This window comes from Heptranchias perlo, chromosome 14 (genome assembly GCF_035084215.1).
Source record: "Heptranchias perlo isolate sHepPer1 chromosome 14, sHepPer1.hap1, whole genome shotgun sequence".
NCBI classification, from domain to species: Eukaryota; Metazoa; Chordata; class Chondrichthyes; order Hexanchiformes; family Hexanchidae; genus Heptranchias; species Heptranchias perlo.
The window spans coordinates 53,733,004-53,877,182 of record NC_090338.1 but is presented as its reverse complement, the minus strand read 5'-3'; the positions used below and the strand labels follow the sequence as shown (position 1 = coordinate 53,877,182).

The following is a 144,179-nucleotide window of genomic DNA, read 5'->3' as shown; positions in this document are numbered from 1 at the left end:
GCCAGCTCTTTGAGAGAGCTATCCAATTAGTCCCATTCCCCTGCTCTTTCCCCATAGCCCTGTAATTTTTTTCCCTTCAAGTATTTATCCAATTCCCTTTTGAAAGTTACTATTTGAATCTGCTTCCACCACCCTTTCAGGCAGTGCATTCCAGATCATTACAACTCGCTGTATAAAAAAATGTTTCCCCATGTCTTTATTTACTCTTTCAAAACCGGTCATGATTTTGAACACCTGTATTAAATCTCCCCTTAACCATCTCTGTTTTAAGGTGAACAACCCCAGCTTCTCCAGTCTCTCCAAATAACTGACGTCCCTCATCCCTGGCACTATTCTAGTAAATCTATTCTGCACCCTCTCTAAGGCCTTGACATCCTTCCTGAAGTGTGGTGCCTAGAATTGAACACAATACTCCAGCTGTGGCCTAACCAGTGTTTTATAAAGGTTTAGTATAACTTACTTGCTTTTGTACTCTATGCCTCTGTTAATAAAGCCCAGGATCCCATACGCTTTTTTAACAGCCTTCTCAACTTGTCCTGTCACCTTCAAAGATTTATGTACACACACCCCCAGGTTTCTCTGTTCCTGCACCATCTTTAAAATTGTACCATTTAGTTTATATTGCCTCTCCTCATTCTTCCTACCAAAATGTATCATTTCACACTTCTGTGTTAAATGTCATCTGCCATATGTCTGCCCATTTCACCAGTCTGTCTGTGTCCTCCTGAAGTCTGTTACTATCGTCCACATTGTTCACTACATTTCCGAGTTTCATGTCATCTGCAAACTTTGAAATTATACCCTCTATACCCAAGTCCAGGTCATTAATATACATCAAAAAGAGCAGTGGTCCTAATACTGATCTCTGGGGAACACCACTGTATACTTCCCTCCACTCTGAAGGGAACATCAAAGAACTCAAATCAAGTTAGTCAAACACAATCATCATACCTCAGTTCCATTCTCCTATCTACTATCTACTTCATAGCAATTATTCAGCTAAACCCATGTACCTGGGTTTACATTTGTGTCTGGGTGATGGCAGCTAACCATTATATCTTGATTTACCTCATCTATTACCCAATGTTTTCAAACTTGATGGATACCTTGGCCGTTTACCTAAGGTGCTTTTTTTTGCAAAAAAATGAATTAGGATCATTTAAAAGAATTGAGATTTTATAACACAAATGATTGAATTTTGAACACAGCAACTACTTTGGTATGTTGTAGACTCTGTAGTGTGTAATAGCCACTAGAGGGCTTTATTTGAAGAAGAAAATGATGAGGGTATCGCTAGATTAACAGAGCAATGTTTGATCTCACTGCCGATTAGCATATTTTAATATCTGCATGAGTAAATGCTGCCTCTCAACTCTGAATGGCATCAATTATGCAGATCAAGTAAAGTTTTGTTTCCTGTCTCACATATCAATTAATGCAATGATGCTGCAACCTGTAAAAGAGCATCGTAACAGGAAGCTACTTGTCATCTCTAGATTTGTATTGGGCAGAATTAAAAGGGGACAATGGTATCTGTTCAATAGCAAAAGCAAAATACTGTGGATTTTCAATGTTGAGTTAGACTGATAATTTCTAAGATTATGGCTTTTGTGTTTTTAATTAATTTTATATTACTAAGATTTATATTGTGGCAAAATAATGTAAAGTTTAATAACAACCAGCAGTCTAACAGCATTGTAACCCACTGATCTGACCCCAGTTATACTTAATGGTTCATCCCAATCAAACAACTTTAAAATGAATGACAAACACTTGTAGTTTTTGGAGAATGGAAATCTCTTGGGGATACGCTGCGAGGAATTTGAGGGCGGATCTTCTGCAAATTGTTTCATGGCCCTAAAAGTTCACGGGATGCGGCCCCCACATCGCTGCTGGGATCAGGTCTGCCGGTGCCCTCCAGCAATGATCCAGTCAGTGGAAACACCTGGTTCCCTGGGAGTGGCAGGCGCCTGCACTGCCATGGAGGCATCTCAGGTGCTTACCTGTCCTCTGCTGCCAGAAACCCCCCACAGCTCGGCCATCACCCGGGGGGCGGGGGGGTGGTGATGATGGTAGGTATGTCTCATCTCACTGGGCGTCCCTTACGGGAGGGAGAAGTGAGAACTCCCAGTTTGACAAAGACTTGAGAAAAATTGGGTCTTTTTTCGTTAGATCAACGCAGATTACAGGGCGATACAATAGAAGTTTTTAAAATTAGGAAAGAAGGGAATTAGATTCCTATAGCTATCATTTCCTGGCCTAGATAATACTTGGTGAAAAAACAGATTTTTTTTTGTCTTGTGAAATATGTACGTCATCTATATGATAATGTGACATCCCATCATACACCAGTTGAAAGTCCAGTGTAAGTTTTATGATGTATATAAAATATACAATAGTAAGTAAAATTAATAAACACATAAAAAAAAGCCAAGAATCAAGACAGCTAAGTAATTTTTAAAAATCAGTGGTTATGAGTAAAGTTCATTATGAAAAAAAAACTATAGCCACCTTAAACTTTACACTGCTTTTCAATAAAAAGCACAATTAAATATTTTGTGCAACATTAAATATTGATTACATCTAAAAACAAAACTTACATAAAACCTTTATATAGAGAAATGTCTCTTGACGTTTCACAAAGGATTGGATACTGAGCAGGAGCTTTAAGATTTGAATTATCCAGTATTTTAAATTAAGCAATAACCCAGCAAAGTGGGAATTTAGTGCTAACAAAAATTGGATTATCAGATAATTCAAATTAAGTGACTTGAGACTTATTTTTAAAAAGAGAATTTGAGATCTCTCAATTCAAAAGTTGCAGCCTTTGTTTCTCTTATATGTTATTAATTATCATATGCTTCAAAGGAAACTTTATTTTGTTCCTATTATTCGATTGTATCTTCTCTGTACATAATTAAGTTTGGCAATTTTTAAAATCGCGAAGCAAATCCTTTTCTGGATTTCTCCATGTTCAGAACATCTCCCCCTCATTCAGTATAACCGATTTCTGCATTGTTAGATAGTAGGGAATTTAATTTGAATTTAGGTATCATCAGTGATTGGGTGACTTCAAACTATAATAAGCAATATTCTGCTCTTTTGCTGAACGAACCTTTGCCTCCTAGAGTAAACAGTCCTCCAAGAACACTTTACAAACTTCCACCGTGTGTCTGGGAATTTCATGAAAACAGCATTAAATCTGTAACAAAAGAAGTGTAGAGTTTCCATCGCTCTTTTTTTAAAATTCATTCATGGGATATGGGTGTCGCTGGTGAAGCCAGCATTTATTGCCAATCCCTAATTGTCCTTGAGAAGGTGGTGGTGAGTCACCTCCTTGAACCGCTGCAGTCCGTGTGGTGAAGGTTCTCCCACAGTGCTGTTAGGAAGGGAGTTCCAGGATTTTGACCCAGCGACGATGAAGGAACGGCGATATATTTCCAAGTCGGGATGGTGTGTGACTTGGAGGGGAACGTGCAGGTGGTGTTGTTCCCATGTGCCTGCTGCTCTTGTCCTTCTAGGTGGTAGAGGTCGCGGGTTTGGGAGGTGCTGTCGAAGAAGCCTTGGCGAGTTGCTGCAGTGCATCCAGTGGATGGTACACATTGCAGCCACAGTGCGCCGGTGGAGAAGGAAGTGAATGTTTAGGGTGGTGGATGGGGTGCCAATTAAGTGGGCTGCTTTGTCTTGGATGGTGTCGAACTTCTTGAGTGTTGTTGGTGCTGCACTCATCCAGGCAAGTGGAGAGTATTCCATCACACTCCTGACTTGTGCCTTGTAGATGGTGGAAAGACTTTGGGGAGTCAGGAGGTGAGTCACTCGCCGCAGAATACCCAGCCTCTGACCTGCTCTTGTAGCCACAGTATTTATATGGCTGGTCCAGTTAAGTTTCTGGTCAATGGTGACCCCCCAGGATGTTGATGGTGGGGGATTCTGCGATGGTAATGCCGTTGAATGTCAAGGGGAGGTGGTTACTCTCTCTTGTTGGAGATGATCATTGCCTGGCATTTGTCTGGCGTGAATGTTACTTGCCACTTATCAGCCCAAGCCTGGATGTTGTCCAGGTCTTTCTGCATGCGGGCACAGACTGCTTCATTATCTGAGGGGTTGCGAATGGAACTGAACACTATGCAATTATCAGCGAACATCCCCATTTCTGACCTTATGATGGAGGGAAAGGTCATCGATGAAGCAGCTGAAGATGGTTGGGCCTAGGACACTGCACTGAGGAACTCCTGCAGCAATGACATGGCGCTGAGATGATTGGCCTCCAACAACCACTACCATCTTCCTTTGTGCTAGGTATGACTCCAACCACTGGAAAGTTTTCCCCCTGATTCCCATTGACTTCAATTTTACTAGGGCTCCTTGGTGCCACACTCGGTCAAATGCTGCCTTGATGTCAAGGGTAGTCACTCTCACCTCACCTCTGGAATTCAGCTCTTTTGTCCATGTTTGGACCAAGGCTGTAATGAGGTCTGGAGCCGAGTGGTCCTAGCAGAACCCAAACTGAGCATCGGTGAGCAGGTTATAGGTGAGTAAGTGCCACTTGATAGCACTGTCGACGACACCTTCCATCACTTTGCTGATGATTGAGAGTAGACTGATGGGGCGGTTATTGGCCGGATTGGATTTGTCCTGCTTTTTGTGGACAGGACATACCTGGGCAATTTTTCACATTGTCGGGTAGATGCCAGTGTTGTAGCTATAATGGAACAGCTTGGCTAGAGGCGCAGCTAGTTCTGGAGCACAAGTGTTCAGCGCTACAGCCGGGATGTTGTTGGGGCCCATAGCCTTTGCTCTATCCAGTGCACTCAGCCGTTTCTTGATATCATGTGGAGTGAATTGAGTTGGCTGAAGACTGGCTTCTGTGATGGTGGGGATATCGGGAGGAGGCCGAGATGGATCATCCACTCGACACTTCTGGCTGAAGATGGCTGCAAACGCTTCAGCCTTGTCTTTTGCACTCACGTGCTGGACTCCGCCATCATTGAGGCTGGGGATGTTTACAGAGCCTCTTCCTGCCGTTAGTTGTTTAATTGTCTACCACCAGGACTGCAGAGCTTTGATCTGATCCGTTGGTTGTGGAATCGCTTAGCTCTGTCTAAAGCATGTTGCTTCCGCTGTTTAGCATGCATGTAGTCCTGAGTTGTAGCTTCACCAGGTTGGCACCTCATTTTTAGGTACGCCTGGTGCTGCTCCTGGCATGCTCTTCTACACTCCTCATTGAACTAGGGTTGATCCCCTGGCTTGTTGGTAATGGTAGAGTGAGGAATAAGCCGGGCCATGAGGTTACAGATTGTACTAGAATACAATTCTGCTGCTGCTGATGGCCCACAGTGCCTCATGGATGCCCAGTTTTGAGCTGCTAGATCGGTTCTGAATCTATGCCATTTAGCATGGTGATAGTGCCACACAACACATTGGATGGTGTCCTCAGTGCGAAGACAGGACTTTGTCTCCACGAGGACTGTGCGGTGGTCACTCCTACCAATACTGTCATGGACAGATGCATTTGTGACAGGCAGATTGGTGAGGATGAGGTCAAGTAAGTTTTTCCCTCGTGTTGGTTTGCTCACCACCTGTCGCAGGCCCAGGCTAGTAGTTATGTCCTTCAGGACTCGGCCAGCTCAGTCAGTAGTGGTGCTACCGAGCCACTCTTGGTGATGGACATTGAAGTCACCCACCCAGAGTATATTCTGTGCCCTTGCTACCCTCAGTGCTTCCTGCAAGTGGTGTTCAACATGGAGGAAGACTGATTCATCAGCTGAGGGAGGGCGGTAGGTGGTAATCAGCAGGAGGTTTCCTTGCCCATGTTTGACATGATGCCAGGAGATTTCATGGGGTCCAGAATCAATGTTGAGGACTCCCAGGGCCACTCCCACCTGACTGTATATCACTGTACCGCCACCTCTGGTCGGTCTGTCCTGCCGGTGGGACAGGACATACCCAGGGATGGTGATGGAAGAGTCTGGGACGTTGGCTGAAAGGTATGATTCTGTGAGTATGGCTATGTCAGGCCGTTGCTTGATTAGTCTGTGGGACAGCTCTCCCAATTTTAGCACAAGTCCCCAGATGTTAGTGAGGAGGACTTTGCAGGGTTGACTGGGCTTGGTTTGCCTTTGTCATGTCCGGTGCCTAGTGGTCCGATGCCTGGTGGTCCGTCCGGTTTTATTCTTATGATGACTTTTTTTAGCGAGATTGTACATCTGAGTGGCTTGCTAGGCCATTTTAGAGAGCAATTAAGAATCAACTGCATTGCTGTGGGTCTGGAGTTACATGTAGGCCAGACTGGGTAAGGACGGCAGGTTTCCTTCCCTAACAGGCATTAGTGAACCAGATGGGTTATTACGACAATCTGGTAGTTTCAAGGCTACCATTATTCATACTAGTATTTTAATTCCAGATTTTATTTAATGAATTGAATTTAAATTCCCCAGCTGCCGTGGCGGGATTTGAACTCATGACTCTGGATTACTAATCCAGTAACATAACGACTATACTACCGTACCCATTTTTGTAGTGAGGGTTGGATGGATTGACTAATGTAAATCATACACTGTGCAAATTGGAATATGCTGAGAAACAGTTTTTTTCTTAGTTTCATGTAGCAGCCACTTCATAATTTAAGATACTTAACAACCCTACATTCTGCCCATTGTTGCCTCTAATTCTTTTTTAAATGATTCCAGGGTTTTCACCTCCACCGCCTTGATTGGAAGTCAATTCCAAGTATTGATCACTCTCTGGGAAAAAGAGCCCCCTGGCATCAATCCTAAAGCTTCCTTTTACTAGTTTGAAATAGTCCTACTCCTACTATTTATTTTAAAGTGTTATTCCAGATTAACCTTTTTCATACCATTTACTATCTTATATACATTTATAAGATCTCCTCTCAGACTTGCTACTGAGCTATCTCGCTATGCCACCACTACCAGTGACCTTGTTGCCACCCCTAGTGGCCCTGTTGTCTCCGTTCCCTCCTGCTGCGCTGTTATTCCCATTGACCTTATAATTCGTCCCCAGAATAAAATCTTCCCAGAATAGGGTTGGGGGGAGCTTGATTTTTTTTTTTTAATTGGGAGTTAGGTTTGGGCTGAGGGCTAAAGCTTGGGGTTAGGTTTAATGTTTGACTTAGTTTTAGGGCTAGGAATAATTTATTTCAAGGCGGATTTTATTTCATTGAAGGTGAATGTTTATTTAAACAGAGAAAATTCTAATAGTTAGATAGACAAGTTCTTTAATGGTTGGATATGCTTTGTTAGTGGGGATCTCTTAGTGGGACCGATATATTTCATGAAACCATCTTTGTTGCTGCTGCTCCTCCTCTCTGGGGTCATAGGTTGTAAGGAGAGTCAAATGTTGCGGGTGGCGCCAACTATTGCAGAGGCAGGGGTCAATGGTACACAAGCGGCAGGGGTGGGGGTTAAGTACCCCTTCTCAACACATTCCACTTTAAACACTGCATCATTACTTAAAATGAGAACACCATAACTGTCAAAATTATGAATGAAATGACAACTTGTCAATTCAGATCAGTCATCCCCTAATGGAAAAGCAGAGATATTTGGCAGCTGTGAGTTTCAACTTCTTGCTTCACATGATCCATGGGCCGCTTCATTCATACGAAGAAAAGCCACAGCTCAGCCATCCATTGCCTTTATATTAATATGTGATTCACTGTTACATAATACAATTGTGAGACTTTTATTAGCTTTGTGACAGCATATTTCAGAAGCTGTGAGGGAAAAATATTTGCCACTACACCTTATTGCCAGGGTGGTGACAATTTTCCTGATTTACCTAGCCTTCGTTCTATTCTTCTGTGATTAAGTGATTGTCTGTTGTAATACCGAATCATACAGACTAGGATACCCCTGGCTTGATCCCTAGTCTGTGCTAAATTAGCTGATTTTAGCCTGGGTGGCTGTAGGGACATAACAGTTGGCCTCTGTGTTCCTGGGTTATTGAGTGGAAAAATCAGCCAGTATTGCTGTTCCTGATCATTACCCATGACTTGGAATTTTGTATCTGTGGATGTCAGGTGGGACCTGAATAGGACTGAGCTGTGATGCCCCTATGCTTTGTCAACACATACTGCATATGGACAATGGCTGTTTGCATAAAGTAGTGGAAGACATCCAGCACCTATAGAATCATACCCCAGCCTGAATCAGCACCTTCAGAAAAGAAGAAAAAATTAGAGGGAGAAAAAAGAAAATTGAAGTGGATACTGAGTCAATGATAATCTGGTTCATCAGACCAGCATATTTCCACTTAAAAATCAGTAAGGCAATGTCATGAGTTGCTAAATCATTATGCGTTAATTTGCTGCAATCATTTACATGCAACCATACTAATGGTAATCAGGTCTTTGTCACTGCAGAAAGTTAGCTGCTTATATTCCCATGTAAAATGTTTCAAAGAATTGCAGTTTGCTATATTCAAACCAATTTACATTGATTTTGACCAGGTTATGTGCCATCTCCCCACAGTTCAGGGTGCACCCTTGTGATCTTGGTGCCATCTCCCCACAGTTCAGGGCTCACCCCTGTGATCTTGGTGCCATCTCCCCACAGTTCAGGGCTCACCCCTGTGATCTTGGTGCCATCTCCCCACAGTTCAGGGTGCACCCTTGTGATCTTGGTGCCATCTCCCCACAGTTCAGGGCTCACCCCTGTGATCTTGGTGGGCTACATCCTGGCAGAAACTATTTAGCTGCTTGAATTCTCAATGCTAAGAGTGATAAGGGCTTTTATTGGTCTGAGCCGCACACCATACCGTGATACAGTAGTTTAATAATTAATGTTGAAATGATTTATGGCTCAAATACAGTGAACAGGCTAGTTAATGATTTATCACAGGATGCAGGTAGAATATATAGACACAATGTATCACACTGTGATACATGCCTTCTTTGACAGTGCACTTATTAAACCTTTCATTTCTCTTTTACAAAAAAATGAATTTCATGGGCAAGTATGAATTAGAGTCAGGAGAACTATGAACAGTTCATGAAGGCTTTAGGTAAGGGATCATTTTGCCATCATTTGAATCAAATGTATATCAGTTTTGAGAAAGGATTCTGTCCTTTTTGCTGGCAAAACTTAGGAAAACAAATTTAATGGGGTATCACTATATGAACAACTGACAGTTTGTGCCTTTACAAAGGCACAATGTGGGCCCAAAATTCCTGTTTGTGCTGATCTTAGTAAAATGGTAGATGCAAGTAAAAAAAAAATATTTAAAGTTAATAATCTCAAATATTTCCCCCCATCGATCTCCTGATGACTCAGTTAGTTTATTCTAGGAGTATGTTACTCATATAAACCAGAAAGGTTCCAGTTCGATCCCCATCCCTAACTGATCTCCAACATGATGGTGTTAGGAATGTACAATTGGCCTGCACCCCTGGGTTAATGAGGGTCAATTTTGGCCAAGGTTTTCAGTCAGTGACCCCTGCTGGAAGTGAGCATATGTGGATGTTGAATGAGAATAGGATCAGGCATGGCTAGGATGCCCCCCCCCCCCCACCGGTTGAATAGTTTGCCAACATTTACTGACCTGGATCACACATGAATAATGGCCACTTGGATGAAGTAGCAGAGCACAACCTTGGAACTGTCAATATGTTCACGCCTTCAGCAGAGGAGGAGAAAGGGGAAAAAAGGGATTCATCCAGAATTCTTTTTGATATCACTAGTTAATAAATCTGGTCATGGGGGTCAAATAACACTTTTTAACTCAAGTAAATGGGCAAAGAGCAGGGGAGTGGAACCAATTCCACTTACTTGACCTTTGATCTTGGGGAGGGGAATTCAACAGATATCATTTGGGAAAGATTTTTTTTAAAATCTAATAAAACCATCAGAAAATAGCCAGTTTTATTATAATTTGTCAAGCTAGAAATATCTGTATTTGTAATTTTATTTTCTAGATCCCCTAAAGCCATGTTCTACATGCCCTTTAATATGAACTGTATAATAATTAGCCCGAATACTAAAACATGCTCATACAGAGCCAGCAACACAGGCAATGATTCAAAATACTCCTGGGGCTTGTGATAAACTGAGGCAACAGCAGTGAACGCTTTAATCCTCAGATTGCTGGCAGGTGCAGGCCAGCCCCAGCCTTAGTTTAAAAAAAAACATTATTAGCTCATACACTATATGCTGAAACAAATCTAATGTTATAGCAATAAAAGTATTAAAATGTCATGCGTAGTTTTATTACTTTAATATTAACCCTGTACTACAGAAATAATCATTTTAAACACCATTTTTGCCTTGTCTTCCCTCCCTCATTCTTTATATTCTGTATCCACCCCCCAGTCTCTCTCTCGCTCTCTGCTGGCCCCATCTCTCCTCCCCTTTCTTTGCCTGTCCTGTCATCCCTCCCCCATTCTTTGCTTGCTTTATCACTTTCTCTCCCTTTCTCTGCCTGCCCTGCTTTCCCCACCCCCAATCTTTGCTTGCAGTATCTCACCCTTCCCCACCCACACTGCTTTCTCCCTTTAATTCTCTCCTCTTACACATATATTTTAATAAAAGGAGTGTGGAAGTTTCTATTTATTATTTTGCCTTTGTGCACATGCAGCTAGTTTTCTTTTAGATCCAGAAGCTGATTTTTCAAAACCCTCCCCCCACCCCACCCCTAAAAAGGTCTATACCTGTCCTCCAGTCCCAAGTGTGTCAGAATTAGCATGTATGGGGGCACTTTGGCACAGGCCAACCCCTGGGAAAGGTCTAGCGCCAGCAAAAGGGGAAGAAATATCAGCATAGCTGAAGGCCTGCATTCCTAACTGCCAGCATCGGAGCCTTCTGGGTGCTGCCGGAGAGAACGGGAAAATCGCCCTTCAGTCTTTAGTTCTGAATAGTAAATCTTCCATAGGCCCATCATCATCCCTCTACATGCGTCTTTTGTGAGGCCTTCTCCACCATTGTGAACAGTGAAATAGGGTGAAAAGAGGAGACTTGCATTTATATAGCGCCTTTCACAACCTCAGGACGTCCCAAAGCAATTTACAGCCAATTAAGTACTTTTGAAGTGTAGTCACTGTTGTAATGTAGGAAACACAACAGCCAATTTGTTCAAAGCAAGGGCCCACAAACAGCAACATGATAATGACCAGATAATTTGTTTTTAGTATAGTTAAGGGACAAATATTGGCCAGGACACCGGGGAGAACTCCCCTGCTCTTCTTTGAAATAGTGCCATGGGATCTTTTACATCCACCTGAGAGGACAGATGGTTTAATGTTTCCTCTGAAGCGGAGAAATGGGATATGCAGTCATGTTGGACCATTTGTTTACACCTCCTTGTAGCTGGTGCTGTATGGGCACTGGAGAGATCAGAGAAAAATTTTGCATTGTCTGTTTCTCTCTTTTTCTTATTTGATTCTGATTCTGTTCCCTGCGTTGGCTGTGGAATGGTATTAGCAGTAGGAACAGTGCTAAATCCTAACAAGGAGATGCTATTAGGAGAAGGACATTATCCCACTATTCATAAAATAAGTGAAAACCTTGATATATATTGAACTAGTTCTCTTTTGCAGCTAATCGTTATTTCTAAAATCAGTAAAAATGTTCATTTTATTCAACCATAATCCATTGCCATCCCTTTTCATGCACTAAGGTATAAGGTTGCCAACTTTGGTTGGATGTATACCTGGAGCTTTCATTACATGACCTCTTACCTCCAACCGCCCTGCCCAGTCAAACAGCCCTTTCTCTCCCCCATTTCCAATTTTTAAAAAAAACTAATAAATGGAAGTGATCAAAGAAAATGAAATAAACAATTATTTTATGCCCCTATGATTTTTCTCCTGGGTTGCATGAAGCAATGTCCAGGGGATTAAAGTTTAATTCCCAGAGACTCCAGGACAGTGCTGGAGAGTTGTCAACCCTACTTAGTTATGAGGACCTGGTCTGCCATTGTGGCTGATGAAATGGGGGGAAATTGGATGGGCAGTCATATTAGGGTATTTGTATGCACCTCCTTATAGCTGGTTATATGATAGAGACCTGAGGGAAAAAAAATCTATCTTGTCTGTCTCGGTTTGTTGTGTGCCTCTTTTCTTTCAATTTTCCACATCTGGAACAGCAGCATCCATAACTGAGTGACCAACCTATAAGGGAGTAGTTATTTGTACAGAGCTCTGAACAATCTATCATTAGCTTCTATAGGACTGTCAGACGCTGTTACTCATGATACTTTACAGATAAATTCTAATATTTAGAAGACCATCTCCATGAAACCAAGCTCATCAATACTGATTTAAGTAAAATGAAAACATTCTTTATCATGGGATGTCCCCTAGAACTTGCATTAATATGACACATTGCTCACTGTGCCGATGTGCCTGATGATGTCATTGAATATGGAAGAAATTTAAAGTTTGACACAGAGGTTGTCCAGATGGGAATAACTTTACTTGGTCTCAGATTTATCCTTGCCACACTGCAACAAATAAAGTTATTGTTGGGAAGGAATCAGAATTTGAGATTCTGAACAGCGATAAAGTCAAGGTAAAGTTGCACTTTACTAGCTGAAGAACTGAATTTTCCTGGTGTTTCTATATTGTGTTAAACTTCAACAGGTTTGTAAATCCCTGCATAGTGCACTTCCAGTACCTCATCTAAGAGACCATCTTTCATGTATAAGCCTGGGCAGTGGGTATAAGCACGCTCAATGAGTTGCAGTGGACTATTTGACCATGGGAGCATCACCACCAAGCCTGATCTGGACTTTACCCAACGTCCAAACACAAGCACGTTCAGTACAGGTCACTGGGCAGTGATTAGCAGGGGGATCCCTGGGTGAAATTTTCCCCCCTCCCTAGTGCAGGGATTGCTAAGGCCACTTCTAACATCCCCGTTGGTTTACATTGTCTAACTCAGCACAGGCCAGGGGTCAAACATGGGACCTTCTTAGCTTTGAGCTCAATATTGCACCACACAATGAACTTACCCACTGAACCGCTGGGAACCCAAAAGTCCCAATTTTATTGATGATAGGATAGGATAATGGCCGACTGGCAGGGATAACGCGCACTGGCTGTCACATGGTAGGTGTGTGCATGGGAAGGTCAGAGTTTCATCTTCCAAAAAGGTAAAGGAGTCATCCCTTTGTGTTTTGCTATCAAGCAATATTTTTGCTGTTTCAGAAATCCTGTTTTGCTGGAAACAGGAATTCATTCAAAACTTGAGCCACATTCATTAAAAAAAGCATAAAACAGTCCAGGTCAAAGATTCGAGTAGAACACGATGTGGGACATTGAACCATTTATAGGGCACCAGTTGAAGTTGAAACAGGACAAAGCCTGAGGCTTTTTGATGATCCAGTTATCATCCTGTGGTTCTTGTTCAGAAACCTCAGTGCCAGGGAGTTTCATTAATATGTGGTGCCAAAGCATCTGTCTCAAAGTCCTCTGGGTCAGGGACACAAATGTTATCTCAGACTTCTTCCAAAATGCACCTTGATCTGGAGGGTGTCTGGCAAACCAGGGAAACAGCATAAAAACTGAAAATTTGCTGGATCAGGTTTTGAGCAGCCTCCAGTGGTTTCATTAAGGTTCACTGGTTAGTCGACGTCACTTGGTACAACTAGGCAGAGTGCAAGCTCCACCCATTTGTACCTGAATTTTGCACTCTTGGTCCTATGACTGGTAGAGGGTCCAAATTTGCATATTTAAGGAGCGTAATGCCTTTCTCAGGCTGGTGTCCTAGATGATTAAAAGTCACCCGAACTAATATGATGTACGGTACAAATCTGGTATAATTATGGCATGGCAGATTTTGGGCATGAAATTCAGAGGTTTTACAACAGAAAAACCCCCTCTAAGTATAATTGCATTTTATTTCCATTTTCTCAACCAAAGAAAACTGATTAAGCCTAGATTTATGAAACCTTTAGGCTTGAGGTCAATGTCGAATGCAACCTTGGAGAGTATAACCTTACACCCACTCGTTGAGTTCTCAATCTGAGATGCTCCATTATGAATGGGGCTAAACTGAGGTAGGTGCTTCCCCAAAAAGGGAAAGATAATTCAAGGTAACTAGGGACTAGTAATAGACATCCAGAAAGAAGCCTCCTACCTGCTCTCTTGGGTGCAAACAACTCCATGGTCACCATCAATTTCCCTGTACAGTGCCTACCAACAGGAAATGGGCTTTGTGTGACAAGATTGGTCTCCTGGTTCATGCTCCCCCTTGATAGAGTGCTATCTATTAGGCTTAGAACTTCATTTGTTTGGGAATGATGGGATTCAAAACAGATTCAAAGTGAGATCCCAGCACAGGAATTCAGCACAGTGTCACCAGAGATACCAGCTTGATTATCTTTAGGGCAATATATGTGAATGACAAATCAGGCATCAGATTAATCTCAATACTTGAGATGTTGCAACTTTTATGGATTTATAGTAAAAAATAACGATGAGCATAGTCTAAATATATAAGCAATGGGATCCTTTTCCAAATACATGGCTGAGTTTTGCCATGGAAGTTGAATATATTCTGTTGAAAGTGAACAGTGCACAAAACCAAATCAGAATTAAAAAGACTGTTTCACTTTAAGTTATCTTAAATAAATGAAACCTGGAGATTAGTAGGGGCCAGATAAACAAGATCTTTCGTAAATAAAAAGATTTGATACTACTGGTTTATCGGGTAGAGGTAACACCTAGTGCGATACCAAAGCACGCAAACCAAAGGATCCCAAGTTCAGTTCTTGGATGGTGGTGTTCTTAGCCAAAGCAACAGTTGGGCTTCAAGTGGCCTCAACTCTCTAGGAAGGGGGAAAAAAGAATCAACCAGGGCTCTACTCCTGGTTGGAGAGCTATTCAATGACATACGGGGACATTGACTAAGGACTGGATCATATTAACTAGCAGGGTAGATAAGGGCGAACCAGTGGATGTAGTATATTTGAATTTTCAAAAGGTATTCGATAAGGTGCCACACAAGAGGTTGTTACACAAGATTAGGACTCATGGGATTGGAGGTGATATATTAGCATGGATTAAGGATTGGTTAATGGTCAGAAAACAGAGAGTAGGAATAAAAGGGTCATTTTCAGGTTGGCAAGCTGTAACCAATGGGGTGGCGCAGAGTTCGGTGCTTGTGCCTCAGCTGTTTACAATATATATCAATGACTTAGATGATGGAACCAAGTGTAATGTATCCATGTTTGCTGATGGTACAAAGCTGGATGGGAAAGTAAACCGTGAGGTGGATGCAAAGAGTCTGCAAAGAGATAGCAGCAGGTTAAGCGAGTGGGCAAGAAGATGGCAGATGGAGTATAATGTGGGGAAATGTGAGGTTATTCACTTTGGTAGGAAAAATAGAAAAACAGAATATTTTTTAAAAGGTAAGAGTCTAAGAAATGTTGGTAGTCAGAGGGATTTGGGTGTCCTTGTACACAAAACACAGACAGTTAACATGCAGGTACAGCAAGCAATTAGGAAGGCAAATGGTATGCTGGCCTTTATTGAAAGGGGGTTGGAGTATAAAAGTAAGGAAGTCTTGCTGTAATTGTACAGGGCTTTGGTGAGACCACACCTGGAGTAGTGTGTGCAGTTTTAGCCTCCTTACCTAAGGAAGGATATACTTGCCTTAGAGGTGGTGCAATGAAGGTTCACTAGGTTGATTCCTGGGTTGAGAGTGTTGACCTATGAGGAAAGATTGAGTAGAATAGTCCTTTACTCTCTGGAGTTTAGAAGAATGAGAGGTGATCTCATTGAAACATATAAGATTCTAAGAGGGCTTGACAAGGTAGATGCTGAGAGGATGTTTCCCCTGGCTGGAGTCTAGAGCGCTACAGGATAAGGGGTCAGACATTTAAGACTATGATGAGGAGGGATTTCTTCACTCAGGGAACCTTTGGAATTCTCTACCCCCGAGGGCTGTGGATGCTCAGTCATTGAGTATATTCAAGACTGAGATCGATAGATTTTTGTACTCTAAAGGGAATCAAGGGATATGTGGATCGGGCGGGAAATTGGAGTTGAGGTCAAGGATCAGCCATGATCTTATTGAATGGCGCAGCAGTCTCGAGGGGCAGATATGGCCTACTCCTGCTCCTATTTCTTATATTTAACTGTGGATACCTTTCTGATACTGTACCTCTGGCCAAACCCCAGTAGGAGTCAGCACTGCATCTTCAGAAGAGATCTTGCCAATCTCATACATTCCATAATCATTAAATATTCCTTCAGTGAACCTGGAGGGAGGTAAACTCATGAATTTTCCCAAGTACATTCATACTGCCATGATTGAAGGAGACAAGCTGATTGAAGAGAGTATCCTGTTTTTAAAAAAAAGTTACATGTTCATTTAATTTTTTTGTAAAAGAATTGTTTCGTTGTGCGATGTTACTTTGTTTAAAGACCAAACTTCTTATTGTAAACAGACATCAGTGTGTGGCGGGATCACTTTAAAAAGACTCCATAAGAGAGCAGCTTAAGATGAGGACAGCTATTTCCAAGAATCACTGTAGTTGACAACATAATTCCACAGTAAATAAATAATTCAGCATGTCTCTGAAAGATTGTATTTATCTATATAAAGGAAATGATTATACCACAGATCAAAATGTACTATTGAATATATAAATAAAATATTTTTTACATGCATTATGAGGATGTGTGTGTTCCCTTTTGCTTTTTGAAATTTAAACCATCACCATTGTTTCTGTCACTTATATTAAGAAATGGCACAAAAACAGCCAGACACAAAATTAATGCTACGTGACTTTTATGTTAAGCTCGATCTCGCGTCAGTGCTGTTCTGAAAGACAATTATCTTCTTTTCTTTGCTATTTGAGCTGCACTATTCATTCAGTGTAAACACACCAGGTGAATGGGATGTACACAGCTTGCACATGTAGACAGGTTCTATCATTTGATACCACCAGCTCCACCCTCTGCACTTTTCAATAAAATGAATAGATCACAGAACAGCCTATGGTTCTGTGAGATTCTATCCAGTGCTGCTGTCCATTCAGTGTAAACGCGCCAGGTGAATGGGATTGTGCACAGCTCACACAACTTCTATCATTTGACATCAGTGTGCTTTGAAAATAAAGTGCTGCTGTCTAATATTCAGCCTCAGGAATCTACAGAAAGCCATATTTGCAGATCTGAGGACAGCAAGGGTTCTTATTATGAAAGCCACATTCAGAGTAAAAAAAAAAGTGGAAACAGGAAATAAAACAGAAAATACACAGCGGGTTGATTAATATCTGTGAAACATATTTCAGGTGTGACCCTCCCCCACCAATACTCAGGAGAATGGATTTGTCACAATAGATGTGATACGGGAACAGCTGCCACCTGTCCATATTTTGGCTGAACTATCCTATTCATGAACAGGTGCCTGGTTTCTTTATTTTTGATGTTAACCAGACAGGTCCAGTTTTCAAAATTTTTCTCTGGTTTCCTTGACAGATTATTTCCGTCTGGTATTGCAAATTTACAGTAAAAGATGGAACCTGAATCCATTCGAACAGTTGCTTTATCTGCAAAACCTCTAGGACCTCAAAATGAAGTTCACCAACACTAGGAAAAATGGAACAGCCAGTCTTGGTGGGGGGATAGTTAAGAGCACTACATTAAGGGTGTATTTACACTGTGAACATAGCAGCAGTGCAAAGTGATTTCAACATCGCACCAACGCTAAACAGGCAATGCAAATCCAGAATCAGGGCCTGGCCAGCTACAGAGCAAAGCAGGAGGTAGGTTTATATCTCTTGGGTTTGACAAGGCATATTGGATCCCTGCGAACTTTCTATATCTGCCCGACCTTAACTTAAGTGTTTGGAGACAAGAGATTCTCCCCACCCCACTCTTCAACTTTCTAACTTAACCCATGCAGATATTCAGGACTGTGCAGACCTCGCTGTTAAACAGAACAGTTAAAGTTCCAGCCAGGCAGGAACCAAGCAGCATAAACAGGGTTTCGCCTGGCTGGACCCCAAACTGCAGCACCAGTCTCAAACCAGTGTGTGCAATGTAAATACAGCCTAACTCTGCGACATCCAAACAAAGAGCTAACAAACTGACAGGGGCCAGGAAATCCTGGTACAACAGAGAGAGAGAGAGAGAGAGACACACACACACACACACACACACACACACAGAGAACTTTGAAATAAATATACCCCCCACAACAGTTGAATGTTGAGGCAACACAACAGTTGAAATAATTTGCTTTAATACAATTTTGAATTTATTTTCTTCCCCTCAAGCCTCACCACGAGCTCCACCCTCTGTCTGATTTTGGACTTTGTGAAGACAGCAACCTTAGGTGTGGCAATAGACTGTAAATGTCTCTGTGGTTACTGATTTTTCTCATTGCTCAGTCAGTAGTTGAAATGGAAATAAAAATAAAACTATGAAAAAAGACAATAGTATTAAAAAGGTGCAGTATGTATAGGGAATATACTCGGATAGTATTTCTATGGTGGTGTTAAAGTGCTGCTACATATACTGATGTGCTTATGTACCATACTGTATTACCCACTCAGCTTACCACTGCTGTTACCAGTGTAGATATATTTTCTTTACAACTAGAATCTTAATTAGGATGATACCAGATAGGTTATACCTATCAGAAAAGATTGAACAGGCTGGGGCTCTTTTCTTTAGAAAAAAGACTGAAGGGTGATCTGATAGATGTCTTTAAGATTATGAAAGGGTTTGATAGGGTAGATGTGGAGATGTTTCCACCTGTGGGGGAGACCAGAACTAGGGACCATAAATATAAGATAGTCACTAATAAATCCAATAGGGAATTCAGGAGAAACTTCTTTACCCAGAGCATGGTTAGAATGTGGAACTCGCTACCACAAGGATTAGTTGAGGCATATAGCATAGATGCATTTAAGGGAAAGCTAGATAAACACATGAGGGAGAAAAGAATAGAAGGATATTCTGATCGGGTTAGATGAAGCAAGGAGGGAGGAAGCTCGTGTGGAGCATAAACACCCACATAGACCTGTTGGGCTGAATGGCCTGTTTCTGTGCTGTACATTCTATGTAATCTACAACAATCTTGTAGTTTGATACTTTACAACAAACAATTCATCCATATTGCTGAAACATTCCATTGGGTCTGGTACAGTAAAGATGCCAGTACTGCCCTAATAACTATGAACATTGTTGTCCTGGTAAAGAAATGACTTTTACCAGGTTAATGGACAGAAATTGGGGAAATCAGTGGCGAGGGCGTTATTAATTTAAAATATCCACTGAAGGAGTGAGAAGAGAAATTAATGAAAACTTTACAGAGTTGTTGGAGCATTGTCATAGGGAGTGATTGAGGCAGAAAACATTGACTCTTATGGGAAAATTGGATAAATGTTTGAAGCAAAGGAAAATACAGGACAATGGGAAGAAAACAGGGTGGAGGGATTAGTTTTGGATTGCTCTTGAAAAGAGCTGGCAGAGACATGATGGGATGAATGGCCTTCCTCCGTGCTGTAAGCTATTATGTTTGTGTGCGCAGTGATGGCATTGTCATGTATAATGCAAAATATTTCCTTTTTATTAAAAAACAGATTTGCTTGAAAACAGTATCGATTGTTTGGGCTGCAGAGAGTATGAAAAGGTCCACAGTGTGAGTTTTGCTGGCAAACAGCACGCTGACTCCAAAATTGAATTCTTGGAGTAGACGGTGACAAAATAAAGCATTTTTGTCTTTTCCAGATTATCTAGTGGATTACTTATTGCTGGACACAATACACACAGGGTTCATGTCAGTTATTGCTGCCTGTGTTCTGCAGGCTGGCTAAAATTTACATCGTAGTCTGGCCACTCCTCAGGGCAAGGCAGACATTTTATAGTCCTCATCAGTGATGTGTTGGGTGGCATCACAAGAGACAGCCTTGGAGTGTCTGATCTGGCATTTCTGAAATGTGTCCCTTTGAAGATAATATTCCATTGTTGCTGGACTCATGTGGAGATCTAGTGTGCTTTATTCACTATCATTTTGGCTTCAAAAGGCAGAATTATAATAGACTGTCTGGATAAAGCACCCAAAAACAGAAACTTTAGGGGGCCTTCACCCCAGGTCCCTCTAGGAAACAACTTTTGCAGCATCAGTGCTTACTTGATCCTTCAGAAATTTGTAAATTAATCGCTAAAAAAACACTTTTGTTTAGTTTCTTTCTCCTATAATATAACTGTTGGAAGACTGGAGCTATCTGCAACTTAAGTTACAAGCTCATGTCCTACTGCGCTTTTTTTTCCACATGTTGTAGGTAAAGCCACTAGGATTCAGTTTTCACAGAAAAACAAACCAAACAGCAGAATGTGATCCACAAAACATTGGTAAAAATCCTGAAATCCATTATTTTAAAAAACTTAATCAATCAATCACCTTAAAACGGTGGTCTTGAGTCAGCAGTTGTATGAGCCATCAGCCTTTATTAGGGCTGTGTTAACTCCATTCATGATGTACACCAACTTTTGTGAATATTCCACTTACAATTATCTCCTTAAACCCTTCTCCACCCTCGTCAACAATAAATGCAAGGAGCTCATGGACTTCTTAGTCAAGATTGAGACTATATGTTCAGTGGTTTCTGCTGTTTAACCCCTTCCCTTCCCTTCTCTTCTCTTCCCCCCCACCCTCTTTCCCCCCAACCCCCTCTCTTTCTCCCCTGCCCCCCTCCTCTCTTTCTCCCCCCGCGGCCCCCCCATGCCAAACCTCTGCCCAGGCTCTCTCCTGCCTAAACCCTGAACCTGCATTTTTCTCTAGTTTCTCTCCCATCTTCCCTCATGCCCTTTCAGATAGTCTTGTCCATGAGCCCCACAACTCCTGCTTCCTTGACCCCATTCCCACTAAATTGCTGACCATCCAACTTCCCTGCCTGGCCCCCATGTTAGCTGACAGTGCAAATGGTTCCCTCTCCTCAGGTACTGCCCCCTTCCCTTTCAAAATGGCTGACTCTACCCCCCCCTCCCCCACCTTAAAAAACACCACCCTGGACATCTTTTTGTTCTTGCAAACTACTGCCTTTTCTCTCCAAAATCCTTGAACATGTTGTCACCTTCCAAATCTGTGCCCACCTGTCCCAAAACTCAGAGGCAGCTCGTCAGGTGAGGCAAGGCTTCGTCTAGACTACCAGTCTGGAAGTTGTAGTTGCATCTCAGACTTGGAGCGGCTCATGATTCCACTTAGAATGTTCGATTTCAATCTGATGGACTGGAACATAAAATGTTCCCATTCAGTGCAATCCTCTTTCTTTATTCCCCCAATCCCTGTTGCAAAGGAATGCAGAGAACTCTTCTGTAGAAACCAAAACAGGTTGCTATTCTTTTAAAGGGCTGGGAATCCAACAGTAGGCCTCCCCATTTCTGCACCATTGTCCCTGCTCAACTGCCGCTATAGTGAAGAAAAATTCAGGCCTATTCTTAATCTGACTATTACATAGAAACAGGCCATTCGGCCCAGCAAGTTTATGCCGGTGTTTATGCTTCACATGAGCCTTCTTCCACCTTACTTCATCTAACCTTATCAGCATAATCTTCTATTCCTTTCTCCCTCATGTACTTATCTAGCTTCCCCTTAAATGGATCTCTGCTATTCACCTCCACCATTCCATGTGGTAGCAAATTCCACATTCTAACCATTCTCTGAGCAAAAAAAATGATGCGATCCCTGTAGAAAATAATTTAGCTGAATACTGGGATTCTGGCCAAATTCTGCTCATTCTAGTTGCTATGAGCAATCACACTGGGCCTCAGCAATGGAGCTATTAACCTCCTTAAACCTTTACAGAAAGCCCAGGAATGCAGTACATTCTCCAGATTGATAACCTTAATAATTGGCCATGGAGGAACATCAGAAATGTTGGCACCCAAGAGGGGCTCTAGGGGAAACACAGCATTCCTCTGTTAAAAATAAGCATTGAAAGGCAAGAAATCACAATTCAACAGGTGCACTGCAGCCAAAAGACTTAAATTGCCCTCAGGCATTTGGATGAAAATGTTCAGTGTCCAAATGAAGGAAAAAAACTTGAGAGAAAGTACAAGAGAACACTCTCCCTGTGGAGACCTCTCTCTGGATCTCCTGCAATGGAACAAAGCTTTCAAAATGCTCAATGCCACATAAAGGAAGAAAGGAAGCAGGGAGCAGACAACCCATTATCACCCATGGTCGCTAAGGAGAATTCCTTACTTCGCAATAGATCTTTCCCTCATTGATACACAGGACTTAGCTCCCCCCGTGACATGAACAGTAGCAGCAGCTCAGTGCACTGCAGTTCCAAGATTCAGGAACAACCACCTAGTCAATTCATGCAAAGTGTTTGTAATTTCAATACAGATGTTCTGGTATCTTACCAGTCTCTTAAGTTTGTCTATTAAATTAGAGAAATCACATTCTGGGGGAGGGGGTTGGCTCCCCTCATATCTCAGGGAATTTACCCAATGAGTCGTTGAGCCTTACAGGCCAGGAAGGTCTTGGGTTCCTTCTCCAGTCTGTTGAATTAAGCTACTTTCAAACAGGGTGGCAGTGGCAATGCTTTAATTGACCAGGTGCCACTGGGGGAAGCAAGGAAAATTTGGCCACTGTTCCTGTTCACTGTCCAGAGACCCTTGCGGGATCTACACGTGGACACATTACCTGGCTAAGCGGGGCTGCTCCGAGATGAATCGCCTACCCAGAATCACCGTCAAGGCTCACACATAAATAACGGCCACTTTATGATGATGTACAAGAGGCTGATCAGTGTTCTTGGAACTGTTCCCCATTCAGGTATCAAAGCGCGAGAGGAAGGGAGGGGAGAAAAATAAGTGGGCCATGTGACGGAGAACATTCCACATTGTTTTGTTTAATTGTCTTTTAAGTTTATAGTGGTAATTTTCTAAAGGGAGGGCAAATTTTAGATATCTAGGTTTATAATTATACCCAAGTATGTGGAATTCATGGGGAGAATGTAAGAGGGTTTTTGTGTTTTTCCTTCCAGCCTCAAAGGCCCCATCTACTGGTAACAAAAGAAATAACCAATTTCCTCTTAAACAAGCAATGCATATGAAATTCCAAGGTGCTAAATAGGGCAACTGGAGCAGTTCCTTCACAAAGAGGCTTTCCGTATTAAGATTCAGGATTTGGTGCCAACTTCCTTCCCTCCTGACTCTCGCTGACGTACAATTCCTAATGTGTCCAATTGGCCAATCTTCATGTTTGAGCCTAGACAAGCTATTCAACTGTGGGGGATATTCCAGCCAAACCTGATCCTGTCCTCAACCAATGTACACACACGACACGTACCCTTAAGGGTCACTGGATAGCAATCAGGAATTGAAACTCTGATTGATTTTATTCCCCTTTCCATATATGCCACCCATCCCGTGTTTCATATGGGCAGTCAGTGTTTTCAGGGCAGTGTCAGTTTGCCAGTACTCACTACTAAAATCAGCACTGCTCCAGCTCCTCCTGCTCTAGCAGATTGAAGATTTCTGCAGACCATGAGTGGGCATTCTCCTACGGAAACAACAGGAGGCAGGATCAAAGGAGAGGGTCATTATGAACTGAGGGGGATGAGGAAGAGCCCCAGCATAAACTAAGGTGGGGGGGGGGGGGGGGGAAAGAGAATGATGCTGACATGAACTAGGGGGGTGGTGGTGGAGGAAAGGATACCAGTGTGAATTGATGAGGAGAGAAAGATGAATGGTGGCGGGTACTGGAGAGGGAGTGATGAAAGAGAAGACTGCCAGTGAGAGAGGGGGAAAGAGGGAAAATAGTGCCAGCATGTACTGGCGGGGAAAGAGGGGGATGGTAAGTGCTAGCATGAAATGATGGGGTAGAAATAAAGAACTAGCCTGCATTTGTATAGCACCTTATCACGTCTATTAGAAATATCCTAAAGTGCTTCACAGACAATGAATTATTCTGAGTGCAATCACTATTGTTCTGTAAAGTGTAAACAATTTTACAACACCAAGTTATAGTCCAGCAATTTTATTTTAAATTCACAAGCTTTCGGAGGCTTCCTCCTTCGTCAGGTAAATGTTTACCTGACGAAGGAGGAAGCCTCCGAAAGCTTGTGAATTTAAAATAAAATTGCTGGACTATAACTTGGTGTTGTAAAATTGTTTACAATTGTCAACCCCAGTCCATCACCGGCATCTCCACATCACGTTCTGTAAAGTGGCAGCCCTTGCACACATCAACAGGCCACAAACAGCAAAGATATAAATGACCAGTTAATATTTTTCAATGATGGTGGTTGGGGGAGGAATGTCTGTCAGGACATCTGAAGAACTCACCTTTCGTCTTCAAAATAGTGCCTTGGGATTGTTGTGGCAGACATTGCTTAACATTTTAATGCAAAAGACAACATGTCCGACAGGCAGGGTCAGCCTGGATTATGTGCTGTGAATCATTCCCTCACCTTGGGTTTCCCTTCTTCACCTGCTCACGAGGGGGCCTCCTGGTTCTCGGAACTTCTCGCACAACAGCCGCTGAGAAACGACGAGCAAAGATACCCAACTACAGGGGGACCAACCTTTATAAAGTAAATGCAACAACATTTGCAGATGTCAAATGATCAAACTGCCGGTATTGACTCCAACCAGAGTTGGCAACCCTAAAGCATAATCTTAAAATTAGAGCTAGGTCATTTAGGAATGAAATCAGGAAGCATTTTTTTCCCATACAAGTTGTAGTAGAGATCTGGAACTCTCTTTCCCAAAAGGCTGTGGGTGCTGGGACAATTGAAATTTTCAAGACTGAGATTGAAAGGTTTTTGTTAGGCAAGGGATTTAGAGCAAAGACTGGTCAATGGAGTTGAGGAACATAGCCATGATCTAATGGAATGGTGGAACAGGCTTGATGATCTGAATGGCCTACTCCTGTTCCTATGCCTCAAAACCATGTGAAATAAATAGGCCAGGGTAACAGTTTACCAACGCACTGTACCACAGAGAGATAGCAAGTGGTTTCACGCCAGTGAATCTGCATAGCTTGAGTTCCCAATCTCAGCCTTGCAGGAGGGTGAGGTACAGAGTAGACATTAGCTGCTGCTTCACCATAGCCCGGGGAGGGGGTGGTGTTGATTATGGGGGTCAAATGTTCTCATTCACTTCCCAGCAGTTGGTTCAAGGTCAAATTGAGCTCTTGAGCAGGTTACCTGCTCTGCCTCTCAACCAGGAAATACTACAAAGCCCAAGGAGACCTTAAAAAAGGGGAAGAAATATTTGAAAGGGCACTATGGTTCTTTAAAGCCTTTTTAAGATTGTTTTTCCGTTCAAGTAACTGTTTATATTTTTGCTGAATTACTTCATGCCTGTGAAACCTCGGAGAAGCTTGCACGCTAAAGCAAGGCTCGTCATTTCAGCAGCAATTTGGCCAATTCTTAAGGTCAAAGAAACCAGTGTCTCACGTATATTCGTCTTTTCCATGAATGGAGCTATAAAAAGGCTATTGTCATAACCATGCAATAAACTATGGAATTAATATGCAGCACTGAGGTAATGGCCTCATCAGCAGAGAAGATATACTTTTGTTACACAAGTAGCTCTTGTGCTACAGTGCATTGACCTTGGGAAACTTCCAGTATGAAGTCTGTGCAACAATACTACACACCGTAATTTCAATTTCCAGCCAATTGTGCCCATTTTTATTTTGTTCCTTATCTGGCCTGCACACAGGCTTGCTCTAATGGGGTAAGAGAGTGGATAAAACTTTTCCCACCCCGTCCAGTCTGAGACTCAGCTGACAGCCAACATTCAGGCTGTCAGTTCCCCCTCCCCACCGCCAACCGAGAGGTGGGAATACCCTCCTCCCCACCTGACAAAACTTCTCACACGGAGCAGGCTGATTTGACTGGTGAGGGAGAAGAGTTAAAGCTGCACTATTTGACAAACCGGTAAAAATGCCGTCCAGCTGTAGATAGATGTCTTCTCACCACATTTTAACAGGTGGCGGCTGTTCATTTACTAGTTTCTCCCCAATATTTTTTTTCCTCCCTCCCCTGAAAATGCTGGCTGCTGCTGGGGTTCAGTTCCCTAGAAGACTGCAGCCCTCTAATCCCTCGTCCCAAGGCCAAGCCTAGGCAGTTTGTGTCAGTGGTCAATGGGAAAGCCATTTCCTGATCAGACGTTGGCATGTGAATTTTTTTTTTTAGCAGGTCCAGTGCATAGTCATTCAAAAGTGAGGAAACCTGGCTAATTTATTCCTTCTCCCACCCAGGGACATTGAGGCCAGCACTGCTGCCACTCCCGCTAATTAAGTAACTCAGCACAGACCAAATTTGGAACCTTGCTGGTCCATATGGCTTAGTGTCACATCATACAGTGCTTTTAACCTGTTGAGTCATCAGGGTACCAGACATTGCCAATTTCTACACTGTCATCTGCGTAGCCAGAATTTACTGAAATGTTATTTGTTTAGTCGGTGGGAACCAATAAACCGTGAGCAGATGCTCTCCCCGGCAACAGACCAATAGAAGCAATAGATTCTGAGGAGAAGCTCTTGGTGTAGTGTGACATGATGAGACACTGAGCAGATTGGAGCTTTGCAATTGTGTGAGACTGTCATATGTGTCGAATGTTCAGGTCAGTTCCTGACTATCTCCACTAGGAACACTGCTACATAGTGCTGAAAGCAGTAACATTAACTGGCATTAAAACTAAAAGCAATGGAATTCATATCTAAGGTAAAGATACAAAAATAAATAGTGATTAGCTTCAGGTGTTAATTGGCCTGCTGTGCAGCTCCAGTATGTTTTCTTTTTATTGTGGAATTCACATTTGTTTCACAAAAAAAAACTATAAATTGTGAGATAGTTTGTGAATCTGGTTATCATGAAAATCTAATCTACTACAAGAGCTTCGTTCAGTTTGCTCTCATCAGCCTGGGCCAGAACTAGTGCACATAAGTGTTAGTACATAGTAACCCATCCATAGGAACAGGAGTAAGCCATTCAGCCCCTCGAGCCTGTTCTGCCATTCAATTAGTTCATGGCTGATCTGTATAATAGATACTATGAATCAGAGATAACAGTCTGATATGTGCTCATTGCAGGGGAGGATATCTTAGCTACCTTGTTCTAACTGGGTAAGTTCATCTGAATCCATTAAAGAGATACTGGATGGTCAGCAACAAAGTTGATATTAAAAGTCTTCAAGTTTACATTTGAGTGCCATAGATGTGACAGTTATTTTCTACCTTCCGAGGAGGGATAGTTAAGCCTGTAACTACTGCAAATCTACACAGAGTGTCATTGAACTTTTATTACACAAGGGACTCCTATGCTGCATTGTTTAATATATCTGTTTGGTGGTTCATAGCGTAAGTCATGGTCCAGTGGAATTTTATTCTACCACCTTCTAATGTCAAGGGAAATATTGTTATAACCAGTAAACCAAAACACAGTGAAGATGATTTTCTGTTTGGCACCTAGGCTTACTGTAAATTACCAAGATATTGGACAAGTGAGGCATATTCTGGTCCATAGGGCTTACCTATGGGAAAGGTCCGAGATGCTATATCTAAGAAGGCATCTAAAGACCCAAAAACATATCAATTGCTTATACAGTTTCAGCCTTTGCCTCAGTGCAGTACAACAATCACTCTGGAAACTATACAATAGGTCATATTTTCACATATGGTTCATTCCAGACCTATTACAGTGCTTTATTCCAGTCACTTCAGTATGGCACTGTGGTCTCTCAAAGACTTTTTCATTCTTCTCCTCAGAGCAGCATTCACTGGACATTTTTATAATTCAGACGTACCTGTGCAAACTAATTGGCTCAGTTGAGCATACCCTCATCTGATAGACATAGGAACAAGGGCATTGCTAAATGAAAAAAGACCAAGCTCCAACTAGTTTACCCTCTACAATCCTGGTAGTCGCACGATACAATGATAATGGAGTTGTTGTTTACAACAAACCAGTAATAACACAAGGAAAGCTTTGAGAACCATAGGTCCAAAGTCACCTTTCTCCTTCCAAGCATGCTACACTTACCACATATCGTGTCAATTTGACAATCTGAGAATGCATTCCAAAACAACCAGCATTTACCTCACCAAAATTGAAATCTCCCCTTTGACCTATCTTTCTGGGATCCTTCATCAGTTCAGTAAGTTTATACAAAGAGTAGCTGAGCCAGACAGACCAGGTGAGTCACAGGTTCCATCCCCAGTTTGTAGCGTGTAAGGTGATCTCAGCCAGGACAGAATTTGAAGCGCTACTGATGGCCTTGGTGCCTCTCCACTGTGGAAGGGAAAAAACAAGGTTCCTGTCCTCACCCATTGTCCAACATACAGACTTTCCAGGAGAGATCCCTCCTGTAAAGTGTGGACAATGAGTAGGGATGGCAATATGCCTTGCTGTGGCATCCTCCACAGCTGAATAACTGTCCAACACTTGGACTAGACATTGGAGAGTTACCATTACCTAGGGATTTCCACCCCAGAAACTTCAGCTGAGAAAAAAGGCACATAGCTAAGCCACGCAGACCAAGGGGTTCCAGGTTTGATCCCTGTTCTGTGCCAAGTTCACCGATCTCAGTCTGGGCTATCGGCAACGATGCCCTCCTGGGCCAAGGAGAGTAAAAAATGGCCTGGGGTTCCTACTCCTGATCACCAACCACTGTTGCAAAGGGCACGTGTAGATGTAGCAAGAGGTCAGGATCAACCTCAAATGTCCTGCTGGCAGTCACTTAATTTGCGGGGCAGCGGGACTATCTGGATAGCTCTTTCAAAGCACCGGCACAGGCATGACGGGCTGAATGGCCTCCTTCTGTGCTGGTTGATTCTATGATTCTAGAGAAGGAATGGTGAATGTTTTGTGTGTTCTGATCCACCAGGGTGCTGATGACGGGTCATACCCAAGTGTTGATATCTCTGCCCGTCTTTCATCTGGCCGGTCTGCTGTACATATACAGCCTTTTCTGAATTTTCTTACAAAGGTGGATGAGCTCACCTTTACTGCAGTCAGCATCGAGGGCAATGACATCCATGTCAATAACATCTTTAATACATTATACATTTTCTGCCATAAAAATCATGTCATTGCCTCATAATACTATACACAAATATAAAAATCTGGTTAATAAATCATTAGGGTGTGACTGCTCCCTGTGTATAAATACACACACCAGGCAGTCTGGTCACTATGTTCACCAACTTCTTCACTTCCAAACTCACTGTGAACCTGATCCCTGCTACATCATTATGGCTTTCACCGGCAAGTATGAAGTTGCAAGTCAGGAAAACTACGATGAGTTTATGAAGGTCCTGAGTAAGTTACTCTAATAGTTTGGGTCAAATAACGTGAGATTTTATTATTCAACAGGTTAGTTGTGCAAATGATGGTCCCAGTGGGTTTACTGAGTTGAACGTCACTGTGTGGTAAAGGATTGAGAGATTTTTTTTTAAAAAAGCTTTGTAACAAGAGGTGTATGCAACGACGTGAATGGTAATTTGTTGTTAACACTTTTGTCACCAGATACGACCACGAGAGATTTTTAAAATTTGAACTGAATAAAACTCGAGCTGCAGCACATACAGTACTGCAACACAAATGTGCCCCAGAGCCTGCTGGGGGGTGTCATGTTTTTAAAACTTTGTCATGTAGTAGTGATTGGTGACAAGGCGGCAATATTAATTCATCACTCACATTGAAGCTTACATCTCTCATTTCACCGGAGTTCTCAGACTAGGTTTATTTTATTGCTGGCTGGTCTTGGAATATTGTTATCTTCCCCAGTTCAATGTGGAAGGAAGGAAAGGTGTATTTTAAAGTGAGTTAGTGGATTCGCTATCGACTTTCTTCCACCTCAGCAGCCTGTTTGAGAACTCAACAAAAATAGATAACCATTTCTGACACTTGGAGCATATGTAAATGAAGTCGTCTTCAGATTCACTAGATTTTGCTCTCATAAGTTCAGCAAAATGCACAGAACTGTTTGATTTTGGCAGAGACTGTAGATTAAGCCACTGGGTGTTTTAATTTGCAGAATCAGACCAACTTTAAGGTGATACCTTGTTTAGTCATCAGGACAAAATCACCTCTCAGATGCCTCCTTTCCAGGTTGAAAAGCCTAAGTGTCTCCAGTCTTTCCCCATAACTCAGACCCCCTGACAATGGGGATCAGCTTTTTGCCTCTTCTCTGCGCTGCCTCCTGCACTTGAATGTCTCCCTTGTTTCTTGATGACCAGAACTGGACACAGTACTCAAGGTGCAGTCTGACCAGAGCTTTGTACAGTTTGAATCATAACTTCTCCTCGCAGTTGTATTCTGTTGTTTCGGCTATGTAGTTCAACAGTTTATTAGTTTTGTTGACTGCTGCTCTGCGTTGGTTGGAGATGTTGAGCCTACTAAAACTCCTAGGTCTCTTTCACACTCATTCTCAACCATTTCAACATTATATATATCACCTACTTTGCCTTCCAAGTGCAGTACTTCTCACTTGTCTGCATTAAGATTCATCTGCCATTGTTTGGCCCACTCATATTTTGTTTCTCTCATCATCTGCAAATTGAACCGATTTACATTGAGTTTCTGAATCTAAGTCACTGATGTAAATGAGAAAAACAGTGAGGCCAACACTAAATCCGGAGGCATTGCACCCGATACTTCCTACCATCCTGACTTTACTGCTCCAGCCTGCACCCATTGAAGTCTAATAACATCTCCCCCTCTTTTCCTCTAACCTTGGGTTATATTGACAAAAGGACCAAGTGTCATTGGTTACAAAATGAAACACACAATCTAAATAAGAAATTGAACAACTGCTTAGAAAAATTTAGTAAAAAGAGCAATATTTGAATAACCCAAAAAAGCAGCTGCTTTCTGTGATAGTATCTAAGCGAGGTCAGCACAAACCTGATATATCTGTTATTTACCCCCAGAATTTCCTGCTGATATCATCGAGAAGGGAAGGAACGCTAAGGTTGTTACAGAAGTCACCCAAAATGGAAATGAATTTACCTGGTCCCAAATTTATCCAGGAGGAAAAACCATGAAGAACACATTTGTCATTGACCAGGAATCAGAGATGGAAACTATGGATGGCAAGAAATTCAAGGTAAGCTTGGAAAATGTTTGGGTTACACAGATAATGTTGAGTTTGTTTCAGTGTTTCACTAATTACAAAAACTCACATCTTATGAGCAAACAAAGCATTGAGAAATTATACATTATATTATATATTTTTAATATAAAAATCAACGATCATGCCCAGTGCCTTCCTCCCGAGCAGGTGGACGAGGGCTCGACCGTCACGCCTGCCGCCTCTGCTTGGGAATGGGTTTGGTCAGAATGTGACTCTTACAGATCTGTGCTTTATTTACAAGTACAGTCTGTTATATCGAACCTACAACACAGAAACAGGCCATTTGGCCCAACTGGTCTAAGCTGGCGTTTATGTTCCACATGAGCCTCCTCCCTACCTACTTCATCTAACCCCATCAGGATGCCCTTCTATTCCTTTCTCCCTCATGTGCTTATCTAGTTAGCTGATCTGAGATGAAACAGCAGTTCAGGGCACTATCATTTGGTCTCCCAGCATCCCTGGACTAAAGAGGAGAAATTTCAGACAAGGTTTTCATTCAAGAGTTCCTGCTGGTAATCTGCAGGCGTGGGCATCATGTGAAGATAGTATTGAGCTCGGCTAATGTGCCCTGTAGTGACACCCAATGTCCTGGCTCACATGTGAAGAATGGCCATTTGGGTATGGTAGCAAAGGACAGGCAGCGCCTCTGAAACTGTGCCCCAATCCAAGTCAGTGCCTACAGAGAAACTGGTGAAAAGTAATGATCTGGATCTAATATTTATCCTTTGAGGGCTGCAACATAACAATGACAATAGTCTTCGCTTGTTCCCCACATTACTACAAGAGAAGACAGATCCTTCTCTTCTCTGCATGTCTTGAAATCCACCTTTCCGATTCCATACAGGACAGCACTTGTGTATCTCTTATCGGCGGGAGAGGTTTTGACAGTTGGAAAATCCATCTCTTCTAGCTTTATTTTTAGTAATATATGATTAGAACACATGGCCTGACTGTTCTAAATGAACAGGGGCATTGTAGTTTTGGTTATGAGATTGAATGATAAAATCACAAATACTCAACTCAGTACTGAATCTACTTCAACATTTTTTTTAAAATATCAGGCAATAGTCAAAATGGCCGGAAGTAAAATAGTTTGCGATTTTCCAAACTATCACCACACTTCAGAGATCTCAGAAGGAAATCTCGTCGAAGTAAGTGACTTTTCAATTAGAAAATGAACTCCAAATGGCAGCTGAAAATTGAGCCCGTGCTAATTCTTTGTATTCTTTCTGACAGACTTCTACATGCGGTGGTGTGGCTTACAAGAGAATTAGCAAGAAACTCGCCTAAGATAGCAAAACACTGGTTACCTCATGGAAATTAAAAATGTATCTCCATTATACATTTAAACTGTCTGTTTTGTAATAAAAGGATAACCATTTGTGTGCTGCTGATGTTTAGTTTTTCTTAATTTTACTATCGTTGGGGAGGAAATTGAGGTATTGTTTCCCAAAAGAACAAAAAAGGTTGCTCGGGCAGGAGCTGTCGGTACTTATGGAAGCTTAGCCCAGTATCAATCACAGCCTTCATGAGATGAGGCAGTAAAAGAACAAAAGTGACAGAGAAAGAAAATTACAACTGATATTTTTTTAAAATATATCAATTGGAAATAATTTTAAGGGATCTCTATAATGGCTCAGCTAGTTAAGTAGTTGACCTATACAGAAATGTAAATTAAATTATCCAAACATTAAAAATTCTTCAATGTCAGCTGTAGCTCAGTGGTAGCACTCTCGCCTCTTGAGCCCCTCTCCAGAGACATGAGCACATAATCTAGGCTGACATTTCACTGCAGTACCGAGGGAGTGCTGCACTATCAGAGATGCCATCTTTCAGATGAGACATTAAACAGAGGCCCTGTCTGCCCTCTCGAGTGGCTTAAAGGATCCCATGACACTGTTGGAGCAGGGGAGTTTTCTTGGTGTTCTGGTCAATATTTATTCCTTAATCAACATCACTAAAAATGTTTTGATCATTATCTCATTACTGTTGTGGGATCTTGCTGTGTGCAAATTGGCTAATGCATTTCCCTATATTTTAACGATGACTTCACTTCAAAAGTACTTCATTGGCTGTAAAGGGTTTTGGGATGTCCTGAGATCGTGAAAGGCATTATATAAATGCATGTCATTTCTTTATTTATTTCAGCGGACAGGAGTAAGTATTGATGACAACTGAAATCAAATCGTCAGAAGCTCTTTTAGATGGACATTAATGCTAGGAAGCAGACAGAATCACCTAAACTGATAAGCACGCAGCACAGCACATCACATCTCTCATTTTTACATATTCTAGATGGGTCGAGAGAGGGAGATTTTTTTTAAAAAGGCATCAATATCATGCCATAGTCACTCATTCATAGCCGCTGTGACTTACCAAAGGAGGGAATGGATTTAGCAGCCCCACTGGAAACACCAGGTGTCCACATTACAAACACGGCAATATTTATGGTACTGGATTAGCAATGCAGAGGTTGAGTTCAAACCCCAGCATAGCAAATTACGAAATTCAATTCAATAAATCTGGTATTTTGTGGGCTGGTTCACTAATATCCTCCAGGGAAAGGAACCTACTGCCCCTACCTGGTCTAGCCTACACATGACTCCAGTCCCACATTAGGTGACTGACTCTTAATGCCATCTGAAGTGGCTTAGCAACCCACTCAGTTACAAAAACAACAACACAAGAAGTGTCTGCCAGTATGCTTGAGGCTTTCCGCAACCGGTGGGCACCGCAGGGGCTGGAATGCACCCTGGATCATCATAATAAAATTATTTGACTCTGTTATTTGGTTTATGATTTGTTTTAAATAAACACCCCAAACCCCCTGTCTTATAAACAGGGGCCTAAAACACAAAAAAAACCAATGCTTTCTTAGGATAATTGCAGCCTACCCATTTGTTATTGACATCTTAAGATCAAATAACAATCTTATGGTACTAGTTATAGTCATTTTTAATTAATTAGTGCCCCATCAAAGATGGCTATAGTCTGGAACTTTTACTTGCACTATCCAAGAGAAGGGAGGGGAAAATAGGATCTGCTATAGTCAAGTGGCATGTTAACTGATGAGGTGGTAGGATGAAGCTATCAGGCCAGTCAGTGCTGTTTGTGAAATCTGACGCATTAGCAGCTGTGACTTAGCAAAGGAGTGTAAGGAATCTTACAACACCAGGTTATAGTCCAACTGTTCTATTTGAAAATCACAAGCTTTTGGAGGCTTTCTCCTTCGTCAGGTGGTGTTGTAAGATTCCTTACATTTGTCAACCCCAGTCCATCACCGACATCTTAGCAAAAGAGAGAATGGATTTAGCAGCCCCACTGGAAGCTAAAGGTGTATTCACATTACAAATAATTCCCTCCCCAAACACTGCAGAAAATTTAACAGCAAACAGAATGTCAATTAAAGAAAGCTTTCCTACCAGCATTCACACCTGCAAAGTACTTTCCCAAACATTCTCAGAGAAAAGACTGATGGACAGAGACACTGAGCAGACAAACCAACAATGTTACAACACTGCTCCATTCAAAACTGTCTCTTCTTCCTTTCTCTGACAATTGTTTCTTTTATTACCATTGATTGGATGAACCAGTCTCATGCTATTTATTGACTCAACTGTGCTCTGTTTCACCTGAAGCATATCAGAAATACTATACAAATGAAATGATTCTCAATGAGGCACTGGTGTTTTCTTTCACTAGATTGTTCTAACACTAAGATGGAAGAAATAAAGCTTCCAAAAGCTGGAATCAGTGAGTTAGAACTATGGCTAGAGAAAACCTGCCTATGTTTAAATTGTTGGGGTTAATCTAATGGAGCCAGACATGCTGCTTATGCAGATGCCAACTGATCGTTGAGCAGTAAGTAAAGGTTTGACTCTGTAACTTTATTGGAGGTAATCAGTATTGACTGGAAAACAATTATATAGAGAATAATGGCTACCTTACAGTGAATTATGAGACAGTAATCCAATTGAAAAATTCAGAAAGCCACAGAATAAAACCAATTTATGATCCTCTTCTAAACTCAGTGAATATGACATGAATTTCCTTTTTGGGTTAGTTTTCTTACCATTGTCGTGTGTTCTGCTGGTCTGGTTGATGTGGGGAATTTTGGATGCAGTTTGAAGATGACTTATAGCATTGAGAGATATATGATCAAGGGTGCTATAAATCTTATCAAGGTACATGGAATTATATCAGGTTCTTGTGACAAAAATCACTTGTATTTTTTTTATATAAATTTATTTCAAAGCCTTAAAATGCCTACAAAAGGCTGCACATTTGCACTGAAGAATGGAAATGGAACTGCCATTTCCAGGTGGTGAAGTTTCAGTGGTTATATATTCAGCCTTGGGTTACAAGGAGATTAGAACCTGTATTTCATTTTATAGAAGAGGCAAATCATCTGAAAAGTAGTGTAACGTCATCACATGGAAAGAAGCATCAAATTAGATGTGGTACTTGAAAAATACCAGAAGCTATTCTAGTGACATCACAGATTAAAACCCCTCCAATGATGCCCTCCCCACAATGGTTCAGTGGATAAGTACAGCATGCTGAGCTACATACACTAGGAAGGCCCCAGGTTTGATCTCTGATCTGGACTGTTAGATGATCTCAATGGGCAGCACTATAAATGGTGTCTGAAACTATACCTGGGAGGAACAAAAGAAATAATTAAGCAGTGGTTCTGCTCTTGATCTTTATCTAGTGACCCCAGACTTGAAAGTCGACGTATGTGTGTGGTGAGGACAAAATTGGGATTGGCTGTGGTTGAGCAGCCTACTGGCATTCAGTACCTAGGCTCACAGATTGAAAAATGGCTACTTGTGTGAGCTACTGGAAAATTACCATTGTGTCACAGAATGGTACACGAGCATGAATTACAGCCCAGAGAACATGAGAATGGGAAAAAGATCATCACAGAGATCATTCAGAATGGGCATGAATTTACTGAGCCTTAGGTTTATCCAGGAAGATGCACCATGAAAAATAATACCATTCAGAAATCAAAAATGGAAACCGTGGAAGGCAAGTATGAAATAATTTCACCCTCCCAATGTTAAGTGTGGTTCATTTAAGATTAGACAAAAGAACTGATATTCCTTATTACAGGGCAGAAAATCGAGGGGATCACCTCTGATTTCCCAATATGCACTCCTGATAGGCAAGGTTCATTCAGAAAATTGGCCCTTGAGAGCTGTCTTTTTCAAATGGATACATGTTACCATATCTAATACCATTATACTATATTTTTGTGCCATGTGTACACCCATAGCAATGTGAAAATAGGAATGCAAGGCAGTGTTTCTATGGTAGACTAATGCTGTCAGCTTCACTGCATCATAGGACCTACATTGAGACTGTCCTATACCTACTTAGTGGTGGAAATCTGAAGTGTAGAGCCATCACACTGGCATCAGTGAAGTTATGTCCAGACACCAGGTGCTCCAGTTTCCTCGGAAATGCAAAGTACCATTACAGACACTTTGAGGACATACATATATGCATCTGCACGTACACACCAGGAGTCTGAATTTTGGTGCATCCAGTGTATGTGGGAATTGTTTTCAATGTATTTCACTCAGGCTGGTCAGGTGCGAAAGAAAGAACTTATAGTCCCGTGGGATCTTTTACAGCAACCTGAGAGGGCAGACAAGGCCTCAGTTTAACGTTTCATCTGAAAGAAGGTACCTCCGACAGCGCAGCACTGATGTGTCAGCTTAGGTTATGTGCTCAAGTATCTGGAGTGGGACTTGAAACTTTCTGACTCAGAGACAAGAGTGCTACCATTGAGCCAAGACTGACAACATAATTGTACTAATTTTGAAAGATTTCCCACCAATTCTCCCTGTTTTACTGGACAGTTCTAAGGTGGCTTTGATGCCAATATCAAGTTATCAGTGAAGTTTCACTCATTATTAAAAATCACAGGTGGATTATTTACAAATACAGAGACATATTCTACTTGCGTCTGTACTAGAACAGAAGAAAAATAGCAATTGGGTTTAACTGATGTCAAAATGTCATCAAACTACGTGCATTTGGATCACTGAAAATCAGAAGAAACTTTGGCATATGTAATAAACAAAACAACTTTCATTTCTTTAATATTCCTCCCATGCTGAAAAATAACAAGAGGCCGCAAGGCCTGCTAGGCTCAACTCAGGAATTCCATCTTGAACCCTTGTGATGAGCTGTCAACTCCCCATTCTGTCACGATTTTAAAGATGGCCAAGAAATAATGAAACATTAGTTACTTACCAAGAGCAATTTATAGAACAGTCTCTTCCAAAGGCATACTATTTCTACAAGTGTAGCAAACCTTTTTTAAATTTATACAGGTAACAAAGGCTGTAAATCAGATCACTTGCATGCGATATCGTGGAAAAGTAATGATTGCCTCTTCTTCCTCTCCAAACCACGAGCACTTTTTTGTAAAATTATTTGATATATTAAGCATGTAACATTTAAAGTTGTAACCTTTTATAGTGCTGGTCAGATTTGTAGCATTATACAGAGAAGTGTAAAATAGCTCCCCCTTCAGGATTCTTTAACATACAACTTCACCTAATCCCATCTCCCTATTGTTGTCAGTATGCATGATAGAGAACAGTATGAGCAAATTATAACTGTCTGCCTTAGTACATTAACTGACTTCACTAATACGTGTATTATAACTAAGTTGTGTAAATAACTTGATTGTAACGATAACACCCAGTACACCTCTCAGACTTCAGAATGACTTGCATCATTCTATAGGAATGGGTCACTAAATAATGTAAGCCTGCCTCATGAATAAGATAAACACCATGTCACCCTACACCTTTCCATAACTCTTTTATATAACTGGCTATGGTATTTAAATGAAGAAAACTGTATTTTTCTAGTAATGAATCTGTTGCATAAAGTGAAGCAAGTATTGGGCGTAACATGGGTCTGCAGCAGAGAGAGTGCCAACTGGTGGTTGTTATGGAGGAGTTCGGGAGCAATTGGTATGGTTGGTTGATAATTAATTTGTCCCAGCGTATTGACAATCTTCATTGTACCTTTTAACAGAAGAGTAAAGGCTGCTTACTTTGTATTACATCAATATCTGTTGAGGTATCCCTATTTTAGATTTAGGGAAAGTCAGCAAGGAATATTTCACATCCCTCAACAGATCTTACCCGTTTTGCAATGAGCTTCAAAGCCAATATATTTGCCACCTGCATATTTACTTTGTATTTGGAGAAGATCTAGAAAATTTTATATTTTAATCAACCTTTAAGGGGAAGAATATAAAAAGTGGAAGATGTTGAAGGCCTGGATGTGCAAACACAGAGCAGTCTGACAAACCCCTTCATTAATATTTTCTAATTGTCTCTTTATGCTGTCACTGAGCATTCAGGGTCTCTCCGGTCTGTCGATAATACTGGATCATTTATATTGCAGGGCAGTTTTAGAATGGAAAACGTCGCTGTAATAGAGCACATACCTCCGGAGTGGTGAAATGAGGAGGAAAAAACTGGGGATTTCTTTTAAAACTAGGCTTATGCCAGGCTGCTCCACAATTTCATTTTCTTTCATAGTTTTTTTTCCCTCACCTACTAACATTGAGGATCAATTGCAGAACCCGCAAACATCCTTGGACAGAATGACAATTCCAGGGCCATCTGTAGTGCAGCCCGCACTACATAGAGACCGTAATGGCAGCTCAAACAACCGCCATCCAGGCCTTGAACTACACTATTGCCACATTGCTGAGCACGGTTACTGGTGAGCTTGCAGAAATGAGGCGTGAGATTGGGACAGGCTCCTGTGATATCATTGAAACCTTCGGGTGCAGGCACCCGCAATTCAAACGACACGGTGACATGGAGGCTGCTGGTCTGGTTGGAACGACCTGACTATGGAAGATGATACAGTCCCTCAGGATAGCAGCACTTTAACACCACCCATGACTCTCCAAGAGGCAGAAGGCAGGCTGGAACACACTTTTCTTTGCAGAGTTCACAGTATGTAGTGGGACCGTCCAGGGTTTGTACTTGAGGACCATCATCTACCCAGCTCCATGTTCCAGAGAGACAGCTTAGCCCCCGCCTCTAACAGTTTCTGTCTCAGGAGTTAATTTAGGAGGAGCACTAGGATGAGTAGCCATGGACCCACAACACAATTATGGAAAAAGTGGGTAAGAGGGCAGTGCTATGCTGATACTGTAGACAATCTCATACAGTTTTTTAAAAAAAATCACACATGATCCCGGTTCTATTGGTGCTTTTTAACATGGATGAACAGAGTGAACGAATGTGAATGCATACACTGAAGATTTAGGGATAGGAGAATGAAGATTTAACTGGGAGTTATGATTGTGGGATGGAACTATTGTATGGAAAGGTGGGAGAAGGATTCCTAAGCTTTGCTAGTGGAGCAGTTGGTGGTGGCTCCATAGAGGGTCAGGAAAATATTGTCAGCAGCTGTTAAAGGGGCATAGGATTGTTACACCTCTTTCACCTCCAAATAAACAATCTCTCAAAGGGGAGGGGGGAGAAAACCACTGTAGCAAACAGTATCCAGTGAATGGAAAAGTTACAGCTTTCTGCAACAGTTTCTAGGGTTTATTCAAAAGGCCAAGAAAACCTAGATAAGAGCAGCCTAACCATTTAAGACAGACAGCATCTAAATGGCAGCTCTGGAAGCTATAATACTAGTTTTTTTTTTAGATGCACGTCAAGATATTCATTTGCATACAATTTGGATTGATACTCTCTCTTCAGGTACAGTCAGATTCAGCCCTCTGAAAAACCATATAGGAAACTTAGATGCAGTATTATTCAGGCACTAAGGACGAGTCAGAAATGTAGAGCTACAATACTAGCTTGCTGCCATGAGCTCACTTTTACTGGTAGGAACTAAGATTTGAATCCAGGTTTGCAATACTTTTGTCAGCCAGAAGCTGAATCATCCTATTTATTCTGCAATTCAGATCCTATTTATAGCAAGGTCGAACACTAGATAGAAAGAAATAAAAACAAAAAGTGTTAGAAAACACTCAGCAGATCAGGTAGCAGTTGTATAGAGAGAAACAGTGTTAAAGTTTCAGATCGATGACCTTTCATCAAAATTTATCATTTTGCTTTTGTTTTACTAGATAGAAAGAACTTACTTTTCTCCACATTACATCCTCAACGTGGATCACAACTAGCGGAGCTTTAGAATTGCACTACCCCACGGCAAAATACGATCGACTGTGCCCAAACCCTGCAGTTCTGGTGTAATATTACTCTTAAATGGTCAATCTAACCATTGCTTAAGTGGTAACATCATAAATGAATAGGTGAGCAAATATATCGCCTTTGAAAGAGGCTAAACTCTGCAGTTTCATTGCTGGGGGGGCATTGATTGTAGACTTGCTCCTTTATCAGGTAATCCTGCTCTGAGCCTCTAAATAAAAATAAGTTCATTCTCAAATTTAACATTCTTTGGCTTTGCTGAAAATTATTGTTCAGTCACATGCCCATCAAAATAATATTTAATAAAGTCACCTACAGATCAGTTTAATCTGAGTCCTGAGGACATTAAGAAGTTAATGAGCTGAGATTTTGAATGCATTACTACCCTAAAGTAGACACTGCTAAATTTCAAATGCATTTAGTATTCTATTCTCAGTTCTAAATTAAACTGTCAGTAAAACATCTTCAGTGTAGTACAATAGCTTTCATATGAATTCCTAGTGTGACAAATTGATCAAGGAAACTGTAAGCATCATGTACAGACTAGAAATTGAAAACATTTTTTAAATAAGACCTTTTCTTGTGAAAATCTGTAACTTAAAAAAAATTAAACTAGACCAGAAGGATTTTCTGTGAATTTCTAATCCTGATTAAGAATTTTTTTTTATTCGTTCATAGGATGTGGGCGTCGCTGGTGAGGCCAGCATTTATTGCCCATCCCTAATTGCCCGAGAAGGTGGTGGTGAGCCACCTTCTTGAACCGCTGCAGTCCGTGTGGTGAAGGTTCTCCCACAGTGCTGAAGGATTACGAAGGACTACAGAATCAAAGAACAGATCTTAATTTATGATATTCTTGGAAAAATCTAATTGTAAACATATTTATTTTGGTGCTGAAATGCGATTACAATCCTTAGTTAATGTAAGACCTGGAGATATCACCATATGAAAGATTTAAGAGGTCTGCCTGTCCCAGGGAATTGCTTGATAAAAAAGCTGTATGCTGCAGTAATACAGTAAATAGTTCTTTCCTTTCAACCTAGCCTCAATTCTATATCCCAAAAACTGAAGGACACTGATATATAATACAACACTTGTTCAGCTCCCAACCACCCATCCAAAGCTGCACCCTTATCTCTGGTGACCTTCTCAGATTGGGCACCATTAGTCTGAGCCGACACAATGATTGTATCTCATTTGAAGTCATGCATAACAACCCCTCATCTGTTCCATGTGGCAATTCCCATCTGATACACAAACTAGGAAACAAGTAGTCGTGTCGCAGGAAATTCTGCGTGGAGGGCTAGAAAGTCAGTGTTCAGTGTTGCCTTTTCACTAATATCCCTTTTATTTTTTTGCGAGTCTCTTTAGGAAACAGAGGTTCTGCAGATAACTTTAAATTCAGCCTTTACCAGTTACCCACAACTAAGCCCCGACTAACAGTTTTGCTCTTGCATCCCCTGTTGCATTCCTGTCTCCCTGTGCTGGTTCAGTTTGTGTTGGACACAATGGGCAAAAGTGATTCAATTAATCACCAGTTGACACTTACAGGAAGTTATTTTTGTGTTGTGTATTTCAGAAGTTCAGGAATGAGAGAATTAAAAACACAGTCCTATTCACGTTGTATAATCAGTCAATACAAGGATATTGTAATGTTACCATCTGTTGTTTGTATTATTGTCCAGTAAGAGCTAACGTGAGGTAGGAAGGAAGTATTGTTTGCAGCTTTCCAAATAGTTACACTGCAGAAGAAAAGCAACAAATGGAACACCAAAATAGCACTCAGTGGCACAAAGTTCACTAATTGAATAAAGGTACATTAGAATGACAAACTCTTGCCAATGAATCAGTTTCAAAAATAATAATGTGTCCCCCGCCTCAGTGGCTCAGCATATAAATGCACCACAGAGTGGAGTACCGAGCCGAACAGACTGGGAAACTCAGTTTCAGTTCCTGGTATGTGCTGAGTTCGTTAATATCACCCAAGACAGCAATGGGCTCTATAATTAGCCTCAGTGAGCCTTGACCTTGGGAGGGTAAATTTAAAAATCAGGATTCCTGCTTGTATCAGTGAGCCCCGATAGACAATGCATGAGCATGGACTTGGTAAGAACAAGGTTGGGCTTGGCTATGATGATCCCAACAGTTGAGTAACCTGCCGGTAGTCACTGATTGAGATCACACATTGAGGAGGTACAGGTGGATATGCCCATGCCCATGGAACTGTACCCCTCAACAAGCTACCATCTTCAGACAATAATAGAAAGATAAAATTGAGGAAGTAGAAGCAATATCCTCTATGGATTATTTTCAGCTTTTGATAAATGATTTAAAAGGTAATCATCAGTCTCCCTAACTAGTGTTAATTTGTATGTTTGTATCTAATTTGAACAAAGAGCAGGAGTAGGCCATTTGGCCCCTCAAGTCTGCTCTGCCATTTGATAAGATCATGGCTGATCTGATTGTGACCTCAACCCTACTTTCCAGTCTACCTACTATAACCTTTGACTCCCTTATTAAATCGGGAATCTATCTAACTCAGCCTTAAAAATATCCAATGACCCTGCCTCCACCGTTCTCTGAGGGAGTTCCACACTCACGACCCTCAGAAAAAAATTTCTCCTCATCTCAGTTTTAAAAAGGAGACCCCTTATTTTTAAACTGTGGCCCCTAGTTCTAGTCTCCCACAAGGGGAAACATCCTCTCAGCATCTACCCCTTCTAGTCCCCTCAGGATCTCATGTTTCAATAAGGTCACCTCTCATTCTTCTAAACTCCAGTGTATGCAGGCCCAACTTGTCCAACCTTTCCTCATAAGATAATCCTCTCATCCCAGGAATCAGTCTAGTGAACCTTCTCTGAACCGCCTCCAAAACAATTATGCCCTTTCTTAAATAAGGAGACCAAAGCTGCACACAGTATTCTAGATGTGGTCTCACCAATGCCCTGTACAACTGTAGCAAAACATCTCTACTTTTATATTCCATTCCCCTTGCAATAAATGAATAACATTCCATTTGCCTTCCTAATCACTTGCTGTACCTGCATACTAACCTTATGTGATTCATCTACTAGGACACTCAGATCCCTCTGTAACTCACTGAGTTCTGCAATCTCTCTCTATTTAAATATACTGCTTTTCTATTCTTCCTGCCAAAGTGGACAAGTTCACATTTTCCCACATTATACTCCATCTGCCAAATTTTTGCCCACTCACTTAAACTATCTAGATCCCTTTGCAGACTCCTTATGTCCTCTTCACAACTTACTTTCCTACCTACCTTGTGTCATCTGCAAATTTAGCAACCATACATTCGGTCCCTACATCCAAGTCATTGATGTGGATTGTAAATAGTTGAGGCCCAAGCACTGATCCCTGTGGCACTCCACTCGTTACATCTTGCCAACCTGAAAATGACCCATTTATGCCTATACTCTGTTTCCTGTTAGCTAACCAATCCTTTATCCATGCTAATATGTTACCCCCTACACCAGGAGCTCTTATTTTGTGTAGTAGCCTTTGATGTTACACCTTGTCAAAAGCCTTCTGGAAATCCAGGTACACCACATCCACAGGATCCCCTTTATCCACGTTGCTTGTTACTTCCACAAAGAACTAATAAATTAGTCAAACACAATTTCCCTTTCACAAAGCCGTGTTGATTCTGCCTGATTGCATTGAGATTTTTTAAGTGCCCTGCTATAACCACCTTAATAGATTCTAGCATTTTCCCTATGACAGATGTTAAGCTAACTGGCCTGTAGTTTCCTGCTTTCTGTCTCCCCCTTGAACAGAGGAGTTACATGTGCTATTTTCCAATCTGATGGGACCCTTCCAGAATCTAGGGAACTATGGAAAATTAATACCAATGCATCTACTATCTCTGCAGCCACTTCTTTTCACACCCTAGGATGAAGTCCATCAAGACCTGGGTACTTATCAGCTTTTAGTTCTAATTTTTTTCAGAACCCTTTCCCTGGTAATTGTAAATGTTTTAAGTTCCTCCCTCCCTTTCACCTCTTGATTCACAATTATATCTGGAATAGATTTCCTATTTACTTGATGCCTAGGTTTTACTACAAATTTCTATTCAGCAACCCATATTCAATTTATTTTCAATTAGCCTTGCTATAACCCAGACTGAGGCAGGATTCTTGAAGACAGTGACTTGCTGGGGTGCCGTTCCACAGTTGTTGGCACTCTCATTTCAAGTTTTACTGAAGTGATGCCACTAAGCCAATGAACATCACAAGCCACAGAAATGAATGAAGTGTTCCTAGTTTAAAGATCCTGACCAGGCCCAGCAATATCATGATCATCAACAGAGGACCAAATAGGTATTTTTCTCATTTAAGGTTCTTGAGATACCCAGAGAATCAAAGTCGCTCTGTCTTGATTCTTGGTACCGAAGAAGAGTCAAAAATAAGGCTTGCCTGCCTCCTGTGAACCTGCTGGCTGTTAGTTCTTTTTCTTGTAGCTCCTAGGATCCTGAGCCACTCGAATGCTATGGCTTGAGGCTAGAGTTAAAATTCTTGAGCAACATTTGTATTAAAGTAACTGTGTACCTGCTCCCTCCTTCCAACAACACAGAAACCCGAGCTCAGTCTGAATGTTTCTATATTCAGTCTATTTCAACTTTATGGTTCTATGCAATAGGTCAAGACTGGTCTGGAGAAGAGATGAGAGCTAGAAAATAACAGAGCCAATCAACATTATCATAAAGGTATCAAAACTGGACGTTCCCAGGAATTTGCTTCTACTGTCTTGTGACTACAGAGACATGGATTGGTGTGTAAATAATTAAAATGGAAACAGGAATGAGTAGACTGGCATTTATTTAAAAAAGTACACAGGGTTTCACATCAGTTACATTTACTTAAACTTCAATTAGCCAGATCTAAGATTTATTTAAATAATATTACTAGCAAATATTAGTGTATCATTCAGCAGGTATTTGACTCTTGCATTACAGTTCTTGAGAATACATGGATATTTGGCATACTGTGCCATTAAAGAGGTTCCTGTAAAACAGAACATTTCTAGTCAGGAATAAAATGAGCTAACTTTGTATAGCAGATCGGAACTACAATAATATTTTTGGTCACTAGTTATTTCACTTGGTTTCTCATGGTTTGACGGTATTGTAGCATTTGCAACTTGCTTCACAATTCCTTCATAAATTCACTAGAACGCATTTTACATTATCCTGTCTTGTCTAATACAATGTGTATTACCCTACTTCTATTTAGTAAAGAAGTTACTGGTTGCAGTATCTATTTAATAGGATGTGTGTATAACACCACATACATAATACGTCCCCATTTGTGTTACTAGTCATCTCAAAGTCTCAAAGAAAGATTGCATTTGAAAGAAGACAGTATCTCATTAAGTCAACCAGTCTAGTAAATCTTATGCAGAAGATTTCCAACCTCCTAAAACACAAGCCACACAATATGGCTTTTATAAGACTTCCCACGTCTCAAAACATTCCATGCACTTTTAAGAAAACCAATTCATGTCTCAACACAAGATGCAAGTCCAATTAGAAAATGGCTATAAGCCTTAAAGTAGTTAGGCATCCATTTCTTAAATTTGTAAAACTATACCTTTGACGCTAACCTGTAGGGGAAACTCTACAATATAGCACGACAATTTATACTTATGAATTGTTAAAAATGTTACAAGATTTAAATGCAGAAGGCACTTTTAAGCACACTGTGCGACATTATGTGAAAAGTCCCTGGGGTAGTCATTCCTCAGTGTACCTATCTTGTAACGAGATTAAGTTGGTGTTTAGTTGTGTTGCACAATTTTTTTAAAAAGACCACCACACAGACCAAGAACTTCCAGCAGATTGAGGTCAGAAATCGATCAGAGGTTAAAAAATTCTGCAGGGCAATTCATCCAGGTGTTACATTTAACAAGCTTCTTTTTAAAAAATAAATAATTTATCAAAAGTTGAATTTTTGGACACGCTAAAACTATTTCTATATTAAAGAGTACAAGCTGCTGGTTAAGCACACATTTGATGTCAAGTGCAGCGATGTCATAACATGACAGCATGCTGAATGATAGCTGCCTCCAACTGTATTGTCAGCCAATGAACTGAACAGAAATCGGAGGTTTCTGCTGCTCGGAACCGTGTGGACTACATTGTACCAGCTCCGTGCAGACAGCAAGTCAATCAACTGCAGTACACGATGACCGATCTAAAATAATTAAAATTGACTAATCTGTGCAACAACCCCACAAGGGTAAATGCAAAGCTGCTTCATCATAGGCAACAGTATCGTTCATATTCCATGGAGGAGTGACTTCCTGGGAGTGGGACTTTCCAGCACTAATTGACACTGCAACATTTACATAAACTACAGGACTTCTTAATTAAACTCCAAGCCATTAAACTATTGGTATTTGTGTCCGTTTGCATTCACTTCCACATACCCCGACACCCCGCAAAGCCTACAGAACATATATGGAAGCAACTGCTACTGAGATGGACACAGACCACGGTTCATTAGAGCAGGTCTTGACATAACTCAAAGGAAAAACAATGGATTATCTAGATTTATAACTTAATACTATCACATCATTGTACTAGTCATTCACTCTATGAGCCTAAAATTTCCACTGCATTAAAAAATGAAAAACCTAAAACGGTGAAAGCCTTAAGCGAGCCTCTCTTCCGGTAATGTTTTTGTAGAAACAAAGAAAACTACAGCCTTTCAGCTATAGATTCAGAATTGTAGCTGAAGTTCCTTGCATATAAATTAGGAAAGGACTTCCTTTACTTTTTTCCTTGGGCAAAGTACTAGAGAGTTAGCATTACAGGAAATGCCAACTCTCTACTACTTTGCCCAAGTGGTCATTCTTCATGTGTGAACCTGGATAATGTTAGTGGGCAATTCAATTGCTGAGACGATCACAGCCAAGCTCGACTCTGGCCATAGACACAATTCCTGCAGTGGACTGTTGGATCATGATCAGGAATCTCCCCCACCCCATTCCCTAAACTGCGGATCCTGAGGCCATTTGTAGGACCCCCCCCACTACTACCTCAGCAGAGGTGAACCAATTTGGGGGAGGGGGTGGAGGGAAGGAAGGTGGGTGGGTGGATAAACACTGTGGAGCCAATTAACAGTTCGCTTCTACAATTAGGCAGCAATCTCGATTTAAATAGGGATGCTTAAAAATTCGAACAAGTCTACACTACCATTGTCCTTTACATATACTACTCTTCTCAAACTGTTCACGGTACTTGAAATAAAAGAAGTTTTTAAAAATTAATTACACTGAAACTGTTAACTTTTGTATCTGAACTGAAAGCTCCGATTTGCATATCATTAACTCGAGATTTAAAAATTTACAGTTTAAATATGGTTGCATGAATTTCATTTGTTAGCTTAAAACAAAACTAGTGTAAGGCAACCAAGCAAGGATATCAAAAATAGGCAATTTAAGAAAAGCAGTTAAGAAAAACCTCTTTGGATTCCTTCGCTTTGCATCAGAATAAAAAAATACAAAATGTAAATGGTGAAGGCCTGCACTAGTCTAGCACTGCGAGTTGACATCGTTAATACTGCGGAGGCGAAACTAAGGCCAGATATAAGGAGAACCTAAGTTATTCTGAGGTAATTGTCTTGCATTTATGCTGGTCGAGAAGAACAGCAAGAGGTATTTAATTTTTTTTTCCCTTCCATGGAATCTCAAGAGGCTTTAATAAACCTTTTAATCATTGAGGAATTTACCCTTGCATGTGTACACAGGACTCTCGCCTACAGTTTGTTTGGTCGTGCCAGCTCCCTGCATGCACTTTCTACATAAACTAGCAGATTTTTCTTGTTCTCTTACTAAGCAGCTAGTGTTGAATCCAAAAAAAGTTGAAATATCAGTACTATGTTACTAATCTATCCCCTAAATAGCTCTGCTTCTAAACTTCCAATTTTCAGTAGGTTACCTTTGCTGAAGAGCAGTTATATATTTGAGCCAGTGGGTGGATATACCAGCCCCCAAATGAAAAAGTATAAATTCACAAATGCAACAGGCAATCATTGTCTGGGACGGTTATAATTATTACTGTGATTAGCAGCAGTCCTAATGCAAGAAGTTGATTGCTGCGACATTGCTTTGCCAGTTATGCAATTGAAACGGAATACAGTGCCGTAAACAGTATAAAGTGAAAGTACAGCTAAGACACAAACCATATTGCACTCGGAAATGTCTCAATACTCCCTGGGTAAAACACCAGAACATCGCAGGCAGCCAGTGATAAATTAAAACAAGTGGGGCCAACGGCATTGTCTTCAAGTAAAAAAAAGTGTGCCCCAACAGCTTTCATGTAAACAATATAAAAATGTCACAGTAATAACAGCCCTTTATGTGAGTTAAGGCAGCAGCTTAAAAATTCTCTTCAAAAAGTATCTCTTTCTTCTCCAAATCTATCAAAATATTTTTATATGGCTTCCTGACATCCCATTGGACTATTTAGTCTCTTAAAAATGTTCGTACAGAATACCAACTCTGGGGCATTCTTAGTCTAAAGTAATTAGCATATTTCCATCACAGAAATTGTAACAAGAAAAGCTACATGGTAAATGCGCTCTTTTGCATATTCAAAATCAAAAGTTCAATCGGTGTAACAAATCGCATATCTTCTGAGAGACAGCTTCCAAGGTAGAAAAGTAGATGGTATTTATCGGTTCAGGAGGATGGTGATAAAAACATTATTGCAATTACTGTCATCTATCGAAGCAGCCAGTTGCATACGTGTGATGTCCACTTAAAAAATTACTACCATAGGCCACGGTGATGCAGTGTCTGGGCTCCGTGGTTATGGCAACCTGCATAGCAATGGGTCCCTGAACAGGCAGAGCCCTTACCGTGGGCTGTAGGCTGGCCTGCAAACTTGGGTATGACTGCAGAGTATAGCTGCTGCCAGTACTTCCTGAGACAATGGTTGCTCGACGGCCCTGCATGTGGCTCCTATGGGCCTGAACTGAAGCCTGAGGTTGCAAAGGCGAATGGAACTGTACCAGCTGAGAGGAGTTCTGGGTGAGGTGTTGGTACTGAGCCTGCTGGAATAGGAGCTGTGGTGAGGACTGGTGTTGATGCTGCTGTTGCACTGTTGTTTGCTGCTGCAGAGCTGACTGTTGTCCTTTGGTTTTGTTGGCTTCTTTGACATCGTTATCATGGGCACTAAACAACACAAAACACATGTCAGATCAGACACTTTCCAAAATAATGCCCAGTTTCCCTTTTGCTGTATGTGCTGCAAGCAACAATGTCAAGTTTCATTTAAACCGTTGAATTCAGAGTAGACTTCTATTGCTGCAAAAGCTTTGCTAACTCCAGGTAGTTTCTAATACTCTTTCGTATCAATTTCTTCATAATAGATTGCCAGTTTATTGTAATGAATGTACTGAACTCTAATAAGCTGACAAACCTAGTTGAAGGGGCCAAATATTGGAATGATGGTGTCAAAATAGAAGGAGTGAAGCACAGTACATTATATATTGTTTTCTATTCTATCCCTTCTGCTACTATAAATTGGCAATTTACACAACTCAAAAACACAGTATATTAACTCTGTAAAGTCCAGAGTGCCCTGAATCTTTAGTCTCAGGATTTTTCCTACTGCTGCTAATTCCTCTGAATCATTATGTGGGCACCAGAAAAATTATTTGTGGTCAATTTTATATAAGTGGTTTCACCCAAAAATTACTGGATTTCTACAAAAATTACTGAGATTCAAAGGGTTAAATTTGTTATTGCTGAAATAATACACTCTGGACTAAAGAAGTCCATTACTTTACCCACAAAGAATTCAAGCAGGAATAATCCGGCACCAAATGTTATATAAAACACACCAGTTTTCTTTCCTCTTCCAATTGTCTCTCCTCTCCCAAAGGCTTTAACTCATTATGATACCTCATCTAAATTACTCTTCTTCATACAAGAAGAGACAGCATGTGTACACAAGCTATTCAACTATGGAAGGCATTATGAGAATCAATCTTGTCCACAAGTAAAACATACACATTGATACCTTCTGACTCAAGGAAATGGACAGTGACCAAAAACCTTGGCTAACTTCTCTCACCTCACTGGCCCAGAGGTGCTAGTGTCAATTGTACTGCCATTTTTAAAAAATTCATTCATGGGATGTGGGCGTTGCTGGCGAGGCTGGCATTTATTGCCCATTCCTAATTGCCCTTGAGAAGGTGGTGGTGAGCCGCCTTCTTGAACCGCTGCAGTCGTGTGGTGAAGGTTCTCCCACAGTGCTGTTAGGAAGGGAGTTCCAGGATTTTGACCCAGCAACGACGAAGGAACGGCGATATATTTCCAAGTCGGGATGGTGTGTGACTTAGAAGGGAACGTGCAGGTGGTGTTGCTCCCATGTACCTGCTGCTCTTGTCCTTCTAGGTGGTAGAGGTCGCGGGTTTGGGAGGTGCTGTCGAAGAAGCCTTGGCGAGTTGCTGCAGTGCGTCCTGTGGATGGTACACATTGCAGCCACAGTGCGCCGGTGGTGAAGGGAGTGAATGTTTAGGGTGGTGGATGGGGTGCCAATCAAGCGGGCTGCTTTGTCCTGGATGGTGTCGAGCTTCTTGAGTGTTGTTGGAGCTGCACTCATCCAGGCAAGTGGAGAGTATTCCATCACACTCCTGACTTGTGCCTTGTAGATGGTGGAAAGGCTTTAGGGAGTCAGGAGGTGAGTTACTCGTGGCAGAATACCCAGCCTCTGACCTGCTCTTGTAGCCACAGTATTTATATGGCTGGTCCAGATAAGTTTCTGGTCAATGGTGTTGACGGTGGGGGATTCGGCGATGGTAACGCCGTTGAATGTCAAGGGGAGGTGGTCAGACTCTCTCTTGTTGAAGATGGTCATTGCCTGGCACTTGTCTAGCACAAATGTTACTTGCCTGGATGTTGTCCAGGTCTTGCTGCATGCGGGCTCGGACTACTTCATTATTTGAGGGGTTGCGAATGGAACCGAACACTGTGCAGTCATCAGCGAACATCCCCATTTCTGACCTTATGATGGAAGGAAGGTCATTGATGAAGCAGCTGAAGATGGTTGGGCCTAGGACACCGCCCTGAGGAACTCCTGCAGCAATGCCCTGGGGCTGAGATGATTGGCCTCCAACAACCACTACCATCTTCCTTTGTGCAAGGTATGACTCCAGCCACTGGAGAGTTTTCAATTTTACTAGGGCTCCTTGGTGCCACACTCGGTCAAATGCTGCCTTGATGTCAAGGGCAGTCACTCTCACCTCACCTCTAGAATTCAGCTCTTTTGTCCAAACCGATGAGTGATAACACAGACCAGGGATCAAACTAAGGACCTTCCCGGTCTGTATAGCCCAGTTCCACTCTAGGTAAATGCATGAGGGGGCTATGCACCAAATTTCTTTCAAACAAATGCTGCAACTCCAAATGTACTCACTATAAATGTTACTCAGCATCAACCCATGGCATTGCTCATAGGCAGAAAGAATGGGAGCAAGTGGTGGTGAAAGTCAGACAAGATCAGGCTGAGTTTGAAGAGCAGCAAAAATAAATCAAGTAGAAATTTATCGAGAGAAGATCAAAGCTACACGAGAAGAAAGGCAGCTAAAAAAAGAAATAAAAGAGTAAACATTTTGGTAACTAATAGGAGTGTACATGTACAGAAGGTGCCAGAGGTATGGCTGACAATGCAATGCAATTGTATCTGACTAAGAAAAAGAAACGGGGATAAGGGCCAAGGGAAGAAATGAAGCTGCAGGCAAGGAGCAGAGAGGAACCCCAGATCTCAAAACAAGGTAGGCTTCCAAAAAGAGATAAATAGTCTAAAAGTTGAATAGCTGAGTATCACTTGTAGTCTTGCACCCTAAGACACTTGGGCAAAGTATCAATGGGTATCAAGTACCTACAGAACTGGACCCCAGGGCTCAAAGCCTTCAGAAGAGGAGGAGGGAGAAAATTGGCAAAAAAAGGTAAAAAGCACAGTATCCAGCTGAATCCAGATATCCTCATCAGAACCAAATTGCCAGGAAGGGTTATATCTGAATCAGGATTTGCAAATAAAAATAGCTGCTTTGCAAATCTTGGCACTAACGGCTCATTTAGAATAATCCCTAAATCAATCCAACCTACAAAACATTACCAGACATCCAGCATGTGCTGCTATCCTGGGAGGTGGGGGGGGGGAACATGTGGTACATTTATCATACTAAATAAGGCAAAATGAATAAGTCCAGAACATTTTATGCTGTACAATGGGAGTGATTTGGTCCTCTGGAATCCCGAGACTGGACTGATTAGGTGTAGACCATATATAGCAACAGATATATTTATTTTCTCCAACATCTCATAGTAGCTCCTTATTAGAAGATCTTTGCTAATGGCATCTGATTGTAATTAGAGAAATTATGGGCTTTAATTTATTTATTTGGAGTCAATTTTTAATTTGCTTGGAAAAAGGGCTTGTCTAAGAAGCATGCACACAAAAAATATGGGTCAGGAGAAAGAGAAAAAAACACACACCTCTTGGGACAGAGTTCACAGTCATTTTGATATGTTCAAACTGGATCTCAGCCGGGGTAGTACAACTAATTTCAGTGCACTTTGTGGGGTGGGGGTGGGGGCAGGAGGGAGAAGCTCTCCAGTACTCCAGTACTGGGACTCCAGTATTTCACTGACCTTTGCTGGAAAATATGCACACGTAGACAAGTGAGGACATAATCAAGCTCGGCTACGATGCTCTCTACAGCGGAATAGCTTGCTGGCAGTCAACGTCTAGGCTCACATGAAGAATGGTCACTTAGGCACACCATTGAAGAGCATGGGCCACCCATGAGACAATATCCCAGCATGAGTCAACACTTTCAGAACAGGGGAGTAAAACTGGAAGAAGGTGGGGAAGAGATGGATTTGATTTTCTCTTTTTAAAAAGAACAATCTTTTGATAGCTGGTAGGAGCAAAACCAATTCCTTGAAATTACTCAGTTTGTTGTTGGTAGAAAGTTAGAAATGACTCTTTCTGGCACCTTGCATTGTACAAACAGGACTTACATGTTCCTGAGGCAAAGCAGCAATGTGCTACCATTTTGGCTCAACCAGATATGGTACGGGGTACGGTAGCATAGTGGTTATGTTACTGGACTAGTAATCCAGAGGCCTGGACTAATAATCCGGAGTCATGAGTTCAAATCCCGCCATAGCAGCTAGGGAATTTAAATTCAATTAAATAAAATCTGGAATTAAAATACTAGTATCAGTAATGCTGGCCATGAAACTACTGGATTGTCGTAAAAACCCATCTGGTTCACTAATGTCCTTACCCGGTCTGGCCTATATGTGACTCCAGACCCACTGCAATGTGGTTGATTCTTAATTGCCCTCTGAAATGGCCTAGCAAGCCACTCAGTTGTAAAATCTCGCTTAAAAAGTCACAAGAATAAAACTGGCACCGGACACGACAAAGGCAAACCAAGCCCAGTCGGCCCTGCAAAGTCCTCCTCACTAACGTCTGGGGACTTGTGCCAAAATTGGGAGAGCTGTCCCACAGACTGGTCCAGCAACAGCCTGACATAGCCATACTCACAGAATCATACCTTTCAGCCAATGTCCCAGACTCTTCCATCACCATCCCTGGGTATGTCCTGTCCCACCAGCAGGACAGACTGACCAGAGGTGGCGGTACAGTGATATAGTCAGGAAGGAGTGGCCATGGGAGTCCTCAACATTGACTCTGGACCCCATGAAATCTCATGGCATCAGGTCAAACATGGGCAAGGAAACCTCCTGCTGATTACCACCTACTGCCCTCCCTCAGCTGATGAATCAGTCTTCCTCCATGTTGGAGGAAGCACTGAGGGTAGCAAGGGCACAGAATGTACTCTGGGTGGAGGACTTCAACGTTCATCACCAAGAGTGGCTCGGTAGCACCACTACTGGCCGAGTCCTGAAGGACATAACTACCAGACTGGGCCAGCGGCTGGTGGTGAGCAAACCAACACGAGGGAAAAACTAACTTGACCTCGTCCTCACCAATCTACCTGTCGCAAATGCATCTGTCCATGACAGTATTGGTAGGACTGACCACCGCACAGTCCTCGTGGAGATGAAGTCCCATCCTCGCACTGAGGACACCATCCAATGTGTTGTGTGGCACTACCACCGTGCTAAATGGGATAGATTCAGAACAGATCTAGCAGCTCAAAACTGGGCATCCATGAGGCGCTGTGGGTCAGCAGCAGAATTGTATTCCAGCACAATCTGTAACCTCATGACCTGGCATATTCCACACTCTACCATTACCAACAAGCCAGGGAATCAACCCTGGTTCAATGAGGAGTGTAGAAGAGCACGTCAGGAGCAGCACCAGGCGTACCTAAAAATGAGGTGCCAACCTGGTGAAGCTACAACTCAGGACTACATGCATGCTAAACAGTGGAAGCAATATGCTATTGACAGAGCAAAGCGATTCCACAACCAACAGATCAGATCAAAGCTTTGCAGTCCTGCCACATCCAGTCGTGAATGATGGTGGACAATTAAACAACTAACGGGAGCAGGAGGCTCTGTGGACATCCCCATCCTCAATGATAGTGGAGTCCAGCACGTGAGTGCAAAAGACAAGGCTGAAGCATTTGCAACCATCTTCAGCCAGAAGTGCCGAGTGGATGATCCATCTCTGCCTCCTCCTGATATCCCCACCATCACAGAAGCCAGTCTTCAGTCAATTCGATTCAGTCCACATGATATCAAGAAATGGCTGAGCGCACTGGATACAGCAAAGGCTATGGGCCCCGACAACATCCCGGCTGTAGTGCTCCAGAACTAGCTGCGCCTCTAGCCAAACTTTTCCAGTACAGCTACAACACTGGCATCTACCCGACGATGTGGAAAATTGCCCAGGTATGTCCTGTCCACAAAAAGCAGGACAAATCAAATTGGCCAATTACCGCCCCATCAGTCTACTCTCAATCATCAGCAAAGTGATGGAAGGTGTCGTCAACAGTGCTATCAAGCGGCACTTACTCACCAATAACCTGCTCACCAATGCTCAGTTTGGGTTCTGCCAGGACCACTCGGCTCCAGACCTCATTACAGCCTTGGTCCAAACATGGACAAAAGAGCTGAATTCCAGGGGTGAGGTGAGGGTGACTGCCCTTGACTTCAAGGCAGCATTTAACAGAGTGTGGCACCAAGGAGCCCTAGTAAAATTGAAGTCAATGGGAATCAGAGGGCAAACTCTCCAGTGGCTGGAGTCATACCTAGCGCAAAGGAAGATAGTAGTGGTTGTTGGAGGCCAATCATCTCAGCCCCAGGATATTGCTGCAGGAGTTCCTCAGGGCAGTGTCCTAGGCCCAACCATCTTCAGCTGCTTCATCAATGACCTTCCCTCCATCATAAGGTCAGAAACGGGGATATTCGCTGATGATTGCAGTGTTCAGTTCCATTCGCAACCCCTCAGATAATGAAGCAGTCCGAGCCCGCATGCAGCAAGACCTGGACAACATCCAAGCTTGGACTGATAAATGGCAAGTAACATTCGCGCCTGACAAGTGCCAGGCAATGACCACCTCCCCTTGACATTCAACAGCATTACCATCACCGAATCCCCCACCATCAACATCCTTGGCGTCACCATTGACCAGAAACTTAACTGGACCAGCCATATAAATACTGTGACTACAAGAGCAGGTCAGAGGCTGGGTATTCTGCAGCGAGTGACTCACCTCCTGACTCCCCAAAGCCTTTCCACCATCTACAAGGCACAAGTCAGGAGTGTGATGGAATACTCTCCACTTGCCTGGATGAGTGCAGCTCCAACAACACTCAAGAAGCTCGACACCATCCAGGACAAAGCAGCCTGCTTGATTGGCACCCCATCCACCACCCTAAACATTCACTCCCTTCACCACCGGCACACTGTGGCTGCAGTGTGCACCATCCACAGGATGCACTGCAGCAGCTCGCCAAGACTTCTCTACCAACTAGAAGGACAAAAGCAGCAGGCACATGGGAACAACACCACCTGCACGTTCCCCTCCAAGTCACACACCATCCCGACTTGGAAATATATCGCCGTTCTTCATCGTCACTGGGTCAAAATCCTGGAACTCCCTTCCTAACAGCACTGTGGGAGAACCTTCACTACACAGACTGCAGCGGTTCAAGAAGATTGCTCACCACCACCTTTTCAAGGGCAATTAGGGATGAGCAATAAATGCCAGCCTCACCAATGACGCCCACATCCCATGAACGAATAAACAAAAAGATACTAATTGGGATTTTGTGCTGCAGCAAATGCAGTTTACTACAGCACTGGAATAAGGAACAAAACATCAACAATATTGGGCCAGATTTTGCTGTCAAAATAATGGTGAGGCTAATGGCGCTCATCGTTATTTATGCGCAAATGTTACCGCAATTTCAGGCGAGGGGCAGATGCGCGGTTAAATACCAATATCCAAAAGTTGATGCCCGAATTGCACTGCTCACTTTGCGAACACGGCATTTCGCTGACTGCCTTACTTCTGAAATGTACTGAATGTCTTAAGTTGCTGTATTTGCTCGGTAGATACGAACTAAACCCGCTGCAGATATTTAGGGCTAGTAAATACAAGCACACGTACCCTTTTAACGACGTGCTAAGTGTTAATGACTGACAATCAACATCCTGGCACCGAAAATTACCTTATAAGTGTGGAGTCTCATTCCTTCAGGTTGTGAATTGTTTTAGCAGATTTTAAAAATGTCAAATTTTAAATTTAAATTTTTTTTCTTACTTTTCCGTCTCTTTTTTTCTTTCTTAATCCGATCTCTTTCCCTCTCTCCATTTCTCTTTCTGTGCCTAATTTTGATGTGGAGATGCCGGTGATGGACTGGGGTGTACAAATGTAAGGAATCTTACAACACCAGGTTATAGTCCAACAGTTTTATTTGAAAATCACAAGCTTTCGGAGGCTTTCTCCTTCGTCAGGTGAGTGTCGAGACTCATTGAAAATTACCGCATATATAGTCATAGAACAATGCCTGGTGATTACAGACAATCTTTCCAACTGCCCGTTATCAAGGCCATCAAATTAATTGAATAATGTTCAGACACTATTCAATGTCTGAACACTATTCAATTAATTTGATGGCCTTGATAACGGGCAGTTGGAAAGATTGTCTGTAATCACCAGGCATTGTTCTCTGACTATATATGCAGTAATTTTCAATGAGTCTCGACACTCACCTGACGAAGGAGAAAGCCTCCGAAAGCTTGTGATTTTCAAATAAAACTGTTGGACTATAACCTGGTGTTGTAAGATTCCTTACATTTGTGCCTAATTTGACATTGGTAACTTTCAGTGCCAGAGAGGTTGATTGGCAGTCATTAGCACTTATCATATTGTTAAAAGGGTACATGCGCTTGTAATGACTCATTCTAAGAATCTATGGTGCATTTAGTTCACCCTCCTTCTCAGTCCTTCCGCCATTTGTCTCCCAATCCTTAAATCTCATTGGTTAAGGAGATACCCTGTTGGTTGCCCTGTTCACTCAGGTCCCAGATACCATATTTCCTTCACTGCACTGTTACCAGCTCGCACTTTGAGCAACTTAGTGGACAAAATTGTTTTGAGCTGAAGTGTGCAGACATCATTAGATGCCCTCCTACAGCAAAACGTGGCCTATTAAATTCTACCCAATGGCATTCTAACCATTACCTCATGGTTATTGGTCACATATCCATCAAACGCAAAAAACACCTCACAATGTTCATAGAATCATACAGCACAGGAGGCGGCCATTCGGCCTGTCATGCCTGCTCTTTGAAAGACCTGTCCAATTTAGTTGAGAGAACAAGACAACACTATCCCAGTTTATGCATAGTTCAATGCTCGTTTCATTCTATAATCATTTCATGCGCCACTTAAGGAGAAAATGCAATTTGGTTAATAATGGAAGATGAAAGATCAAAGAAGCAATGACAATTAAATAGTGGGAAGTGGTTCCAGGGCTGCAGTTTTCAGTTCTCTTTGATCAGAGTTCTATTAAAAGGCCCGATTTCAAGATGTTCAATAGGAGTTCAAAGCATGTGCAACATTTCATCCTCCAATTATTTATGAACCTAAAATTACACTAATGAGTGATTCCAATATTCTACATAAGCAGCACAGAACCTAGTGAACCCAGGATACTCATGCTAGACCAGCTGTCTTCCTTGGCTTGACATTTCTATGGAAGCAGCAGCTCAGAGACCAACAGATCCCATAAAGCATTCAAGTATTTCCATCTGCGCCGTACAATCCTCAGTCCCATTCCCAACCAGACATTATTTTCAAAAAAGAGCTGGGTGAAAGCCAACAGCTGCTTTATTTAGGAGTAAGCTCCACATAGAAAAACTTTGGGAGCAAAAAAATAAATTAGGCTCAACAAGTCGGTCACTTATTCAGACATCCACCAATTTCTACCCACCAAATTCTGTGAGGAGATGAAGTGAGGGGGAGGGAAGGGAAGGAAAGAGAGGTGGGGGGGAGGGAAGGGAAGGAAAGAGAGGTGGGGGGGAGGGAAGGGAAGAGAGGGGAGGGAGGGAAAGGGAGAGAGGGAAAAATTCCTTTTATTCTCAAGGATTAATGCCATTTGGAACTAAGTTCAGATGCCCCAATCATAGCTCACAGTTTGAGCCAGGAGGGGTGAAAAGTACATGCTGTTCCAACCAAATTCCATAGCCTCTGCTATAACTCAATTTCTTGGTATATTTATGTGCAGTGATGTCATTTTGAGAACCATAAACAACTTGAGTGTGGAAAGCTCCTTCAAATAGGTCAATATGGTACAATATATCTAAATGTTCTTCTCCAGAGTAAATAAAAACCATACCAGCAGCAACTTCTCAAATCAGCAAAGGCGGCAAATATCACCAACTTAATTAAAATCTATGAACAAGTAGCCTCCCAAGAAGGCAGTTGACACCTTAGCTGGACCAGTATCTGCTGAGAAACTGGATTGAGGGTGATAGTTATTAATGGCATTTCTTGAATTTTTTTGGGAAGTTGGGGCAAGAAACTTAAGTGTTCCTCAAAGCAGTGGCTCAACAGCTGGTGGTGGGAGGGAAGTCCACAATAGGATAATCGCATGCAGACTCTGGATGGAATGGGCTTGATGGGCAAAACGTCCGTTTTTGCTCCAAACCAACTTCAGAATACCACCATTGTGGAAGCTTGCTGTTTAACAAGATCACATGCCCATTATCCTGCTTATCCCTGTACTTTACAGCAGAACAGACAGTTGAATAAAGAATGGTTTTGCTGTGCACAGCAGGCATTCATTGAAATGTCTGTAAAGAAGGCCTCATTTTTTCTTCTAGCACCTTCTTGGATGCAGAATTGGCTATGTAACAGGAAGCAGAGAGTAGCGGTGAACAGTTGCTTTTCAGAATGGAGGGAGGTGTACAGTGGTGTTCCCCAGAGGTCAGTACTAGGACCACTGCTTTTCTTGATATATATTAATGATTTGGACTTGGGTGTACAGGGTACAATTTCCAAATTTGCAGATGACACAAAACTTGGAAGTGTAGTGAACAGTGAGGAGGATAGTGATAGACTTCAAGAGGATATAGACAGGCTGGTGGCATGGGCAGATGAAATTTAACTCAGAAAAATGCAAGGTGATACATTTCAGTAGGAAGAATGAGGAGAGACAATATAAACTAGAGGGCACAATTTGAAAAGGGGTACATGAACAGAGAGATCTGGGGGTATATATACATAACTCGTTGAAGGTGTCAGGGCTGGTTGAGAAAGCAGTTAAAAAGCATACAGGATCCTGGGCTTTATAAATAGAGGCATAGAATACAAAAACAAGGAAGTCATGATGGGGCTTTACGGAACACTGGTTCGGCCACAACTGGAGTATTGTGTCCAGTTCTGGGCACTGTACTTTAGGAAAGATGTGAAGGCCTTAGAGAGGGTGCAGAAGAGATTTACTAGAATAATTCCAGGGATGAGGGACTTTAGTTATGTGGATAAACTGGAAAAGACCCAAAAGGTGACATGAGGAAAAACTTTTTTTTTTTTTTTACACACAGCGAGTGGTTAAGATCTGGAATGCACCGCCTGAGGGGCTGGTGGAGGCAGATTCAATCATGGCCTTCAAATGGGAACTGGATAAGTACTTAAAAGGAAAAAATGTGCAGGGCTACGGGACTAGGGTAGGGAGGTGAGACTAGCTGGATTGCTCTTGCATAGAGCCAGCACGGACTCGATGGGTCGAATGGCCTTCCGTGCTGTAGCTTTTCTATGATTCTACAATTTTGGTGCCTTTCTAGACTGCCTCAGGGACACAACTGCAGGTCAAGAAAATGCATTAGTATCTGGAGAAAATAATGAATGTATCCCCAAAAAAGTATTAGATATTAAATGCAGAAAATTTAAAATATACATTAAATTTGGCAACATTCCCAGAAATGTTGTCACAGTTACAACAATTTGTATTTATATAGTGCCTTTAATGTAGTAAAATGTCCCAAGGTGCTACACATGAGCATTATTGAACAAAATTTGACACCATGCCACATAAGGAGCTATTAAGACAGGTGATGGTCACAGAGGTAGGTTTTAAGGAGCGTCTTAAAGGAGGAGAGAGAGGTGAAGAGGTTTAGGGAGGAAATTCCAGAGCTTAGTGTGGCTGAAGGCACGACAGTCAATGATGCAGCGATGAAAATTGTGGATATGCAAGAGGCCAGAATTAGAGTGCAGAGATCTCGGAGGGTTGTAGGGCTGAAGGAGGTTACAGAGATTGGGAGGGGTGAGGCCATGGAGGGATTTGAAAACAAGGATGAGAATTTTAAAATCGAGACGCTGTCGGACCGGGAATCAATGTAGTCAGCGAGCACGGGGGTAATGGGTGAACAGGACTTGGTGCGAGTTAGGATACGGGCAGCAGAGATTGGATGAGCTCAAGTTTACGGAGGGTGCAAGGTGGGAGGCCAGCCAGGAGATTATTAGAATAGTCAAATCTAGAGGTAACAAAGGCATAGATGAGGGTTTCAGCAGCAGATGAGCTGAAGCAGGAGACGAGACGGGAGATGTTACAGAGGTGGAAGTAGGCGGTCTTGGTGATGGAGAGTATTTGAGGTCGGAAGCTCAGCTCAGGGTCAAATAGGATGCCAAGGTTGCTAACAGTCTGGCTCAGCCTCATAGTGGCCAGGGAGAGGGATGGAGTCAGTGGTTAGGGAACAAAGACAAGCTTAGATTTGATTCTGTACTTCAATTCACTACAATTTCCTTTAAGTAATATTGGAAAAGGATGAAGGTCTTACAGGATTGCTTGAATTCAATTCGGAGAGGACATAGAAATCACACAATTGCACATAGAAAACCGCGGTCCTTGAATTAAACAACCCTCCCTTTTTACTGTTGTGTAAACAAGAAAAAAATGTGGATGTATCTTACATCAGCATGAGCTCAACACATGGAGTCAGGTGCTCCCACGTATATCCGGTCAGCAGATGAAGGTGAGTGGTCAGGGACGGACTGATGTGTAAACAAATGCGGGACGCTGTTAGGCAGGCTGCTGCTACCAGTGATGGACGAAAAGTCAGAAAGCTGTGGTCTACAACAAGAACAGCAGCACATTAGGTCAATCGTTCTTGAACAATTTATCACCACAAGGATTCCATATTTTATAAATGCAGTTAATCTTTCCAAATTTTTGCCTAAATCAAACATTCCATTACATTATTTCTAATGCTCTCCTGGCCAGCTGCCCATCCTCCAACCTTCATAAGGTTCAGTACATCCAAAACTCTGCTGCCCGTAAACTATTCCAGACCAAGTCTTTCTCACCCATCACCCGCTTCCCCACTGACCAACATTGGCTCTCATTCCCCCCACGCCTGTAATTCAAATTTCTTCTTGTGTTTAAATTCCTTCATGGCATCACCCCCTCCTCATCTCTGTAACCTCCTCCATCCCCACAACCCCCATCAAGCTCTCAAATTCATACGGCAAAACAAAAAATTATGTTTTCCCTACCTGTGCCAGCAAATTCCATTTCCATCATTTAATAGAAGGAATGGCAGAAAGAAGGAACAAACTTGCATTTATATAGCACCTCATCACATCTTAGCTTTTTTTAAAATTCATTCATGGGATGTGGGTGTCGCTGGTGAGGCCAGCATTTATTGCCCATCCCTAATTGCCCTTGAGAAGGCGGTGGTGAGCCGCCTTCTTGAACTGCTGCAGTCCATGTGGTGAAGGTTCTTCCTCAGTGCTGTTAGGTAGGGAGTTCCAGGATTTTGACCCAGCGACGATGAAGGAACAGCGATATATTTCCAAGTCGGGATGGTGTGTGACTTGAGGGGAACGTGCAGGTGGTGTTGTTCCCATGCTATATCCCAAGGTGCTTTACAACCATTAACAGTAGGAACATGGGAATGGGAGCAGGCCATTTAGCCCCTCAAGACTGTTTCCCCCATTCAATGAGATCATGGTTGATCTGTGACCTAACTCCATATACCCGTCTTAGCCCCAGTGTCTGTTATTGTATCCCACAATAACAAATAAATGAACAAATGACCAGATGTATTTTTCTGGTGGTGTGGGTTTAGAAAAGAACATTGGCTAGACTCCCTACTCTTTAAATAGTGCCATGGAATTTTTTTTTACTCCTTGGACCAAGCAGATGGGGCAGTACATAGAATTACATTGAAAGTGCGGTGTTTATGCTCCACAATGAGCCTCTTCCCTCCCTAATTCATCTAACCCTATCAGCATATCCTTCTATTCCTTTCTCCCTCATGTGTTTATCTAACTTCTCCTTAAATGCACCTTTGCTAGTCGCCTCAACTATTCCTTATGGTAGTGAGTTCCATATTCTAACCACTCTATGGGTAAAGAAGTTTCTCTTGAATTCCCTATTGGATTTATTAGTGACTATCTTATATTTATGGCCCCAATTCTGGTCCCCCTGCAAGTGGAAACATCTTCTCTACGTCTACCCTATCAAACCCTTTCATAATCTTAAAGACCTCTATCAGGTCACCCCTCAGTCTTCTCTTTTCTAGAGAAAAGAGCCCCAACCTGCTCAATCTTTCCTGATAGGCATAACCGCTCAGTACTGGTATCATCCTAATAAATCTGTTTTACACCTTCTCCAGTTCCACTATATCCTTTTTATAATATGGAGACCAGAATTGTTCACAGTACTCCAAGTGTGGTCTAACCAAGGTTCAATACAAGTTTAACATAACTTCTTTACTTTTCAATTCTATCCCTCTAGAAACGAACCCCAGTGCTTGGCTTGCTTTCTTCATGGCCTTATTAACCTGCATCACTACGTTAGTGATTTGTGCATCTGTACCCCCAGATCCCTCTGCTCCTCTACCCCACTCAGACCCTTAGTAGTCAAGCAGTACGTGGCCCCCTTACTCTTCCTAACAAAATTTAATACCTCACACTTATCTATACTGAAATTCATTTGCCAATTACACACCCATTCTGCAAGTTTATTAATGTCTTCCTGTATTTTGTCGCAGTCCTCCTCGGTATTAACTTTACCCCCCAATTTGGCATGGTCCACAAGTATTGGAATTGTACTTCCAATTCCCGAGTCCAAATCATTTATGTAAATGGTGAACAGTGGTCCCAGCAACGATCCTTGTGGAACACCACTTCCCACCTATTGCCAGTCAGAGAAGCTGCCCTTAACCACTACTCTCTGTTTTGTAACCAGCTCGCTATCCATTCTGCTACTTGTCCCGACTCCACATGCTCTGACCTTAGTCATGAGTCTACTATGTGGTACCTTATCGAAGACCTTTTCAAAATCCAAACACATTACATCTACTGCATTACCCTTGTCTATCCTTTGTTACTTCTTCAAAGAATTCAGTAAGGTTGGTCAAGCATGACCTTCCCTTTTGAAGGGTAGAACTTACACATGGTATGAGTTTCATGTCTCATGTGAAAGGTGGCACTTATAACAATGCAGCACTCTCAGTACTGCACGGGAGTGCAGACTGCCTTTAACATGCATTACTCTCACTTGAAAGAAAGCATGAGAACCTATTATTTGGAGGCTAATTTGTCAAAATCTGAAGCACAAATTACAGAGCTTTATTACAACCACATGGCCTAGAGGTCTCCTACTCACTCCAGGAATGATCGCTGATCTTGTGCTGAATTAGCTGATCTCGGTTGAGGTGGCAGGTGTGATGCTACAATTGGCCCCAACTCCTGGTCGCTATCCCTCTTGAAAGTGCACGAGTGGAGACATTGGGCGAGAATAGGATTGGGCTCAGCTGTGATGCTCCTCCTCTTCCCCACCCTCCATGGATGAAAAGCTTGAAGAACACACTGGGTCACACATGATGAATGACCTCTGGGGTGATGTACCAGAGGTCATTCAATGCCTGTGGAACCACATCCTAGTATAAGTCAATGCCTTAGGAAAGCCGGGGAGAAAATTGGGAGGAAAAATCCTCTGTCACTAGGATGGCACAATGGGGGTAATGTAATTTCCTGCTCTTGATTGTGCTTTAAGTTTTGGGGGGGGGTGCGCGCAAGGTGTTGGGGAGCAGGAAGAAACACATTCATGCCTGCCGGTGGTTACCAAATGACACTCCAGCATTAAATGCAACAGAACAGAGAGATTGTTACATTCACAGTTTCTTCTTTGATGAACATACCTTGAAGAGAAACTTCTAAAAAATAATGGGCGTATTTTTCCATGAAGGCTTTGGTTTTGGCAACAGAGGTGAGCGGCCAGCCATTGTGGAGGTCACTTTCGTGGACGGAGCCTGAGAGGTAGTAGTCAATGAAGTGTGCCGCCGTGGGCATACAGAGGTTCCAGTTGAAAGTCTCCAGCAGTAGCAGCTCCATCTGTAGTAGGTCTCGTTTGTTCAGCACCAGGTGCAGGTTGCTCATGAAGCCCAGGCTGTTGAGCTGTTCCAACTTTGGCACCCGATCTTCTTTCTCTTCAAATTTGCCTAAAGACAGAAGCAGCAATGACACGGTGAGCCTCCTGCTTTCCAGCACTCCTTACCACACAAGACTCAAATAGAAGGGAAATTTAGAGCTAGCCACCAGCTTACTTGCAAGCCAGCAATCATCTTTATGGCCACTTAATGAATTTACTAGTGTGCCCTAATTTAATAAATCCCTGCCACGCTTGGGTATCCCTCATGTCTGAACTGAACATTCTAGTCATTTTCATCCAAATACAGTGCCCACTGATTATCAACCTAGATTTTCAAAAGGAAATTGATAAACTTAAATCATGCATTTTAAAAAAACAAGAAAAAATGTACTGAAAGCAGTATGAAGCCACAGCATATTGGGAGTGCCAACAAGGATGGACGGGATGCATTTTCATGCCCATGATGCCCCATACTGCTGCTCTTCCGATCTCAGCCGTGTTGCATTTGGGAAGAACTGAGCAGGAGGGTGGAAATGCATTAACAAAAGCTGGATTCAAAATATTTGTTGTGAATTGAATTAGTGACAGCCATACACATGGAGGCTGATGCCAGTGTTCAGCACAGGTTAAGCTTATGGTGGGATTCACAGGTTTGGAGCAGGGCATCAACCTGGCCCCTTCAAATCATGAAAGCTTCTCTTTTTAATATCGCGCTAACATAAAATAGTGATGGTGGAATCAGGAGAAATAAATGTACCTCCTAGTAGCATCATCTGCAACACTGGCTCAGGCCTTTAAAAAATAAGACTGAGTGGCAAAATTGGAATTATTAAAGCTGATCATATTTTCTAACTGTAACTGCACAAAGAACTGGAACAGAATGACAGTGCAGTGTTTCCTACAAAATGGGGTAAGACAAGCAGACTAGAGTTTGGTGGTAGAGTAAAAATACCGAATAGAATGGAATGGTTTCAGAGAAAAGTAAGCAAAGCTAGTTCTGACCACTGAACACTCTACAGCCACAGACATCACAGGCCTCATTACTCTACTCTACATTAACACCAATTAGCTGTAGAATGTGAGAGCAAATGGAGCAGAGTGCAAGAGAGGAGGGTACAAAAGAACACCGCCTCCCCCCACCAAAAACATTTCTGGATTTTAAAAAATCTTTATAGAACTGCCTTGCTCATCATTTTTATATTAATTTGTCCCATCACATTTTCTGTTTTCAAGTGCTCTCCATCTCAATGGCTTTATGATTCACGCTCATTTACAGTTACAGCTACGTAACAGGTGTTCCCTTACTGTGGTTTACTGAGGGAGACCTCGCTATATATAAAAAAAATTGGACAGTGTGCTTGAATGCAGACCATAGTTTCTTTATAGTTTCTATTAAAATTGAACTTTCATACTCCATATCACAAAAGCAGGGCAGCTGCAGTAATTGTATTACACATGCCTCAGCTCTACAGCTCCGTGTTCCTCCCTCCATCACAGCTTCTGACAAGAAAGATTCATTTTGAATGCCACGCATTCTCGATAGCATTTCATTATACTATATAGAGTAACAGAAGTATCCCTTCTTACTCATGAATCAAGGCTAACTGGCAGTGAACCAGATGGCATTTTTGAACATTTTCAGCAGCTTCAATACAAAAACCTACTCTTATGTTGATGCATTTTAAACAGTTCGTCCTTGTAAAAGATTCCTGCATATATATCTTTCCTTCTCCCCCTCTAAAGGCTAGAACGGAAGGCACCATGATGAGAGTATGTCATTATTTAAATACCAAAAGACCATAAATTATTTTCGTCACACACACTTAAGCAGAAATAAGATTAATAAACTGTGTCCTAATAATGAAACTTGTGGAGGCACTCAAAACATAAGCATCTACCTGGGGTGCAATTCACAGAACTCACTTTAGGAGTTCAAGCCAGTTCCATGCAGCCTATCACTGGCCAATTCTGAAATGTTGGTAAATTAAGAAGTATTATGTTCAGGGGCTCATCCAATAACTCAGCTGGTTACAAGAGTGAGCAGCGGAGCTGGAGGGACCAGCAGATCCTAGGTTTGATCTCCGCTCTGTGCTGAGTTAGCTTACCTCAGGGTAACAACCAGGGTTTTCTTGATCACTTCCAGCAATGCTGCCAGAAGTGCGCATGTCCGGATGTCAGGCGAGGACAAGATTGGACTAGAGTCTGATACACCCCATAATTGAACAGTCTGCAACAATCACAGTCTAGGCTCGCATTAAGAATGGAACATACAGCACAAACTATGTAGAAGTAGCCTCGAGCAATTATATGCAGAATTAAAGACAGTGAACATGTAAAGCTGACAAATTGAGTCCTATTGATTTTACTACCAGAAAGGAACAATCAGTTTCAATAAAAAACTGTTGGAAAAATATCGCCCCTACAAGCGAGAATGGCTGCTGTGAAAATAGGTAACTGATAGTTATTTATTTCCTTATTACAATAGCAATATTTCATGTGTCGTATAGTCCTTCCAGGCAGCTTATTTCTTGTGCTGCTTCTAAATTCAGAGTTATAAATAAAACAATCTTAACAGTCAAAAAAGAGCAGAGGGCATTTGGCACCCATGGAACTGTAACCCAGCAAGACAATGTCTTCAGGAGAGGGGAAAGGGGAAAAAAATTAAGGGAAAGCATAAAAAGGGAAATAGAAATAAACCATCTTTAACTGCAGCCTATAGAAATTCAGCTTCTGCTCGATTCGGGCCAGGTCCAGGCATATTGCACTAATGCAATGTGCTGTGCAACACCAGCAGCAATACAATTACTGGTATTCTTCGTGACACAGCAACAAAAAGGGTTTAGTGTCAAGGCTTTTTACTTGAAGCAAATCAGCAGAAGGCACTCAGCATCTATTAGGACTGCCACCACATTACTCATCACAATGCTGTGGGAAGCTACTAAATCTTCTATATTTATAATGGAAAATATGTCACCCATATTTTTAGTGACATTACCAATTCAACCAGAATGCTTGATCTGGCATGCAAAATTTAAAGATTTATATTGCATCCTTTTACTATAAAGTTCAGAGGTTTTCGCAGGCTTGTAGATCCATGAAGAGTGCAGAACACTGATATCCAGGGTACACGCCACATACGATGCAACCATCCCATCCCCACATTACACATCCAGAGTTTGAATAGCTAATGTTGATTTAGAATCATAGGATGGTTACAGCACGGAAGGAGGCCATTTGGTCCATCGAGACCATGCCGGCTCTATGCAAGAGCAATCCAGCTAGTCCCACTCCCCCGCCTTATCCCCGTAGCCCTGCAATTTTTTTCCCTTCAAGTACTTATCCAATTCTCTTTTGAAGGCCACGATTGAATCTGCCTCCACTGCAGGTAGTGCATTCCAGATCATAACCACTCGCTGTGTAAAAAAGTTTTTCCTCATGTCGCGTTTGGTTCTTATGTCAATCACCTTAAATCTATGTCCTCTTGTTCTTGACCCTTCCACCAATGGGAACAGTTTCTCTCTATCTACTCTGTCTAGACCCTTCATGATTTTGAATACCTCTATCAAATCTCCTCTCAACCTTTTCTGCTCTAAGGAGAACGACCCCAGCTTCTCCAGTCTAACCACATAACTGAAGTCGCTCATCCCTGGAACCATTCTAGTAAATCTCTTCTGCACTCTCTCCAAGGCCTACACATCCTCCCTAAAGTGCAGTGCCCAGAATTGGATACAAAATTCCAGTTGTGGCCGAACCAGTGTTTTATAAAGGTTCATCATAACTTCCTTGTTTTTGCACACTATGCCTCTATTTATAAAGCCCAGGATCCTGTATGCTTTTTTAACCACTTTCTCAACCTGCCCTGCCACTTTCAACTATTTGTGCACATATACCTAGATCTCTCTGTTCCTGTACCCCTTTTAGAATTGTACCCTTTAGTTTATATTGCCTCTCCTCGTTCTTCCTACCGAAATTTATCATTTCGCACTTCTCTGCGTTAAATTTCATCTGCCACGTGTCCGCCCATTCCACCAGTCTGTCTGTCCTCTTGAAGTCTATCACTATCCTCCTTATTTGCTATGGTATCTCATTCTCAAAAGTACCGTAATTGAGGCTCATGTTCCTTATTAAGACCAGCAATTAACTTTCAGCTTTGCTGAGGGATGACCTGGAATACATAATTTATTTTCTTTTTCCAGAGTGAGACCCGTGAAATGGAAAATAGGTTTCTGTGTTACAAACCAAATAGTGGGAGATGTGCGCACGCTTGCTGGAGGCTCAGGGTCCCACCAAAAGAGCTGTTTTGTGCAGATGCCTCCAGGCATTGCTATGCCTAGCAGCAATGTAAAGGCAATGGGTTATATTTTCCTCCATTTGCGAATAGTGAAAAAAAAAAATCAGTTTAAGTAATACTCGTGTCTGCTTTTGTGCCAACACTAGCGAAGAGAGGAAAGTACACCCTTAAAGGGTCTTGCTTTGGAGATAAAACAAGCTGAACAGCCTGTATAGAAGCAAAGTGGTTTTCCCTTCACTAGTGCTGTGTGGAACTTCCTCAGTTAGTAATAATAACAGGCAAAGAGGGGGAGGAATTTTTGAAGCGTGTTCAGGAGAACTTTCTTGACCAGTACGTTTCTGGCCCAACGAGGAAGGAGGCATTGCTGGACTTGGTTCTGGAGAATGAGGCGGGTCAAATGGAGCAAGTGTCAGTGGGGGAACATTTAGGGAACAGCAATCATAGTATTATAAGGTTTAGAATAGCTATGGAAAAGGACAGACTACTCAAGTAAAAATACTCAATTGGACAAGGGCCAGTTTCAGTGGGATGAGAACAGATCTGGCCTGGGTAAATTGGCAGGCAAAACTGTAATTGAACAATGGTGGCCTTTAAAGAGGCAATGGTTCAGGTACAGTCGCACACGGGAGAAAGGTAGGGCAACTAAAGCCAGAGCTCCCTGTATGACGAGAGAGAGAGAAAGAGAGAGAGACAGCGCGCAGAAAAAAGGGGCAAATGACAGATGTTAGATTGATAACACAAGTGAGAACTAGGCAGAATATAGAAAGCTCAGGGGGAAGTGAAAAAGGAAATAAAAGGGTCAAAAAGTATGAGAATAGACTGGCGGCCAACATAAAAGGGAATCCAAAAGTCTTCTATAGGCATGTAAACAGTAAACGGGTAGTAAGGAGGGGTGGGGGGCCAATCAAGGACCAAAAAGGAGATATACTCATGGAGGCAGAGGTCATGGCCGAGGTAGTAAATGAGTGCTTTGCATGTGTCTTTACCAAGAAAGATGCTACCAGAGTCTCAGTAAAGAAAGATATGGTTGAGATACTGGATGAGCTCAAAATTGATAAAGCGGAGGTACTAGAAAGGCTGGCTGTACTTAAAGTAGATAAGTCACCCGGTCCAGATGGGATGCATCCTAGGTTGCTGAGGGAAGTAAGGGTGGAAATTGATCAGACTTTTTTGATGAGGTAACAGAGAGGAGGGCAATGCGGTTGATGTTGTGTATATGGACTTTCAAAAGGCATTTGATAACGTGCCGCATAATAGGCTTGTCATCAAAATTGAAGCCTATGGAATAAAGGGGGCAGTAGCAGCATGGATACAAAATTGGCTAAGTAACAGGAAGCAGAGAGTAGTGGTGAACGGTTGCTTTTCGGAATGGAGGGAGGTATACAGTGGTGTTGCCCAGGGGTCGGAAGTAGGACCACTGCTTTCCTTGATATACATTAATGACTTGGACGCGGGTGTACAGGGCACAATTTCCAAATTTGCAGATGACACAAAACTTAGAAGTGTAGTGAACAGTGAGGAGGATGGTGATAGACTTCAAGAGGAAATAGACATGCTGGTGAAATGGGCAGATAAGTGGCAGATGAAATTTAACGCAGAAAAATGGGAAGTGATGTGTTTCGGTAGGAAGAACAAGGAGAGGCAATACAAACGAGAGAGCACAATTCTAAAAGGGGTACAAGAGCAGAGATCTGGGGGTATTTTTTTTATTCGTTCATGAGATGTGGGCGTGGCTGGCACGGCCAGCATTTATTGCCCATCGCTAATTGTCCTTGAGAAGGTGGTGGTGAGCCACCTTCTTGAACTGCTGCAGTCTGTGTGGTGAAGGTTCTCCCACAGTGCTGTTAGGTAGGGTGTTCCAGGATTTTGACCCGGCGATGACGAAGGAACGGCGATAAACATCCAAGTCGGGATGGTGTGTAACATGGAGGGGAACGTGCAGGTGGTGTTGTTCCCTTTTGCCTGCTGTCCTTGTCCTTCTAGGTGGTAAAGGTCGCGGGTTTGAGAGATGCTGTGTAAGAAGCCTTGGCGAGTTGCTGCAGTGCATCCTATAGATGGTACACACTGCAGCCACTGTGCGCCGGTGGTGAAGGGAATGAATGTTTTGGGTGGTGGATGGGGTGCCAATCAAGCAGGCTGCTTTGTCCTGGATGGTGCCAAGCCTCTTGAGTGTTGTTGGAGCTGCACTCATCTAGGCAAGTGGAGAGTATTCCAGCACACTCATGACTTGTGCCTTGTAGATGGTGGAAAGACTTTGGGAAGTTTTTGGGAGATGTACACAAATCGTTGAAAGCGGGTTGAGAAAGCGGTTAAGAAAGCATACGGGATCCTGGGCTTTATAAATAGAGGCATAGAGTACAAAAGCAAGGAAGTCATGATGAACCTTTATAAAACACTGGGTATTGTGACCAGTTCTGGGCACTGCACTTTAGGAAAGATGTGAAGGTCTTAGAGAAGGTGCAGAAAAGATTTACTAGAATGAGTCCAGGGATGAGGGACTTTAGTTACGTGGATAGACTGGAGAAGATTTGATAGAGGTAATCAAAATCATGAAGGGTCTAGACAGAATAGATAGAGAGAAACTGTTCCCATTGGCGGAAGGGTCAAGAACCAGAGGACATAGATTTAAGGTGACTGGCAAAAGAACCAAAGGTTACATGAGGGAAAAGATTTATTTTTCCACAGCGAGTGGTTAGGATCTGGAATGCACTGCCAGAGAGGGTGGTTGAGGCAGATTCAATCGTGGCTTTCAAAAGGGAACAGGATAAGTACTTGAAGGGAAAAAAAAATTCAGGGCTACGGGGAAAGGGCAGGGGTGTGGGACTAGTTGGATTGCTCTTGCATAGGGCCGGCATGGACTCGATGGGCCGAATAGCCTCCTTCCTGCTGTAACCTTTCTATGATTCTAGGTGTTGGGGAAAATATGACAGAAAGTCACAAATCAAGCAACGACCATAATTTGTTGGCCTACATTTGCACAGTTCAATGTAAATACTGTTGGTTTAACCAACGGCCGCTTTTTGTCACGGGCCTTGGAGATTTGAAAATTGGCATGTTTAATGCTGCTATGTTCTCATGGTTTAAGATGAGATTTAGTACCAAAAGCTTTGTAGTGAAATGTGGTTTTAAAGAACAGATGCTGACTTTCCAAGATAAATCGGTTTCCCATTGAGAATAGAGAGGATTCATCCCCCAGACAGTAGCTCACCCTTTCCATGTTCACCATTCCCATGTTGTTCAGCCCTAGCAACAGGCTTATGATCTCATTACTCTGAACCAATCGTGTGCAGAGCAATTGCACTGGCTGCCCACTGCAGAGGGAGCTGGATCCTTACTCAGTGGAGGTCAGGTTACAACTTGCGTAGTCCTTTCGCTGCCCCTCACTGGCATGAACATTCCCAAGGGCGCCTCCTTATAATGCAAATGCTGAACTAAAACTGTGCAGCACAATGGGCACACAGGGGGTTAAAACAAAACCAAAATACACAGCCAACCAAGTGAATGAAGCATTGAGAAATGCTGAGGCTAAAATATGTGTTAGATTTTCCAGCCTCAGGCCTGGGAGGGGGTTGCAGCCTTCCTCCTTTTAATGATATAGCTGATTTGAGCACGTGACATGCAGCTGTATTAGAATCCAAAGCAATGAAAGAATAAATTGAGGCAATTGGGAAGGCTGCTTCTTTGTTTGGCCAAACCAAGTGTCAGTCATCTTTCAACTTGTTGGCTTCGATACTTTCCACACTGCAATGAGGCACAAATTGGAAATTTTGGTCAGTACTTGTAAAGTTATCATATTTAACAAAGAAGTGCTTTATAACAGGTAAAAACACTGTTTACCATCAGCTCTGTGGGACTTTTGCCCTTTTCTCCGAATCAACAAGGTTTAAGGATGGCAATATATGCAAACTACTTTAGTTACTCTCCCATTGCAACTTGAATTTATGTAGCACCACGTGCCTGGAAGATATTCAACAGTGGGAAGCATCACAGCTGTCCTCACCTGATGCCCACACATGCACACTTGAAGCTGGGGTTGCTGGATATAACCATGAAAATCATGCCATTCAGCCCATCAAGTCTGTACCTTTTTTTTAAACTCTATGAGCTGTCTAGTCTAATCCAATTTTCTGCTTACGCCCCATACACTTTAATATCATTCTTTTTCAAGCAACTATCTAATTTCCTTTCTAAACAATTTATGGATGCTGCTTCTGCAATGATTTGCAGCAAAAAAAAATCTGCACTCCAGCCACTGTGAACAATTCCTACTGAACTCCCTTGTAACACATTATTGTGTCGTGCCAAACGGTCCCAATTAACCTCTTCATAAAATCTAAGACCTCCATCAAGTAACCCTCAACCCTTCCAGGTCCGATGATAAAAGTTCTAACTTCAAGCCCCACTTCATAACTGTAACCCCTTATCTCTGGCAACATCCTGATGGAAACTGCATCTTTTCCATTACTTTTATATCCTTCCAAGAATGGGTTTTATATCTAGGTCAATGCTGACCCAGATACAGCCTTGCCCAGCTGATTTCCTCCTCCCTAACACAGTGACACCAAGACTCTGGCTACTTTCCAATCTGCAAGTCCCAGTTACTAGCTGGATAAACCTGCTTAATCGTCAGGGAAGCTCAGCTACAAATTACGCACTTGAGGAGCGAGGGCTTGCGTAACCATATTTTACCGTGCAAAAATTGAGCAGAAATCATCTCCAAACATCAGCCACACTTCTGATTGCGGTGTAGTGTAATATAATTAAATGGAGGGCACCAAATTTGGTGACGTTGTAAACAAGCCAATCGAAATGCATGCACTCCCTGAAATCCAGCTACCAAATTTCTTTCCCGTAGTACACACTACAACTTTCACATACCACTCCAATTAAGTTTTAAAGTAAAATGGATGCAAGTAAATAAACAAGCACTAAACACCAAGAGTTCCCCCCCCCCCACAACCCTCACTCTAAACACTTGCATATACTGAGCTGGGTGTCAGTATAATGGGGATCAAAGATTCAATCCTTTGACTTGTCCTGAATTGACAGAGCGAGAATACTACATCATGAAACTGAAGTCCACAGCCAGGGGTGGGTTTTCATACCTAGATAAAGTTACACATATAGGGTGGGGATTTACAGTGTCAAATTCACTCCTATAAACCTGACCATTTAAGTGGGCTAAAAGCATTTGAGCTGCTTTTATACTAGGTTCAGTGGAGGGGTCATATTTCTGGATTTATTTTGATCATTTTTCAACATGAAAGGAAATGGAAAAAAAGTAACTTTAAATGTTGCATTTTAAAGTATGGTGTATTCCTGATGGTGGATCTGAGATGGTAGGTGAGTATGATGCTAATGAGGTAGCTTTGATGCTGTTTCCTTATGGGCTGAAAATAATAAGTAATTCATTAGCTTGTCTAGGTAATCAGAAAAACACCTCTCATCCATTGTGTTGAAAAACCCTTGATATCTATCTGCGAGGGGGGGGGATAAGACGACAGACACAAGCACAGGGAAGTAGGCTTTTGAATCGGCAAGGCTGCAACAGCAGTCAATTTTGTTAAAGGGAAAGCTGTGAGGGCCTTCGCTGAGGCAGAGGCTAGAAATGCAGGAGGGTAATTAGAAGATCTCTTGTTTAAGTAAGATAGCCCAAGTTGGAAAAGCGCGTCATGTTCTTCATTTTGTACTATTACACAAATACAAGTTGTACCGATTAACCCAAGTGAATCTGATCAGAACTGTACGTTTCACCTTACTGTGCAGTTTAAGAAAAAGCAGCTTAACAATTTGAATCAAGCCTCACCTCACCTAGTGTTAACTTGGTCCACCTTCGGGGAGATCGAAGAAATACATGTGCAAAATGCAAAAATATCTGGTTCAGGTCACAAGGAGGTCCCACTGTTACACCGCTTGGTCACGCTATCGTACAAGTAGATATCGCGCAATGTGGATCAGCCCCAATAAAACTATGATACTCAGACAGCTTGCAAGAGTGACTGACACTGCTGAATCAAAGAATGTATCTATAGTAGACGCAAATTTGTAACAGAAGTGCGAGGACCATTGGATTCAGAGCCTCATGCACCAGATGGCAACTACATAGTAAACACTAGATTTACTAAGGCCAGCTGAGAGGTGGACCAGATTTTTTTAAAAACTTTGTCTTTCCAATGGCCAGCCATAGTGAATCCAACAAGTTTGTTCTGGGATTGCCACCAACCTTATGAGCACCTCACTAAGTGCAATATATAAGTAGCTTTACATTACACCAGTGTAGTGAACGGTATCATAATGGATAGCCTGGTGCATTCGCTAGGCTGGGATATAGAAGGATTCAATCTACACCAACCTGATTTGGGACCTTCTCTTTCAAGTTCACTTAGGATCAAATCGACCAGTTTAAAAATTAGAGATGTAGTTCAAATGAAGCTAAACGTTCCTACTTAAGTTGAAATATTAAACTGAACCTTTCAAGCTTTACTAATTCAGCCATTGGTGAAAGCACGTGGGTTGAAAAGCCAACAGATCAGGAAGGTCCCAGGTTTGATCCCCAGTCTCTGCTGATTTAGCTGGGGTAGCAATAGAGGCACTACAGATGTCCTCAATGTCCCTGGACTAGCAAAGAAGGGAAAAGAAAAATCAGTCAGAGTTAATAATCCTGATCACTGACCACGAACGTGAGTGCCAGGTCATAACAGAATCAGGCTTGCCTGTGATGCCTCCTGTGGTAAAATAGTTTGCTGACACTCAATCAACTGTGAGAAATGCTGTTTGACAAAGTACCAGAGGTCAACCAGTGCCCATTGAATTGCATCCCATTACATGTCAGCTGATTTAGGAAGGTGGAGGGGGTTGGAGGGGGGAAAAAAAAGAGAAGAAAATTATAAATGTTGCACATAAAAGCCAAACCTTTAAATCATAATTAAAATTGTCTCTTTTTTGGGAAAATATCACTCCACAAAAATATTAAAACAATCAACTCCACCCAAATTCTGGATGATATTCTGATCCCATCTCCACCCCACCCAACGGAGAGAAGGAAACAACTTTTTAGCTATGTTTCCATTAATGGCTCATAATCCCCGAAAAATTCGATAGGGCAAAAAACGAGATGGTCACAATGCAATTACCCAAGGAAAATTTCCATCTGCACAGAGTACTCTGTGCTTTAAACAATCACTCCAGCATGCACAAAATACTACTGTTTAGTTTCTAATATGTGTCCAAACTGCCGGCAGTATTTTCTGAATATACCGAACACAAGTCGGAAAATAACACATTGGTTCTGTTTTGCATCCCACTGTCCAAACCACCCTCTTTGCAAAGTGTCTTATCAGGTTTCGCTATGTTTAAGACCCTGTATAACTCTTTCATAAATTAGGCGACGTGACAACAGGATACAGCCAGCTACAAGTGTAAGGCGGCGAGATATGGCATAAACTTCATATTATGATGGTTACTGGGAAACATCACACTGGGATACCAATAGGCAGGTCACATATTTCCTACCATAGCCCAATGCACACTTCGATACTGGTTCAGCAAGTGATTGTTCACTCTACATTTGAACTTCCATATAAAATGTACAATATAGTGCATAAATTACAACACAGTAACTTGCATTTATGTAGTGTCTGTAACATAACATCCCAAGGCACCTCACAAAGAAATAGACAAGGAAACAGATGTGGCGTCATGCAGAAAAAGATTGGGAGGGCGTGATACAAGGATTAGTTAAAAAAAAGCATTTTAAATAAGCTAGAAGTTAAAAAAAAAGGCTTTTAAATAAGCTAGAAGTTGACACAAAAAAGGGGTTTAAGCCAGGGTGTTTCAGACAGTAGGGCCAAGTCGGCTGAAGACTCTGCCACCAATCTGGGGGGGGGGGGGGGGGAGGAAGAGGGAGATGCACAAAAGGCCAGAGTTGGACGAGTGAAGGGTGTGGGAGAAGGGGCTAGAAGGGTGGGGGGGTGGGGGGTAGTGCAGTAATGAGATGGGGCAAAGCCATGGAGGGATTTCAAGCAGAGGGTGAAGAATTTAAATTTGATAAGCTGGGAGATAAGGAGCCAGTGCAGGTCAACCAGTGATGGATAAGTGGGACACGACACAGGTGTCTGTATTCTGGACAAGTTGGAATACGTGGAAGATGGATGTTGGGAGGCCAAAAGAGAGCATTACAACAATCGAGTTTAGAGGTGACATAAGCACGGGGAAATATTCGGTCCTGGTGATGGATAGGTTTACGGGGTTTGAAGTTCAGCTCAGGGTGCAAGGTTTCACATGGTCTCATTCATCCTGAGTGAGTGGCCAGGAGAGGAATTAATGGCAACAGAAGTAAATATAATGGCTTTGGTCTTCATGATGTTAAATTGGAAGGTGTGGCTCATCTATGACTTGGTTAGATGGACAGTTTTACAGCACTGAATGGGGAAGGGGGGTGGGCGAGTCAAGAGAAGCGGTGGGATGACATAGCTGGGTGCCAACAGCATACATGCAGAAGTTGATACCCTGCCTATGGATGTTGCCGAGGGTCAAAATGTAGATAAAGAGGGTCCAAGGATAGACTCTTGGGGGAGTCCGTACAAAGAAATTATACCAAGGAATGCCATTTTGCTACAAAGCAATGCCTCATGTTATTTCATCCTTACACACATCTTGAAATTGAACAGATGAAAAAAATTAAGCTCCCCAATGGATAATCTTGACAGTGGGAGTATTGTATTTCCCTCTGCTCCTTCTCCAGATTACAACATGGACCACAGGGGTTCTGTCCAGATGTTCTAAGCTATATCTAATCCCACTTCTGTACTGGGACTGTCTTAGTTCAGAATCCAAGACCACCTCCTTTATCCTGGAAGCAGACTCAAGGCCAGTTTCTCATGGGTCTCGGACAGCAGCCAGAATCAGACAGGCAAATTTAGCAGCGTCGAGGCCGGACTAATAATCCGGAGACATGAGTTCAAATCCCGCCACACCAGCTGGGGAATTTAAATTCAGTTAATTAAATGAATATCTGGAATAAAAAGCTAGTATCAGTAATGGTGACCATGAAACTACCGGATTGTCATAAAAACCCATCTGGTTCACTAATGTCCTTTAGGGAAGGAAACCTGCCATCCTTACCTGGTCTGGCCTATGTGACTCCAGACCCACAGCAATGTGGTTGATTCTTAACTGCCCTCTGAAATGGTCTAGCAAGCCACTCAGTTGTACAACAGAAGGCAGCTCACCACCACCTTCTCAAGGGCAACAAGGGATGGGCAATAAATGTTGGCCTCGCCAGCGACGTCCACATCCCATGAATAAATAAAGAAAAAAAAAAAGTTTCCTCATGGATGCCAACCTCCCGGCATCCAACCTAAACCAGCACCAGTATAATAGCAGCATTACGTTAAAGATAGGGCTGACTAGTCTCAGTCATAAGTACGAGTAGGGTGACATTAAAAAGGTCACAAAAAAGTGCACATCTGTGGTCATTGGGGAGGAGAGGGTTGGGCTTAGCTGTGATGCCTCTCCTGGTAAAAATGCCAGAGGACATCCAATGGAATCAACACCTTCAGAAGAGGAAATCTGTGACTGTCAGACGGAACACAAAATATTGGAGAAATTAATCTCAATACAAAACACCTGAACTGCACACTCTTGCACAGCAAGTTGCTGAGCATTGCACTGCCAATTCCTCCCCAACCCTTCACAGCATGAAATTGTAGAGATTTACAAATACACAGTATAATGCAATTTAAAGCATCTGCTGTTCTAACAGTTTCTCTCCAGTTTACCTCACGCTTCAAATTAAGGGTCATTGCCATTTTAATCACTCTATCCCTGCAGAGTACAATGTTACCACATGAATTAAAGCTTTGTTTTAATTGGTTTGCTTATCTGATGATAGTGGGTAAATGCACCTCATGATGCAGTCCCAAGTCATCCATGGCAGGAAGGCCCCAGTTGCTCTCAAGTGCAGCTGAGCTCGAGAGCAGGTGGACAATAATATCAAGAGTAACTGTTCCTTAACCCCAACCAGAGATCCCATTACAAATGTGCAAGTGTGGATGTTGGGTGCAAGTGTGGATGTTGGGTGCAAGTGTGGATGTTGGGTGCAAGTGTGGATGTTGGGTGCAAGTGTGGATGTTGGGTGCAAGTGTGGATGTTGGGTGCAAGTGTGGATGTTGGGTGCAAGTGTGGATGTTGGGTGCAAGTGTGGATGTTGGGTGCAAGTGTGGATGTTGGGTGCAAGTGTGGATGTTGGGTGCAAGTGTGGATGTTGGGTGCAAGTGTGGATGTTGGGTGCAAGTGTGGATGTTGGGTGCAAGTGTGGATGTTGGGTGCAAGAGGATGGGCTTGTCTGTTATGTTCTTCTCCCCCCCTCTCCCTCCCACCCAATAGAATAGCCCATCACATTTACTGACCAGGCCCACACAAAGGAATGGTCATTTGGACAAGGTGTCAGCAGGCTACTGCTGTTCCTGAAACTCTACCTCACCGTGAGTTACTGTCAAGAGGTGCAAAAGGAGAAAAATCAAAAGGAAAAATTGGTGGGCACTGAAAAATCAAATGTTGCAAGCTCATGACCTGCAGCTTCTCAAGTCAGAGCAGAATAGAGGGAGCTTTACTCTGATCTAGTATAGGTTATTAGGAGTGCTGAGCCAGATTATCTAGAATAGAAACATCTTCCATTTCCCTGTGCTGGCAACCCTCACACTGATAAGCCAAACAGAAGAGTTTATTTTCAGTGTATTAAAAATATTTAAACAAGGTCATTATGCTGCTCCACTGCAGCATCTGAGTAGCCCTGAAATTCAATCCATTTTGTGATGGTTCAACACTTCAAATTAATGTACGTGAGGTGTTACAGCTGCTATCAGTATTATTTACAGAGGGCAGGAGAACAAAGATGGGTGCAAGGAACACCATCCCTGCACTGTGTCCCATCTCCAGCACTCTCTTCCTTATTGACAATCATTCCTATTCACTTTACTATCCAGTCTGAGACAGAGGAAAATGAACAGGGAAGCTACAATTACACAACCAAGTTCTCATGAGAATTTTTCACTATTGCCATTTTTACTTTTACCTTTTATCCCGATGGCCAAAATTGGAGATCTACATTTTTGTGGGTCTAGAGTGCTGTTTGTTCTGGAACCCGGTTTTGTTTACGAATCCAGAGAGAGAAAAGGCATTCAGATCTATACAAGTTCACCCCAAGCTATCGGCAGTTTTCATTCTCATGCATCCAACCTCCTTCATAGTTTGCACTGTGGACCGCTGCAGTTTCAAAGCACCATAAAACAAAGTCAAACCACCATAACAGTGTTTTAAGTCCCAGTAGCATAGCTGTAGATTTTCTCCGTCCAAATGTGGGTTGTATCTAGAGAGAGCATTTTTAATTATATAAACACTGAGGGGGAAATACTGGTACTTAAAGGCATGTCAGTGATGTTGATGGGAGCAATTTGAAGGCTGACACACCATTAATACAAATTCCTGTAGCACATTGGTACTGTCTCAGTTTGTGCAGTTCTGATTTTATACAACACAGTGGCTAGTCGAGGGTTAATTAATTTCTAATTTTGGAGTTTTGTTTTATCCTGGGTCAAAACAAAAAGTTGGGTGAAATCAGCTGTGAGCAAGTATCTGCTCCAGGTTTAATCAGATTTAATCAGCAAAATAATTTTGGAAGGAACAAATAAAATATTAAATGCTTACAACTGTCTTCACAAGATAGAATGTGTCACTTCCAACATTGCCTAACCTTCCTCCCCCACCCCCCCGACCCAAACTCAGCAAAACTGTCATTGAATACTTCATCCATGCCTTTGTTACCTTCTGACTTGACTATTCAAAAGCTATCCTGGCCTGCCTCTCGTCCTCCACAAACTTCAGCTAATCCAAAGCTCTGCTGTTTGCATCCTATCCTGCACCAAGTCTCACTTACCCATCATCCCTATCCTCACTGACTTATCCACTCCTCAAATTTAAAATTCTCACCCTTGTCTTTAAATCCCTCCGTAGCCTTACCCCTCCCCATCTCTGTAAGCTACTGGAGTGCTATAATCCCCTCAAACTCTACATTCCTCTGACTCCATCATCTTGTGCAGATCCCCCCCGCCCCCTATACCCTACCATTGATAGCTGTGCCTTTAGCAGCATATAGAGAGTGACAAGATCATGGATGAATTTAAACAAGGATAAATTAAGGGCAAAACATATAACTTTAAAATAGGAATTGAATTACATCTGGGTGCCCTGGTACAATTATTCCTTGCCCTCTAACCCCACTTAGTCTTCATTCCCATGTGCAATGCCACAAGCAATCGACTAGCAATATATTTAAAAATCTTATGTCTGCAAACACTTCTTGTCTACAAAACCTTACCTCCATTTATGTTCTCATTGCACTTGTGTCAGCTTTTCCAGGTTTTATCAAATTAGTACTAAAGCTTTGAATTCATCTTTTGGGGGCAAATTATTGGGCTCAGTACTAAAATCTGAAGGCTTGTTAAAGATGCATCGTTATTCTGGAGGCCAGTCTTAGCAAATCAAGCAAGTCTACACGGCTTTGTGTGAGACCCATCACGGAAGTCGGCAATGCAAGCACCCCTAAGGCCAGAGTAAAAGCAGCTTTAAACAACAGTTTTCAGCTGGCTGGTCAGGCTTTGTAGTAGTGTGCCTTTAAACTATTGTTAAAACAGAATTAATTGCCTCAAATCTAATTAATACAACTGTCCTATCGAGGGAAAGGATATTTCTGACGGTGTGAAATTTTGCATGGTGTCTCACTGTTATGGTTGTATTATTGAATTCATCACATTCAGGATTTCATCTCATTGTACTTTAGAAGTATTCATATCTTTCAGGAATTTGCAGTATATATTGCATTATATTAGTCTAGTGTATTATTGCATCTTTGTCAAATTATTGCCTGGAAGCATTCAAAAGCTAAGTTCTCTAATCATTCAAAGCCAACATTAAGTGCAGAATACTTCACTAGAATGGTTCCAGGGATGAGGGACTTCAGTTACGTGGATAGACTGGAGAAGCTGGGATTGTTCTCCTTAGAGCAGAGGAGATTGAGAGGAGATTTGATAGAAGTGAGATTAGGCTGGGTAGCTCATTTTTGGCCGGCGTGGACATGATGGGCTGAATGGCCTCTTTCTGCATTGTGAATTTTCTATGATTCTTTTCTATGAAGTGTTCAAAATCATGAAGGGTTTAGGTAAAGTAAATAGAGAAACTGTTCCCATTGGCAGAAGGGTTGGGAACCAAAGGACACAGATTTAAGGTGATTGGCAAAAGAACCAAAGGCAATATGAGGAAAAACTTCTTTACGCAGTGAATAGTTATGATCTGGAAGGGTGGTGGATGCAGATTCAATCGTGGCTTTCCAAAAGGAATTGGATAAATACTTGAAGGGAAAAAATTTGCAGGGCTACAGGGAAAGAACGGGGGAATGGGACTAACTGGATTGCTCTTACAAAGAGCTGACACGGGCTCGCTGGGCCGAATGGCCTCCGTTTGTGCTATAACCATTCCATTATTCTAATTAGAAAAACACAATTTTAAACGCTGAGTTCAAAGTAATGTATTCATCTAAAATATATTGAAAATCTTAATCTTTACACATTTTCTGTCTACGAAACTTTACTTCCCATCATGTTTTTAATCACACAGTGTCCTTAATTTGTATAATAACTGCCTTAATTGGCTTGTCACAGTGTAATTACAGCCTCTGGCCAATGGTGGCACTGTTGTACATCAGTTTTGCTTCTCCAGGCTTGTCAGCCAGTATTGCAGAGAAACTGCTATGCTTCAACCATCTCGGCTTTCCAAATTGCAGTAAGTTTTCCTATTTAACCAACAATATAAAACTATATACAAAATAAGGGCAAAATGTATAACTTTAAAATGGGGATTGAATTACATTTGTGTGCCCTAGTTAAATTATTCCTTTCCTTCTAATCCAATTCCATTCAAAGACTACACTTAGTCTGGACCCCCACGAGCAAAGGCACAGGTAATTGACTAGTCATATATTCAAAATCTTACACCTGCACACATTTATTTCTACAAAACTTAACCTCCTGTTATTTGTCACACTTGCGTCAACTTTTTGCCATTATAAATTCCTATATCCATATTTATAATTGAAACTGTCCATGTAAACTTGTCACAATGTAATTACACCCTCCTGGCAGTGGTGGTGCTGTACCTCTGATTATGTTTTGTGTCTCCCAGCTCATCAGCCGGTACTGCACAGAAACTCCTATGCTCCACTCAACTCTACTTCTATGCTTCTGAATTGTATTAGGTTTTCTATTTAATCACAAATAAGTAAGATGGAATCAAAGTCTTACATAAAAATAAGGGCAGAATATACAGTTTCAAAATGGGGACTAAAATACATCTGTCTACCCTGCTTCAATTATCCTCTGCCCTCTTAGTCACACTTCACCAGAAGACTACACCTTCTTTACTCTCCATATGTAACGTCATCGGAAATCAACAAGTATTAGGGCACAGAGAACTTTGAACCATGACCTCTGCACTCCCGTTTTGCTGCAATGAAAAGTATCTATAAGGCTCCTGATGATTCGGTGTTCAAACAGCAGTTGAACCAGGTTTTTTTTTATTCGTTCATGGGATGTGGGCGTCGCTGGCAAGGCCAGCATTTATTGCCCATCCCTAATTGCCCTCGAGAAGGTGGCGGTGAGCTGCCTTCTTGAACCGCTGAAGTCTGTGTGGTGAAAGTTCTCCCACAATGCTGTTAGGTAGGGAGTTCCAGGATTTTGACCCAACGATGATGAAGGAACAGCGATATACTTCCAAATCAGGATGGTGTATGACTTGGAGCGGAACGTGCAGATGTTGTTCCCAAGTGCCTGGTTGAACCAGGTTTAAGTCACTTTCTAGTGTGTTGACTAATTTGGGCCAAGCCAGCAGTACAGGTGCTGCAGTTGGCTTCAGTTCCCCTAGCTTGGGAAGAGGGTATGGGGGTTCCCAATTCTAATTGTTGTTTAGCAATCCCTGCTGTAAAGTGTATGTATGAGAACACTGGATGAGGTCAGGATTGAAAGAACAAACTTGCATTTATATATTATCAAGATGTCCCAAAGCACTTCAGAGCCAACAAATCACTTTTGAAGTGTAATCACTGTTGTTATATAGGCAAATGCGGCAGCCAATTTGAGCACTGCAGGTCCCACAAACAGCAATGAGATAAAATGACCAGTTAATCTATTTTTGGTGTTAGCTGATGGATAAAGTCGGCCAGGACACAAGGAGAACGCCCCTGTTCTTCGAATAGTGCCATGGGATCTTTTACATCCATGTGAATTGGTATATAGCACTTTCTGCAAGTGTCACACTTTATTGTTAACACTCTTAACAATGTTAAGATTGTTACAATCCAGATTTTGAGCAGATAATCGAAGAGCACGGCTCTAACAATTTTATCTTGCAATTTACAGCACTGGTCTTCCTGTGAACCAGCGCCAAGTGGATTCCAAGGAATAAGCAGCCATGACTAATTGACCACATATGCAACACTACTTCATCATGATGTCCAAGGTTTTCCTCTGCAGCATTCTAATTAGCATGCAGTCTCCTTAGCTGCATGTAAAAGTCGTTGATGATTAGGCAAAGCTTTTTTGCTAGATTAATGCACAAGCGTTATTAGTGCAACTGGACTGCTTAATAGCATCACGAGACAGGTGCATATGATGTCATGTTGTAATATCATGTCAGCAAGTGGCCTGCTTTAACTCAAAGCTGCTGGTGCAGCACTTTTACTGGCCATAACTAGACTGGCAGCAGGTGCTAAAACACACAGGAAGAGGAAGAATGGGAAGGGGCAGGGCGGAGGAAGATTCAAACAGAGGACAAAAGGACTAAAAACGTAACCGGCTTTTTCAAAAAGGAAAACAGCAAAGGAGTTACCTTGCTTCTGTGCCAAGCCTACTGTTGAGTGAATACTACAACCTATTATAGTTTCCATGAGAAAAGGCGGCAGAGGCAAAGTAATTGATAATTACTCAACCAAACAAATCCACTTTTATAATAAAAACAGAAAGAGTTGGAGAAGCTCAGCAAGTGAAGCAGCATCTGTGGAGAAAGAAACAGAGTTAAAGTTTCAGGTCGAAGACCTTTCGTCAGAAGGACCTGACTTGCTGAGCTTCTCCAGCGTTTTCTGTTTTTATTTCACATTTCCAGCACCCGCAGTATTTTGCTTTTGAAATCCACTTTTATACTGCTCTTTGGCTGCCAGCTCTTCTAGCCTGGATCTCCCATAGCCAGATGAAGCCAAACCTACCAGATTCTGTGAACATATCAGCCAGGGAAACTCACTTTTCCCTGGGTCTTAGCACTTGCCACTGGTCTAACTATGCCTGGTAAAAATACTGTGCTGGGAGTATACCCTCGAGGACATCACACAAAAATCATATCAATCTCATCACATTCCTGTCCTGTATAGGTTTTGCACACTATGACAGAAGTACACGGCACACCCAAAGTGGCCAATTTGTCGCAGCCATTCTATACATAAGCATCCGCTCTGCTACCAGTTCAGAGAAACTGAGGGTGCAATTTAAAAATAAATTCAGGACAACAGCACTCTTTATTGCTCTCCCTAGGCCCTAACTATAATACAAAGGGCCCTAGAATCTGAGGTTGGAGCCAACAATTTCAAAGCTGCAATATTCTTAAAATTAGAATAGCATTACCTCTGTTGTTAAACTTCACAAAATCTTCAAATAATTTGGGTTAAACAGGAAACTTTTATTTTAAAAATTGCAACATAGTAAATTTTCTCAATGTAAAACATTTATTGAATTACAACTAACACCTAGCAGCACTGTTTATTTTAAAAGGAATCTTAATTGCAGAGTTTTAATTACACTTCCATTAGACCATTTACCTGGTGACTACATGGTGACACACAAGCTATTTTCTGGAACAAATCTAACATCCAGCCTTTGGCCTACAGCCAGACAAATCTATTATGTTTCCCATTCTCTCTCTTTACTGCCTGGCAAATCCCAATCAGGGCAGAGAGAACTTTGAACCATGACCTTTGCTGTAGTAATGAAAAATATCTATAAGGCCCCTGATGACTCAACGAGTTCAGCCAGTCAGTAATCATAGGAACAGGAGTAGGCCATTCAGCCCCTCGTGCCTGCTCCGCCATTTGATAAGATCATGGCTGATCTGTGATCTAACTCCATATACCTGCCTTTCGCCCATATCCCTTAATACCTTTGGTTGCCAAAAAGCTATCTATCTCAGATTTAAATTTAGCAATTGAGCTAGTATCAATTGCCGTTTGCGGAAGAGAGTTCCAAACTTCTACCACCCTTTGTGTGTAGAAATGTTTTCTAATCTCACTCCTGAAAGGTCTGGCTCTAGTTTTTAAGACTGTGCCCCCTACTCCTAGAATCCCCAACCAGCGGAAATAGTTTCTCTCTATCCACCCTATCTGTTCCCCTTAATATCTTATAAACTTCGATCAGATCACCCCTTAACCTTCGAAACTCCAGAGAATACAACCCCAATTTGTGTAATCTCTCCTCGTAACTTAACCCTTGAAGTCCGGGTATCATTCTAGTAAACCTACGCTGCACTCCCTCCAAGGCGAAGGTGTGGTGCCCAGAACTGCTCACAGTACTCCAGGTGCGGTCTAACCAGGGTTTTGTATAGCTGCAGCATAACTTCTGCCCCCTTGTACTCTAGTCCTCTGGATGTAAAGGCCAGCATTCCATTAGCCTTAATGATTATTTTCTGCACCTGTTCATGACACTTCAATGATCTATGTACCTGAATCCTTAAGTCCCTTTGGACATCCACTGTTTTTAACATTTTACCATTTAGAAAGTACCCTGTTCTATCCTTTTTTGATCCAAAGTGGATGACCTCACATTTGTCTACATTGAATTTCATTTGCCACAGTTTTGCCCATTCACCTAATTTTTCAATATCGCTTTGTAATTTTATGTTTTCATCTACACTGCTTACAATGCCACCAATCTTTGTGTCATCAGCAAACTTAGATATGAGACTTTCTATGTCTTCATCTAAGTCGTTAATAAATATTGTGAATAATTGAGGCCCCAAGACAGATCCCTGTGGGACTCCACTGGTCACATCCTGCCAATGTGAGTACCTACCCATTATCCCTACTCTCTGTCGCCTTTCGCTCAGCCAACTTCCTAACCAAGTCCATACTTTTCCCTCGATTCCATGGGCTTCTATCTTAGCTAACAGTCTCTTATGTGGGACCTTATCAAATGCCTTCTGGAAGTCCATATAAATAACATCCATTGGCATTCCCACGTCCACTACTTTAGTCACCTCTTCAAAAGATTCAATCAGGTTTGTCAGGCACGACCTACCTTTCGCAAATCCATGCTGGCTCTCCCTGATTAACTGAAAATTCTCGAGGTGTTCAGTTACCCTATCCTTAATTATAGACTCCAGCATTTTCCCCACAACAGATGTTAGGCTAACTGGTCTATAATTCCCCGGTTTCCCTCTCTATCTGTTTTGTGACCCTTTGTTGATCTTTGTATCTTTCCCATTCGCCAGGATCTGTGCCATTTTTTGCCTTTTTGTATACCCTTTCCTTATGTCTTATACTGTCCCTTACCTCTTCAGTTGTCCATGGCTGTTTTTTTTGGCAAGTAGAGTTCTTGCCCCTCAGGGGTATAAACCGATTCTGTATCACGTTAAATGTTTCTTTAAACATTTCCCACTGCTCAGTCGTTTTACCCATTAACAGATTTGCCCAGTTCACTGTGGACAGTCTCTGTCTCATCCCATTGAAGTCGGCCTTGCCCAAGTCTAGAATCTTAGTAGCTGATTCACTTTTTTCCCTTTCAAACACTACATTGAACTCGATCATGTTATGATCACTATTGGATAGATGTTCACGCACAGTTAAGCCATTAACTAAATCTGGTTCATTACTCATTACTAAATCTAGTATGGCTTACCCCCTTGAATCAAGCCAGGTTCAAGCCACAGTCTGCTGTGTTGACTAGCCAGTGGTACAGGTGCTGCAATAGGCTTTAGTACCCCTAGATTGGGAAGAGAAAGATTGAGGTTCCCAATTCTAATTGCGGTTTAGCAATCCCTGCTGTAAAATGCATGTGTGAGGACATTGGATGATAGCAGGATTGAAAGAAAGAACAAGCTTGCATTTATATATCCCAAAGCACTTTACAGCCAATTACGGCCACTTTACATCACTTTTTAAGTGTAATCACTGTTGTTATGCAGGCAAATGAGACAGCCAATTTGAGCACAGCAAGGTCCCCCAAGCAGCAATGAGATAAAATGACCAGCTAATCTATTTTGGTGTTGGTTGAGGGATCAAGTTGGCCCAGACACCAGAACTCCTGTTCTTCAAAGTGCCATGGGATCTTTTACCTCCACATGAACGGGCAGATGGGCCTTGGTTCAATATCTCATCCGAAAGACAGCATCTCCAACAGTGCAGCAGTTTGCGCTAAAGTGTCACCCTAGATTACATGTTCAAATCCTGGAATGCAGTTTGAACCCACAATCTTCTGACTCAGGGCTGAGTGTGTTACCACTAAGCTAAGCTGGCACTAAATGGATTGGGTTCAGCAATTTCTCTTTCCTTCTCTCCCCCACTCCTCCCTCCCACAATCAAGCAGCCAGTCAATGCTCAGTGTCAAGGGTCATGAATAATGATCACTCGGGCAAGTTATCAGAAAGCATCTGGTTCCTGTGGAATAGTACTCTAGCAAGGATTCAATAGGGACATTAGAGGAACTTTTTTTTCCCTCTATTATATTTTCCTCCAGTAAAGGTATCTTTCTTAACTGTGGTGATTGAGGCCTGGGCATTGGATTCACCTCTCACTTTGATAAGAGGTGAGCCTCAACTTGGTACCACCTCATAGCAACACAGCTTGCCATTTAGCAAATAGCAACTTGCCATTTGAGGTGCATACCCACATTCCACCATGCCACACTACAACCTGTTAAAGCTCCAACATACCACAATTGTGTATAATGTCTTTGATACTGCAAGTGTCTGAACGTATGAGTATAAATGTGTCTTATGTCCCTTTTATTTGAATAATTTCCAGTGGAGGCAATTCAATAATGGTCGCAGTTCCCTTGTTACCAAACTTGCCTCATTTATAGAGGTGGATTTGGCAACAGAGAAATTGCACATGCATAAATCTTGCACATGTGCAAGTAGTATGAAGTCACTTTCACAACTTCATTATTCTGGCCAGGATCTTTCCTAATGTTTGATTGCCCAGTTGGGTTGAGTGATCAAAGTACCCACAGCTAGAACTAATATGATAGAGCCCATGGTACTTGCCACTGCTGGGAGCTATTTAGCTTTTCTGCTGGTGGTACTTTTTAATCAAAGACAGAGAAAAATTCCCCACAAAGGAAATTTCAGGACACTACACTACAAGAATCTAAAAAGAAAATGACTTGCATTTATATAGCACTGTTCACGATCTCAGGACGTCCCAAAGCGCTTTATAGTCAATTAAGTATTTTGAAGTGTAGTCATTGTTGTATTGTAGGAAGTGCGGCAGCCAATTTGCAAGGTCCCACAAATAGCAATGTGATAATGACCAGATAATCTGTTTTAGTGATGTTGGTTGAGGGATAAATATTGGCCAGGACACCAGGGAGAACTCCCTTGCTCTTCTTCGAATAGCACCATGGGATCTTTTACGTTCACCTGAGGGCAGATGGGGCATTGGTTTAATGTCTCATCCGAAGGACAGCACCTCTGACAGTGCAGCACTCCCTCAGTACTGCATGGGAGTGTCAGCCTAGATTTTGTGCTCAAGTCTCTAGAGCGGGACTTGAACCTACAACCTGACTTATTACAGCTGACACCTAGCTGACTGTTGACACTCAAGCCCCCCATCACTGGTGGCACTCCTCAGTGTAAACAAGCTGAGGTTCTAGGAACCACCAGTATCACAGACATACAATATGAGTCTATGATTCTGCCATCAGGGTGAGGCTGCTGGTTTTACTAATTGTAAACAATTTTACAACACCAAGTTATAGTCCAGCAATTTTATTTTAAATTCACAAGCTTTCGGAGGCTTCCTCCTTCCTCAGGTGAACGAAATGAAATCCTCGAAATGAAATCGCATTTATAATTCACAGAACAATCCTTGGTGATTACAGACAGTTTTTTCAACTGCCCGTTGCCAAGGCAATCAGTGTGCAGACAGACAGGTGTTACCTGCAAGGTCTCAGAATATACAAATCACAAAAAAAAAACAACAAACAAAAAAAGAGATAGAGAGGTAGAAACATAGAAAAGACAGCAACTGACCCGTTATATTAAAAACAGATAACATTTGTTCGCTGGTGGGGTAACGTGTAGCGTGACATGAACCCAAGATCCCGGTTGAGGCCGTCCTCATGGGTGCGGAACTTGGCTATCAATTTCTGCTCGACGATTTTGCGTTGTCGTGTGTCTCGAAGGCCGCCTTGGAGTACGCTTACCCGAAGGTCGGTGGATGAATGTCCATGACTGCTGAAGTGTTCCCCGACTGGGAGGGAACCCTCCTGTTTGGCGATTGTTGCGCGGTGTCCGTTCATCCGTTGTCGCAGCGTCTGCATGGTCTCGCCAATGTACCATGCTCTGGGGCATCCTTTCCTGCAACGTATGAGGTAGACAACGTTGGCCGAGTCACAGGAGTATGAACCATGCACCTGGTGGGTGGTGTCCTCTCGTGTGATGGTGGTATCTGTGTCGATGATCTGGCATGTCTTGCAGAGGTTACCGTGGCAGGGTTGTGTGGTGTCGTGGACGCTGTTCTCTTGAAAGCTAGGTAATTTGCTGCGAACGATGGTCTGTTTGAGGTTGGGTGGCTGTTTAAAGGCGAGTAGTGGAGGTGTGGGGATGGCCATAGCGAGGTGTTCGTCGTCATTGATGACATGTTGAAGGCTGCGGAGAACATGGCGTAGTTTCTCCGCTCCGGGGAAGTACTGGACGACATTTCATTTCGTTCACCTGAGGAAGGAGGAAGCCTCCGAAAGCTTGTGAATTTAAAATAAAATTGCTGGACTATAACTTGGTGTTGTAAAATTGTTTACAATTGTCAACCCCAGTCCATCACCGGCATCTCCACATCACGGTTTTACTAATGTAATCATAGGAAGGCATTCCTACATGTTTGGTCTCTGGGTCTTCATTTATGGCAGAGCCCAGCAAACCTACGGAGATCTGCTCCCAATCAGGAATATAAAAGAAAGATGGTGAACCAAAGTATCTTTCCTGAAACAGGACTCTAGAATCCGATGTTTAGGCACAAAAGAAAAAGCAACTTAAAGGGAGCATTATTGTATGGGGAGTTGCATTACCTGGCAGTATAGTTAATGACTACTTCTGAAAACACAACCCTTTTGAAGTTTGTACTGTAATGAGAGATTTTGCACAGTGCAATGAACACTGAGGCCCGCATAATAAAGTGAAAATCTACATGACACAAGCCATTGCATTCATCAGAAGGCTTGTCAGAGCTAATTTAAAATGTCACAAGATGCCTCGGGGGAGTGTAATTCGGAGACAGAATGTGTTCCTTCTCGTAAAGTTAGCTTCTTCTCACAAAGTTTGTGTTCTGGAGTTGTGATGCGGCATGAAACACTTGCCACTAAATTACACCCAGAACGCTTAAATTATTGTGTTCTGAATCAGCAAGTTCACACTTGGACTCTTTGTTTACTTCATATACTGCAATACTTGTAACAAAATTCTTTTTGGAAGTTTAGTGCTGTAGTTAGGGATGAAAAAAATCAGATCACTAAACCAGGACTTACTGCTTTGTCAACAAGTTCCCTCTGGTTAACACTGCATCACTCAATATTGTTCTAATCTCAGTCATTTACAATATAAACACAGACTACATTGCTCACAAGAGAAAACTGATCAGGGACATTTTGCCTAATGCCTACACAGACAACATATTGTAACTCTGGCCTATATTAAATGAAATAAAAACATACAAACTGTGTACTGTACATTTCCATCTGTGAGAAATGTCAGTGAGGAATTTAGATTTTGAACTATGAAGTCTTTTGACTCATCTTAAGTTCTTCATTCATGTCCTGGTATGTGTGGGCACGGGAGACTTTCAGTGACTGCAGAAAATGGGTCAATAGGCATTTTAAACGGAGCCCTACAGGAACAAGATTCCTTTCCCAGTTGTGCTTCATTAAGAAGACAATTACAAGCGAACATTCTGCCTGAAGGAAATTTCAACACAACAAACAGCTTATGGTGTACATCAACTCCATTTCAACCATTATGTTTCTGTATTCTCAGGTTTAGTCATTCATAGCAGTGCTTTAAAACGCACAGTCATGCAGGCCAATGTCATGTACAATATTTGTGTGGTACCTGTGACTGAAAATAAATAAAACTAGCCCCACAGTTACTGCATCAGCACGATTTCCCAATGAGAGAAACCACACAAGCGAAAAGACCGTAAACTGGTCAGTGTCTTACAGAATAGATTTCACTGACAGCCCACTGTATGGAAGTGTCAGCACATTTTTTCTGTAGAGGCTGAATATGAATTTATTTAAAAAGATGTTTATATTTTTTTGGTCAGTGTGACAAACATGGAAACCCATCATACTCACGAGTCTCCAAAATAGGTTTGAAAAATGTATATGTGTCCCATTTGGTTGCTCGATATGGATGGGGCACTGCAGTCCACACTGTCTAGGCGTAGTTTTGCAACATGTAAGGGATCTCCAACTGTGCACATGGGTATTTCTGGACTTAACAGCTAAAATCTACATGGCTCATCAATACAGAATGCACAGGTAAGCTTCGTGCTGCTTATTCAGCAAGGTCCCATTAGGGCATTGGCTTTTGGGTTATCTAAACTGATTAGGAGTAGGAATTCTTCCCAGTGACACATTCCCTCAGGTACCTTTAAATGAACTAGGCTAGTTAATCAATGGTGAACTGGTGTACTGCAGACTTTCACATCACAGAGCTTAATTTAAAAAAAAATACTGGTGTAACTGATAATATTTAAGGCCCAGACTGCCTAAATCAATAAAGAATCTCTAAGAGAACGACCATACCTCCAGAAGGGGTAGGGTGGGACAGTTCTGGATACAATGATGAGTGAAGTGCCTTCTATGCTACTAATTTTTTTTTTTAAAGCTTACAATACTAAAATGAGAAAGGCAACACAGAGATATGATGAGAGAAACCATAATTACTGCCTTCTATTTCCATCTGTCCTCATCAGCACCAATCATGGGACATCCAATGGAATTCAGAGTTAAAAATGCTGGGAAGTGGGTAACAGACTTGGTGCAACAGAAACGTGGGTAAGCTCCCTACGTTGCAGATCATGTAGCCCATTGAAATCTCAGGAGATTCATGCGCGCAAGGTCAGAAGGAGGCCCCTTAGCACAGATGTTCAGGAAAATAGCTTTCAAGATTCTGGTTCTGAAGGCAGATGAAAGCGAGTTGAAAACCTTCTGTTGGAAACTACAAGTGTTCTGATCTATATTTGTACTGTGAGTGCAGGTGTTAAAATGTTTTTTTGTTACTCTACTGAATGTACAGGAGCCCCTGAAGTAACTGCACAAGGACGATTATGGTGCCACACTCACTAGTGGTGTTACTTTTACAGCTTCATGAAGTGCTACTGATCATGACTCAGTGCTTCGCTGTGACATGTGCTGCTCCAAAATTATTACATTCAGAAAGGAACAATTCCTCATTTCAACCTCCAATGCACCAGCCAGACACCAGGGAAATTGTTTTATGGGGAAGAGGGAGTGGAAGAAGAGGTGTGGGAACTGCTAAGCATTGTGAAGACATTGAAAGATTACACCATATTCAGTCCTTTGGTACTGGGTAATATTCAACCCAAAGCACATTTTCCCTTGTGTTTTGAGTTATCCAGGTCTTTTGTCAGAAATAAACAAAAAAACATTGCTCACTTCCACATTTGTTTTATTCCTTTCGCTGTGGAATTTGTTTTGAAAAATGCCATACTAAGAGGCATTATTCAGCCTTTTAGATGACTTGCAGAATAAATTTTTTTGACATTATAATGAGGCGAGAGTATCACAGTTTAAGTAAATGTTACACAGTAATTGACTGACTGCACTTAAATCAATGCCAGGCATTGAAAGCTCTGTGAGGATCTCAAACTAACAAGCATCAATCTAAAAGTGGCTTCAGACGACTAGTAAGAAAACACCACTGGCAGAGGCCAGGACGTTAAGACATCTGTCTCTCAGGCTGGAATGGTACATGGCATGAGAATATTTAAAACAAAATGTGATACTTTACATTCAGCAATCTGAAGAGGCAAAACCGTCAAGCACATCGCAGTGAAATAATTTATTCTGAGTTCCCAACAGCATCCCCTCTGGCACACAACTGGATCAGATTTCAATGTACCATTGGCTAATTTTAGTAACACTCTTGATTGAACCCAGTCAGCCAAGAAAACTGACCTTTAGTGGATTATATCCCACTTTAATAGTTGGTTTGTCCATGCTTTTTTCTTTACAAAACATTCCCAGGGAATAAATTAAACAGTGAATGGTGTATCTGGGTGGAGTAGTCGAGGTGTTCCCCAAGCACTCAATTACATTTTGTTCTTTCTCTCAAGATAAAGGACAGCTTTCCAGTATAACTGTGGAGTATTTTGATGACATAGTTGCTCAACAGCATACCTGAATGATACATACTGAACAGCACCCACAAAACAATGAAAATTAATTAAAACTGGCTATTTTTCCTCCCAATTTTTTGTCTCAAGTCACTACTGGGTGCAGTTCATGGTCACTGGCAGTCCTCTGCTACCTCACCAAAAGTGCCCATTCCTCATGGTTTAATCCAAACACCAGGGGCTCAATTTTCAAACGGAACTGGGAAGGGGGTTTCCCGGATGTCCTTACGATTTTGACATAAGGAAGCCTTTATTTTTTTTGTTGGTTTCCCATCCGACTGACCGGCTGATTAACAGGCTGGTCTCAGTCGGGCGGGAGACCAGCCAGAGAGAGGACGTCTTCAGGTAAGTCTTTGTTTGCATGGATTGGGGGGGTGGGGGGGGGCGGCCATGGGTGTCACGAGTTATGGGGGAAAATCGGGGTCCGGGGTTCCCGATTTGGGGGGGCGGGGGGTCGGTGCAGGTAGGCTTGTTGGGCTGGGGGAAGGACTCTTGCTCCTCCGGGCCCACAAGCTGTGCCTTTCTAGGCACCTACCTGTTAGTCTCGGGCCTTCTCGTCTCCTTTCACAAGGCGTAAAACAGAAGGCCCGGGAATCCCAGCCCCCCGGGGTTGAAGTGGGGAATTAGTTTAAAAATGGAGGCCTTAAGCCTCCTTGAAAGGTTTTAAGGCCTGTTCCGCCTCCTAGGAGCAGGTTGGCTGCCCACCCCTCATCCTGGTCCCGTGAAAACCGGAAATGGGCAGGATTGGAGGCGGGTCCGACATGGTGGCAACTTTCAATGCCCCCCCCGCCCCCAACCCACCCGTTTTTTAACTTTTAAAATTGAGCCCCAGGTATCAGTGGGCTATTCCAAGATGGGAGGGGGATCAGTCAATCCTGTCCTCGCATGATGTTCATTTTCCAGCAGAAGTCACTGGGACTGATCTGGAGGGAACCCAGACTTTTTATCGACCCCTCTGTCTAGCCCAGGATGCGAAAGACCAATTGAATTGGCCATACTACTATCCTGTTGAATTAATATAGTGATAAAATAAGGAAGAAGTGAACCCCCTCCAAACCCATACACAAACTTGGCTTGGCTGCTGGAAAAAGCTTGCCATTACAGACTGGAAAGTTAACCCATTCCCACCTAATTATTTCTTGATATGGAAATCTCTGGATTCCACAATAATGGCGATGGTGGGGTACACTTACCATTCAAATCACCCACTTAAAAAAATTTCACAAATTGCAACACTGACATTGTAATTGGATATTGTCCTATCCAACAGATACAAAGTACTTGATACCTGTGAGGATAAGGATGAAGGCTGCAGGAAAGACGCCCAGAATGCTAACCATGGCACTGTGGAGCACAAGGCAGTCCAAGGGGAGGAGGATCAGAATAGAAAGATTGTAGTCATAGGGGATTCTATAATCAGGGGGATACATAGCGCCCTCTGCAGTCGCAACCTAGAGTCCAGGAGGGTGTGTTGCCTACCGGGTGCAAAGGTAAAGGACATCTTGGAGCAACCGGAGAGCAACTTGGAAAGGGAGGAGGAGGATCCAGTTTTCCATGTTGGCACCAATGACATAAGCAAGAACAAGGAGGAGGTCCTGCTAAAGGAATATCAGAAGCTGGGAACTAAATTAAAAAGCAGGACCTCACTGTTTACTACCCGAGGATCTCAGGATTACTTCCCGAGCCACATGCTAATTAGGGTAAGGATAGGCGGATCAGAAAGGTGAATGCGTGGCTGGAAGACTGGTGTGGGAAGAAAGGGTTCCATTTCATGGAACAGCACCAGTACTAGGACAGGAAGGAGCTGTACCGCTGGGACAGGCTCCACATGGTACCAGAGTCCCAGCGGAAAGGATAAATAGGGCAGTGCAAAAGGCTTTAAAATAGCAAGATGGGGGGAGGGATCTGGTAGCAATAACAAAAGCCTAAAGATAAAAGACACAGGAGATAATTATTCCTTACCCTGGTCTTACCTTTATAAAGATAACAGTCAAGGAATAAATACAGTTAGAAAAAAGTATAAAAGGACTGTTAAAAATAAAAGTAGAAGGAACTATTAAAGACAAATTAAACTGCCTGTACAGCAACGCAGAGAGCGTCCAAAATAAGACGGGGGAATTGGAGGTAATAATCTGTAGTGAGGAACCAGGTGTAGTAGGAGTAACTGAAACATGGCTACATAAAGAACAGGACTGGCAATTAAATATTGCAGGTTATAACATAATTGGAAAGGATAGGAAAGGAAGGGGGTGGAGTAGCTGTACTGATTAGAGTTAACATAAAGGCAGTAGAAAAAAGGAACATAACTAACAGAAGGATAGAAACAGAATCCATATGGATTGAAATAAAAGATATTGATCACTAATAAGGGTATACTACAGACCACCTAATAGTGGAAAGGAGGAAGAGGAAAAAATATGTAAGCAAATGTGTGAAATGAGTAAAGGACATAGAATAATAATCATGGGAGATTTTAACTAGCCCCAAATAAACTTGCAAGAAAAAGTACATAAAAGCGTACAGGGAATAGACTTTTTACAACATGTGCAGGGCTCCTTTCTTACCGAGCATGTAAAAAGCCCAAGAGAGGAAGCACTGCTGGATCTAGTAATGGGAAATGAACCAGAGCAGATAAGTGTAGGGAAACATCTAGGCAATAGTGATCACAACATAATAAGATTTAAGATAAAGATTGAGAAGGACATAAGTAAGACAAAGATCAAAGTGATAAATTGGGGGAAAAAATTGATTTTAAGGGGATGAAAATGGAACTAGGGAAAATAAACTGGAAAAATGTACTGACAAAGAAGTAGAACAGCAGTGGGAAACATTTAAAGTGGTGATCAAGAGAGTCCAGGAGAAATATATCCCACTAAAATGCAAGAACAAACACCATGACACCATGAATGAATACAGAAATAATAGCAAAATTGAAACTGAAGAAAAAAGCATACACTAAGTATATAGACAACAAAGGAGAGATGACAAAAGGGAATACAAAAAGGTTAGGAAAGAAGTCAAAGAAACAATTAGGGAGGCAAAGAGAAACTGTGAGATAAAATTATCAAGGAATGTAAAAGGAAATGTAAAAGTAAAGTATTCAACAGGCACATAAATAACAAAAGAAAAATCAGGATAGGGATAGGGCCACTAAGAGATACACAAGATAAACTCATAGGTAATGACAGAGAAAAGGCAGAAATATTAAATAATTACTTTGCCTCAGTATTTACCAGGGAGACTAAAATGGTGGGTATGACATTAGAAGAAGAGATCAAAAAAGATATAAAGACAATTAAGAAAGGGGGGGGAGATAATTGATAAACTAATCAAACTTAGCGAGGATAAAACCCCTGGTCCGGATGGATTGCATCTGCGCATATTAAAAGAAGTTAGGGAAGAGATGGCAGAGGCACTATTACATATATATAAAAATTCATTGGAAAAGGGAATAGTGCCAGAGGACTGGCAGACAGCTAATGTGATTCCTATATTTAAAAAAGGGAGATAGAACAAGTCCAGGGAACTCTAGACCAATTAGCTTAACGTCAGTGGTAGGAAAGAGAATGAATCCGTACTCAAAGATATAATAGAAAAACATCTAGAAACTGAAAATTTAATAAAGATTAGTCAGCATGGATTTCAGAAGGGAAGGTCATGCTTGGCCAATCTTATTGAATTCTTTGAAGAAGTAACAGAAAAGGTTGACAGGTGTAATGCAGTGGATGTAATATATTAGGATTTTCAATAGGAATTCGATAAGGTACCGCATAGTAAGATCAGAACATGTGGAGTCAGGGAACAAGTAGCAGGATGGATAACAAGCTGGCTACAAAATAGAAGGAGAGTAGGGGTTAAGGGTAGTTACTCAGACTGGCAAAAGGTAGGAAGTGGTATTCCACAAGGATCAGTGCTGGGACCACTGTTCACCATTTGGACGATAAACAATTTGGACTCAGGATTCAGAGGTACAATTTCAAAAGTTGCGGACGACACCAAATTGGGGGGATATAGTTAATAATGAGGGCTGCAACAAAATATAGGAAGACATTAATAAACTTGCAGAATGGGTGTGTAATTGGCAAATGAATTTCAATATAGATAAGTGTGAGGTGGTACATTTTGGTAGGAAGAATAAGGAGGCCACATACTCCTGGGAAAATAAGTCTAAATGGGGTAGAGGAGCAGAGGGATCTGGGGCTACAGATACACAAACCACTAAAAGTAGTGGCGCAGGTTAATAAGGCTACCAAAAAAAGCACTGAGGTTATGTTAAACTTGTATAGAACCTTGGTTAGACCACACTGAACAGTTCTGGTCTCCATATTATAAAAAGGAGATTGAGGCACTGGAGAAGGTACAAAAAAGATTTACTAGGATGATACCAGTACTGAGAGGTTATACCTATCAGGATAGATTGAACAGGCTGGGACTCTCTTCTCTAGAGAAGGGAAGGCTGAGGGGTGACCTGATCGAGGTCTATAAGATTATGAAAGGGTTTGATAGGGTAGAGGTGGAGAAGATGCTTCCACTTGTGGGGGAGACCAGAACTAGGGGGCATAAATATAAGATACTCACTAATGGATGCAATGAGGAATTCAATTGAAACTTCTTTACCCAGAGAGTGGCTAGAATGTAGAACTCGCTTCCACAAGGAGTAGTTGAGGCGACTAGCATATTTGCATTTAAGGGGAAGCTAGATAAACACGAGGGAGAAAGGAATAGAAGGATATGTTGATGGGGTTAGATGAAGTAGGGATGGAGGAGGCTCGTGTGGAGCATAAACACCGGCATAGACCAGTTGGGCCAAATGGCCTGTTTCTATGCTGTACATTCTAGGTAATTCTATGTAATTCTCTATTTGACACCTCATTTTTTTCATGATCATGCTGCAGGAAACATTTCCACTTCTTGCGCTCCACCAGCATCACAACACTTCCAGGTCTGTTACCAGATAAAAAGGTACACGGCCCCAAATGTGCTTTTACCCAGGCTGGGAGCAGCATCCACATTATACCACTGTGGATTTTCAATGTGACTTTGACATTCACTCACTACAAGCTGGCAAATCCGTTGTTGGATTTGCTCAAACAGGGCCTCGGTTTAATGTTGCATTCGAAAGACGGAACCTCCAACAATGCAGCCCACCTCCTGGAGTAGTGCTTGAACTCATGAGCTTCCAGCTCAGAAGAGAGCGCTACTAGAGAGCCAAGCCATGAGAGTGCACATGCGCAAGAAGGAAAGCGCCGAGCAAGCTAGGGAGCGAGCGGCGCTGGGAGAGCGAGAGCGGGAGAGTGGAATAGCACGTGCGGGAGAGCAAGTGACAGCTTGAGAGCGAGCGCACGAGAGAAAAAAAAGTAAACGGTAGGTATACATAAATGGGCCTCACGCAAGTCATTGCTCAGGATGGTGCCCTCAACAACACGAGCGAGTCGCCTGGTTTACACAGATTTTTTTTTAAATTAAGCCCGTGAAATCCAGAGGTCTCAAGAGTTAGGGGCTTTCAAACCACCATGTGCTTGCTGCCGCCCAGGGAGCTAACCAAGCACACTGAGGGTGGGAACAAGGCTATGATCAAGTACACCAACTCCAAGCAAAACTCCGCAGTGCACTGAAAAAAAACACAATTGTTAAACAAAAATCTTTTACAGCTTCTAGCCAAAGATCTTAAATGTGACACTTTGGGTCTGTCTGATCTCCAATAAAATGTTACGTGGTTTCAAGTTCCTTGACTGTTTACAAAACTTCGTGCCAAGTAATGTACCTGGAGAGAGAACAGGCTACAAAAATACCTCGAAGAGCATGAACGGACAACACTGAATTTTTTGCAACTATCAAAAAATCTCTCCCCTCCCCCAATACTATATGGTACAATTTTAATTCCAGATTAAATTGGGTACAACCATGAAGTGAATCTCAGCTGCAAAAGCCACATTTGTGCAATTTTACAGGTAAAAGAAACCCCCCCATCAGCCAGTTTGAATTTCACACTCATCCAGAGTAGCTGTGGATTCTCCATGTCCACGAATCAGCCTTTCATCTGTGCCGCTCATCACTTAGCAACAGGGTCGCTGTATACTGATATCATGATGTGGAGATGCGGTGATGGACTGGGGTTGACAATTGTAAACAATTTTACAACACCAAGTTATAGTCCAGCAATTTTATTTTAAATTCACAAGCTTTCGGAGACTTCCTCCTTCAAGCTTTCGGAGACTTCCTCCTTACTACTGATATCATAACATTGCCATCTGCCTATAAAAAGGTCTGCCATGTGGTGAAAGCGCTGTTCACCTCTGACCCTCAACTCATTTTATGTACCAATGAGCCAAATTAGATGTGCCCCAGAGTAAAGGAATGATCAAATTTATTCCATCACATCCTATATAACAGTAGTTAGTAAGAACCTCACATTGTATTGTTCAACTATTTCTCGACACACACAGATTTTTATCCCCCCTTCCTAACCTGGAGGAACTGAGACCCATTGTTGTGCCCCTACCACACAATCCCAGCTGAATTGGTTAATTCAGTGTGGACTGGGAATCAAGCCCAAGATTTTCCTGGGCTGCATGGTTAATGACCCAGGGTTTTTTTTGAAAATGCATCATTTAATGAGATGAAACTAAAGCTGAATTTGTACTCTCTGGATCAATTTTTATACACCACACAAAATAAATCAGTGATTAAATTACTTCCAGGACATACCACAAATCACTTGTTTTTTTAGACTGAAAAAACTCAGTTCATATTTGTATAATTAACTACCACAGAAATGAGATGACATATTCACATGGTATAAACTGGTACAGAATATCATTCCATTCCATCTGATGTACCAAACTCATTAACAAAGAAATCTAACATTTAATGTTTGTCCAGACAGCATGGAGTGATCCTGTGTAAAATAGGAGGTAACTTCCTATGCTATCTGGATAAATTACCACTGAATAATAGATATGCATTAGAAGGTGGGTTTAGAGTTTTAAGAGACGCCTGAACTACCTTCCTTTGCTGTTAACTCTGATGACTGCTGCATGAGGGGAAGTAGACAAAACCTCATTTATTTGGCATTCACCTCAAGGTCAGAACAAACTGGCAAATGATGTGAAGCAGGTAACCCTCGCACACATGGAAACTGCAGGACAGTTTGTGACCCAAGATCATACTACGGTAGGATAGGATGTTAATTACTGCACCCAAAATCATACTAAAGTTGAACTGGAGATGGTAATTTAAAACCAAGGACACAGTTGTCTTACAAGGCATATTGGCACAGGTCTGTGCAAATTTGTCACATTTCCATTTTCAACAGAACTCTATTGGTTGGTGATGTAAGGAGGTGTCAACTCAATTTATATAAACAGGTTAATGATACAAATTACAAGGGAGTATTCTTTTCACACCATTCCCACTACTGCCAGGGAGTTTGATGGCATAAATGGATTAAAATGTACAAATGCAAGTGCTGAGGAAACAAAAAAACACTAAATAAATGTAGTGAAATAATTTGAAATTCAGGGAATTTGCAGGGGTGAATATTAAGTTCTGTGTTTTAAGAGGCTGTTTGACAAAGCTGTTTCCATCAATTTAGTTTTCCAGAAGCAAAACCATACTGCAGTTTCAGTGCCTCAACTATTACCAGTGTACTGTTGATCAGAGCTCCTTCAGAATCAGAAGAATCTGCAGCAGTTTAAAAATGTGCAAGACACAAAGGTCTTCTGCAAGAGAGCAGTAAAAACAAAAACACATTTGTGCTCTCCAATGTATTGGAAGTAAAGCATGAAAAAGTGATCAAGTTTCTCCTGCTGATGTCACTACTACAATTCACAGCATCAGGCTTTCTGTCCAGTGGTGTGGAGCATTAGCTGATACATAACTGGTTCAGGGTTGTTGTTTACAGCAATTGTACCCACAGTTCTACTTTTTTTTAAATTCGTTCATGGGATGTGGGCGTCGCTGGCAAGGCCGGCATTTATTGCCCATCCCTAATTGCCCTCGAGAAGGTGGTGGTGAGCCGCCTTCTTGAACCGCTGCAGTCCGTGTGGTGACGGTTCTCCCACAGTGCTGTTAGGAAGGGAGTTCCAGGATTTTGACCCAGCGACAATGAAGGAACGGCGATATATTTCCAAGTCGGGATGGTGTGTGACTTGGAGAGGAACGTGCAGGTGGTGTTGTTCCCATGCGCCTGCTGCCCTTGTCCTTCTAGGTGGTAGAGGTCGCGGGTTTGGGAGGTGCTGTCGAAGAAGCCTTGGCGAGTTGCTGCAGTGCATCCTGTGGATGGTGCACACTGCAGCCACAGTGCGCCGGTGGTGAAGGGAGTGAATGTTTAGGGTGGTGGATGGGGTGCCCTCTACTGTTAGCGGAGGGTCACATTTGTAAGCGAAGATTTAATAATCACACTGGCTGCTCCTGATCACTATCCCTGCTGGAGGCTGCACGTGTATAAGCATTGGGCGAGGACAGGATTGGACTGGGTTGCGATTTTCTCCACAGTTGAACAACTTGCAAACATTCACCGTTAAGGCACAAAGAATGGGAACTTTGGCAAGAGGATTGTCGACACCTGAAGAAATGTATCCCAGAATAAGTTGGCGCCTTTAAGAAAGGAGGGATGTAAATCATGGGGAGAGGTGGGAAAGAAAGTAATACTTCAAAGAAATCTGCTGTCCAAAGTTGCCCCATAGCACAGAGCTTTTACCTGATGGGAACTATTTGCAGAGCAGAAAAATATTTTGTTTCTAAAACTTGTGTTTTGTGTACCTGGAATAGTAGAGGCCACTTGCCAGTTTATTCTGGCCCAAATCCAATGCCTCTTGTTGATTCAGATACTTGTTTTATTTATTACAATGGCAAATCGAAGTAACAGTTTAGCTATTTCCACTCTTGACTGTCACTTTCAATTCAGATCAGGGGTCAAGATGGCAGAGAGCTGGTTTCATTAGCCCATCTCTGCAGCTGCTAGCACAGAAGACACCTCTTTCGACAGCACCTCCCAAACCCGCGACGTCTACCACCTAGAAGGACAAGGGCAGCAGGCACATGGGAACACCACCACCTGCACATTCCCCTCCAAGTCACACACCATCCCGACTTGGAAATATATCGCCGTTCCTTCATCGTCACTGGGTCAAAATCCTAGAACTCCCTTCCTAACAGCACTGTGGGAAAACCTTCACCACACGGACTGCAGCGGTTCAAGAAGGCGGCTCATCACCGCCTTCTCAAGGGCAATTAGGGATGGGCAATAAATGCTGGCCTTGCCAGTGACGCCCACATCCCATGAACAAATAAAAAAGAACAATACTGGCTTGTTTGACTCAAGTTTATACTTTGGTTGTAGTTACACAAAGACTTTTATTCCACAGATGAATTGACGCAAGTTTCTCTAGAATCAGATATTTTGCAAATGGGGTAAAATGATGTGTTGTTACATATTCAGACGGCAAATTCCGTCCATTTATTGAATGGTACCACATTAAGATGATTGGCAAAAGAACCAAAGGTGACATGAGGAAAAACTTTTTACACAGTGAGTGGTTAGGATCTGGAATGCACTGCCCGAGGGGGTGGTGAAGGCAGATTCAATCATGGCCTTCAAAAGGGAACTGGATAAGTACTTGAAAGGAAAAAACATGCAGAGCTACAGGGAAAGGGCAGGGGAGTGGGACTAGCTGGATTGCTCTCGCATAGACCCGGCGCAGACTCAATGGGTTGAATGGCCTCCTTCCGTGCTGTATACTTATACTTCGAGACTTTATACTTATTTTATATGGTGCCGAGGCCTTAATTTCAGTCAGTATGCAATTCCGCAATCCCACTTAAGACAGGTAGCTCTGCAGTCAGAAATAGTTTTTGTATGGGTTCAATGACACAATGTTCTGTGCATTCACAGCTTTCTTATGTGTGGACAAAGTGGAGCAGTTGCAATGGGCAAAACATAACTAGCCAGCATCTGTGGGAGCTTGCTAAAGATGGCACAGGGTTTGAAACCCTTTTCACATCCTTTTTATATTGGGTATATTCTGGAATTTGTACAGTGTTAACCATGGCTCACTTCAGCCAGAAGGTTGTCGGTTTGAGCACAAAATCTAGCCCTTGTTCGACATCTTGAGATCGTGAAAGGTGCTATATAAATGCAAGTCTTTCTTTCCAGGGTGAGTTGAGCCTTTTTTATTGTCTTATCCCTGAATCAATTCCTGCATGAAACCAGCCCAAATAGGTAGCTTTATGCCAAGAGAAGTTCTGAAGGCAGAATTTGTCACATTTGCACTAGCAGTCCAAGGTAAGATTTGAGAAGATGTAAAGTCTGCACCGACTGCCAGTGTAAACAGAGCACAAAGATGTTTAATTCATACCCGAGGACCGTTCCAGAGCATTGCCACGGATAAAAGACCTCACACTATCTTATCTAGCCATAGTTTGATTAGTCACCTGCAGTCACTTCCCAAACATTTCAGAATATCCTAGTAATGTATTCTTATATCGGTGTTGGGTCTCACTGAATCAGCATTTCAGCACCATCGCAACTGGGAAGAGATGGGAATTACTTTACTCTGGGTAGTTAAGTGTTATTTCTTAATCATTAGAAATTGACAGAATTATTACAGACATTATATGAAGACAGTGCTTGAATCACAGAAAGTTAACATGCAGGTACAGCAAGCAATTAGGAAGGCAAATGATATGTCAGCCTTTATTGCAAGGAGGTTGGAGTATAAGAGTAAGGAGGTCTTTCTGCAATTATATAAGGCTCTGGTGAGACCACACCTGGAGTACCTATAGTTGCGGTCTCCTTACCTAAGGAAGGATATACTTGCTTTAGAGGGGGTGCAACAAAGATTCACTAGATTGATTCCTGGGATGAGAGGGTTGTCCTGTGAGGAGAGATTGAGTAGAACGAGACTATACTCTCTGGGGTTTAGAAGAATGAGAGATGATCTCATTGAAACGTATAAGTTCTTAGAGGGCTCGACAGGGTAGATGCTGAGAGGCTGTTTCCCCTGGCTGGAGAGTCTAAAACTAGAGGTCACAGTCTCAAGATAAGAGGTCGGCCATTTAGGACCGAGGTGAGGAGAAATTTCTTCGCTCAGAGGATTGTGAATCTTTGGAATTCTCTACCCCAGAGCGCTGTGGATGCTCAGTCGTTGAGAATATTCAAGATTGAGATCAATAGATTTTTGGACACTAAGGGAATCAAGGGATATGGGGATCGGGCAGGAAAGTGGAGTTGAGGTCAAAGATCAGCCATGATCTTATTGAATGGCGGAGCAGGCTCGAGGGGCCGTATGTCCTACTCCTGCTTCTATTTCTTATGTTCTTATGAGGGCATCTTGAAGTTGGAAATGCAAATTCCGATCACAAGGATTAAACAGACCATGTGGTTATGGATCTGGCTATAGGAATCCTTAACATAGCAGCTTATCCGTCAGTTAATGAATTATCTTCCCCTTTATAAGCTGCCAGATCTCAATCACTCAACTGTCATGTATTACCATGCAAAAATAGACCTAGGAAGAAATCCCATTTTCCATTACAAATCCCTTTTACAGAATTTCATTTTTTTTTTGAAAAACAATGTCAAAGCCAGGAAGTAAGCCATTTGTGCAGTTACTGCAATCGAGGACTTTCATCCATTCAAAAATATTTGAAAAAGGAACATGGCAGGAAATGGTGAATGGTTTTAGTCTGTACCCATTATTATATATGGCAGAAAATTGGTGGAGGAGATTCTAGGATATTGTGCTGTGTACAGTTAATTCACTAAATACGTGGCTAAATGTGCAATTTGCCAATGAACAAAATTCTTGGATAATTGTCAAGAGGGGAAAGGCTTCTCAGAGTAATTATTTTGGTGGAAGTTCAACCTGCTCTCAAGGGGCTCAGCCCATGATTTTAATACTCAAGTACATTCTCTGATTTACAATGAGAGTTAGCCAGGTTGTTTAGCCCATTTCTTACATAAGGTAAAACTTGTTCTTGCATTAGCTTTTCACAGACTTCGGTTTAAGCATGTTATGTTAAATAGGGATCATCCTGGTGCATTCACAGGGACGTCACTACAGCACTAGTGTTTCGGTGTTTTAAGAATCCTCAGCACAACAGCTTGGTACTGCAGATCTGCTACACTGAACTTCCCAACTGATATGTCAGGCCACAACTGCCAGAAAGCTCCCCGCTAGCAAGGCAATGCCTTTGACACATAGGCCTCTGCATCATACAAAATTAATGTCGGTTCATCTCCATACTTGTAGGAACACAGCACCTTTTGTTAAGTAACTAGGGACAGCTCCTTTCTGACCAGATGGCAGCACATACACAAATCAGGAACGTCAGCGCAAAACGAAGGGATTACAACTTTACGTATTTTGTTTTAAGTAAACACGTTGAGATTATTTGCTAAAATATATCCCCTCCCTAGGTTTATGCAACTCTAGAACAACTATGACCTGTAACTTTTCACGAGTTTTTGAAAAGTTTGTACATTCTTGCAGTTTTGAATAACTATCCGTAAATAATTACAGGACCAGGAAACATTATATAACAATTGGTTGGATGTTACTATATGTATCGGCAGGCGCTGGAAGTCTGGAGTGACTGGTCAGATTTTCTTTTAATAGTAGAGAGGCAAAAAAAAATAAAACAAGGGCAAAAAAAATAAAATTTGGAATTTAATGTGAGGTCACATGAAACAGATAATAATTCATCTGAACTTAGAAACTCTCAGCAACATGAAGTATGAAAAGAATTCTCTCTAATTGTTTAACATTTTACTTGGGGGACTGTGTAGGAAATACCACTTTTTTGATCTAGGGTATTTTATCAGACAACTTCCTCTTGCTTTTCCAGATGCATTATTCGCTGTCTCACTCAGTTCCTGGACTAAACATAAATTCCCAGGCACACACTGCACAGTTTAACTCTTTCAATAAACCATGTGCAAGGCAAGTACCCAGCTGAATAGCATCAGAGTAGGCTGCTGTGGCAACCTTTGTCTTCTCTCAATAACAGGAACATATGGCAGGTGCCCTGAAAGGCATGTTTATAGCCCAAGGGCACAATTAATAGTAATGCTCTTTCCAAGTTATTCAATCCCAGAAAATATCCACTGCTTTCCATGGGATTTTTTTCCTCTTAAAAGCCTATAGGCTAGACACTAATTTCAAACACAACACAATTAAGGGTCTTTTAAAAGATGCACTTACATAAATGCTATCAAACTGAAATCAGTTACATGTTGGTGAATGTTTCTGTACCCAGATGCAATGGAACGTCACCTGTTAGCCATCACATACCAAGATCATGTTTAACTTCCATCTACATTATAATCCAACATTGTCAAGGCCACTAGTTTTTGGTGACTGGATAAGTCAAATTTAGTTTCTCCCCACTTTCATACTGATCTTTGGCTACTGGCCCCTGTCGTCAGCTGCCAGATGAAGCATCTTACACCAATGCCTGGGAAGAGCTTGGTCTCAGCACTTACTGCTAGTTCAACATAAAAATGTTGCACCAACACAATCTTCAAGGATTTTCAGCACATGGCTCCTGATGCCATCTGTTGATGTTACAATACTATTATGGTGCACATGCACAATGGCCAATTTGTCACAGCCGCTCTGTCTGAGCTCAATACCCAGAACACACTTTTCTGCTTTTCAGAGGAAGACCAGCAGTCCAACTGCAGCGTAAATTCGGGAGAGTTATGCTCTTGAGCCACTGTCCCATGGCCAGGCATGTAATACAAAAGGAGTTTCTATTATATGGGATGCTGAGATGTTTTTTTAAAACTGGTGACTACCACATGAATACCAAGATACAAAGACTCTGCTTTGCAAACATGCCCAAGACATGAAGAAGGTGTGACACAGGATTGGGTGCTTCCCTATTTTCTCAGACATACAGATGGAGGGGAAAGTATTTCCCTTTTCACATCACTCCTCCATGCAGTAGTATAAAGTGCTGAGCACCATATCATCTTTCACTTACTGCTGGCAAGCACTGCCCCAGCTCCAACTGTATACTGCCACCACAAAGGCCATACTCACCTGCAAAATGTTGCTATAAAAGTTCCTCTAATACTCATCGCTGTGTTCTGTTTGCAGGCGTAAGAGAGTTTGAGTTTGGAGGTATGATGTCATTACCCAGCACGTACCTTCCATTTTTTGACATCTTTCCAACATCCCCCATCTTTGTCCTCTCCACTGCAGCTATGCTTGCTAAACTGCTCATGACACAGAAACTGTGTTGGCCTGTTACCAAGGCCATGGTCCCAGGGATGCCTTTTGACTGGCTTTTTCCTCTTCCTGTAGGTTTGGCTTGGGATGAGGACCCAAGACACAGTGGCATCAAGGTCTTGTGCATGTTGCAGAATATACAGTAAACACTCCCTCTACCCCAGTACCAATGCAGCTACTAGCACCTTTCAGCAAGAAATTACTGAGTCTGAGAAAGGAGCACAAGTCAACTGAGACGACACAATTGGAAAGGGCAAGAAAAGAAAGATGGAAAGAATAGATACGGGCAAGGAATTGATAACCTACCGGGCCTACCTAACAATGCAAGTTAATGCAGTAGTACATAGCTTTAGCTTCATCCTTAAGAGTTTATAAATAGCATGCAGTTGTACGAGCATGTGTAGCACCCCGGGCACCATTGTGGGAGCCCTAAATCAGTTAAGGACCAAGCGCAGAACAGTATTCTCTCAGGAATATTGTGCCTGATGCCATGGAGACCATGGGCACCCAGTTACATGAATCAATCGCTGCCGGATTGGAAAGTCAGGAGATCGTTTAGAAAGAACAGCATAACAAAATTATCCTGACGGAACTCCTCTAACTTCGTTAAATGCTTTTGGAAGTCCAGGTATGCCATGCTGCAGGACTTTCCACAGTCCACTTGTAATATCACTGCCCCAAAAAAGTCAAGGAGGTTGGTCAGGCAGCATTTTTCATTTGTGGATACATGCTGGCTGCTGTTTACTAGTTAAATAGTCAAACGGGTTACTCTGCAATTTATTCCTGATAATCGGTTCCATTATTTTACCCAGTTGAAGTAAGACAAATGGATCTGTAGACATCTGCATCTGCTCGGTCACTCGTTTCGCAAATAAGCACCACTTTAGTCCATTTACTATTAACAGGGACCACCCCAGTATAAATCCAACCTCTCTTATTGGGTGTCAGTTTCTCACAAATCTCCTCCTTTTCCCTTACTACTGCAGGATAAATACTATCTAGCCCACAGGATTTATTTATTTGGAAAGTTTATGCCTGTCTATGACTCCTTTCTCCCTTATATCGAATTTGCTCCTATTTACATCATAAACCTTAAACATTCACTCCCTCCACCACTGGTGCACAGTGGCTGCCTTGTGTACCATCTACAAGATGCACTGCAGCAACTCGCCAAGGCTTCTTCGACAGCACCTCCCAAACCCGCGATCTTGACCACCTAGAAGGACAAGGGCAGCAGGCGCATGGGAACAAGACTATCTGCACGCTCCCCTCCAAGTCACACACCATCCCTGACTTGGAAATATATCATGATGTGGAGATGCCGGTGATGGACTGGGGTTGACAAATATAAGGAATCTTACAACACCAGGTTATAGTCCAACTGTTTTATTTGAAAATCACAAGCTTTCGGAGGCTTTCTCCTTCGTCAGGTGAGCGAGTGAGTTAGTCTCCTCAGAAGACTAACACGGGACGCAACCAGAGTACCCTTCGTCGTCCAGTACTTCCCCGGAGCGGAGAAACTACGCCATGTTCTCCGCAGCCTTCAACATGTCATCGATGACGACGAACACCTCGCCAAGGCCATCCCCACACCTCCACTACTCGCCTTCAAACAGCCACCCAATCTCAAACAGACCATCGTTCGCAGCAAATTACCTAGCTTTCAGGAGAACAGCGTCCATGACACCACACAATCCTGCCACGGCAACCTCTGCAAGACATGCCAGATCATCGACACAGACACCACCATCACACGAGAGGACACCACCCACCAGGTACATGGTTCATACTCCTGTGACTCGGCCAACGTTGTCTACCTCATACGTTGCAGGAAAGGATGCCCCGGAGCATGGTACATTGGCGAGACCATGCAGACACTGCGACAACGGATGAACCGACACCGCGCAACAATTGCCAGACAGGAGGGTTCCCTCCCAGTCGGGGAACACTTCAGCAGTCAAGGACATTCAGCCACCGATCTTCGGGTAAGCGGTATCCAAGGCGGCCTTCGAGACACACGACAACGCAAAATCGAACAGAAATTGATAGCCAAGTTCCGCACCCGTGAGGACGGCCTCAACCGGGATCTTGGGTTCATGTCATGCTACACGTAACCCCATCAGCGAAAAAAAGTTCTCTGTTTTTAACACAACGGGTCATTCTCTGTCTTTCTCTTCCTTTCGGATGTTTCTCTCTCTCTCTGTTTTGTGTTCTGGCCGTTTGTGTATTCGGTGGTCCTGAAGGTAACATCACTCTGTCTGAACACTTTGATTGCCTTGACAACGGGCAGTTGGAAAGATTATCTATAATCACCAGGTATTGTTCTCTGACTATAAATGCGATAACTTTCCATGGAATCCCACACTCGCTCACCTGACGAAGGAGAAAGCCTCCGAAAGCTTGTGATTTTCAAATAAAACAGTTGGACTATAACCTGGTGTTGTAAGATTCCTTACATTTGTCAACCCCAGTCCATCACCGGCATCTCCACATCATGGCTACTATCGACACCACAAACTGCCGGCTCACAGTAGAGAGGATATCCAAGAAGATCACGCATATAGACACAGACATCAAGTTTTTACAGAGCTGCAAGAAAGCAGACAAGATCCCGAAAGGACTACAGATCACAAACCCACTCAAGTCGACATACAACTCAGATTACGCTGAGAGACTCTGCCGTCGTACCTCTCGCACACTCCGCAACCATCTCGTACACCAACTCTACAGCAGACGCCGCAACCTCGAAACCAAGGCAGAGTCCATACTCTCAACCTGTACACAGGACACAGCAGACCAGCTACGAGACACCGGCAAACAGACGAGGCAACGGAACTACACCGCCTACATGAAAACCAAGAGCAGGAAGCTTGAGAAACTCGGCATCACCACCAGCATCAACCAAGCCTCCCCCGGTACCACGGTTGCAACCACAGGGAAGTCTATCGTCAATTTATCCGACCACACCCTTAAACCAGACAAAATCGAAGTTCTCAGCCGAGGGCTCAATTTCTGCCCCACCACCAAAATGGACCCCATTGGTCTCGCGGCGGACACAAAGGAATGCATCAGGAGAATGAGACTCCGGGAATTCTTCCACAAATCCCAAGATTTCAGCAGCGAACCCAATGAGACAATCAACGATCCGGAACAGCAGACAGAGGGATCCGCGGTACAGCAACCGAAGAAGAAAGAGTCAAACTGGACTCCTCCGGAGGGTTGCTGCCCGAAGCTTGTCACGTATGCTCAAGCTGTCAGGAAATGCGTCTATGCCAGATTCATCAGCCGCACTCGGAAGACAGTCCAGAATGTCACCCGAGCACAACGCAACGCCATCGACGCTCTCAAGACCAACCGCAACATCGTCATCAAACCAGCGGACAAAGGAGGAGCCATCGTCATACTGAACAGAACGCACAATTGCAAAGAAGCATACTGACAACTGGACAACCAGGAACACTACAGACGGTTACCTGCAGATCCGACCAAAGAACACACCCACCAGCTCAACAAACTGATCAAGACCTTCGATCCAGACCTTCAAAGCATCCTACGCGCTCTCATCCCACGTACTCCCCGCGTGGGAGACTTCTACTGCCTCCCAAAGATACACAAAGCCAACACACCCGGACGTCCTATCGTATCAAGCAATGGAACCCTGTGTGAGAACCTCTCTGGATACGTCGAGGGCATCCTGAAACCCATCGTACAGGGAACCCCCAGCTTCTGTCGCGACACCACAGACTTCCTACAAAAACTCAGCACCCACGGACCAGTTGAACCAGGAACACTTCTCACCACGATGGACGTCTCGGCACTCTACACCAGTATCCCCCACGATGACGGCATCGCTGCAACAGCATCAGTACTCAACACCAACAACAGCCAATCTCCAGACGCCATCCTACAACTCATCCGCTTCATCCTGGATCACAATGTCTTCACCTTCGACAACGAGTTCTTTACCCAAACATACGGAACAGCCATGGGGACCAAATTCGCACCCCAATACGCCAACATTTTCATGCACAAGTTCGAGCAGGGCTTCTTCACTGCACAGGACCTCCAACCAACTCTATACACCAGATACAGAGACGACAATTTCTTTCTATGGACCCATGGCGAAGAATCACTGAAGAGACTACACGATAACATCAACAAGTTCCATCCCACCATCAAGCTCACCATGGACTACTCCTCAGAATCGGTTTCTTTCTTGGACACACGAATCTCCATCAAAGACGGGCACCTCAGCACCTCACTCTACCGCAAGACCACGGACAACCTCACGATGCTCCACTTTTCCAGCTCCCACCCTAACCACATCAAAGAGGCCATCCCCTATGGACAGGCCCTGCGAATACACAGGATCTGCTCAGACGAGGAGGAATGCGATGGACACCTACAGATGCTGAAAGACGCCCTCGTAAGAACGGGATATGACGCTCGACTCGTCGATCGACAGTTCCGATGGGCCACAGCGAAAAATCGCATAGACCTCCTCAGAGGACTAATACGGGACGCAACCAACAGAGTACCCTTCGTCATCCAGTACTTCCCCGGAGCGGAGAAACTACACCATGTTCTCCGCAGCCTTCAACATCTCATCGATGACGACGAACACCTCGCTAAGGCCATCCCCACACCTCCACTACTCGCCTTCAAACAGCCACCCAATCTCAAACAGACCATCGTTCGCAGCAAATTACCCAGCTTTCAGGAGAACAGCGTCCACGACACCACACAACCCTGCCACGGCAACCTCTGCAAGACATGCCAGATCGTCGACACAGACACCACCATCACACGAGAGGACACCACCCACCAGGTGCATGGTTCATACTCCTGTGACTCGGCCAACGTTGTCTACCTCATACGTTGCAGGAAAGGATGCCCCGGAGCATGGTACATTGGTGAGACCATGCAGACACTGCGACAACGGATGAACGGACACCGCGCAACAATTGCCAGACAGGAGGGTTCCCTCCCAGTCGGGGAACACTTCAGCAGTCAAGGACATTCAGCCACCGATCTTCGGGTAAGCGGTATCCAAGGCGGCCTTCGAGACACACGACAATGCAAAATCGAACAGAAATTGATAGCCAAGTTCCGCACCCATGAGGACTGCCTCAACCTTACGCTACACGTAACCCCACCAGCGAAAAAATGTTATCTGTTTTTAACACAACGGGTCATTCTCTGTCTTTCTCTTCCTTTCGGATGTTTCTCTCCCTCTCTCTCTCTCTCTCTCTCTGTTTTGTGTTCTGGCCGTTTGTGTATTCGGTGGTCCTGTAGGTAACATCACTCTGTCTGAACACTTTGATTGCCTTGACAACGGGCAGTTGGAAAGATTATCTGTAATCACCAGGTATTGTTCTCGGACTATAAATGCGATAACCTTCCATGGAATCCCACACTCGCTCACCTGATGAAGAAGAAAGCCTCCGAAAGCTTGTGATTTTCAAATAAAACAGTTGGACTATAACCTGGTGTTGTAAGATTCCTTACATTTGGAAATATATCGGCATTCCTTCATTGTCGCTGGGTCAAAATCCTGGAACTCCCTACCTAACAGCACTGTGGGAGTACCTTCACCATACAGATTACAGCAGTTCAAGAAGGCGGCTCACCACCATCTTCTCAACGGCAATTAGAGATGGGCAATAAATGCTGGCCTTGCCAGCGACGCCCAAATCCCATGAATTAATTTTTTAAAAATTGGGGGTGGGGGGGGGGGGGGGGGGGGGTAAGGCATGCTGCTTATGTCTTCCCTAGTGACTACTAGGAGTAATCATTTAGAAAATCAACTTTCTTGTTCTTATCCTGTTTCAGCCCTGTTTGTTTCATTTAGGGCTCTCACCTTCTTCCTGTTTTGGTACCAAAAGAGTTTCTTACTGTTATGGTTTACATTTGTATCTATGCTTTTTTCCAGATCCCTCTTTAAAATCTGACCATCCTTTTAAGCACCAACTTGGCTCAGTGGTTGGACTTTCATCTCAGTCGGGTCATGGGTTCAAGCCCCACTTCAAGATTTGAGCACATAATCTAGGCTGACACTCGGTGCAGTACTGAGAGTGTGCTGCATTGTCAGAAGTGTTGTATTTCAGACGAGATGTTAAACGGAGGCCCTGTCTGTCTGTTCAAACAGCTATAGAAAATCCCATGGCAGGGGAGTTCTCTCCGATATTTATCCCTCAACCAACACTGCCAAAATTTATCTCTGCTGTTTCTAGGACCTTGCTGTGCGCAAATTTGCTGCTGCGTTCGTCTACATAATAGTAACTACACTTCAAAAAGTACTTCAATGACTGAAATGCTTTGCTATGTCCGAAGGATGTGAAAGCTGCTACATAAATGCAAGTTCTTTCTTTAGCAGGCATGTACAAGTTCTTGGGCTCATCACAGTCAACCCTTGTACCTTTCTCTGCAGAGTTTTGCTTCTACCAGCCTAGCAGTAACTAGCCTCCAGTGGGGGGCGGGTGATCAGGTCCTATAATACGTTCTATTTGGGGTCGACTTGGCTCCAGAATGCACACCTGCTGATGGAAGATGGGAACCCAGTCAACCCTCTATGGCAGATTTAGTAATCTGATACTTGTGCCAGACAGTTCTTTAGTGCTCTAGGGCACTGTTGATGATTGATCAGCCAGCCTTGCTCATTAATTGGATCTGGAGGGGTAGACCTGTCAACTGGGGAGCTGGGATTCTTCCCACTCAAATGCAGATAACCCTGTAAGCCAATGCCCCAACAGATAACGTGGTTCTAGCTGTACAAAAAGCAGGGAGCTTACCAGTTCTCAATATTACTAAGTTGTGCAGGGTTTAGCTGGTTAAACTAGAGCAGCAACTCTGAGCACACAAGGGTGTGACAAAGGAGAAAGCCTCCGAAAGCTTGTGATTTTCAAATAAAACTGTTGGACTATAACCTGGTGTTGTAAGATTCCTTACATTTGTCCACCCCAGTCCATCACCGGCATCTCCACATCATGCCTAATACTTTGGTTGTTACCAATCTGTGTGCAAGTTCTGGGCAAATCTACAGGGAAGAGAGGGCACCACATCAAGCAAACAGAAACACTGGATTTCTCAATGGTTTATTTTGGAGACTCTTATGTATGGCAATCGGTTTCTTTGCATGCCAAGACAACCAGCTGAGCAGAAAAAAAATGGAATTATGTCCAGGATGAATCACTGCTTCCAGGGAAGAACAGAAAAATTGGAGGGGGGGAAAGGAGAGAGATAACAAGTGTCACTGTGGTACAAATACAACCACATTTAAACAGAACAATTATTTGTGAAATCAGTTATAAACAAAGAGTTTGAAATAAGGAAATTCCAAGCAATAGTGTTAAACAGATTGCACATCGATTATTTCGTACTACTTTAGGACACACCTGTATTTCTCTCTTCAAAAGGAAATATTTTCTCTATCAGTGAACTCTTTTGAAAGGCTGTCTTGCTCTTCACTAAGATTTTTTTTCCACTTAATTCAGTTTTAAGATTTAGCACACCATTTATTTAAATACACTGAGTCAGTTGGGTAGAATATTGGTCGATACCTATATACAGCAAATCTTCACTTTGGCCATTAGACTAAAATCAAATGGATTCTGGTCAGTTGGGCATTTAAAAATAAAGCCAAGTTACCCCAATCCAAACCACCATATACAGCTCCAGAGCAGCAAATGTCTGACAACTTCCATTTCATTCCCCCTACCCGCCAGGAATGGTACAGCCAGAAACTATAAATAGAACTTTAATTTAAAATCTATGCTTTGATCTGTAGACTTCTTGTCAGGGTCATCAAATGACAGTACGGAGATTAAAAATGGAGATTTGGGGCTTCCCCGAGTCAGAGAGCAGCTCAGCCGTAAACACAAGGAAGGTCTCGGGTCATGGGAAGTTTGCTGGTCTCAGCCAGGTTGACAACAGGGTTGCTACGATAGGCCACAGGAGAGAGAGGTGAGCAGAAAATTAGTGTTATTCACTGAAAATCAGTATCACTCCAGTGAAACCTGCTGAAATGCATGCCTGAACATCAGAAGAGGACAGAATAAGGTTCAGCTGTGATGCCTCCCATGATAAAACAGCCTGTCAACATTCCAACAAGGCTCACACACAAAGAAAGGGCCAGACGGCACCAATGAAACTATACCCTGAAGTCAATAGCTCTGGGACAAGAGAGAAAAGGGGGCAAAAAAATAAAAACTTGTCTCATGCAAGCAATTGAATCCTATTATTGCAGCAAGGTATGGGAGCCTAGTGGTTATAGACTAGCAATCCAGAGGTCACTAGTTCAAATCCAACTATGGCAAATTGTGAAATTAAATTTGATGAATCTGATCATTTGTGAGCTGGCCCAGAAAAAATTACCATGAAAGCTGTCGGATTCACAGTATCATATCCTAGTAGGTACAGCACAGGAGGCAGCCATGCAGCCCATCGTGCCTATGCCGACTCTTCGGAAGAGCTATCCATTTAGTCCCATTCCCCTGCTCTTTCCCCATAGTCCTGTAAATTTTTTCCCTTTATGCATTTATCCAATTCCATTTTGAAAGTTACGATTGAATCTGCTTTCAGGCAGCGCATTCCAGATCATCATAACAACTCGCTGCATAAAAAAATGTTTCCTCATGTTGCCTCTGGCTCTTTTGCCGATCACCTCAAATCTGTGTCCTCTGGTTACAGACCCTTGTGCCACTGGAAACAGTTTGTCCTTATTTACTCTGTCAAAACCGGTCATGATTTTGAACACCGCTATCAAATCACCCCTTAACCTCCTCTGTTCTAAGGAGAACAACCCCAACTTCTCCAATCTTTCCACATAACTGAAGTCCCTCATTCTTGGCACCATTCTAGTAAATCTCTTCTGCACCCTCTCTAAGGCCTTGACTTCCTGCCTGAAGTGTGGTGCCCAGAACTGAACACAATACTCCAGCTGAGGCCTAACCAGTTATAACCCTGGGTTTATGTAATAACCCAACTGGTTCACCAACAATCTTCAGGGAAGAGACCTGCCACCCCTACCTGGCCTACAAGTGACTCCAGTTCTACATTATGTGCTTGAATCTTAATGCCCTCAGGGCAGCTAAAGATGGGCAATAAATACTGCCTAGTCAGTGTCACCCATATCCCATGGTTCTTGAGCCTCCCCAAATTAAATCAAAAAGATTCTAACACTTTTCATGAAAATAATGTCACTTTAACTATTTGACCTTGCCACAACAATCTACTTTTCAACTTTTAAAAATATATATTAAACGTGTGAAAAACAAGCCTTGGAAAAGCAGCGACTCAATCCAACATGCTGCCAGGGAGCAAACAAGAACACAATGAGGAACGTCAGAAACCTGATACACCTAATTTCTCAAGAAAAGTTATGCTTGGACCAGGATTTCTGTGAGCTGCTTATAAAAATAAATTAACAATTTACAGCACAAATTTCAACCCATTTGTAATCATTAAGCCCGATAATCAGAACTGCTTAATTTAAAAAAAAGGATTGTTGTTATGGCGATAAGATAGTGACAATTTATGCAGTGTGCTGAGCAATGAAACAAATTAGAGAAAATATTATGCTTGGATCGGGATTATACAAGACTATTAGAGCAGTGTCAAAAATCCTACATTAATGGAAAGAATGAAGTAATTTACTCCACTGGAATTCTATCTGGGATCGGGTATGTGTTTGCCTTTTATCTCCAGCTATGCTCATTCCCCTTAGACTACTTTATTCACCAGATAGATATTTGAAGGGAAGCGTTTTTGGTGATTGGGGCAAAATGTATGATTAGGATGCTCCACTTTCAGACGTCTTGAGAACCTTTTACTGACCTCTGTCTGACAACATTTAATATATTTTTGCAGCTGCTCCAAACTGATAAAGACCCTGGTTCCTCTGGAAACGAAGGCAAGCCTCCCTCACTTGTTTTCAGGCTAGCACACCACCCTTACACTTGACAGTAATGGATTGCTATTTAAAACTATTCATGACTCCCCAGGCCAGGGACTGAATAATAAATTGTGATATAATAATCCAATCAGCACGGCTGTCTGTTTTAGCATGGGTAATGGAGCCGGTTTCACACCAGCCCACTACTGTTCACACCCAGCTCTTGGCACTTAGTTAAGTGGAAGTTGAACAAACTGGTGCCTCGTACTTCAAACGGCTCTCACATTTCACAGCTGCTTCAATTTGGCCAACTGCAGCCATTTCTATACATTCGTTCAGTTTCTAATCTTCAATCAAGACACCAGCCCTATGGTTTAGCAGCCATGCATTACAAAAGGCTCGAGAGTGGCTGGTAGGTGATGATGATCTCTGTGCTTACTAGTTCCAATTTTAATTACTGAAAGAACACCGCTAACCATGGCAGGGGGAGGGGGGGCAGGGCAGAGAGGCTGCCAGTTTTTTGATAATCGCTGTAATATAATTCTGCATTTATACTACAGCTACCGATCTTAGCCCCGTGTCTGCACAGTCCAAAAATTTGAGGGACCTCCAAGCACTTTTTAAATCCAGTTCACTGCTGCACTGGAGTTCACCAAGTCAAACCCAAAGCAACAAGACTGTCTGCTTCAACAAGGTTGTACACGGTTTCCCTCCAGAGTTGGAACAGGTTACACTAAAGTTGCAGTGTGAACGCACCCCAAAATAAGTTTTTTAAAAATCGCAAAGGAATTCATGCAGAAGGTTGTGGGCTTAAGTCCCACTCCAGAGACTTGAGCACAAAATCTAGGCCTACACTTCAGTGCAATATTGAGGGAGCGCTGCACTGCCAGAGGTTCCGTCTGTCGAAACAGATGTTAAACCGAGGCCCTATCAGGCTTCTCAAATGGACATAAAAGATCCCATGGCACTATTCAAAAAAACAGCAGGATGTGGGGGAGGGGGGTTCTCCTGGTGTCCTGGCCAAATACTTCTCCAACATGAGTAAAACAAATTATCTGGTCATTATCACATTGCTGTTTGTGGGACCTTGCTGTGTGCAATTTGGCTGTCGTGTTTCCCTACATTTGAAGTGTAATCACTATTGTAAAGCACTTCAACGTCAACTTGCATTTATATAGCACTTTTAACATAGTAAAACGTCCCATGGCACTTCACAGAAGTGTTATCAAACAAAATTTGACACCAAGCCACATAAGGAGATATTAAGACAGGTGACCAAAAGTTTGGTCAAAGAGCTAGGAGGAGAGGTAGAGGGGTTTAGGGAGGGAATTCCAAAGCTTAGGGCCTAGGCAGCTGAAGGCATGGCCGCTCTGAAGCATTTTCAAATTACCGAAGTCAAGAAAGGCAAAACATAAATGCACTTTTTTTTCTTCTTTTCTTATATGACCCAGAATTTGAGGGTGGCCAATGCTTACAAAGCTTTCCAAAACAATAGTGGGATACCCAGTCACATGCAACTATTGAAACAGTAGTACTAGGTAACAACACAAGGCCATAAAAACGCTTAAATCCAAATGTGTTCTTTATCACATGTATGGAAAATACAAAACGACGGCTGCTGACTCCACGGCTGTCCAAGCACTACTTTTCTAGTGGTTCTGAAATTTAACTAACACAAATTAGGAACATAGGAACAGGAGTAAGCCATTCAGCCCCTCGTGCCTGCTCCATTTGATAAGATCATGGCTGATCTGTGATCTAACTCCAAATACCTGCCTTTGGCCCATATCCCTTAATACCTTTGCCAAAAAGCTATCTATCTCACATTTAAATTTAACAATTGAGCTAGTATCAATTACATAGAATGTACAGCACAGAAACAGGTCATTCGGCCCAATAGGTACATGCCGGTGTTTATGCTCCACACGAGCCTCCTGCCTCCCTACTTCATCTAACCATATTAGCATATCCTTCTATTCCTTTCTCCCTCATGTGTTTATCTAGCTTCCCCTTAAATACATCTATTGCTAGTCGCCTCAACCACTCCTTGTGGTAGCAAGTTCTACATTCTCACCACTCTCTGGGTAAAGAAGTTTCTCCTGAATTCCCTATTGGATTTATTAGTGACTCTTATATTTTGGCCCCTAATTCTGGTCCCCCCCCCACAAGTGGAAACATCCTTTCTATATTTACCCTATCAAACCCTTTCATAAACAATTATTTTTCATAATTATTCTTCAAATTTACTAGAACTTAAAGACAATTATATACTCCTTGGACTTCCCCTAGTAATCTAGCTGTACAGTCCCAGGTTCAATTCCTGTTCTGTGCTCAGTTAGCTGATTTCAGTCACAGCAATGGTGAGTGTATTACAACTTGGCCCAGTGTTGCCAGACCAGGAATAAGAAAATAAACTCTTGTCGGTATTCCAGCTCCTGGTCACTATCCATTGATCCCCTACTGGAAAGTGCATAAATGAACATCAGATGAGGAAAACACTGGGCTCAGTTGTGATACTACCCCCCACCCCAAAACCATAGTTGAAAGGCCTGTTGACACTCACTGTCTGGACTCAGCCATGAAAAATAGCCAACTAAACAGGGTATCAGGGTCCATACCTCAGCAAGAGTCAACAATTTAACTTACAAAAGTCAAAGAGGAAATCCATCACTTCTATGCATGCAAACAGGAATAGTTCAAAGAGGAAAGTCCAGTCCCAGGAGGACATGACACTACAAAGACTGTATAGAATGTACTTCGAGTTAATTAGGTGGCAAATAATTCCTCATAAATATGCAATTGGGTACACAAATGTCAACTAGTTTTTCTTTTTAAAAAGAACCCAGTGTTTAACGAAGGGAAGGCACAAGATGACGGCCATGCCTTCAGCTGCCTAGGCCCTAAGCTCTGGAACACCCTCCCTAAATCTCTGTCTCTCTACCCCTCTCTCCTCCTTTAAGATGCTCCTTAAAACCTCTCTCTTTCCTGTCCTATCTCCTTATGTGGTACAGTGTCAAATTTTGTTTGATAACGCTGTGAAACGCCTTGAAATGTTTTACTATGTTAAAGGCGATGCATAAATGCAAGTTGTTGTTTGCTTCACAATTGCTGAACCTACTTCTCCTGTGATTTTTACGTGTGGGCTCCTCTAACAATTCCAGGCATATTCCAGGTTAAGACTTCCTGTTGCAGTGAGCTAGATATGCACTTCCCAGACCTTTGCACACCTTGAACAATTGCACCTTCATATTCTGCATCAAAGCCCAGCATGCCGGAGACAGGCATCTAATGACAAATATTTACTGAGATCTCTTCAAGATAGGATTTTTTTTTACATAAAAGTAAAACCACCTATACCTAACTGCTTATCCAGCCTAAAAGGTAACTGCATGCAACACAACACAAGGATGCACCTACCAAGTTCCAGCCCTATCCTGAAGACTTATGCACGTAACCCAGGCCGACACTTCAGTGCACTAGTAAGGGAATGCTACACTGTCGAAGGTGTCCACTTTTGGTTGAGACATTAAACAGAAGACCTATCTGCCCCCTCTGGTGAACGTGGAGGATCCCATGGCACTATTTTAGAAAGAGCAGGGGAGTTCTCTCAGTGTTCTGGTCAATATTTATCTATCAAAAAAAAGATTACTTGGTCATTTATCTCATTGCAGTTCTTGGGACCTTGCTGTGCGCAAAATGGCCGTCACGTTTTCCTACATTATGAGAGCACTTCAATATTATTTAATTGACCGAAGCCATTTGGGACATCCTGAGGTCATGAAAGGCACTATTAATGCAAGTGTTTTCATTCCTAAATATAATACAGGGGGAGTTCCAAAATGGTTGGATCCAAAAGAGCTTTTGTCAGTAATTCCAGCAATCAATTTAAGCCCAAGAGTGAAAGATCATAGTCAGTCAATTGATGGATTTCCCATTCAGTGCAAGTTTGGTCATTCCCTGAAGACAGTAGATGTTTACCTCTCTGCATCCCCTTTTGCATGAACTCTGGCTCCCATGAAGAATTTTAAAGGCACTTATTTTAAAGCAGTGCAGCTGATAGCAATCACGTGCATCTTCCTTCACTGGCTGCACTTTGTAGAATAAATGCCAACAGCATTGTAGATCCATGAAAAACCTATGAATGCACCACTGTTTTAAGATGGTTCCCATGTTTATACTCCAGGTGCTTTTACATCACTAATTTTCCACTTTTCCTACTTAGGGAGACTGACCTCCCGGTGCTATTTTCCCCTTTAAGCGTCCATTTGGACACCAGTTTCACTGGGTTCTGTTGTATAGTCTAGAAACCCAATTAGTTAATACGAGTGTAAAGAAGGGGCTTTGTTTCAATTCACCAAAACCAGCTTCCTTGACTTGTGGGTTTATGATACTGAAGTTTCCCTCAGGGCATTTACACTGGACAACAGTATTTGCTGCACTGCTATAACACAAGAACATAAGAAATAGGAGCAGGAGTAGGCCATATGGCCCCTCGAGCCTGCGCCGCCATTCAATAAGATCATGGCTGATCTTCTACCTCAACTGCACTTTCCCCACCCGATCCCCATATCCCTTGATTTCCTTAGAGTCCAAAAATGTATCGATCTCAGTCTTGAATATACTCAACGACTGAGTAGCTACAGTCCTCTGGGGTAGAGAATGCCAAAGATTCACCATCCTCAGAGTGAAGAAATTCCTCCTCATCTCAGTCCTAAATGGCCGACCCCTTATCTTGAGACTATGACCTCTAGTTCTAGATTCTCCAGCCAGGGGAAACAGCCTCTCAGCATCTACCCTGTCAAGCCCTCTTAGAATTTTACACGTTTCAATGAGATCACCTCTCATTCTTCTAAACTCCAGAGAATATAGGCCTACTTCACTCAATCTCCCCTCATAGGACAACCCTCTCATCCCAGGACTCAATCTAGCGAACCTTCATTGCACTGCATCTAAGGCAAGTAGATCTTTCCCTAGGCCTACCAAAGCCCTGTACAATTGTAGTAAGACTTCCTTACTCTTGTACTCCAACCCCCTTACAATAAAGGCCAACATTCCATTTGCCGTCCTAATTGCTCGCTGTACCTGCATGTTAACTTTGTGTTTCATGTACAAGGACACCCAAGTCTCTCTGAACACCAACATTTAATAGTTTCTCACTATTTAAAAAATATTCTGTTTTTCTATTCTTCCTACCAAAGTGAATAAACTCACATTTCCCCACATTATATGCCATCTGCCACCTTCTTGCCCACTCACTTAACCTGTCTAACCTTTGCAGACTCTGTGTCCTCCTCACAGCTTACTTTCCCACCTAGCTTTTGTATAGTCAGCAAACTTGGATACATTACACTCGGTCCTTTCATTTAAGTCATTAATATAGATTGTAAATAGCGGAGGCCCAAGCACCATCCTTGCGGCACCCCACTAGTTACAGCCTGCCAACCTGAAAATGTCCCGTTTAGTCCTACTCTCTGTCTTCTGTTCATTAACCAATCCTTTATCCATGCTAATATATTTTCCCCAACCCCATGAGCCCTTATCCTGTGTAACAATCTTGTGTGGCACCTTATCGAATGCCTTTTGAAAATCCAAATATACTACATCCACTGGTTCCTTTATCTACTCTGCTAGTTACATCCTCAAAAAATTCTATTGGATTTGTCAAACACGATTTCCCTTTCATAAAACCATGTTAACTCTGCCTAATCATATTATGATTTTCTAAGTGCCCTGTTACCACTTCCTTAATAATGGATTCCAGCATTTTCCCAATGACTGATGTCAGGCTAACTAGCCTGTACTTCCCTGTTTTCTCTTTCCCTCCTTTCTTGAATAGCAGGGTTACATTTGCTACCTTCTAATCCACTGGGGCCATTCTAGAATTTAGGGAATTTAGGAAGATCACCACCAATGCATCCACTATCTCTGCAGCCACCTTTTAGAACCCTAGAATGTAGACTATAATATAAAAGCATTCACTAAGCCACCAGATCACTACACTACATAACGCAGCCCATTTCAAACAGCACCCAAATTAAAACTAAAAAGGGAAGAGTGGCACAGAAGTTGCTTTCTCCACAAAGGGCAGTTGGAAATCATATGTAAATGCATTTTATGTTGGTCTTGACTTAAAATGTCTACATATATATGTATATGTGATAGACACAGATTTATCTTGGTAAACTCATTCTAACTCTAAATCAACCGTTAATGATTCTCAGTATTCCATTTGTGTGTATTGACTAAGTGACCAAAACGCTGCAATTAAACACTCAAATATCTGAAACTATTTAATTTGAGGTGACAAACAACTGCTCACAGACAGTACCAGAACACAGGTCACCCCTTCCCAATTTCTATTACAAGTCTCAGTTTGTAAATACTATATACAGACTGAAATTAAGCCCCACAAAACAGGGTTGTCCTCACTTCAATCATTTGAGGTGCCCTCTTTACCGCAGCCTCAGTTTCAGCACACGGTGCAGCTAACTCCCTGTAAACGAGCTGTATTGAGGGACCGGTCTTTTTGCACGTGCACAGACTGGCTCCGACAGTTTTGCCATTGCATGCTGACACCATGACATCACATTGAACACATTAGTCAGTCATATACATAATGACATCATGATGTTGGGCCATACCAATAAATGCGCTGCCATCAGCATAACAGTATGTTTATTGGCCCCAGGTGAACTGGCAGGAGTCAAGGAAAACCCAGTGAAAGACAACTGTCTGGCAGGCCACTGGTCGTAAAATCCAGAACAGCTGTCTTCATGTTGCCATTGGCTGTGAGACCACTGTACTACATGTGCCAGGAGCCGAAGAATAGAAAAGCAGCTCTAAGTGGTCTTAGCTTGGGCAGTAGTGGGGGGCCACTACAATTTTACCTATAACTGTTCAAAAGTAAAAGTTAAGCAGTGTGAGATGATGCATTATAATTATTAATTGACCTCAGGATCCCGGGTTGGAGGATGAAGAAAGCAAAAAGACGACTTGCATTTATATAGCGGCTTCCACGAGCTCAGGATGTCCCAAAGCGTATTACAGCCAATGAAGTACTTTTGAAGTGTAGTCACCATTGTAACGTAGGAAATGTGGCAGCTGATTTGCGCACAGCAGGCTCCCACAAACAGCAATGAGATAATAACCAGATAACCTGTTTTTTATTTTTAAAGTAATGTCGGTCGAGGGATAAATATTGGCCAGGACATCGGAGAGAAATCCCCTGCTCTTCTTCGGAATAGTACCATGAGATCTTTCATATCCACTCAAGGGGGCAGACGAGGCCTCGGTTTAATATCGCATCCAAAAGACGGCACCTCCGAATGTCAGGGTTTCCACTCCTGCTCTGCTATCTAATGGCCCCTGCTGAAAAGTGCCCAGGTGTGGACAAAATCAGCTCTCCGCAGTTGAACTGCCTCAGTGCTTAGGTTCACACATCGAGAATGGCTATTTGGGTAATTACTGGACGGTTGGCGTTTGTGGAACCATAATCCAGCACAAGTCAGCAACTTCAGGAGAGATGGGGAGCAAATTGGAGAGGAGGAATATAAAATGTGTGACAACGAACACAGTGCCGTGATCTTTAAGTGCAGGCATGTATAATGCTGGGGGGAAAACAAATTTACAAAATCACGAGCTATTTCTGAGAGAGCGCGATAACAGAGATAGTTATAATAGGCTGTAGACTATAAAGATTACCTAAAGTCCACTTATCAGCAATTGTTTTACAGAGCCAACAATATCTGCTCACAAAGCAGGCGAGTGACTGCAGTAAAAATTAAGTGTTATTTTTGGACAACATCTTCAAAGGTTTTATATGAACGGTTCACTTTTAAGAGCTCTGCAAAGCTTTGATGGATCACATGACTTCCACTTTTGTTGTCGTCTTTATACTATCAAGCAGACAATTGCTATTAGTAACAGCCAAGACTGCTTAGAACTTTTACCACAATTATTCTGCTGCCCCTATGGAACAACACAGAACATTTAAACTGTAGCCATCCCAAGTTTACAGCCTTCTCCAGTCACAGCACATGCTTAAAAGATACAAATTAACTTCCTTCAATGACAGCTTGGAGGAAAGCTCCTCTCTTCCTCACACCCGGTACAGTTAAAGTCAGTACTAAAGCTGAATAGACAACACCAATCACGACCAATCACCATTCCCGCCCCAACACTCCATGGTCCCCGAGGTTTTTAAACTAATAATCCAGGTGCCAGTTTCAAGGGGATCGCAGTCAATTTAGGGAGAAAACAGCTCAGAAATGCCCTGCATCATGAGGAAGCGACGTAAATCCCATCTGCATGTGAAAAACACTTGGAAACGTTTAGATTTCCAGAAACGTGCCTTCGAGGCACAGGTGTTAGGAAAATCAATTGATCAGATTCCATCTGCAAGGCTGAAATTTTAGGCAGCAAGTGGTGACCAAGACAGACTACCAAATCTCAAATTTGACATTCTAAGAAAAGACAGGGAGATCTGGTGGGGGGAAAAATAGATGTGATTTTCTAATTATATTGAGTCACAATAACCCCTCACTAATCTAGTGTACTGCCTGGTGTGCTACAGCCATGCAGGCAACAAGTTTTTATGCACTGGTCAGAGCCAAGTTAGTTGATCTCAGCCACAGCAGCAAAGGAGCAATGCAATTGGCTTTCACCACAGTGCGGGGGTGAAAAAAAGAGGAAATTGGAATCTATTCGTTATCCAGTGACCCCTGCTGGAAAATGCAATGAGGACCACACTTGGCTGTAATGGCTACCATATCTAAACATCTTGCCAACATTCACTGCACCGACTCACACAAAGTGGGGGGGGGGGGGGGGGGGGGCAGGGTCCATTTGGGTGTGTATCAGTGAACCACCAGCACCTGAAATTGTCCCCCCTTCATGACTCAGCATCTTCAGCAGAGATGGTGGTAAAGGGAGAAAATTCAAAAGAAACTATAGTTTTGTTCTAAAAACTCCTTAATGGTTTTCCCATTATGATGTTTTTGAATAAATACACTAGCTCAAAAGTAGGCTTTTGAATGAGATAAACAACAGCAGCACAAACAGTTCAGGCATCAACCTACACCTCAGGAAGGATATATTGGCCTTGGAGGAGGTATAGCACAGATTAGCCAGAATGCTACCAGAGTTTAAAAGGTTAAATTACAAAGACAGGTTGCATAAACTTGGCTTGTATTGCTTTGAATTTAATAGGCTCAGGGGTGATCTAATTGAGGTGTTTAAAATGATGAAGAGATTCGATAGAGTAGATTCAGAGAAACTATTTCCTCTGTAGGTAAGGGTATCATGGGTGATGGATAAAGGTGGGTAAATGGAGTTGATGGAGTACAAATCAGCCAAGATCTAATTGATCATAGCTTTTTGGCAATCAAAGGTATTAAGGGATATGGGCCAAAGGCAGGTATATGGAGTTAGATCACAGATCAGCCATGATCTTATCAAATGGCGGAGCAGGCACGAGGAGCTGAATGGCCTTCTCCTGTTCCTATGAATGGCGGAACATGCTCGAGTGGCTGAATGGCCTATTCCTGTTCCCATGTTACTGCAAAATGTGTACAAATTTGAATACTGATGCTACCTGGCAACAGTACAGATACTTCTCAGCCATTTTATGGAAGTATCACACAGTATTGAGTCACAGGATGAGGAAAGTGGGGAAAAAAAAAAGTCCCCTTGCTTCCTACAGAATTCTTGTCAGCAGCCATGGAGAAATATATCGCATCATACCTTCCTCCCCCGACTTATAACAGCGGCACTGTGCCAAATGACCTGCACAGGCAAAAAGAACATTTTAAAGGAGCATTGCTTAGAGTAGTTTTAGCTCCTTGGGCAGTCCGTGCTTTCACAGTTGCTGGGGAGGAGTTAATGCTACAGTTGGCAAGACTCGCTGTTTCAGCAAAAGCAGTTGACCAGAGACTGTCACTAAGATAATGTTCCAATTCATTAAATTTGCCACAGAGAGAGAAGATATGGTGACATGATCATATACTCAAATTTCACATTACAAAGGCATAATTTTGCAAGGTTTCGCGATTGGTGCAGCAACTGGTTAGTAGCGAGCATGGGAACAGAGAAGAACTACAACACTGTAGCCCTTATTTTCTGACCCACGCTTATTGCTAGTGAGGCTGAGAATTAAACCAGGGTGTGAATGCCTCAGCAAAATTATCCCTTAAAAGATTTTTTTAAAGAACACTTCCTGATTGAAACAAAAGTGACAAATAAAATGGCGGAGCGAGACTAACGGTCTACTCCTGTTCCTACATTTAACGCAGTTACACCTTGGTTTTTATTCAGCAGAAATTAAAAGTGTAAATGCTGGATACTTGAAATAAAATAGAAGACTTAAATTTGATAAACTGCGACCCTGCTCAAAATATTAACCCATCACTGTGACCCAAATATTTCCAACACTTTCTGCTTTTATTTTTTGACAAAATAGAAAACCACAGAACAACAGAAACTGTAATAACTGCTTCCATAGTACTTCCCCATTCTTCCTCCCCCTCCAAAGTCTCACCTCTGCTATTCTGGACAACCGATAAAAGGCTGAAGGGCACTGAAAGAGAACTCGTTAAACTAAAAGATTTAAAGCAAAAACAGAAAATGCTGGAAACACACTGTAGGTCACTCAACATCTGCAGAGAGAACAGGCAGGTTAAAGTTTCGGGCAAGGCCCTACTTCGGGATTCCAATGACTTATCCAGTAACTTGCCGAGACACAGACCAGAAAAGGTACCAGGTTCAATTCCCAGCCTGTGCTGTGTTAGTTAATCTCAGCAGGGCAGTAACAGAAAGAGATAGAACTTGCATTTATAGCATGCCATTCATGACCTCAAGGCATCCCAAAACGTTTCACAGCCAATTAAATACTTTTGAAGTGCAGTCACTATCGTAATGTAGGGAAATGTGGCAGCCAATTTGTGCATAGTAAGGACCCACAAACAGCAATGAGACAAATGACCAGAAAATCTGCTTTAGTGATGCTGGCTGAAGGATAATTGTTGGCCAGGGTGCAGGTGAACTCCTCTGCTCTTCTTCAAATAGTGGCATGGGGTCTTTTATATCCACCTGAGGGGGCAGACAAGGCCTCAGTTTATTGTCTCATTCGAATGACGGCATCTCTGACAGTTCAACAATCCCTCAGTACTGCACTGAAATGTCAGCCTAGATTATGGCTAGAACCCGCAACCATCTGACTCGAGGCAACAGTTTACCACTGAGGCAAGGCTGGCACCTTAAATAAGAGTTACAAAGGGCTTCAATGGCACTGGGTTAGGAAAATTGGTTCATGTTCCCACCTGTGTAGACACTGGGAAAAGACATAACCAAACTCAAATATGCTGCCCCGATGACTCAATACCCTGACACTCACTGTCTATACTCATACATGAATATAGACCAGTGTGCAATATACAAATGGGCAGCTAGAGGCTGTGCAAGGATACCCAGCATAAGTCAATGCCTTCAAGAGGGGAGGGAGGAGATAAAATTGGTGGAGGGAGAGAAAAGAACTGATTCCCTCAGGTTAAAAAATAAACTGTTCGCGATGAGCTTGAAAACAATTTTAATCTTACAGAAGGATTTCCAGCAAAGGAAAATAGAGATTCCACACAATTTGACATAAATCACAGCACAAGCATTGTTTCAAAAGACCTTAATGGTATCTTACAATCATAATCACCATTAACCAGCTGCAGTTTTAAACTCTCTTGACTTGATTTATTTTCTTGAATTGCACTAAGGGGTGCATTTACAATGCAAGTTTATTATCAGTGTAAATCGATTTGAACACTGCACAGACGCTAAACTCTTAGTATAAACCTGGAGTCAGGGCCCACGCTAACTCCTGAGTGTAAATTCAGTGCAATGTCAAATTTGGTTTACAAAGCGCTCAAGGGGTCACCTAATCTTAACTGAAGTGTTTAAAGTAAAGATTCTCCCTTCTCCACTCTCTAAACATTTTAAATTTCTAATTTATAGGAGACAGCTCTGCCCATGTGTGCTTTCAGGCCTGTGGAGAGCTCTCTGCTAAACAGGACAGTTAAAAGTTCCAGCCAGACAGGAGTCAAACAATGTACACACAAACTGCAGCTACTGGTCTCAGGCTGGTGGCTGCAGTGCAAATTCATCCCAAATAGTGTGAAGTGTTGGATGTAACAATGCTTCATGTAAAATGTCATGCATCTGTTCAGGGGGCAATGCCACGGAAGCAACGTGGCTACTTCCACCCCAACAGTATGGTCCCAGTACAGCAAAATAGTTAATCATTTACAATGATCATATACAATCTACATCTGTATGGTATGTGTATGGTGTAACAAAAGAACCCTTGACTTTCATTTAATAGAATTAAATATTAAAAGCTGACACAGGAAGGATGTAAAATCAGTCCTCAATTACTTTCTAGATACAGACTAGTTAAAATGTTTACTTGTCTGGAATGTCCTCAGGGCGAGATATGTGCTCCAAAGTCACGCATTCCTTTTTAAATCGGTCAAAATTCAGAAAAGGCGTGAATATGAAATGGAAGTAATTTTTGCAACATCTACATTTCCAGAAATGGGTCATCTGCAACTTTATAAATGGGTCATCTTATAATAAAAAAATTAATGGATCAGCCATCAATTCCAACACCCTGCAGAATAATTTTCAAATTATACTTACTGTTCAAGCAGCCCAATTAAAAAAATCATACTTACTAACTAATGATACTTACTAGCTAGGAGGAGGCAGGAAAGGGCAATAACATAAAGCTGTTTTGCTGCAACATCGTAGTGGTCCATGAAGAGGTCTAATAAGTAAACAGCGAGGTGACGTGCTGTGGGGCAGAGCTGGTAGCGATTGCTCAGGATGGCGAGGAGGTCAGCAAAATAGCGGCGCAAGCCAATCTGTGGTGAATGAGCCTTGTAGACAGGCAGCTTCAGTTCCTATGCACACAATGCAAAAGAGCAGAGAAAAGAAAAGGCAGCGTCAAGTGTGTGTGTCTTGACAGAAAGAATACCTAGAAGCTCTCGCTTGCCACCTGCTAGTAAGGTCTTGCTGCTTAGCAACAAAAGCACTTTTTAAAAAAAACTAGAGAACAGTTGTTGGAATAGGATTTATGCCAGGAAGAAAAAAAATGCAAAGCACAGCCCATCATTGGGAGGTGTGTCGTTGTGGTAGGAAAACCTCAACATAAAAACAATGCACAAAGCCCAAACACAGTACCAGGCCACGCTCCAGTAAGCTCTAGGCTTTTCAGAGCCTGTGTCAAATGGCATATTTTGCAATGAGTGAACAGCTGCATGCTGAGCTTGGTGAAGCCAGAACTTTGATGCTACAGGTGACCCTCAGAACGGTAAATAAAAAGCCACATTTCAGCCAGCAGTCTAACTAGTTGCAATCACACAACTCAACTTTACCCCACAACAGAATTTTTAAAAATCCCAAGAAAAGAAATTCACGCTTGCCATTTGACCCCTTTCCAATTGTTTTCCAGGATCTCTTCAATTTCTCTCACCCATTTAGACCTCCTGGTGGGATAAGAAAGAAGTCCCAAAACTTATATTTGTTGTTTTAACACCTACACCTAGTTTACTTTTCCCATGGTTTATGCTCAAGAACCAAACTGGAATGTCAAAAATGCCCAGTAACATGACACATTTCTCATCACCAGTAGAGGAAAATTACGATTTGAAAATAAAACCTCTACTTCTACAAGAATGTAATGCAAAGAGAAAAAAGCTTGCTATGATGTAAGCTACATCTGATTAACTCAATAGAATCAGTTTTAAAATAACTTAAACCACTTAACTTGTAAAAGGCTCTAATTCAAAGTTTAAAAACCATCACCCAGTTGGTGTTTTAACAAACCAAGCATTTGAAGTCCAGTGTAGAACCTAGTAAATTATTTTGGATACAGAGGGGCCTGTACGGTAAGCGAACAGCTTGTGTTTTGTGCCCAGGCTGTAGAAAGTAAAGGACGATGTTGTGTAGCTTTGATTTGGATAGATTTAACTGCCAGTGTTTCAAATAAAAGTTTCAAAGCAGGGAATTATTTCAAAGTTTAGCTTTATAAATTGCACACCGAATGCTAGAAGTTAGGTATTTTACTTGTAATGTCCCAAGTAAGTCAACCCCAAATGTTATTGTTTTGTTGCAGCTGCAAATTATAAAATAAAATAATTAGTAATGAATGAACATAAAACTCAGACTAACTTCACAGCAGCATGATGCATAAATAACCCAAATCTATAAACTATTATACCTGTTATGACACAGCACCTGTATTTTAGTTTGCAATAATTCTGTAAATTTTTAATAAACTGTAACATTTAATTTTGAAAACCAAGAATTGTGAGCAATTAAATAGAAAGGAAATACACCATAGCCATATAAATTTCTAATTACCACAGGAAATCTTTATATCCTGGGAACAGTTTGATATAACTACTAACATCTGTAAAATAGGATCTTACAACTTCCTACATACAAGATATGACTGTTCAGAATACAAAAAGGGATAATAAATTTAAATATTGATTTTATAATGACAGTCAAAATCCCATTGCTACAGTTGTTCATTCTGCATATGCTGCAACTTGAAAGGCAGCTAAACTCTGGCGTTGAGGCAACTTAATTTTCATTACTGTAGGTTTTTCTTTCCAATGTTTACATGAACCCTGCCTCTAATTATTCAATTTTCATTTCAGTCATGAAATGGGGGTTTAACACAGCAATCGAGTCCCAAATCACTTCACTCAACAACACAGGTGGCTTCAATAAGTGGTCACATAGTCCTGAGACCACAGAAATAAGGAATAGCTGAGAAACATCATAACAATTAAATAAAGGAAAATCAGCAATGTAACAAAAGGAATTGTTTCAATACTCAATGTAAAACAAAAAAAGGCTCTACTATTGAAGTCCAGCACCCATTTTGAGGGATGCAGATTTGCAAAATGTTTAACCATCAGCAAATATATTATTTTTATTTACTTCTAATAACAAACATACAGTTCTTTAGTCCCTGTTTTCTTGTGTTTAGATTTAAGCTTTTCTACATCATTCACACAAGCATTAATCAGAGGCAAGTTTCTAAGAACCCAAAAGAAACCTAAGTTCTCAGTTTAAAAAGCCAATAACTTGTATTATGACATCAAAGAGTTGTTGGACACTGCATCACCATTTTGCACTTGTTTCACCTTCTAAAAGTCCCCATCCTGAGCATTAAATTACAGACAGGTTTATGTTAAGAAGCAAAACCTTTTGCATTCATCATATTGTTTTCAAAATAGCTTTTACTTTTTCAAAAACAAATACTATATGGAATGTTTTGAGTGTTTAAAGGAACAGTTCTCACATTTGCTTTCCATTAACGTTTTAAAAAAAAGCAAAGCAGGAGTGAACATTAGTTTGATCTGCACTGAAAGACAAGTTAGAAAGGACCTTTAAATAGAAGTAAGAATCTCATCCGGACATACCGACCACAATTAAAAAATACTTAAAACAAGTGGTATTAGACTGGGAGGGGGGAGAACTGAGTACTTCGTAAAACTGTTCCTTTTAAACAGACAACTTTTTTTTTACACACAGGCGGTGAATAACACCATGTTTAAAAATCAATCGACAATTTCACGAACAAAACAAACATCGAGTAACTTTCCATCCACAAAACACAACTTTTGAAACTTTTAAAGAGACGCACCGAACAAAGGGGCAGTTAAATGGCAAGTCAAAGCTCACATCGACTCTCCACCGGGGAGGGAGAGGAGGTTTAATAACGGGCCGGGGAAGGGGTTAGGGAGAGGGGGGATTTAAACAGGCGGGGGGGGGGGGATTTAAACAGGCGGGGGGAGGGGGATTTAAACCGGCCCGGGGGGGGGGGGGTAAGGGGGATTTAAACAGGCCCGGGGGGGGGGGGGGGGGGGTAAGGGGGATTTAAACAGGCCCGGGGGGGGGGGGGGGTAAGGGGGATTTAAACAGGCCCGGGGGGGGGGGGGGGTAAGGGGGATTTAAACAGGCCCGGGGGGGGGGGGGGGTAAGGGGGATTTAAACAGGCCCGGGGGGGGGGGGGGGGGTAAGGGGGATTTAAACAGGCCCGGGGGGGGGGGGGGTAAGGGGGATTTAAACAGGCCCGGGGGGGGGGGTAAGGGGGATTTAAACAGGCCCGGGGGGGGGGGGGTAAGGGGGATTTAAACCGGCCCGGGGGGGGGGGGGGTAAGGGGGATTTAAACCGGCCCGGGGGGGGGGGGGTAAGGGGGATTTAAACCGGCCCGGGGGGGGGGGGGTAAGGGGGATTTAAACCGGCCCGGGGGGGGGGGGATTTAAACAGGCCGGGCGGGGGGGGGGATTTAAACAGGCCGGGCGGGGGGGGGGGATTTAAACAGGCCGGGCGGGGGGGGGGGATTTAAACAGGCCGGGCGGGGGGGGGGGATTTAAACAGGCCGGGCGGGGGGGGGGGGATTTAAACAGGCCGGGCGGGGGGGGGATTTAAACAGGCCGGGTGGGGGGGGGATTTAAACAGGCCGGGTAGGGGGGGGATTTAAACAGGCCGGGTAGGGGGGGGGATTTAAACAGGCCGGGTGGGGGGGGGGGATTTAAACAGGCCGGGGGGGGGGGGGGGGATTTAAACAGGCCGGGGGGGGGGGGGGGATTTAAACAGGCCGGGGGGGGGGGGATTTAAACAGGCCGGGGGGGGGGGGGATTTAAACAGGCCGGGGGGGGGGGATTTAAACAGGCCGGGGGGGGGGGGATTTAAACAGGCCGGGGGGGGGGGGGATTTAAACAGGCCGGGGGGGGGGGGGATTTAAACAGGCCGGGGGGGGGGGGGGATTTAAACAGGCCGGGGGGGGGGGGGGGGGGGGGATTTAAACAGGCCGGGGGGGGGGGATTTAAACAGGCCGGGGGGGGGGGGGGATTTAAACAGGCCGGGGGGGGGGGGGGGGATTTAAACAGGCCGGGGGGGGGGGGGGATTTAATAATAACGGGCCGCAGCTCCGGACTCTGATCCTCATCCTCTCACGGCAGATCCTCGGCTCGGACTCTGTGAAGAAGTTTTAGTGAAGGACTCGACGACCGGGCACAACTTCGAAGTTTTTCCCGTAAAAGAGACTGAAGCTGATGGGTCGGCGGGCGGGCGGGCGGGCGGGCGGGCGGGCAGACGGACGCCCCCCCCCCCCGGCACTGCCCCTATCCCCGGCCCCGGCACTGCCCCTGTCCTCGGTACTACCCCCGGCCCTGGGCCCCCCCGACCAGGGTGAAAGCGCAGACCTTGACTCTCAGCGCCTGATGGATGTCGGCGGCCAGCTGCCCCTTCCACCACTGCTCCTCCGGCTCCATCCTTCCCATCCACACAAAGAGGCCCTTCCGATCCGAGCACACAGGCATCCGTCAGCAACGGCGGCGGAGGCCGGGTGCTGGGACCTGCCCCACACGGGTGGAGATGCGGCTGGCGGCGAGTCCGACCGAACCTCGAGCGGCGGCTCCGGCCAGTTGCTGCGGGGAAAACTCAGCGCATGCGTGAACAGCATCCCCAGCTGGAGGGGCGGAGCTGCGGGGAGAGGGGGCGGGGCTACAGGGGTGGGGCGACAGGAGAGAGGGGCGGGGCTACATGGAAGGGCGGGGCCACAGGTGAGGGGACGGACTAGAAGCAGGTGAGGGGGCGGGGCTAGAGGGAGAGGGGAGGGGCTACAGGTGAGGGAGCAGACAGGGGCAGGGCTACATGGAGAGGGGAGGGGCTACAGGGAGAGGGGAGGGGCTGCAGGTGAGGGAGCAGACAGGGGCAGGGCTACATGGAGAGGGGAGGGGCTACAGGGAGAGGGGAGGGGCTACAGGTAAGGGAGCAGACAGGGGCAGGGCTACATGGAGAGGGGAGGGGCTACATGGAGAGGGGCGGGGCTACAAGGGGGTGGGTTGAAAGTTGGGCTCCAGAGGGAAGTTGGACTGCCAGGAGGGGTCTAGGTGCAGGAATATTTCATTTTACTAGTTAAAGGCGCTATATAAATGCAAGTTGTTGTTGATATAGGGGAATGATGGAGGTACTCAGCTGTAGAGTACAGGGGGCTACACCAGCCGTGGGGGTGGTCACCCTGCCTGCCTGCCTGCCTGCCTCACTTCCACGGCCTTCTCCACACCTAGAGAAGGAGCACGTGGCGTCTGTCGACCGGTGGGCATTGCAGGGAATGGAGGATATGTGGATAATGCAAGTAATATTATTTAAGTTCATAAGTTTCCTTTGTTTTGTTGTTGCTTAAGTTCTTTATTAGTTGTGCCCCTCTAAAAAGGGGGCACTTTTGTTAGGTTTTTTGTTCAATGACTTTGGGGCAACTCAGTGTCTCCTTATGGTTTAATTACGAAAAGGTACTGGGGGCTAGATTACAGGAGGGGCTAGACTGGGCAAGTGAAGGAAGGCTGTCACAGATTGGTGCTGGACATTGCAAGTGTGCAAATGAGGCTAAGCCTATTTTAGTTGGATCAATAAGGGTGACATACTGGGCGTACCCCAGTTTCACCGGGACAGAAATCGGCACGACAAGTGCCCTCTCAATCTGAGGAGAGCCACCACTAATAAAACAATCTATCATGAAGTCCAACCAAATTAAAAGAAACGTAGCATGAAACTAAATTAGGATCTGATTATTGTAGTTAATTATGTAGTTATGTCTTGCAGTGCCACAGAAATAAATGAAGCTAGTTTGTAGGAGAGAGGCTGGATAAGTAATATTACTCGATATCCAATGATGTGGATGATGATGGACTGGGGTTGACAATTGTAAACAATTTTACAACACCAAGTTATAGTCCAACAATTTTATTTGAAATCCACAAGCTTTCGGAGGCTTCCTCCTTCCTCAGGTGAATGTGGAAATGAAATCCTCGAACCCTTCGCATTTATAAATCACAGAACAATACCTGGTGATTACAGATAGTCTTTCCAACTGCCCGTTGCCAAGGCAATCACAGTGTGCAGACAGAGAGGTGTTACCTACAAGGCCACCGAATATACAAACAACCAAAAAAAAAACAGAGAGAGAGAGGCAGAAACATAGAAACATCCAGAAGGAAGAGAAAGACAGCAAATGACCCGTTATATTAAAAACAGATAACTTTTGTTCGCTGGTGGGGTTACGTGTAGCGTGGCATGAACCCAAGATCCCGGTTGAGACCGTCCTCATGGGTGCGGAACTTGGCTATCAATTTCTGCTCGACGATTTTGCGTTGTCGTGTGTCTCGAAGGCCGCCTTGGAGTACGCTTACCCGAAGGTCGGTGACTGAATATCCTTGACTGCTGAAGTGTTCCCCGACTGGGATGGAACCCGCCTGTCTGGCAATTGTTGCGCGGTGTCCGTTCATCCGTTGTCGCAGCGTCTGCATGGTCTCGCCAATGTACCATGCTCTGGGGCATCCTTTCCTGCAACGTATGAGGTAGACAATGTTGGCCGAGTCACTGGAGTATGAACCATGTACCTGGTGGGTGGTGTCCTCTCGTGTGATGGTGGTATCTGTGTCGATGATCTGGCATGTCTTGCAGAGGTTACCGCGGCAGGGTTGTGTGGTGTCGTGGACGCTGTTCTCCTGAAAGCTGGGTAATTTGCTGCGAACGATGGTCTGTTTGAGGTTGGGTGGCTGTTTGAAGGCGAGTAGTGGAGGTGTGGGGATGGCCTTAGCGAGGTGTTCGTCGTCATCGATGACATGTTGAAGGCTGCGGAGAACATGGCGTAGTTTCTCCGCTCCGGGGAAGTACTGGATGACGAAGGGTACTCTGTTGGTTGCGTCCCGTGTTAGTCTTCTGAGGAGGTCTATGCGATTTTTCGCTGTGGCCCGTCGGAACTGTCGATCTTACTAGTAAGAACGGGATATGACGCTCGACTCATCGATCGACAGTTCCGACGGGCCACAGCGAAAAATCGCATAGACCTCCTCAGAAGACTAACACGGGACGCAACCAACAGAGTACCCTTCGTCGTCCAGTACTTCCCCGGAGTGGAGAAACTATGCCACGTTCTCCGCAGCCTTCAACATGTCATCGATGACGACGAACACCTCGCTATGGCCATCCCCACACCTCCACTACTCGCCTTTAAACAGCCACCCAACCTCAAACAGACCATCGATCGCAGCAAATTACCCAGCTTTCAGGAGAACAGCGTCCACGACACCACACAACCCTGCCATGGTAACCTCTGCAAGACATGCCAGATCATCGACACAGATACCACCATCACACGAGAGGACACCACCCACCAGGTGCATGGTTCATACTCCTGTGACTCGGCTAACGTTGTCTATCTCGTACGTTGCAGGAAAGGATGCCCCAGAGCATGGTACATTGGCGAGACCATGCAGACGCTGCGACAACGGATGAACAGACACCGCGCAACAATCGCCAGACAGGAGGGTTCCCTCCCAGTCTGGGAACACTTCAGCAGTCAAGGACATTCAGCCACCGACCTTCGGGTAAGCGTACTCCAAGGCGGCCTTCGAGACACACGACAATGCAAAATCGTCGAGCAGAAATTGATAGCCAAGTTCCGCACCCATGAGGACGGCCTCAACCGGGATCTTGGGTTCATGTCACGCTACACGTAACCCCACCAGCGAACAAATGTTATCTGTTTTTAATATAACGGGTCATTTGCTGTCTTTCTCTTCCTTCTGGATGTTTCTATGTTTCTGCCTCTCTCTCTCTGTTTTTTTTTTGGTTGTTTGTATATTCGGTGGCCTTGTAGGTAACACCTCTCTGTCTGCACACTGTGATTGCCTTGGCAACGGGCAGTTGGAAAGACTATCTGTAATCACCAGGTATTGTTCTGTGATTTATAAATGCGAAGGGTTCGAGGATTTCATTTCCACATTCACCTGAGGAAGGAGGAAGCCTCCGAAAGCTTGTGAATTTCAAATAAAATTGTTGGACTGTAACTTGGTGTTGTAAAATTGTTTACAATTGATATCCAATGAGACCAAGTTGCCCCTATAGTGAGGTGCTAGCCACATCTAGCACCTATAATTATAATGAATACCTCATATTAGCAGGTTGTAAGAGGTTGAAAACCTGTACAGTAAGCAGCTAGTAGAAATCAGCCTGAAGTACCTAGAATTTGCCACCAGTGTCAAAGCAAGTGCACACCGTTAGCCAAGCACATGTGTCACAGCCCCAAGTGACTTCCTGGAGCTATTAAGACTTTCCTGTTTTTTTTGGGGGGAGAAGCGGTGAAGGGAGGGAGGGTTGGACTGACTACTTGCTTGTTTTGTTTTTGCTGAGAATGGCACATGTATAATGTGAAATAGTGGAATCTATAGTTCATTCCACAAGTGAGAGAGATCCAGAGTAATGAAAACAGAAGTTGGTTAAAGAATCAGGGGTGAAATAAACCCAATAATACTTCACTGTTCCTTCCCATTGTGTGCACTCTGTGCTATAAAAGGGTTTATAGAAGCTGTAATGACAGTGAAGAACACAACCAAGCCATCTGAAACATAAAGTTGTAAGCAGGAAACCATCTGTTTAGGACTGGTGGCCATACCCACAGGGCAATCATTAACAGCTGCATGGTTAGTTGAAACCCTGGTAAAAGCCCACTCAGCCTGGATCAGTAACCGTCTGCTCTCAGTCCGTGCTTTTGTCCGGCAACAAAAGGGGAAAACTCTCTTCTTCCTGGAACAGAATAAGAAATATGATGCCAGGAACAGCAATAGTTTCCAGCACTTATTTTTTAGTTTTCAGTCATATACTGTATTCAAAACAGGCTCTCTCAGCGGCTAGAACAGCTACGGAGCAATCTGGTGGGACTAGTCTTGTTATAGCTGCTGGGGAGGTTGATGGTGTAGTTGCTACAGTCTGCTATAGGGTGCCCATGGAACTCTGTATGCCTGTAAGCTAAAATGTTGATTCATACTGTGCTACTGTTCGTCGAGTGCCAGATGTCCTCCAGTACCTCATCCAAGTGACCATTCTTCATATGTAAGCTTAGACAGTGAGCATTGTTGGGTTAGTAGGTGGGCACTGCAGCTGAGCTTCTCTTCACCTCGTGTGCACTCATACGCACTTTACAGAAGGGCTCACAAGGCGATCAGGAATGGAAACGGGGCAGTTTTCAATTATCCCTACAATATCCACACTGAGTTCAGTTAACAGCATGGACCTGGGGTTGAAACTGGGGATTTGGAGAAGGTCATCTTGCAAATGATTGAGGGGACAGACAGCTTTGATTTGTGCGTAATGGCAGTGAGATGGGTTGTATTGCATCTCCTCCTGTTTCTCCTGACCGCCACTGATTTCTTTTTTACGAGGAGCTCCCTTGATGGATCAGTATGTAAATAGACTGCGTGTTGCAGCTCCTCCACTGGATGGAAGGGTATAATCTTACACAGGCAGTCTGCTCTATAAAGGTGGACATAGGAATTTAGAATGGAAAAAGTTGACAAGACATAAGATTTTAATATATTAGTATAGGTATCCTAATGCCACAGCTGAAAAACACAAAAATAGATCCACACAGGATTGTAACTCAAATGGCAGACCTTAAAACATTTCATCCAATTTGTTTGCTTGATCAAGGCCATCCTTTACTTATCTTGTCAGCACACACTAGGAAGTTGAATCTAATCCAAACTAAGTCAAATATTTTCACAGGCACTTTCTCTGAATATTGGAACACTTTGTTGAATAAGATTTGAAGTAACATATAGAACAAATGAGTCCAAAAGACCAGCAGCATTGAAAAAGGCCCAAAAGCATGTTTGCTACAGACTCTGTCAGCTGAGAACGGGTGCACGTTACAGGAATATTCAACAGGGGGAAGGGATATATTACATAATGCACATGTTTCATAATAATTATTTTCAGACTGTCTTTACACTTGATCTAAAAATATGTTTTCTACCCTTCTCAGCTTAAGATAATGGCTCCAATATTCCTGGTGAGAAATAAAAACTCCACGGGAAAAGTGATCCACCCTTGGCTAACTAAAGAAATTAAGGAGAGTATTAGATTGAAAGAAGAGGCCTATAATGTTGCCAAGAAGAGCAATAAGCCTGGGGATTGGGAGACTTTTAGAAACCAACAAAGGATGACCAAAAAATGGATAAAAAGGGAGAAAATAGAATATGAAAGTAAATGAGCAAGAAATATAAAATGGATTGTAAAAGCTTCTACAAGTATGTAAAAAGGAAGAGAGTAGCAAAAGTAAACGTGGCTCCCTTAGAAGCTGAGACAGGGGAAATTATAATGGGGAATCAGGAAATGGCAGATGTGTTAAACAAATATTTTGTATCTATCTTCACAGTAGAAGACACAAAAAGCATACCAAAAATAGTGGGGAACCAAGGGGTAAATGAGAGTGAGGAACTTAAAACAATTAATATCGCTAGAGAAAAAGTACTGGACAAACCAATAAAACTAAAAGCCGACAAATCCCCTGGACCTGATGGCCTACATCCTAGGGTTCTAAAAGAGGTGACTGCAGGGATAGCGGATGCATTTGTTACGATCTTCCAAAATTCTCTAGATTCTGGAATGGTCCCAGTGGACTGGAAGGTAGCAAATGTTACCCCACTATTCAAGAAGGGAGGGGGGAGAGAAAACAGGGAACTACAGACCAGTTAGCCTGACATTGGCTGTTGGGAAAATGCTGGATCCATTATTAAGGAAGTGGTAACAGGGCACTTAGAAAATCATAATATGATTAGGCAAAGTCAACACGGTTTTATGAAAGGGAAATTATGTTTGACAAATTTATTAGAGTTTTTTGAGGATGTAAGTAGCAGGGTAAATATAGGGGAACCAGTGGATGTAGTATATTTGGATTTTCAAAAGGCATTCGATAAGGTGCCACATAAAAGGTTGTTACACAAGGTAAGGGCTCATGTGGTTGGGGGTAATATATTAGCATGGATTGGGGATTGGTTAAAGGACAGAAAACAAAGAGTAGGGATAAACGGGTCATTTTCAGGTTGGCAGGCTGTAACTAGTGGGGTGCCGCAAGAATCGGTGCTTGGGCCTCAGCTATTTACAATCTATATTAATGATTAGATGAAGGGACTGAGTGTAATGTATCCAAGTTTGCTAACGATACAAAGCTAGATGGGAAAGTAAGCTGTGAAGAGGACATAAAGAGCCTGCAAAGGGATATAGACAGATTAAGTGAGTGGGCAAGAATGTGGCAGATGGAGTATAATGTGGGGAAATGTGAGGTTATTCACTTTGGTAGGAAGAATAGAAAAACAGAATATTTTTTAAATAGTGAGAGACTATTAAATGTTGGTGTTCAGAGAGACTTGGGTGTCCTCGTACAAGAAACACAAAAAGTTAGTGTGCAAGTACAGCAGGCAATTAGGAAAGCAAATGGCATGTTGGCCTTTATTGCAAGGGGGTTGGAGTACAAGAGTAAGGAAGTCTTACTACAGTTTTTCAGGGCTTTAGTGAGACCTCACCTGTAGTACTGCGTACAGTTTTGATCTCCTTATCTAAGGAAGGATATGCTTGACTTGGAGGCAGTACAACAAAGGTTCACTAGATTAATTCCTGGGATGACAGGGTTGTCCTATGAGGAGAAGTTATGTAGAATGGGCCTATACACTCTGGAGTTTAGAAGAATGAGAGGTGATCTCATTGAAACATATAAGATTCTGAGGGGGTTTGACAGGGGAGATGCTGAGAGATTGTTTCCCCTGGCTAGAGAGGATAAGGGGTCGACCATTCAAGACTGAGATGAGGAGGAACTTCTTCACGCAGATGGTTTGGAATTCTCTACCCCAGAGGGCTGTGGATGCTGAGTCATTGAATATATTCAAGGCTGAGATGGATAGATTTTTGGAATCTAGGGGAATCAAGGGATATGGGGATCGGGAGGGAAAGTGGAG

At 42.8% G+C, this 144,179-nt stretch overlaps 2 protein-coding genes and 1 pseudogene across 2 annotated transcripts; 2 read left to right on the top strand and 1 right to left on the bottom strand.

Moving 5' to 3' along the window:
• The first annotated feature begins 8,959 nt into the window (after positions 1-8,959).
• LOC137332217 (gastrotropin-like) lies at positions 8,960-19,667 on the top strand (annotated as a pseudogene).
• A 9,522-nt stretch (positions 19,668-29,189) lies between these two features.
• On the top strand, positions 29,190-32,362 carry fabp6 (fatty acid binding protein 6, ileal (gastrotropin)). The gene is made up of 4 exons (XM_067995859.1): positions 29,190-29,256; positions 30,870-31,045; positions 32,134-32,223; positions 32,309-32,362. Exons 1-4 carry the CDS (start codon positions 29,190-29,192, stop codon positions 32,360-32,362), a joined length of 387 nt encoding a protein of 128 aa, XP_067851960.1.
• Positions 32,363-45,102: 12,740 nt separating this feature from the next.
• On the bottom strand, positions 45,103-136,823 carry ccnjl (cyclin J-like). The gene is made up of 5 exons (XM_067996441.1): positions 136,590-136,823; positions 132,055-132,265; positions 64,952-65,251; positions 61,716-61,875; positions 45,103-49,479 (listed from the first exon to the last, which is right to left on the bottom strand). The coding sequence occupies exons 1-5, from the start codon at positions 136,704-136,706 to the stop codon at positions 49,023-49,025; spliced, it is 1,245 nt and encodes a 414-aa protein (XP_067852542.1). The 5' UTR covers positions 136,707-136,823; the 3' UTR covers positions 45,103-49,022.
• Positions 136,824-144,179: the final 7,356 nt, after the last annotated feature.

Coding starts and splice junctions, on each gene's coding strand:
- fabp6 (XM_067995859.1), top strand. CDS start 29,190: ATGGCTTTCACCGGCAAGTATGAAGTTGCAAGTCAGGAAAACTACGAT. Junction 31,046..32,133: donor TGGATGGCAAGAAATTCAAG/GTAAGCTTGGAA, acceptor TTAAAATATCAG/GCAATAGTCAAAATGGCCGG. Junction 32,224..32,308: donor CAGAAGGAAATCTCGTCGAA/GTAAGTGACTTT, acceptor TCTTTCTGACAG/ACTTCTACATGCGGTGGTGT.
- ccnjl (XM_067996441.1), bottom strand. CDS start 136,706: ATGCCTGTGTGCTCGGATCGGAAGGGCCTCTTTGTGTGGATGGGAAGG. Junction 132,266..136,589: donor ATCAGGCGCTGAGAGTCAAG/GTCTGCGCTTTC, acceptor TTGTGTGCATAG/GAACTGAAGCTGCCTGTCTA. Junction 61,876..64,951: donor TTTAGAAGTTTCTCTTCAAG/GTATGTTCATCA, acceptor TTCTTGTTGTAG/ACCACAGCTTTCTGACTTTT.